At 42.6% G+C, this 131,138-nt stretch overlaps 6 protein-coding genes across 9 annotated transcripts in view; 2 read left to right on the top strand and 4 right to left on the bottom strand.

Moving 5' to 3' along the window:
- LOC109981535 (LHFPL tetraspan subfamily member 4 protein) overlaps positions 1-5,641 on the top strand; it is a 28,753-nt gene extending 23,112 nt beyond the window's left edge. The window contains exon 4 of the mRNA XM_020630363.2: positions 1-5,641. This exon is cut by the window's left edge and continues 167 nt beyond it. The gene's annotated coding sequence lies outside the window, so the exon portion shown is untranslated.
- A 6,046-nt stretch (positions 5,642-11,687) lies between these two features.
- On the bottom strand, positions 11,688-18,817 carry si:ch211-220i18.4 (SRSF protein kinase 3). The gene is made up of 12 exons (XM_029276692.2): positions 18,243-18,817; positions 17,354-17,457; positions 15,656-15,764; positions 15,473-15,560; positions 15,186-15,273; positions 14,912-15,018; positions 14,644-14,815; positions 14,423-14,499; positions 14,014-14,121; positions 12,868-12,937; positions 12,655-12,747; positions 11,688-12,045 (listed from the first exon to the last, which is right to left on the bottom strand). Exons 1-12 carry the CDS (start codon positions 18,290-18,292, stop codon positions 11,861-11,863), a joined length of 1,251 nt encoding a protein of 416 aa, XP_029132525.1. The 5' UTR covers positions 18,293-18,817; the 3' UTR covers positions 11,688-11,860.
- A 1,770-nt stretch (positions 18,818-20,587) lies between these two features.
- On the bottom strand, positions 20,588-87,833 carry LOC109981534 (plexin-B1-like). Of its 4 annotated transcripts, XM_065961421.1 has the most exons (39): positions 87,523-87,833; positions 58,514-58,624; positions 56,133-57,006; positions 55,491-55,733; positions 53,442-53,624; positions 50,672-50,803; positions 48,010-48,110; positions 47,777-47,909; positions 47,481-47,637; positions 46,792-46,900; positions 46,036-46,144; positions 43,734-44,540; positions 42,624-42,722; positions 41,792-41,914; positions 41,112-41,205; positions 40,774-40,943; positions 38,447-38,598; positions 38,241-38,346; positions 36,314-36,450; positions 36,026-36,199; positions 35,654-35,888; positions 35,322-35,564; positions 35,054-35,227; positions 34,128-34,276; positions 33,896-33,996; positions 33,595-33,812; positions 33,222-33,400; positions 33,070-33,136; positions 32,682-32,828; positions 31,832-32,006; positions 31,634-31,737; positions 31,466-31,550; positions 30,863-31,035; positions 30,088-30,248; positions 29,024-29,171; positions 28,783-28,847; positions 27,491-27,566; positions 27,203-27,277; positions 20,588-25,805 (listed from the first exon to the last, which is right to left on the bottom strand). In XM_065961421.1, the coding sequence occupies exons 3-39, from the start codon at positions 56,994-56,996 to the stop codon at positions 25,701-25,703; spliced, it is 6,573 nt and encodes a 2,190-aa protein (XP_065817493.1). In that variant the 5' UTR covers positions 56,997-57,006; positions 58,514-58,624; positions 87,523-87,833; the 3' UTR covers positions 20,588-25,700. The 4 variants fall into 4 exon arrangements, with proteins under 4 accessions (XP_065817493.1, XP_065817496.1, XP_065817495.1 ...); XM_065961424.1 differs by lacking the exon at positions 43,734-44,540; XM_065961423.1 differs by lacking the exon at positions 58,514-58,624.
- Positions 87,834-90,238: 2,405 nt separating this feature from the next.
- zgc:171775 (STKc_p38 domain-containing protein) lies at positions 90,239-104,452 on the top strand. The gene is made up of 12 exons (XM_020630312.3): positions 90,239-90,472; positions 92,510-92,639; positions 95,039-95,097; positions 95,424-95,535; positions 97,579-97,608; positions 100,434-100,481; positions 100,651-100,765; positions 100,897-100,968; positions 102,043-102,122; positions 102,323-102,401; positions 102,933-103,106; positions 103,205-104,452. Exons 1-12 carry the CDS (start codon positions 90,339-90,341, stop codon positions 103,264-103,266), a joined length of 1,095 nt encoding a protein of 364 aa, XP_020485968.1. The 5' UTR covers positions 90,239-90,338; the 3' UTR covers positions 103,267-104,452.
- Positions 104,453-110,752: 6,300 nt separating this feature from the next.
- LOC109981564 (keratin, type II cytoskeletal cochleal-like) lies at positions 110,753-116,460 on the bottom strand. The gene is made up of 9 exons (XM_020630405.3): positions 115,810-116,460; positions 113,369-113,577; positions 113,224-113,284; positions 113,037-113,132; positions 112,712-112,876; positions 112,471-112,596; positions 112,122-112,342; positions 111,948-112,006; positions 110,753-111,766 (listed from the first exon to the last, which is right to left on the bottom strand). The coding sequence occupies exons 1-9, from the start codon at positions 116,353-116,355 to the stop codon at positions 111,513-111,515; spliced, it is 1,737 nt and encodes a 578-aa protein (XP_020486061.2). The 5' UTR covers positions 116,356-116,460; the 3' UTR covers positions 110,753-111,512.
- Positions 116,461-123,109: 6,649 nt separating this feature from the next.
- On the bottom strand, positions 123,110-128,814 carry LOC109981554 (keratin, type II cytoskeletal 8-like). The gene is made up of 9 exons (XM_020630390.3): positions 128,166-128,814; positions 125,725-125,933; positions 125,580-125,640; positions 125,393-125,488; positions 125,068-125,232; positions 124,828-124,953; positions 124,479-124,699; positions 124,305-124,363; positions 123,110-124,123 (listed from the first exon to the last, which is right to left on the bottom strand). The coding sequence occupies exons 1-9, from the start codon at positions 128,715-128,717 to the stop codon at positions 123,870-123,872; spliced, it is 1,743 nt and encodes a 580-aa protein (XP_020486046.2). The 5' UTR covers positions 128,718-128,814; the 3' UTR covers positions 123,110-123,869.
- Between the last annotated feature and the right edge of the window lie 2,324 nt (positions 128,815-131,138).

Here is a 131,138-nt window from a genome sequence, read left to right as displayed (position 1 = left end):
TCTCTCCAATGATCAGGATATCACCCAAACTTAATGCAGACACCAAGTGTACAGGATTCTGTAAGATAAAAAAAACAAAACAACAGAACACACTGGGGTAAACTATATTTTGGAAAAAATAAGTTATACAAAGGTTGTACAGTGCATTTACCACTCGACTTTCTCAAAGAATACCTTTATGATGGAGGAAAAAAAAATGTAGTGTATTTTAAAGTCTTGATTTGTGTGAGAAATGTAATCCTGAAGATGAAGAACCATAACGTCCATCCATGATTTTAGGATGCTTTATTTGAAAACCAACGCTATTTTAATGACTTTGAATTTGTGTGATGCGTACATTCATAGCCTCAGAGATAGAGAGAGAGAGATACTCCTTATACCGTTTTAAGAGTCGAGACTGGCAATACAGCAGCAAGTACATGATTAAACATTTAACACACTTCAACGGGGACTTGTATGGCTCTTCATCTGAGGACTTTCTAATGCGAGGAACTTAAAGGAGCATCCCACTGCAGCTTTACAGAACCTAACATCTCTGGGAGATTCTCTACTGTACATACTTAACCATGTAAATAGCATAACTGCTGACAGAAAACAGCCGACGACAAAACCTCATCTGACTCTTAAAATGCATTCGAGTATTTTCTACCCATGGTTCCTTGTGCCAGAAGAGCGTCAGAGTACGAGCAGAATGCATCGCGTTTCTACTAAATCCTCACTGCTCATTTGGAGTGATAGGAAATATATGGGAATATAAAGGATATCTTAGGTGGAATATTCCACACAAAAGTAAAAGGCAAGATGAAAACGAGATGCTTCCCCTGCCTCCATGTGGCTTTAAAACGAGGTCCTTACCGTAGTATTTCACCCCAAACAGTCGATTAGTCAAACTTTAAGCTGCTGATCTTCAATGCAGCTGTCCTAGAAATCATGTTTTTATTTTTCTCAGAGTCCATACCTTTTTCTTTTTTTTTTTTTTCAAGTGTGCTTTTTACTCCAGGTTATGGTTCCAGCATGCAGAGATCAGTTTACTCTACAGATGTCTTAAGACCGTGTGAATATGGCTGCACGCGTCAGCCTTCAGCCCCAAGTGCTGCATTGTCTTCAGGTGATGACACTTCAACGCCTCTTTAAATTAGCAATGCTGCGAGTAGAATCATACATGGGACATTAGAGCAAATAATCCCCCCCCCCCTAAAAAAGGAAGACAAAAGTCCTTTTAAGAGTACTGACACACCTTGAACTCTGTAACACAAGTCTTAGTTAGCGTGATAAACTGTGACTTGGCCACCATTCAACAAAAAATAAAATCATATGTCTTTGTGAGGCTCGTCAAAAAAGATTCTGAGAATCCGCTGCGTCCTCAAAGTGCAGCACAGGAAAAGAATCATATTGAAGTGACAGCGAGAGCAAACTGGCACATGACGGAAAGTTGACGTCACATGCAAAAATATCTCAATAGAATCCTAAATCATGAAAAATACCAAACGTATCTATCCTTTTTAAAAACTGGCTCGCCATTATTTTGAAATTACTTTTAAATTTCCGCAGTAGGAATCTATTAAATCAAGCCAAAGTCTGACACAAACTCCAAATCTGAACTCATGCAGACAAGCGACCACCAGACTTAGCGTTATTTTGTCCCTGAAACTGGTTCTTACTAACTTTCTCTGTGTGTCTCTTGTTTGGGAATCCACTGTAGCTCCAACAATGTTGCTTGACTTAAAGGAGATCTATTCTGCTGATCCATATTTGAATCCATACATATAATGGTACGATGTTGGACGTTCATACTAAACCTCTGTGACCATTTTTTCAAACACACAATAAAAAGTTGTCAGCGTAATCCCCGGACGTGGTTTCCTGTTGCTCTGAACGAGACGTTACAAGAACTTTACAAGACAGTTCTGGCCAAGTATCAGAGCAATCAGGACAGAAGCCCATCCAGAAGCTCTCTAAAAAATTCCCTGCCGCTGTAAACTGAGCTGGCCAGGGAGTTGGGCCTTAAAGAGACAGTAGCTAAAATTAGGCAGAGGCTGAAATGAGGGATTTTACTGACACTAGTATCAGATAAATAAGGAGGTTTTTGAGCTGCAGATCTTGCAACACAACTCAATAGGTGTCCCAGACTGACGTTATTAAAAATGAATGTGAGTATAATAGATCTCCTTTAACAATTGAGGCAATAACCCGTTGTGTCACCTTTGGCATTAATCAAAGCTGAGACTTTTTGACCGATTCTTCACTGGCAATGTATACGTTACTTTTACATTTCAAACTAAGAGGTCATTAAGTCGACTCACATAGGTTGCTTTGAAAACTTAAAGGGAGACACTGCAGGTTTCCCTACTTTCAGTCATACGATTGTTTGCGACTTTAAGCAAAACGTTGGTACCTGATCCATAATCACCTGGATTACCTTTTCCACTAAGTGACTGTGACTCACCATTGTACCCCATGAACACAGCTATGGCCTCTATAAAGTTACATGACATGTTGGCATCAATGACACCCGTATCATGAGTATGATGTGCTGTTGGCTCCAAGTCGGAATCGAACATGTGACAACCTGTGTTTGCACCATGGGGCTTTTATCCCTCTCAGGGCTGACACGCTCTAACAGATCCTCCCAAAAATAACCCAAAGTTGTGTTGATTTGTCACAAGAGAATAATCTTGTGTTTTAAAGATGCACACAGCTAATTGAGAAGTGACTGGAGCCATTTACCTGAGCAATGAAACCAGGCAGGGGGGGATCTGCCCTTTGTGAGACGGCAGTTTACCCAACAGGAAACATTACAAAACTACAATCCTGTGAGGAAGTGAGTGTACGCTCTTAAATGTACCTACAATCCATGACATACTTTGTTAGATGCATTCTATGTAGGATGTATTCAAGATTTCACCTGAAAAATATCAGACAGCGGCATCTTTTGTACAAAACAAACAGCTGTTTACAAAATTTTAAAAATAAGAGAATGGCTCACCTGTGTAAAGTATTATAGACTGTATATGAAAAGTGGACTCAACCACCACTACAGCATCTCTTAGTTTGATCACCATTTTGGCTATTGCCATGTTGCTTGGTTTCAATCCAGATGGGACCATATTTGGACTAAACAGAGAAACTGGAGACTAAAAAGAGGTAACTTTAGCTATCACCATTGCTAGCTTCGTAAGCGAGCTTGCAATGGTGATTCATTGTAACTGAGATGAACTTGTTTGCTTAATTCGGCCAATGGGACAGGCAACTCCTCCTGAGTGTGTTTTTAGAACAACCCAACCCTGGAACAAGACCCTTTCAGGTTGCTATGGTTATGACATGTCAGGCACATGGAAGTCTAGCCTTAAGCTTTGTCATTTATTATACTCTAAATTGGTGTGTATTTTGGAACATGAGGATCTTAAAACTGGTGATTGAGACCATCAATGCATTGGGAAGATTTTGATTAAAAGTAGTGGTTGGAGGCAATGCTGCAACTTCTTTATATTTAAAAACCAAGCAGTGCTGTCCACTTCCAATAAAGAGTCTATGATGACTTTATACGGACATGGATCCCTGGTTTTTAGCCTGATATCGGCTCAGTTGGGATTGTGTATTGGGTAGCAGTGCATCCCTATGACATAATATACATCTAATGAGCAGATAGCTAGATGTGCTGTGTGTTTTTTTTTTTCAGATTGGTAGCTAGCTAACTCTCAGGAAGCTGTGTACACAGTACTGTATTAAAGGCTCACGTTGGAAATGACGATCAACAAACACAAACGAGTCGGAACCTGCAAGTGAACTTAAAAGCCGATGCTCCTGTGACGTGGTCATGGCTCACGAGTCCAAAGCATCACCTGCAAGTGAAGAATCAGTGTGACACCTTTGGGTTGAGTAGAACGACTCTGGTTTTCCAAGCTGGGCCTTTAAGACAATATGAAAAAACAGCCCTCATGCTGAATCAAACGATGCTGTCCATGCAGGCTGTGCACAAACCTTGGCCTACAGCTATCAACCATCTTAGAGCAGGAGTGCTGGGCTCTCATTAGGAAACGTTTCTTTTACTTTAACCTTGAAGTAACTGTGCAAGCATATGAAGAATATGTCACAAAACGATTGAAACACGATCTACAGTCCGCATCCATTTGGTAAAGCAAGTCTTGCTTTGATATGTACGTGATCATTCGTGAAAATAAGCGCACTGGCTGGGACATGGGCACGGAGATTTTTTAAAGTATGAAATGGTAAAGATGGAGCTTATGTCTCTCATATATTGTGATTTAGACATCTATAGCTTGCATCTCTCATTTTGGGATACTATCACGGGCCCAGGACGTGTTTCATGTCAAATCAAGAAAAAGAACAAAAACAGCCCTGACACCCACATAAGTGATCCCATCAGGCCATCGAGGATCATAACCTGATCACCGGTCTGGTCTCCGTCTCCGGGTTTCCTGAGGACTTGACGATGAACTGAAAAATACCTTAACAAAGGAACTGACGATATACCTTAAAACCCTGATGAGCACATATTTGTACCACTCCAGGTGCCTCTAAGAACTCTTGATTTATTTCAGATGTGGTGCAGAACCAGCAAAACAAGTAGTGACACCGTAGTTTTTTCTACCGAAGACTACATACTCTGACTGAGCTCTGAAGCAAGGTGGTTTTTTTTCTGCAGATTTGAGGTCAATTCAGTTTCAAGTCCAATTAGAAGGACTTTTTTTTTTTGTTCCCAAATACTACGCTTGATTCCTAAAAAAACATTTTGATATGTGGGAGTATAATTGGTTTTCCCTTAATTTCCAGTTTGTGATTGGACTCCGGAGCTAAATTCACCTCAATCTTAACTTATAGAATCATAAAAAGAAAAGACTGAAAATGAATAAAAAAGGACACAGAGATGACGGGAGGTCATCTCATCTCCTGCAGCAAACAAAGTGTTTGCTGACAGTGCAATCTGTCATTGATCTGTCAATGATTTTATCATAGTTTTTATCATGCAATATCATGTATAAAGGCATCATGTTTGGGGGGGGGGGGGGTCAGGACAAAGAGGAATCACGTCCAGTGAATTATGTTATGTTAATATTTGACTTTCTGTTATCTCCTGAAATGCAGACGTTGCCAAATTATCATCAACTATCATGTATAACCATGAAAAAAAAGAAATATTCAGTTTGGTTTTGTATAAGAAAAGAATGATATACTGATATTGTCAAGTACTTCTGATGAGCTCTATGTTTTTATGTGTTGAATACAGAATCTTTCCTTTCTGTTCTGCTTTACTTTCTCTGTATCTTTTGGTACGATGATGATGTATGATGATTGTTGTTCTGTCACATCAGACTTTTACATCGCAGATTCAAACCTTGACTCACCAATGGATGACTGCTTGTTGAAACCTCAAACAGCCCAACAATGTATAAAAAAAATGTCTTATTTATAAAGTTGCTAAATTTGTGGACAAGTAGGGGCCGAGACGCTTGTTGCTTTTCATGAATTATGACGACATGCTGAGTTTTTTATTTTTATTTGAAAAATTCTGTCTGATTAATTCCTTTTTTGTGAATAGTATTCCAACTCACCATGATGAACGTTTCTGTTATTGACACACATTTTGAGAAGGTCGAATAAAGATATTTTACATTCAAAATGTGATCCAGCCTATCCATCAATTAGCTCCCATTCGGGGTCGTGGGGGGGCTGGTGCCGATCCTAGCTTTCATTGGTTGAGAGGCGGTGTAACACACTGGGCTGGTCGCCTGCCATTCACAGCGTTGACATATCAAGACAGACAACCAACTTACAGGCAATTCAGAGTCTCCAGTTAACCTAACGAGCATGTCTTTGGAGGAAGCTGGAGAGAACCCACACATGCACTGGGAGAACATGCAAACTCCACACAGAGAGGCTCCTGTCAGACGGGGATTCAAACCAGCAACCTCCTGAAACAGCGCTAACCACTGCACCACTGTGCATCCCTGCCTGAGTCCATGAATCAATAAAGTGTGCAGATTTGTTTCGTTACATAAAGCTTTTACACGCAGCATATCATTTGTGGTAGAAACGAGGAGTATTTATGTAATTAACAACCGAGCCAGAGCATCCAGTTCTGCTGCTAGCGTTGAGGGTTAGTCACAAAAACCAAAAATATCCCACAGGGCCTCCGCACACATACACACACTGAGAGGGCGGCATAGCTGGAGACCGCCTGTGTCCTGAGAATCCCACAAAGTAACAGGAAGTAACCTGTAACTCATCCATGTGGGTTCATCCTCTGTGTGGTCCTCTTTTTGAAACTACTGGTCTCCCAGTAGGGTTATTTATTTATTGAATCCTGAGGCTGTTAAGGGCTCTGAAACAGGATACCACAAGTGTGTCTCTTCTTCAGTTCAAAGCTATTATAAACCCTTCAAGTTGTCAACACAGTTCAGGTTTTTGTGTTACATTTCCCCTGAATTAAACCTGGGTGACAGGGGGCGCAAGTTGAGGGAAATTAACATAACAGTGCACGTTAAAAAAGGGGTCAAAGCGAAAGTGGGCCCACTGGGTTTAGCTCCTCACGGCCACCCACTGATGAAGTGGAAGTCACTTGAAAGGCTAGACAACAGAATAAATGGGAATGGAAAGTGGCCAACAGAAGGAAATCTCTTCCAACACACACAAAGCTCAGGTAAGTGTGCTCTTGACCACAACACTGGTTTGAACCAATGATCTCCAATGTATTGCCATATAATGCAGTAATAGTACAACAGTTGTGTGTTTACCTAATTTCATGGCCAGAGAGTCTCAAAGTCTCAAGGTATTTTACTCAAACTACTTGGTAATCTCAGGTCGCTCACCGTGGTTTGAGAGGAGAAGTCAGGGAAACACTTCATTCATCATTTAGGGGGAATGGATACAACAACATCTTTCTAGAAGTTGAAAAATATCAGTCTGTACCAAGTGGGTGTACCATTTGGCACTGACTAAAGAGCTTAGCTGCTGGCACGATCCCTCAAAATATTACTTTTACAATTATTATAATCATTGCAAATTTTGTGGCAATTGACTTGTTCCTAATGGAGACACAGAAGGAAAGCGGGTGTTGAAGTGATCTAGTCTCAGGTTCCTGGGGGTTGTAGGAGATGCTGCCTACATAAATCTTTGATTGATGGATTCACACTTTGTTTTAACATTGTGATTTTAAGTGCTTTGTGTGTTTGCATGTGTGGTCCTTTCTTCTGCTGCCTGAAGCAGAGTCGACGCTCTACCTACCACACTGGTGCACTGAACAGGCAAACCCCCTTTCACCTGTTTGCTGCCAACCTACCACAGTCAGACACTCTGCCTCAGACCCACCGCACTGTATGCCACTCAGTAGTCAAGATATTTGACTTATAATTCCAACACACTCTCTGCAGGTATTTTGTACAGGATGTGAATCAAAGAAGCCGGGGTTTCAGAGCTTTCATTTTTCAGTATCTCGTTTTTGTGTTTGTGCATGAGAACACCATATCCAGATTTCAGAAACCCAGCTAAGCCCTTACCCCGATTTAGAGAAACTCCAATTTGGCTACCTTCAGAATGGGATACTGTAGCATGTATACTTCCTACCCCGGTTTCTAAAAGCTGCTGACTACCTGTGCAGGCATATCAGCACAACAGCACAACAAACATGGCGGCAGCAACAAGAGCATCTTAATTCTGGAACGACGAATTCTGGAAGAAACTTAGTATTATCATTTGGTAATGAATGAATTAAATAAAATTGGAAGTTGAGATGGAAGAAAGCATCGAATTGCTGACCTGTTCAAGTCTGTGCTGGACCCGCTACAGGACGCCGGTTTCCCAACATGCACATTGGAGCAAGTCGGGTCATGTTGGAACATTACTACAGGGGAAAAACATCTGAACAAAACCAGGATACTAGTATTTATCTTGTATGCAGGGATATGAATAACCAGGTTTCTCTGCATGTAAACATACATCCTGAATATGATATAATCCCAAGGCTCATAACTGGGATACTCAAGTCCATGTTAACTCACTGATTTTACACCAGTCATGCTTAGGCAATTTATAGAATCTACATTTGCCATAAATGAGCATTTGTTGGTGAGAACCAGAGACAGACGAAGGCCTTACAGCAGTTCTCTTCAGCAGTGCTGCTTGTGTATAAAAACCGAAGCCTCCACCAACCACCGAGCCACTGAAGATCCTGAAAGCGTTCCTGTGTGACTACAGTGTTGACGTGAAGACAGTGGTGTTCTCAGGCTGGAGCCCCTCGGCCATCCACAGCTTCCTTCCAATCCAGTCCCTCTGAGTCCTGTTTGTTTTTCTCTTTAGTCAGAGCATGGTGTGCGGACGGGTCTCTGGCCAGAGGCGGGCTGGGAGGAAGGAAGCTGCTGACCACAGAGTGTCCTGCGGTCCATCATACATCCTGTTAAAAATCTTGCCTGTAGAGATAAAACAATCTCCCCCTCTCTTTATATTTCTAACACACAAGTGACCTCCTGACCTTGGCCTAAATTGCTTGAGCCGTTCCACAGAATGTCAGACGTCCTCCAAAACATACGTTGCTAAAAATATCCTAAATTCTTTCCTGACATACTGTGGTCTTTACTTTATGCTATATGAAGTGCAGCATATATGCAAACAGTTCAAAGCACACATTGTGCTGTGAAAACATTGGCACCCTGTTCTTCCTCTTTGTATCTCTACATTTTGAGGTGCTCACACAGGAGAAAATGCTGCCACATCGTCATTGTTTTTAATGCAGTTTTATGATCATTTGGCTTGATTCAATTTCTGTCACACAAGGGACAATGTCAGCATAAAGGATGGCTTTTTTTGACTCTGTCAGCAGTCAGGAAAATGGCTTTATAGAGGTTTTGTTGGCGGTAACAAGAAGGGGGGGGGGGGGGGGGGGGGGGAATGCGTATGTTGAAGAGATGAGATGGGAGACAAAAGACAACCTGAAAGAGGCTAGCTGGTTAAAAGCCACAAGGGCTAATCGACCATCCCAGCGATCCTTTCACCCACGCAGCTTGTGTAGCCAGCGAGGCCCAAAGGTAATACTTAGGGATGCATGGATACACAGCCAAACTGGCTCTGAAACAATGTGGGAATAAGGGGAGAAACCAGGAAACTGGACTTTTTTCTTTCTTTCTTTTGCTTTACCAAGTAAAGATGTGAGACTATAAATGTTAGCCAGTGCGTCCTGGGGCATCACAAGACTTTACCGGACAGATGCACCACATTCAAACCAGTAGAACTGACCAAGTTTTAAACCTAGAGTTGAACTTTTAGTTTAACAGCTAAGAAAACAGGTTGAAGGAGTTATTCTTTTATGTATTTTTTACAATGTCTGCCTCATTGAGTAGTGTTCATGGATGCTCTCTCTCGATGGTGTTCGCCGTCTGCATGTCCCTCATCCTTATTTTGAGCACCGGATACTCAGAAGCGTCTGTATACCACATAAAAGGTAAGAACGTCTGTATTTCTATGCACCAGCTTGGCCCCCTGGGGTGCTCACTTCCTGCCTGGGGAAGCATAACTGAGCGCTTGCTTTGTGAATTTTGGGACCTCTAGCCAAACTCCAACTGGCGGACCATGGACTTTGTCCTCTATACCCTGACCTTGTATTCAGCCTCACAGGGCTCCTCACTGCAGATCAGTGTGTTCCTGTTGATCCCCTCTGCAAGGTGACTGACAAACCCCCATGAGGATAGCCTGCAGGAAGGGGAGGATAAATCATTGTGGTCGCTAGATTTAGCCTGACCTCCTGCAGCTCGGCTTTATGTATTGTCCCATAAAGACGTACACTCACAGAAATCTGCCTCTTGCAAAAAATGTATTTTTTTCAACCAGCCTTGTCTTTCCTATACTTGGGAATAGAAAGACAGGAAAGAGTCCCAATAAGAAATCAGTTATCTGACATTTTTTCTTTGGCATGGAGCTTCATCAACTACATAGGCATAGGCATACTTGTTTTCAGATTAGTTAATTTTGAAAGCTTTTCATAAGAAGCAGAGACAATGCTGTGACTGCCTTTCAAATGGTGTTAATGTCTTTAGCCCAGCAGAGGACACCTGGACAGTTTAAAATGGTCTCAGCACTGTCTGCACCAACATGTCATAGAAGAGAGCACAACATCTGACCACACTAGAAGTGCATTTGCTTTTATATCGGTGCATAAATATGTGCACAATCCACTAATGTTTGTTTTTATCCAGGCTCAGAAAAACACTTGATTCGGCCTATCAGGCATTTTTTCTTCTTGGACTGGTGTTCTTAAGATTCTCAAACAGTAATCACGTCAAGTTTAAATGAAAGCTCTCTGCTTCTTAAACACAATACATTTATATACGTATATTCATTGTGTTTTTCTTGCAGGCATTTGTTCATATAAAGACAAGTTCTACAAACCCGGAGAGTCTTTCCGGAAAGGCTGTGACAAATGTTTCTGTCATGACTTTGGAGCCTATTGCTTTCCGTGAGTAGATGTCTTCTTTTGGGTCATATCATTTAATTTCTTATTGGAATCATTTCATGCTCTTTAACTCATTTATGTCTCTTTCCAGACCAATGAAGCCCACCTCCTGGCCCAGGAAGTGTCGTTGGGTCCGAACAGAGTGCGGCTACTCAGTTGTTTATAAAGAAGACCCGCTGAAGCAGTGCAAAGCCTACAGCTGGATAGGATGACACACTACACCGTACAAAGCTGTTTTAAAATGTGGAGATGAAATGCATGTGAATGTGGCTCTGTTTATATCAATGTCACTTTATGTTTTTGTAAAGCTTAGTCTTGGTAGTATCACTGTGTGTGTTGTTCTTTGTGCATATTAAAGTCATTGCACTGCAGTTTAACTGGTCTTGTTGATTTGAATAAGCTGTTCTTTAACTCACCAATTTCACCTTTAAAGGTCACATATCCTCCTCCTCTTCAACCAGTGTAAATAAGTCTCAGAGCTCCACAAAACATGTGTGTGAAGTTTCTTGTTCTAAGTCCACTCTGATCTAGTATTTGATCATGTCTATAAACCCCTCTATTTCAGCCCTGCTCAGAACAGGCTGTTTCTGTGTCTGTACCTTTAAATATGTAAATGAGCTGTGTCTGACCACGCCCCCTCTCTGGAAGGTCTTGGGTGTACTCGGGCTTTCTTGCTCCATGTCCTATTGTTGACGGTGAGAAGGAAGACTCAGAGGGCAGAACAAACACCTAGCTGTGGGAGTGTCACCCACCAGGGGGAGGGGCTACTGCCCGTTGTGATGTCATGAAGGGTAAATCTCCAAACAGCCTGTTTGAGCACACATTTTCTGAAAAGTGGAACAGGTAAAAGACGGAGAGGATGGACTTTTCTCATCATTGGGGGGTTTGTAGACAGACTAGAGACACATATTAGATGATAGATAGTTAGAGGAACATTGTGAAGTGTATTTTGCAGAATATGTGACCTTTAACATTCAATTTGAAAAGCTCCACTTTATTTTAGCTTCAAATTAACAACTTTAAACTGGCAAGACCTGTAATGCTTGTTTGTGTAGCAACAAATAATAAAGAATCATCAAATGAACTCCTACTTATTGGACTCAAAGGTCTCATAAGCTACACAAGCAGGGATCTATGTGGAAAGATGCCTAATCAGCATAAAGTGCAATATTAATATTCTCTGGTGAGGGACAACTTTTTACAGCAATTCACAAATCAAAGTGAGTGAAAAAAAAAACAATCCTCCAAATACTTCTGTCAGCTCTGTGCATTTCTAACATCTTACAGAGAGAGTTTGTGGCTGGACAATCTGAGCTGATCGATTTCTTGCTAAAAGCATTATAAGAATGACAGGCACATGGGTATGAAGATGAGGCCTGCGAGGAATTTAGGAAACCATCATGAGGTCAGCCAAGGATGGCGGAGGCACTGCGCAGCAGTGGCTCTCCTCTCTGGATAAAAATCCAACATGTGGCGTAGAAAGTCTGAGAATTCAGAGGCCTCCTCCAACAGGAAGTGGTATTTCTCCACCAGAACATCGTAGAGGCTCCAGAGCCTCAGTGGACCAACACGACATAGGTCACCTGGGGGACAAACAACAGGGTTACAACAATGGTTTCCATGCATTCATCCACACATTCATACATCCACTTTGAGGTTGCAGCAGGCAAAGTCAATCCAGACCTTCTTCTCTCCAGCAACATATCCATTCCCTCCTGAGAGATCCTGACATGTTCTCATTTTGGATGAGCTATATCATGCATCTGGCAGTTTCTGGATCTACTCTGCGTTCTCCCACCAGTTAGTCCTGCCTGGAAATCTTCAAAAAGAAGAACCTGAGGATGCATCCTAATCAGATGCTTGAACCACACTAACTAAGAGAGAATGTGAAGAAGCAGCTCTTTTTCTCCCAGCACCCATCAGATATCTGAGCTCCTTGTCAGTCTGGTAGAGCCAAACCACCCTGTGATGGAAACTAACTTCAGGCGCTTCCTCAAGCTCGATCTTTCTGTCACTAACTAAAACTCATGACCAAAAATTAAACTGGGAACACAAGTGGAAAATCTAAATTTGCCCTCCAACTTTCTCCTTACCACTGTTTAGTATCGCCAGCATTTCTAGGCAGATATCAATTAAAAGTAAAGTTATGCAACCATACAGCATCCACAATGTAAGGGACGCTATGGACTTACCTCTGCGGCTGAAGTAGTCTGCAGAATATCTGCCCGAAAAGGCAAGAGCTGGTGGGATTTTACCCAGCAGCTTCATGATCTGGGCTATATGGTCTGTGATAGATGTAAACATTTACAGTACACATTAGCATACAACACTTACAGCAATTACAATGCAGCTACAGTGTAATCTCCTTTATCTTTGCCAGTGTCAGCACACTGTACTTAACATACCTTCCTCCAGGGAAATGGACTCGTTTGCTTTGGGTTCAAACAGGGAGTCTCCAGTGACCAACTCAAAGGCCTGAGAGAGCGCAAAATAAACAAACGCATGAATAAAGATGAGATGAGTGGCCGAGTGCGCATAGAGTACAACAATCCCAACAAGTGGGAAAGATATTTCCCACTCCAGTAGGTCTTACAAAATAACTCAAAAGCAAATGCAATATAAAGGTAGGGTGTTTGATAGTTTTAAGAATAAATGTGGGGTTCCTCAAAGCTCAGTTTTGGGCCCATGAAAGTTTATTTTGCGCAAAACAATCTACTGTCAACACAAAGTCAAATTCATATAATTACAAAATTATTCAATATAGAATTGTTCAATTAAAATGTTGAGACAAAGCGAGTGGATGTAATTGGTTTTTAACAAGATCCAACATCACACAGAGATTTTGAAACTGAACGAGTGTCTTAAGCCTAAAGGGAATAATCTTTGATATTGATCTTCATAAATCAAGCTTTACTTTACACTTTATACTTCTAAAATAACCTTTTATTGGTTTTGTAATCCCTACACCTTTGACACAAATATAAATTGTAAAACAAAATTCCTCACTGACCGGTTTGTTCATTTTTGTGGCAACTAACTGAGAGCAGATTGCACTCGGCCTGTATCATTACACACCTCTTCCAAGCGTGTAGGAGAGCCTACGCAGGCTGCAAACTTCATAAAAGACCAACTGTAAAGCTTGTGTTTTTAGTTTGTCTGTTTTATGCTTCTGTTGAAATGTTGTGATGTAACATTTGTTCTCATCGAAAGCATCCAACCCCTTCCCTTCCTTTAGTGTAGGAGAACCCACGCTGGCTGCAAAACTTGTGAAAGATGGACTTTAGAGAAAGTGTTTGGTTTGTTCATTTTAGGCTTCAAAAAACAAGATGGTGCATCATTTGTCCTCACCAAAGAATGCATTTCAATTAAGATCCTCTTCAATAACACACCTCTTACTTTGACATGCTTATTGTATATGTGTGGCTTTGGACTCTTTTCTGGTTAGTCACATATGAAACAAAATCTGGTTCTTGACACAGTCAGGTCCAAGTGTAATTTACATTAATAACAAGGATCTCAATATTCCACACAGTAAGACGATCACCCCTCACCATGCAGGCGACGCTCCAGATGTCCGCAGGTGGGCCGTACTCAGATCCCAGTAAGACCTCCAGTGAGCGATACTGACGAGTCTGAATCTCCTCACAGAAATGTTTGTACTGGTTCAGACGAAAAGGAAGAGAAAAACATGGCAGAAAGTACTTAGGTTTGTCAGGATGTTTTTATGTCAGGTGAGAAAAAAAAGATGTGCACCACCCAAAATTAAGCTTCATTATTACTACACAGCCAGAGATTTATTGCAGCCTCTTTATACTCCTAATATGAAATTTGAGTCTTGAATTGATGCCTTTAAGTTAAGTTTCTAGGGACATACTTTGATGGGACATAGTCTCTTATAGAGATAGAGCAATGGATGAGTGTACAAGAGCTTTGTATGTAAAGTATAGAGCGAGTACTGACCACCCAGCAGGAGCTGCCCAGGTCAGCGATCTTCACTGTAACATTCTTTAAACTGTAAGGGCTCGACTGCTCCTTCACTGAAAGAGACAACAAAAAAATCATTCATTAAAACATTTTACTCATTCAGAGAAAAAATGTCAGCCCAGCAAATGTCTTGACCCCTAACATTTGCAATACTGGAGCCAATAAGATAAACCCCTGTATGTCTAAAAACACTGTGCCTGCTGAGTTGGCATCTTTCCCGGTCAGTACAGAGAAGGAAGAGGAGGAGCTGCTGCCCCCTGATGGTTCTATGTGGGACAGTTCTTGATGAAACAGCAGGACGTTCTCAGGCTTGATATCCGTGTGGATGATTTTACACTGAGTGTGGAGGTAGTCCAGACCCTGCAGGACCTAGAGAGACCACAGAACAGGAAGGCTGATGGTGTTAACTTTTTTCTGACCATCAACTCAAACATGTGGAACTAGTGTTTTTTAGCAGCTCTCTACCTGAGTGAGTATTTGTTTGACCGAAGGCTGCGACAGTCCTGGGTTCCCAAAACAAAGCTGCCAGCTCCTCAGGTCAGGTCCCAGCAGCTCCAGCACCAGGCATATATCTGATCACCAGGTATCAAGGTCAGTTTTGACACACCTGTGAACTATTGGCTGAGCAGTTCTTACCGTTTGATGCAATACAATATTGTTATCCCTGGAAACATTTTCTGAGTTTGCAAAAAGGATTATTGATTTTGGTGTCAGATAAAGACAGTCCGCTGAAGGATACGGATCCCGTTGACTCCGGCTAGCTTGAACTCGTCCAGCAGTTGGACAATTCTTCGACTTGAGGGGTGACGGCTCGTGGGACCACTGGCCTGTTTGAGGAGAGAGAAGAGGTGGACGAGTAAGAAGTTGAGAAGGAAGGCAATAAAAAAATGCATCCAGAGAAAAATCCAGGGAAACATTTTGTATGTCGATAACGATAGACTGTACTTAAAGCGGGTAGGGAGGTCCGAGTGGATAATAAGGTAGAGAGAAGTCAAAAGAGAGAAGGACAAGCAAAAGGTCACCAACACATCGTAGGAGCGCGAGTTCATCCTGTCCGGCCTGAGTGAAGTCAGCTCCGCTCTTCAGCACCTTCACAGCAACGCGCAGACCGAGTCTGCAAACACAGACACCACATCAGATGATCATTGACAAGACACTCTACCCCCTTCCTCATACTGATCATTTTTATACAGCTTCTATTAAACCTACGTGTGATCCAGACACAGCCAGACGGTGGAGAAATAGCCCCAACCAAGCTTGGAAACCACCTGGTACCTTCTGTTCAGGATGTCACCTATCTGCACAGGGTGGTACCCACCTATAGGAGAAAAAAGGGGGAAAGTCAGAATACACAAAGTAATCATTATCTTTTTTTATTTGCTATCTTTCTTGGGTTTGATATGTGTGTGTGTGTGTACAGTTTGTGACACATTATAATTTTCATCTGCTGTTCTGAGAGCTTTAGAGATGGAGGGCTAAAATGTGACACTAAAGCTATTTCTGGTATTACGACTTCCTCTGAGCCGTAACATGTCTGTAGTGAGTAATACATTCAAATCTGCCAGCGGGACACTGAAAAATGATGATGCATAAGCCTGTATCAGCTCTCTTTCAGCCCGCGTGACACACACTTCTTGGACATTGTCAGAGATCTGGAAATTGAATCTCTTTTTCTATTAAAAATGAACATGATATGAGCTGGTTTATGATTTATTACTGTGTCAGGTATCTGTGGTATCACATACTCAGCAGCTTATCTGCCTCAGAGAGGTACTCGCAGAGTCCCGCACAGCTGGCAGGGAGAGAAAGGAGGAACAGAGGGGACCAAGGTCAGAGTGGGTGACAAGATACTGCAGGTTCAAGAGATTTATACGAAGAGGGGAACAAGGCTGGGTGAGGCGAAGACAGCCATAAGAAGTACTTTAAGATCACAACAAATTGAAAATGTGTTTTATGGAGCGGAAAGTTCAAGATCTGAATGTTTGAATGTTGCCTCAAAAGGGAGTGTATCAAAGGATTTACACTGTATCATCTAAGAGGTAATATTCAAGTATGTAGGTGATCAAAATGGAAAGGATTTTTTTTTAAATAGTTTAAAGATCACATATTATTCTCCTTTTCAACCAGTGTAAATAAGTCTCAGAGGTCCCCAAAACATGTGTGTGAAGTTTCTTGTTCTAAATCCACTCTGATCCTGTATTTGATCATGACTATAAACCCCTCTATTTCAACCCTGCTCAGAACAGGCTGTTTCGGTGTCTGTACCTTTAAATATGTAAATGAGCTGTGTCTGACCACGCCCCCTCTCTGGAAGGGCTTGGGTGTCTCGTTCTTTCTCGCTCCATGTCTTATTGTTGACGGTGAGAAGGCAGACTCAGAGGGCAGAACAAACACCTAGCTGTGGGAGTGTCACCCACCTGGGGGAGGGGTTACTGCCCTTTGTGATGTCATAAAGGGAAAATCTCAAAACAGCCTGTTTGAGCACACATTTTCTGAAAAGTGGAGCAGGAAAAAGACAGAGAGGATGGACTTTTCTCATCATTGGGGGGTTTGTAGACAGACTAGAGACACATATTAGTGTTAGAGGAACATAGTGAAGTGGATTTTGCACAATATGTGACCTTTAACCTCTTCTCAAATGTGTGAAAACAAGTTGCGGTTTTGAAGCATTATTTTGTTTTGTGATGTGTTAAGCCCTTTAGATTCCAATTATCCCTTTGGGTTCCAAATGTTGCAACATTTGATTACATGTGAGTCTCCATGTAATTACAAGTCAAAGACATGGGGAGTTCATTTTTTTATACATAATTTTAATTGCTGTTGTGATCCCTAAAGTGTGGTAACATTAGCAGTCAGTTAATGAGAACGTGTGCAGATGAAGGAGTGAGTAAAGAGTCTCTGCCGTACCATAACAGTATTCTCTGGGGTCTTCAGAGTCCTGGCTGTCCTTCGGATTTAGCTGCCCGTGGCTCTCTAGGGCCTTGATACTGCAAGACGACACATTTCCATTCCTGCAGACACACATACACAAAAGTGATTACGGCGCATGCATCCTTTGCATACATCATGTGCATGCATGTGTGTCATTTGGGCCAGCTGGGATACTGGAACTACTTTTGGAGTTTCCCACAGACTCGTCCCGCCGTGGAAACTTGTCACGCTGCCATGCAAAGATAGAGCGAGCATCGGAAGTTGCACTATTTCTGACTCAGCTGTAAATCATTTTGCGGGCATGCTCACGCAACCTGATATAAGTCTGAATCCCAGCTGCTTTGGACATCTACTGTTGCGGTTGGTGGAGAAGTTTTAGTGTCGTCATGTCTGAAAATATTGATTTCATTTCTGTTGAGCTGGAATGACTTACAGTGGAGTGTGATAGGAGATATGTCACCTTTGTTTTTAGAATCAAGGAAACATGTGGAGGACTTCGAGTTTCTCTGATAGTCCAATGGTTAATCTTTGACTCTTCTCCTGCTGAATTTGTCACATCAGACTTTGACGTGCTTTCTGAACTCTGAACTGCCCTTCAACTCCTCTTCCCGATGCCTGGCATGTTTAATTGGCACCATCACTCAGCTAAACTTAACTGCTCTAGACTAGAGTTGCTGAGGCCATGGAAAAAAAATCTAACAAGACCAGCTGCAAATAAAAACAAGCATTTATTCAAGGTTGCATCAAAAACATGAATAAAACATTTAACGGCATGGTGTGTTTCATGTTTCACAAAAAGTTAAAGGACTAAGTTGCTTCAAGTGTTTCACTTGCCATGAGTAAAAGGAAGAATAAATATACTTACATATGATCTTGCTGCGTAGCTTTACATGCTGTGTAGGGACTCCTCTGCATTTTTGTGTTTCAGCAGTTGCAGCCTGCAGACACAGCAGCCAGTGGAGCAAGGTGTGTTGGAATAAAAAAAATGGCAAATACCTTCAGTCTGAGGAAGGTAGAGGTCAAATCCTTTGCATAATGTAAGGACAGATTCAGATACAGTAGCAAAGGCAAGTGACACTGCAGCTCCTTTAATGTTACAAACTGTTGAGCAGCTGAGAGGCAGAGGAGGGGGGGGGGGGGGGGTAGGGGGGGTGCTGGGGTCTTGTAGATCTCTCAGGGGACTGGGAGAGCCAGCAGCAGTCAGCAGGGTCCAAACATGGAAATCCTCAGCAGCCTCCAACTCTCTACTTGACAGGAATTTACCTGCTTCATTGTGAGATTGATATCCTCCACTCACTCCAACTCTGAGTCAACCTGGAGCATGATCTCTATTCCTCGATATCTATACGTCTGCCACAACAGAGAGCAGAGCGGCTGAAGATAAGAGGAGTGTCGCTTGAGTCCAAACACACTCAGGGAGGGGAGAGTGACAGCTGCTGATGTTTTTTGCTCTGGAGGTGTTTGACCTTTGAGCTGAAGGGATCACCGAGAGCTAAACCAGGCTCGAGAATGGGATCCACAACCTCCAACATGATATTAAGTGTCACAATAAAGGTTACCTGAGGAGAGGATTTTTTTCTTTATATTGGGCAACTGTTAATCACAGTCACATAGCAGACATGTCCCTGCATTGTAACGCTCACAGTGGGAAACTTAAAGGCTTGTTTACGGTGTACTGATGTGTTTCAGGTTGCATGTTGCTCTATAAGCATACAGAATCTTCTAAATTATAATCGTATTCATCCAAGTTGGATAGTCACTGAAAAGTCAATTGGTAGTAGAAATCTGGATGGGACGGCAGTTCAAACAATGGTTTGATAACCATCTATCTAGCTATCTATCTATCTATCTATCTATCTATCTATCTATCTATCTATTTATCTATCTATTTGAAGAATCACATTAGAATTAAACTTTTTCTTAACACTACTCGTTAAATAGTGTTACACATTAACTACGCCCCATTTCAGGTGCTGCATCCTTCAGACAAACAACAGACAGATTACGGCCGTCCAATTCCGTCCCATTTTGAAGGTTTCTTCAAGTGTGGCCACTGCGAACTGCAGGATTTTGCATTGGCTTCATTTTTCAACACCAGAGGTTGCTGCTTGATTCTGACATAACAATGGCATTAATTTTTAGAATTCAACTCTTGGTAATTGGAAATGTTTTATTTTAAAAACAATGAGACCAATCCTTTAAGTACAATTAGTGAGACTTCAAATCTCTTCCATGCCACAACGGTCGCCTAAAAAACAAACCTCCTATTTTGAGCACAGGAGAATCCCAGAAGCAGCATTTTGAACAATTAAAATCTTTGTAAAATATGTATCAGCGATGTGCTGGAACATTTGAGAACACAGTCGTGGGACATGATGACACAAACATTTGAAAGAACGCAGCCTTGCAGCAAAGATGAGCGTCTCATTGTTCAGACTTTGTTTGCACTGTGTGAAAGAGTTTTGAGTTTGACTCCAGTTTCATTCTAAATTGTGAGATCACAGGGCGTTTGAATTGTTGTTGGTGATTCTCTGTGATAAAATCTTTAAAAAAAGAACAATGTGTTGAAGAATTAACAAAGCAGTTTTTGGCTTTAGTGCGTGCAGGTGGTCTATCCTCCTGTGTTCGGCTATTAACGTCTAATGTTGGTCCAGTCGTAAGATGAAAAGCTTGTGCAGGCTGTTACTGTTTTCAATTTCAAAGAGCTGTAATAAGAGACCTCCCTCAGGGGGAAGGAAGCATGTGTGCATGTGTGTGTGTGCGTGTGTTGAGAGACATTATAACTGCACCTGCACACATCTAGATCACTGGGTTAGTAGGGAATAAATATCAGGCGGTGAGTGGATTATATCACAACGTACATTTGTTCCACTTTAATCCTTAAAATATAATTTAGATTTCTTAAATAACCAGACAAATTCATGTTCTTGTTACTGTATTTACATCATTTATATTATCTGGGGAGGAAAATCCTGTTGTTTGTGTTACAGAGGAGCCTCAAACCAACCAGGAGCACACACACACACACACACACACACACACACTCTCTCTCTCTCGCTCTACATGACCTTCAGTTTGGCCTCACTGACCCCCTCCGCTCTCTACAGTACCATACAGTGAAACGTGACCTGCATTCAGTTGCTATCATGCTTCTAATTTAAGACACACACACACACACACACACACACACACACACACACACACACACACACACACACACACACACACACACACACACACACACACACACACACACACACACACACACACACACACACACACACACACACACACACACACACACACACACACACACACACACACACACATCCAGCTGGTCTATAGTTTAACTGTCTAACACACACACATACACGAGACAGTTTAGCGTAGCTCACAGAGATGTCATCACCCTCCAGCTGTAAGAAAAAAAAAAAATCACACATGGTTGTCACCTGTTTCACACGCTGGATGGCTGATTAATATTTGCAACCTTCTTTTTTTCCAATTCACATTCTCCCTTACTTGCACTTGTTTCTTTGAGTGAATCATTGCACTGATAATTACTGCATGTCAAAATGTAATCCACTGTGGAGTAGCTAGACTGTGATCAGAACATTTGAGTGAGGAGCGCTGGATACCTCTAACGATCAATTTCCGCCTTAGTTTTTTGGAATGAAAGGGAAGTAGATGTCAGGGCCGTTCTGGTTTGTGCAAAAGTTCAGAAGAAATGCATCTAATGACATCATAGTAACGCAGAAAGTCAAAGAACACTTTTCTATATTAGGAGCTTGATTGAGAAACTGAGGACATATTATACAGGATCATGGCAAAGTAAGTGGATTTGTGATTTGTAGCAAGAAATGTTTGAAGAAAACAAAGTATTTTCTATTTTGTATTTTGGTTTAAGTTGTAATCTTGCAACCTGCATTCATGTGAGCTTTCCCACACTCGCTGGACACATAAAGAGCAAGTTAAAGCAGAAGCACATTCATAATTTAAACAGATTTAGTTTTTTTGGATTCACATCTCTGACAAACATTTGGGATATTGATGCATCTGGTTGCAAATCGGCATTAAAAAGAAAAACAGTCAAACGTTGTGATCGCCATTTTCCTGTGCACAACAGCCTTACAGTGAGAGCGGCCACTCGTTTACAACACAACAGAGAACAGAGTGAACTACACCGAGTAGATTTAGAGGGAAGTATCCAAATAAAGACTCAACAAAAGGACGACACTCGGGCAAATCCCAAAGTTTGTCTGTGGACTCAACAGGACTTGCAGATTAAACTATTCGAGTCCAGCTTGAGGCTCATGCATGCTTTAGCATCCCCAGCTGTGTGTGACAGGTGTTCATACTTTCTCATTTATAGGATGCTGAGAGAGAGAGGACGTCCAAATATAGTTCCCAGCCTCGTGCACCGATGACAGGATGAAGTCTGCGTGCTAAAGTGGCTATGCTAAGTGCACTCATCAGACTGAATATGTTACTTACTCATGAAAACACTACGTACATCAGAGAGTAAGTACAACACAAGCAAGGATCTAGAATAAAGGGAACAATGTCAGTAAGAGCAAATGATCAGCTTTGAGTCTGATTGGACACACAGGTGCTGACAGGAAGTGACCAGAGGCAAAGCACAACATTGAGGGCAGTTCTTGAGAGCTCTAATCAGTATAGAAACCATCTTATAAGTTGTCGTTATCAAACAAAAACCATCGTCACAACCATCATCATCATCATCAATGATATGGAGACCATCATCATTAAGTTAGTAGGTATTCTTGAAAGAGCTGGGTCTTTAGCTTTTTCTTAAAAGTGCAGAGGGACTCTGCAGATCCAATGGAGTTTTAAGTTCAAATTGCAACAAAGTTCACTCTTAAGTGAGGGTGCAAACTCCAAACTGCAACATCTTGTACTAAAACACTGAGTTAAAGTGCTGTCACACTCGCACAAAACTCCTGAAAACATCCTGAAGTTTTCATTGGATGAACGCAAACAGCTGAACATTCACTCAGATTTGATCCAGAGTGTCTCCTGCCAGCCTCCTAGTATTTATTCTGCAGCAAGCCTGAGTAAGCTGATGTTTGTACCAGGCTGTAAACATGTTTATTCATGCTGTAAAAACTGATTTTTTTTGCCTGTTGTGTGTATATGACTTCCAGTGTTCCTGGAGCCAGCCTCTAGTGGACACTTGAGTAGGATGTAGGATTTTTGCACTTCAGCATTGGCTTCATTTTTCGAGACCGGAGGTTGCCGCTTGGTTTAACAAGATCAAAATAAAAACAAAAAGCAGCTTGGGAAGACTGATAGTGAGCGTGGATCAGCAGCGTCAGATTTGTGAAAAGAAATTCAAAGTGAACTCACAAACAGCACAAAGGTTTGTTTACACACTTTTTTTTCTCGTCTTGGAACTGCAAAACAGAAATGCACAAACGAGACATTGTTGAACACTGGGACCACTTTATTGCATCACATTAAGCTGCTGTTAGGTTTGTCCTATTGATTAGTTGGAGAACACTAAAGTCAGAGTTACTTCAGAACAGTAATTATCTACAGAATCAGGGCCGAACATCAGAGAGGGATTTTTGTATTCCCAAAGAAATCCACAGGCAAAACACGAGCGCATGGATAAAACAAACTGATGAAAAACAACTTGTTCATGTACAGAATAAAACCTCAGTCAAAACCATGGTTCTCAACGGCTTCTGAAGTAGAAGAAAAGTATAAAAAGAAGAGAGGGGAAATGTGGCACGGCTTCAAGCCTTTTTCCGGACGTCACCAGGTGATGGAGATCTGACAGGAAAACGAGTTCAGCAACAATTAGTTTTTACATGTTTGAAAAATAACATGAAACAAAAACAAATAAATAAAAAAATAAATTAAATTGGATAAAACTAGATAAAGACTTTCCCAGCAGCTCTCTCGTCGGTGTTAAATGTTGGACAGACTTTTTTTTTTTAAGTTGCATCAAATCAGCTGTAACGACCATCTAAAGGAAAAACACCTTTCAGAAACATTTACAGGAGGAGGGGAAGAAAGAGAGAAGATAATGACTGCTACCAAAACATCTTACAAATGTAGAAGATGAAAAATGTCTGAAAAGAACAAAAACGACAAAAATGATTAACCTGAAGGCAAATGAAACCTGTCCACGTGATGCACAAGCTAGCTCAGGCAGACAACTGAAGCTGCACAGATGCCATTCTCACAACCTCCAATCACACACATCCTCCTGACTGAGCGGTCTATTTATGCCTTTAGAGACAGGACAGTAGATAGAGTTGTAAATTGGGGGGAGAGAGAGAGAGAGGGGGACAGACGTGCAGGAAAGGAGCCACAGGTCGGATTTGAACCCGGGCATCCTGCTTGGAGGACTCCGTACGTGGGGCACATGCACTAACCACTAGGCCACCGGCGCCCCCAGGTGCTGCACTTAAGGCCCCACATCCACCCCAGCCTCCTCCTGCAGGGTCAGAGCAGAGGGGGTTTAAGATTTGATGTCATCACTCCTCAATTTCTGCATCGTAAATAAATCTACGAGGAGTGACGAGGTCAGAGTCTAGACGGAAAACTCAAACTATGAGCTGATGCAATGACTATTTCCAACACGCAGAATCGTCCGAATGAAACGTGAAAAATACAATTTATTTATTGAATTGACGGTATCCTGAGGTTTGAGATGTGGGGGGTGTTTCTCTGCTGCAATCATAGATATAAAAGTATCCTGTGGAATAAAACATGGCCAACGTTAGAAAACGCTCCTACAGGGGGAACTAAAATGTCTGATAAACAATGTAGTTTAAGTTGTGCAGAAAGTTTAACTTTGATGCTTTTGTTAAGGACGGATCAGTTCAGGAGTGAGCTTAGAGAACCTTTTATCTAAATGTCCTGGGCGTATCTCAGAAAAAAAATTATATTTGCAAAACGTTGCATAAAAAAAAAAGAGGAACATTCACGGCAGCAGAAAGTGAAAGTGTGAAGAGAGCAAGCTGAGAGTATTAAGCCCCGCCTCCACCACGTGGTCCGGTTCAGTTCTGTTCAGTACAGTACTGAGGGAAGGATACCAAAATAACTGATCTGTACCCTCCTATTTTTTTAGTACCCTTTTGTTGGGGTACCAAGCGTACCGATCCAACCCTAAAGGTTGGAGCTAGACACACTGCAGTCCGTTGATTGGTCGAAAGAATCATCACTTTTTGTGAGACAGCCGTAATAAAGGACAAAACACACCATGTATAAATATCCTGTGGATTTGGAGAGAGTAAATTAAAGGCTGTTTTTGCTTCTTTTGCAAAGACCTTCCTAGGAATCATTGATCTTTGATTATTGCATCACCTTATTCTTCTTTGTTGGATTTATTGGCTGTCTGCACTTTTGGCCTGACGCTGTGCCTTGTGGAAACTCAAGGTTTTACCGTACCAAACTGTACTAAACCAAACCGGACCGCTTGGTGGAAACGGGGCTTCTGTGTGTTACAACACAACAACACCTTTACAGAACACTGCTCAATCTGCACAAGACAGCATCAATAAACCGCAGAAAATCAGCGATAATTTGAAGCTTTAAAAAAGTAAAAAATAAATCATGTTTACAATGAGCAAGAAAATGTCCAACACCGGCTGAGGAAAGATCATAAAGTAAGACTTGGAAGAATAGTTTGAGGAAGCTAAAAGCAGAATGAAAAAGCCTCCCTCCACAGTTTCTTTTTTTATTCCTCCTCATGTAAGACTTTGACACACCCGGTGGAAAAAGTCCAAAGCGGTCCGATCTCTTTCCCTTTGCCTCCTTATTTCCCCCACAACATCCTTCCCTTTTGAAGAAGACGTACAGCCTGCGGTAAGCGGAAGCGGAAACTTGCAGGAATGATCGGTGCAGTTTGGAAATCGAGCTTATAGAGACGAGAGGAAACAACAAAGTGTCTTTCCATTTGACGTCTCGCTTTAGTTTGAATCAAACCTGGGAAATCCTGAAGAGAGATCTCAGGTCTTTAGTTTGATGTGCTTCACTTCACATTTTCTCTCTCTTTGTCGCCCTCAGAGCGCGGTCCTTTTACTTCCAGTGTTAGGAGCTGAGGAAACTTCAAGGGAGACTTCAGGACAGGAAACACGGCCAGTGAACCTCTCGGGGTTATTCTCGCTTCACTTAAAATCTGTCTGCCAAAAATGACAGCACAAGCACAGTGTGTACCGAGAAGTCCCTTCGTCCTCGGCCTGTCTTAAAAAGAAGAGTTGTTTTTTTTCTCCTGGAGACAGGAGCTCCTCCCGTCTTTGTCCTCTGCTCCAAGGGTTTAAGGAAAGAATCTATCTTGACCCCGTCCGGGTCATAGGTCTGTGACTTTGTTTTCTACGGCAGCAGCGATCTGTTGGAGCCGATAACCGAGCTGCATCTTCTGCGCTGTGGAGTCCTCTTCCAGCGCGGTGATGATCTGAGACAGACGGAAAATCAATGACATTATCATGACGTTTTTAACAGACAGATCTCAAACGGTGTCATTCTTTGTGGAAGGGAAAAGCTGAGGGAGTGAGGGAGACATTTTTGCAATAGATTACACTCTAAACCAGGGGTGGGCCAAACGCGGCCCCCATCAACCCTCAACGTGGCCCTCAGGTCAATTTTTAGACATCAATTAATATGAAACATGAAGAAAACATGACAAAATCTGCCATGAAATCATGAAAACCAGAAATATGTCCATAATAATATTTGATCACTGGTATATGTTGAGTTAAATTTGAGAAATAATTCACTGTAATCTTTTTTGTATTCTATAATTTGGCCCCCTGGCAGTGAGAATTAAATGAACGTGGCCCTTGCTGTGACTTGCTGTTTCCCATCCCTGCTCTAAACAGACTCAGACTGTATAAACATATGGACAACATGACTGCTACCCCAAAGTGACGCCCTGTACAACTTCAACACGCTTTAGGCCCGATTGTTAAATTATACGACTCATTTTGAAGCCCGATCTCGTGTCAACCACGGCCAGATCAGCTGTTCCAGACCGGTCAGATGGTTCTCTGTGTGTCGTACAACTTCACACACTCATACAGTAGGAGCAGAGCCACGAGCCCATTCCCCGACTCCAGGGCTTCTTTCCTGATTGCACCTTCATAAAACTTGCAGATGGCATTTGAAAGTCTTATTTGTTATGATTTTGCTGCTAGTTAGCATGTTTTTTTAAGATTTCTTTTGGGGGGCTTTTTGGGCCTTTATTGGAGAGATAGGACAGTGGATAGAGTCAGAAATCAGGGAGAGAGAGAGAGAGAGGGGAATGACATGCGGGAAAAGAGCCACAGGTCAGATTTGAACCTGGGCCGCCCGCTTGGAGGACTACAGCCTCCATACATGGACTGCGCCACCAGCGCCCCTAGTTAGCTTGTTTTTATTGGTGACGCGTGTGCGTGTGTGTAAATGAGGGATTGTTCTTGCCAGTGTTTGTACTTAAACGATACATATCAGGCAGCTGAAACACACACATCCATCTGACTTCAGACTCCATCTGTGGGAGACTTCAAAGGAAGCTTGTCTCGATTTAACTCGTAGAGTGAGCTCTCAGGTCAGACTCCACAATCGAGTCGTACGGGGTGAGCACAGTGTTAGCTAGAACGGTACAATGTACACCTGGCTTCAGAACACAGAAGGCTAAAGATACACAGTCATAATAAAGTGATAAGTGCTGTGCAAGGAGGTTTGAATATTTAACTCCTGTCTCACTGTGAACACTTGAAGAGACACAGAGATGGTAAATGATGTTGAAATGCAGTCGTACCACAGACGGGCACGCCGTCAAACCCACCACTCATGTTCTTGGGCTATACTCACTTGATCGTAGTATTTGTTGATGTACTTGTACAGCTCGTGTAAAGCCACAAGGCAGTTGACCTCGGCGGTATAATTCTGTTTTAAGAGAGTAAAAATAGAGCGTCAGGGGGGGTGTTCAAAACTGCATTGGTTTCCCATACATATTTCATTTTAGACTCCACACGTAGCTTGTTAAAGCACGCACCCAGAAGGACCTGAAATGATTTATGCTTTCAACCCTGCGCCTCCCAAAAAGGGTTAGGGTAAGTTAGTTTTTGCAAAATTGGAATACAAGAGCGGGTAACGTACGCGAGAGAGTTCTGCAAGAGCCGAGTTCATCTCCTGGTCACTGGCTGAGATGGTCTGACGGATGTCTGCGTAATACCTGCGGGGAGACGAGCCAGGGCAGAAAAACACAAATACAAAACACTCTATTGTTATTTAAACTTAACAGCGTTTCCTTAAACATGATTTCGACACTGCAGTAACGCAAACTGAATCACATTCACCCTGGACGTACACGACCTGCCGATGGCTGCCTCGGTGCTATGCTCTCTCTCAAACTTTCCTTTTGCGTTCCTCATCGCTGCACTGTTGTCCTACTTAGGCACATACACATGAGTTTCATTTTGGGGATTCATGTTTTTATAAAGAGAGCAAAAATAACCTGAGTCAAAATCCTGGTATGTTTGAACATAGCTGGCTGATAAAGCTGATGAAAGGTTTCTGATGAAATGTGCATGCAAATCCCTGTATGTAGCGAAGCTCTTAAAGGTTGTGAGTGTGTGTGTGTGTGTGTGTGTGTGAGAGTGTGTGTGTGTGTAAAGACTTGAGCTTAAAGCTGCTTTATTCATATCAGATCTGCAGTTTAAATACCCAAATAAAAACTGTGTTCAGTTTCCTACCCAGTGTTTAGAACAAGATGTAAATACAGAAGTATAAAATCATTATCAGATAAAGTGTGTTAGGTGTGTGTTAGGTGTGTTAGGTGTGTTAGGTGTGTGTTAGGTGTACATGTGGTTATACAGTAACTTATTTGAATCACATTGGAAACATTAGCTGTCAGTTGAAGTCTGCTGCCCCCTGCTGGAAGTAAAAAGCTGTTTCCCTAAAGTCTGCACGTGCAATGTTGTTGCATTTCACACCGAAGGTAACTTAACAGAATGATGTAGTCGCCTAACATGCAACATGATTATGCAAAAGGAAAACATGCTTTAGCTTTTGTGTTTAAAATTTTGACTACATGTAAACTTTCCTCCCATGGCCCTGAACCCTAAATTGTGGTCTATTCTCATATCAGTGAGGGAGAATGTGTGCAGAGAAAGATTTAGATCCCAGTTTTCTGCAGCAGTTAAAATCTTTAAAACAGACGTTGTGTTTAACGTTTTAATACATCACCGGTGTAATCTGCAGGCTCCAGCGTGCAGCAGACAGCAGTAAGTGTAGCGTCTGCTCACCGACCATCCATGCATGGAAACCCTGCAGGCTCAGTCTACCCTGTCTGGCACTGACAGATTGTCCTAGGCCTCACTCCCCCCTCCCCCCCCTCCAGTGTTTTTCATGCCCGGGATCAGTGGAGCAACTGGCTGCCATATTCTTACCTCTCCACCATCTGTTTGTAGCGCGGGATGTCTCTGGCATACAGCAACTTGTTGATGGGAGAGTCCTGTGCATGGAAGACAAATGGAGAAACATGTCCTGAATAACACAAAGGTCAAAGGTCATAGGACGCCATTTTACCCATGCATGAAGTGCAAAACCCAGCTAGAGGACAGAATAAGACATATGATTTGTTGTTAGCAGCCAGGACAATCTGTCAGTGCCTCAAAGTGCTGAGCTCACCCGTCCCAGTTTGTGGTCAGCGATGGTGCAGGAATCCATGAAGGTCTGAGCGATGACGGACAGCACGGCGTCCACGTGGTCTGAGGTCTGCACGTCGAAGATGAACTGAGGGTTCTTCAGGATGTTGATCCAGAATCGTAGAGGCAGACTGTTTTTACAAAAGACGAGACGGAGGATGGAAACTTAGAAATCACCCACTGATGCAATTCACAGGGCAGCCATGAGCTAACAGCAGATGTTTGAGTCTGCGTCAAACATCCTGGTTTCAGTCAAATCACTTTTGGTGCAGCGTTTTGTTGAGTTGAGTTTAGTTTAGATTTTTTTAAATCTGGTGCAGAGTCAAAACATCTTCCCAAAATGACCCGGCCTTCTCTGCCCAGAAAAAAACACTAGCTGGACACGAGGTCTAAGACAGTCTTTGGTTCTTGGCAGCTTTGGGTGAAAATATTCCTGGGAACCTTAGAGTTTTTAAAACCTTTGGTTCTCTTTGATACTATCAAGTTTTCCAAATAACGGAGATTGTATTGTTTTAAAACACGGTATGGAAAAGAATCGACGTAGCTAACATTTCCACATTCTTAAAAGAGAGCGCTTTAAAATCTAAAAAAGCAGCTCTTCCAAACCTTCTCCATAATAGAAACACAGCACATACATGAATATAGAAGTAGCCCTGGTACTTGTACTGCATGTTTCTATCATCATTCAGATACTAAAAGAGAACCCTGTAGTACATGTCGATGTTGTGTGTGTGGTGTCTCTGCAGGAGGAACCTTCAGATTAAACTCCCCATGAATCATCCTCAACAATCAGGCTGTTCGCTCTCAATAACGTGACAGTAAAGTCATTTTCAGCGTGCCAAGGTTTTATTGATTTTTTTCATTGTATGTTCCTGCAACCGACCGGCACCTGAGGATGTGGGTTGGCTGTGCATGGGGAAACCTTGTTAGTTCCCATGAATCATGTTTATAACCTCTCTCACATGGCAACCCACTGGATGTTGGCCTGCTACCTGTCACTAAGCTTTCAGCTCTGTGTTCTTAAGCTGCTGCTGCTGGTCAGCGTACCTGTTGGTTTTCCAGATGTGGATGGTCTCAGGGTCTGCGATGCCGTGCTGCAGAGCCTGCTCGTCCAACAAGTCAAAGAAGTATTTGACGGCCAGAGGAACGGGACGACTGGTGCTGAGGATGGCGGTGAATAAATCGTCCACAAACTTCTGCAGCGTTCCCTGAGAGCGAGGAGAGAGCGAGGAGAGAGCGAGGAGAGAGCGAGAGAGGGAGAGAGAGAGAAGAGAGGGAGGGAGAGAGGGAGAGAGAGAGAGAGAGAGAGAGAGAGAGAGAGAGAAAGAGGGAGAGAGGGAGAGAGAGACAAATACACATGATTGATTATCAAATCTTAATCCAGCTCACATTCTGCACCCTGCATCTTAACACTCAAACATTTTGGTATATTGATACTTAACCACTTTAAGCTGAGAGAAAAATTAGTTGATGCGGTGTGTTAGTTCAACAGAAATATTAACGATGAATATTTGATATGTTTTGAATTATGTAGGTTCATAATGGAATAAGTCTGATATTATGGATTCTTTATGAAAATGCACCAGCAGCCATGTTAACAGCTGTTTGATCCGGAGGTTGGCCTGAAGTAAAAATATCAGCAAAATGTTCTAAGAATTAAGTCAAGATATACGCCAGGCGTGGCCTTTAGAAACCTTTCTAATGGAGCAGCATCACATGTTGACACTGATGGAAACATCAACTTTAACACTGCGGACTTGACTCTTAGTAAAAAATCATTAAGACAGTAAGCATGACAGATTGGCAGGCCTTTTCTTCTTACCTTCATGGAGAGCAGGCGAGTGAGGTAGATCTCGGGGATGGCCTTGGCCCTCTCGCCCCCCCTCTCCCTCACGCTGCCCCTCCTGTGCTTGGGCAGCTCCGACTCCTCGTTGGCTTTGACGAGGTGCCAAAGTCTCACTCCCCCGTCCTCCCCGTCGTCCAGCATGGGGGTCTCTGAAAGGAAAAAAGTATTTATTTATTAGTTTGGTTCTGATGGACACACGTCATGACCGTGGTTAATGATCTGACTGCAATAGAAACCTTAAGTTTTGAAACGATGACAGATATTAAAGCACACACAGAAACACTCGTCATTCAGCAGTTTGAATCATCTCACTCCGCTTTTTACAAACAATTTAATATCTGACTTTTATTTGAACTTTTCCACTTCCTGCCATCCAGAAGCACAGATCATCCTGAACGTGTACACAGCCCAACAGCACCCCCCGCTGGTCATTCAGACTCTGTGCACCTTTAAAATTACAACTTGACTTTTCCAATTCTGTTATAACACATGCAATATATATATATGATCTGTTGTACTGGTGGAAAGTTTGATGTCGAAACACTGAACAGAAAATCTATTTAGGCAAACAAGACTCACTCTCTCCCGGCATGTAATCGTGGCTGTCATGGAGGAGGTGTTTGGTGTTCCTGGGGACGAGGGCGACCGTCGCTCCATCAGGGACCTGCAGCGAGGTTAAAGAAGACCGTTTAAAAACAGATTCACTCTGTGTGTGCATTCATGGTTCTGTGTAGGACTTGTGCAGACCTTGTAGTGTTGCAGTGTATTCAGGCGCTTCCATGAGCCTTGTACCACCGACGTCAGGTCCTCGTCTGATAGGATCAGGTGACCGGCTACACCTGCACGCCACTCTGCAGGGAGAAATGATTGGGCAATCTCATGTAAGCTGCTGCAGACGTTTGTGGAAATAATAAAACTCAAATCGTGCAAATAAACCGATCTCACCGAGGTGCAAGGAGTCGATGTGCGGCCTCTGGGAAAAGGAGGTTCCCTTCCACGCTTGTTCCAGAAGTTTCTCCTTCACCTGAGTGATGGTGTCACAGTCCAGGACTTTGGTGGGTACGGTCTGGTTTATAGCGCCTCCAGTGGCGGCTGCAGCTGGCATCACGACATTCAGGGTCTGGACGAATGAGAAGGAGCGCGGAACTGTTATGATGCCACGTTGCAGAGTTTTTTAGCGGTGGGGGAGTGTGTCAGTTATGATGTAATCACGAGGTCCCGCCACTTTTTAAAGCATGTTTGTGTTTGTTTATCAGCACCAAACTAAAAATAAATCCTCTGCAAGCACAAGATGAATCTTTAGTGATGTGACCATACACTAAGTGGTTGAACACATAAGCCGATGCAGCTTTAGAAAACGCAAAAAAATGGACCAAAACACAAACAAACGGAGCGACAGTGGAGTCGAGTAGTAGCAAAACAGCGTCTTCTTTTCAACCGTGCAATCAGCATGAAACCCAAAACAACCGGGCTGGCTGACATGATGTCAGAGCTCTTATGGGCAGTGACAATGCAAACAAAAAATAACCCCAAAAAAATGAACTTTGAGGTTCCCTCCACACAACAAAAGGAGGATAAAGCCAAGAAAAAAGTTACTCTTGTGTACACATTGAGTTGTCTTGACTGTTTTGTCACACCTCTAAAACAGGTGATATATGAAACCTTTCCTTGGCTAACATCCTGTATTCTGTGTGTGTGTGTGTGTGTGTGTGTGTGTGTGTGTGTGTGTGTGTGAGACTGTGTGTCTGTGGCTGTGTGTGTGTGTGTGTGTGTGTGTGTGCATGTGTGTTCTCACCAGCGTGCGGTACTCCACGTCCTCACGCAGCAGCCGGTTGTCGTTCAGCGTGTACTTTGCTTTCCCGGTCACAGCGTCCACGGGTCCTTTATCCACCTGGTGCTTAATGGCTCTGAACAGCATGTAGAACGACTCCCCCGCTGATTCCTGGACGAGGACATGAAGACGGGGGACACTCATCAAAGTGTCATTAACAACAGAATTCAATTTAAGAGTCTTTCCCTGATAGATCTGAAACAAGCGGTCACCTTGACTTCTGAGCAGAATGACCGCTTGTGGGGGAGGATGAGCTATTCTTTTTTTTTTTCTTTTTAAGATTTATTTTTGGGCTTTTTGTGCCTTTATTGGAGAGATAGGACAGTGGATAGAGAGAGACCACTAAACATACCCTCAGGAAGGTAAAGAGACAGATGGACATCCAGTTCGTCAGGAGCTTCTCGACCACCGACTCCGTTCTGGAGAAGAGAAACGTGCACATGTAAGCAAACAACATGAGGAACAATTTGTGGGTATAAACCTCTGACTGACTCCGCCTCTCACCTCCTGAGCATCAGTTTGGGGTTCTTGGCCACATACTGTTCCACCAGATCGTTGAGCAGAGTCTTCAGGATGTCTGTGAAGTACTCCAGTTTGCCGTGCAGCGCCACAGTCAGCAGGGACGCCACGTAGGCCCGGTCCCGGGGCGAGAACGTCCGCTGCACCTCCAGAGTGTGAATAAACTACAGAGACAACGGGGATAAGAAAATCTGACTCAGCTAATTTTAAGAGCAAATTACTCTGAAAACTGAATCAGATAAAAAGACGAGAATACGTCGATAACAATCTGTTGCTGGGGTGAAGTGTGGTTATTAAAATACTTAATTTCATCCTAAAATAAAACATGTGATTTTATACTTCCTCCCCGTTGTCTGACCTTTGTGAGAAAGAGTTTGCTGTTGAGCAGGTTGGACAGCTGAACCAGGCCTTGCTCCACAGTCTGCCTTCTGCTCTCTGGTACGTCCAGATCTCGTCTCAGTGGCGACTCCTGGTGGCCCGGAAAGAAAATGCGCTCGGCGTAGGCCCGGTAATCCAGGAAGGGAATCCCGGAACCCACCAGATCACTGGACATGTCCATCATCTCGGTCATCAGATCTGAAGGAGGAGGGGTTTAAAGATTTGAGTGCCTTCTTTTTGTTTTTTAAATGAGTGTAGTTTTTTATTTTGAAGTTTTGTACCTGTGAACTCCTTCTTACAGCGATCCCTCACACTGGTCTCCAGATTCTCCAGCTGGATCTGAACCTTCTTATAGTCCCTCATGGCCTGTTTGCTCTTCCTCCTGATCATTTCAATTTCATTTGTAAAAAAAACATTTAGGTCAACAAAGAAGAAAAGGCTTTAATCTGATAACAAAAAAGAAGTACGTATCATTGAAGCTCATTTCTCTAAACATTGCAGCACATGTTTTACCTGTATATGAGCACTATGATGAGCACAATCAGAGCCACTATGGAGGCTCCCACGCCGACTCCGACCTGAGCCTCCAGCGGGAACGTGGACTGAGCCTGAGTGTCGTACTGGACTCTGCCCAGGGAGAAGTTCAGATTCCCCATTTTCACCTGGGAAACACAAATGTAGAGTTTTACACAGAGAAGGAGGCTAAATGGTAACCTACACATTCACACACTGATGGTAGAGGCTGCTGTGGAAAGTGACCATCAGAGGTAACTAATCCATTCATACACATTCATAAGTCAGCCGGAGCAATTCAGGGTTAGGAGTCTTGCCCAAAGACACATTGGACACGTTTCCACAGAAGCTGGGGAACAAGCCAAACCTTCCAGCTGAGAGACGACCGACTCTACCAACCAAGCCACAGCCACCCTACAGCTGCCACAGGGTAACTACTGTCCAATTCAGCCTGATTTATACTGAGACTTTTGAGTTGTATGACTCATTTTTCAGGTCAGGCCAAATTTAAAAAATAACTCATAATGCACTCTGTGAGTAGTTACACACATTAAGATTTTTAGTTATAGTCCACTGCACAGCTCCTACATTGCACCTTTTGTACATTTTGTGTTTTTTATTTTCTATATCTTATATTTAACATTTTTAAATTCTATTTTATATATTGTAATATCTTCTTATACTGTATTATTTAAGTTGTTGCTAGTTCTGCTTTATTTCCTTGTTAATTGTTTCGCACCAATACACCAAGTCAAATTCCTTGTATGAGTAAATGTACTTGGCAATAAACCCTGATTCTGATTCTGAAAACACTTAGCAGCTCAGTCTGTTGGAACATGGTTTAGAAACTAGGAGGCCACCAGTTCAAATCCCTGTGGGGACTAAATCACTTCCTGAGCACTGTCAAGGCTGCTCTCATGTCTCACCGTGAACTCAGGCAGACTGTCCATGCCGTCCTGCTTCTTGCCGGTCACTGATGGCTGCTGCGCCGGAGGTTCACAGTACAAGTGGTTGTGGGTCAGGGTCTTCACTGAACACACCCCCTCCCCTATCCGAGCCTCCACCTCATGTTTGTAGATGGCTAGATCCAGGTTCTCGCCCTACGTTAAAAAAAAAACAATGTGTGAAAGCCAGGGTAGTGAAACATTCTTCTTGGATGGTGTTTCATGTTTTTTTGTCATCGATATAACCCACCTCCACAGAGATGATGCTTCCAGGTTTGTGGTGGTACGCCGTGTTGGGGTCGTTCCGGTTCAGCGAGTAAAGCTCTGGGTTGGGCTCGTAGCTGAAGGCCTCGTTCCCAACGCTGCCGAAGTCAAAATGGAGGCTGTCCAACAGGAAGTGGACTTTGACCCTGGCCCTCCTGGCCTCTTGGCCCACAGCCGGGGTCGGACATGAGATGAGGGAGGAGCTGTTCACCGTGCAGAGAGACTCGTACTGGAGGAGCACATTGACATCAGGTTTATTAAAGATATTTATAGACTCATATAGTTAAAAGGTTTTATTGTAAGACCATACACACTCACCTGTTTGACATGACAGAGGGTTCCCTCGGGGCAGTCCGCCTCGGGTACGATCCTCCTCCATCTCTTCACTGAACCCAGAAGACTCTGTCCTCTGTTCAGGCTCCCCTCTCTCCTCCTTATGATGCTCCTCCTCCTCCTTGGAGGGAGGGTATCAGGGGGACTGAGGGTCACTCTCATTTTGGGCTCTTGGACCACATCCAGGTTCTTACCAGAGACTCTGATGACCCGGCCCCCACTGAAGAAGAAATCAGAGTCATTGTTTTCATGTTTATGGTTCATATAAAAATAATAAAAGACAACCTGTCTCCTCTTTTCACATTTTTCAAAGATCGGCTCACTGACAGACTGAAACTAGATGAGACGGATGACTACCTGAGAAAGCTTTTGGACGGAGCAGCCATGGTGATGTTAGGGTTTGGGGTGTAATGATACACCAAACCATGTAGATGGCGCTCTGCCCCTCCAAACCGCACAGTGATGCCGTGCTCTCCCGTCCTGTTGCTGCCTCTGGTCAGACAGCGGATCTGATCCTCCTGGATGTTCAGCCTGAGCAGAAGACGTTTGTTTTAAAAACCATTTGGTTTAAAGATATTTAAACAAACTGACACCATTACAACTTCTACTGTTAAAAATCAGTCGTCTTCATTCATAGTCACTTACACCATACAGAGCACTCCCCCGATGAGGACGCTGACCTCACTCGGGTGCCCCGTCCTCAGCCTGCGGCCTCTGATGGTGAGAGCCGAGCCCCCCGCCTTGGGCCCTCTCTGGGGGAAGATGCTGCTCAGTACAGGATCCTGGTGATGGAGAGACGAGGAGAAGAAGAAGAAGAGGAAGAAGAAGGAGAGGGGTGAAAGATGAATGACTGAAAGTGAAATCAATAATCCGATACAGAGCGTGTGATTTATTGGGAAGATAAAAGAGACGGCAGGGCATTCTGGGAAAGGCTGGAGGGGCTGCCTCACAGCCAGTCTGTCGTAAAGCAATTCATTAGCGTGTCACTCGGGCCAATTAATTAAAGGCCGTCGTCAAAACCTACAATCCTTTTACTGCAGCGTAAATACGGAGGCCTGTTACTTCATTGCATTGCGCTGCTTCACTTATGTTTAACGAGGAACAATCTCAAGTGAAGCCTGATTAATCGACGCTGGATGCTGGATGCTGGATGCTGGATGCTGGATGCTGGATGCTGGATGTTGGATGCTGGGAGCTGACGTCAACTTAATAAACAAACTCAGACCTCACACAGCTACTGCATGGTTACATACAATGCCAGTCGGTGTTCCGGATGTTGTATGAGATTGCTGACAGGTCACATGTGTATCACTTTCTCCTAATGAGGCATTACAGGATTAGTTTGAGAATGATTCCAGAGGGACCCCCGCTTCCCCCCCTACCCCCCCTCCAGCGAGGTCTCTGTGCGGTCCGTTTTGGTCCACACCCAGCAGCCATTACCGCGCTCTCATATCTGCAGCTGAACCAAACTCAGAGAAGGAAACATGCACAAATTCAAAGTAAGTGCTGCTTGTGATCCGGGTGTGAAAATACCCAGGAGATATCTTTGTTTTCTAAATGCTTGTTTACTCACTTGAGCATGAGAGGACTCGCTTCAAGGGTGTAGCAGATGTAGCAGCGGGGGTTTTTACAAAAACAGCAGGTTACACTCGGCTTTCTGCAGTTTAAAAAAAAAAAAAAACTCCCCCCAATGTTGTCTGACTAACTTTGACTTCAGTCTTCTGTGGCTCCAGATTGGAGCCGCTAAGACGGGCCTCAACTGATTTAGTGAAGGGTTTGGTCTGCAAAAGAGTCTCAGAGTACGGTGTTTAAATTTTTAAAACCGTCATGTAAAATTCAGACGCGCCGTGTTCTCACTGCAGAAATAAAGCTCGAGGGGAGAGGAGAACTCTGTTGACTGATCTTCAGCAGGTACACACAAACCGACATCAACCCTCAAGATGCTGCAGTGTAGTTACTCTCTAGCTGTTGTGTTTTTTTTGGGGGTTTTTTTATATTTATTTTGGGCTTTTTCGTGCCTTTAATTCAGAGAGAGGACAGTGGATAGAGTCGGAAACCAGGGAGAGAGAGCGGGGAATGACATGCAGAAGGGGGCCACGGGTGGAGGCGAACCTGGGCCTACCGCTCGAGATGAGAGTCTCAACACATGGGACGCGCGCCCTAACCACTGCGCCACCAGCGCGCCCCTAGCTGTTGTGTTTTTAACAGTAATTTGAAGAAGGTTTTCTGAACGATGATCTATAAGAGACAGATTTCAGCTGTTAAAATCTGCTCCTTTCACCAAGTTTTAAACTGCAGGTATCGCGCTGCAATGACATCGACAAACTCACAGCAAGAAAGAGAACGCCTGTTACGAAAAGAATGAAGTGTTTGTGTTTTTTTATCCATTTTAACAGCTTAATGCAAATACTGTTGACATGTGCACGAGCAGGAAGTAAGAGAAAATGGTCACTACTACAGATGTACAAGCAGGAGGGCTGTTTTTATTTTAATCATTCATGTGTTTGCTTAATTCTCTCAGTATACTGGTTTCTTGAGTGCAGCCTAAAAAAAAAAGGTAAGATGAATTTACCTGGAAGCTGAAGACCTGAGCTGACAGTCCGAGCCCTCCTCCCCTCACTTTGACCGAGGCCTGACCGCTCTTCTCGCCGCCACTGCTCGTAGTCTCACAAACGATCCTGCAAGACGAAGACATGAGGTTGTCAAAATAAGAAAATGTTGGCAATAAAAAAAGTTATTTTTAAAAGCAGTTTATGACCCGTTGGAACGATGACTTGCCTTGAGGAGACTTCATATCTGCTGTGGATGACGCTGCACGGGACTCCCGCCACTGTCACCGAGTTCTGGATGTCTTCAGCTCTCTGACCCAGGTTAGAGCCGGAAATGGTCACCACTGTCCCGCCCTCCACAGGACCTGAAACAGGGTCCAACTGGAACACAAGAGAACAGAAATTTAACATATTTAAGTTTGAATATCGGCCGATATGCAGCTGTGCAGAGCTGCTGTTGATGAAAGTGTCATGTTTGTCAGATGGAGGAATTCAAATCTGACACATTTTTCAAACTACAACGAAATTCATCAATCTCTAGCCATTTTTGCATATGCACTCCTGAAAACATGCATGAGACACTCCCTGTGGGAAGCAGGCTGTCTCCTAAAGCTAGACATGATGTAAAAAGAAAAAAACAGAAGTGATGTACGAAGCAACAGAGCCCGCTAAAAGATGCTATAATGAGAAAATTTGCGCTTCTATCAATGCTACGTGTAGTTTTGCAGAATCATAATATGAACTAAATATACTGGAGAAAAGGAAACTTAATGCAGCAGGTTCATGTTGTGCACGATCATACAGGTGGCGTGCAGACAGTCTATGGTCACGCACCGATTGCAGGGACTAAATGTCACCACCCTCTATCACTCACTGGTGGTGAATTCACCTGATTACATCCAGCTGTATTCTCACATCAGCTCACTAAGACTGTCTGCAGATAAAATATGTCGAGGAGGCAGGAAGAGAAACTCCAGAGAAAGTCAGAGTGAAAACTTCTGTTTGCGTTCACACCTGCAGCCCGCCCTGAAAACTTTAGGAGTTTCTTTTTTTTCCCGGGAGTTTTGTGCAAGTGGAAACCCTGGTGTCTGATCTAAATATTTACAGAAAAAAACACCCTAATACCATCATAAGACGTAAATATATGTCATAATTGAAGTCCAAAATACGTACAGAAAACGTGTCAGTGTGGTTATTTTCAGCAGACGAGACGATCATAAGGGTGTCTTTATACGTCTCAAGGAAAAATCAATCAGACAGCTGCAGCTCATGTTCTCACTACACTAAGAAAGTGAAGCACATTAACAAGCAGTCTGTAAATCACTGCACTGGCTTCCTGTCTGCTCGACTGACGGTTAAATCTTATTACTTGTCTATAAAACACTAAATGGTTTCAGGTCTATGCACATATAGGAATTACTTTTGAGATATGAAGCCTCCAGCAACCTCAGATTATCTTTGTCAGGTTTGTTAAGAGTTTCAAGGACAAAAGGTCAACAAGGTAAGGAGGATGTATCTGTTATGTTTCATTGGGTGGCAGCAGGCTCAGCAGGTCGCCCCAGACGTCCCTCTCCCCAGCAACATTTTCCAGCTCCTCCTGGGGGAGTCCCCTAACATGAGCACTTGGTCTAACCCTGGGTCTCCTCTCTGTTGGACGTACCCGGAAGAGCTCCCGAGGGAGGTGACCAGGAGGAATCCTAATCAGATGCCCGAACCACCTCAGCTGGCTCCTTTTGATGTGAAGGAGAAGCAAGCTCCTCCCCCTTTCTCTCTAAGGATGAGCCCAGACACCCTCTGGAGGAAACTCATTTCAGTCGCTTGTATCTGCGATCTTATTCTCTCTGTCTCTACCCACAGCTCATGTCATGTCTGTGTTTTATCTGCTGAGATTACCTGCCACTGTAATACAACAATTTCACCATTTCTTCCAGACACACAAAGAAGCACCAACATGCATGGCTACAGCACATTCAAGACATCCATACATTCATATTTATTCTTCTAAAGCACTTTGTCTTGTACTGTATCTGATGGTGCGATATAAACAAACTTCCCCTGACTTTAAACTAATAAAATGAAGATGACAGTTCATATTATGTCTTGTTTTCTGACAGGGATGTTTTCCAGAACAAAAGACCAGATACACAATTTAAATCATGAGGAGTTAAAGTCTTCCTCCTCTCCTCTCATCTCCTTTCTTTTCTTTTCTCCCCTCCTCTCCCTCCTTCTCCTCTCCTCTCCTCCTCCTCTTTTCTTTTCTTTTCTTTTCTTTTCTCCCCCCCCTCTCCCCTCCCTCTCCCTCCTTCTCCTCTCCTCTTCTCCTCCTCTTTTCTTTTCTCCCCTCCTCTCCCCTCCCTCTCCCTCCTTCTCCTCTCCTCTCTTCTTTTCTCCCCTCCTCTCCCTCCTTCTCCTCTCCTCTCCTCCTCCTACTCCTCTCCTCTCTTCTTTTCTCCCCTCCTCTCCTCTCCTCTCCCCTCCCTCTCCCTCCTTCTCCTCTCCTCTCCTCTCCTCTCCTCATCCTGGAAAGAGTTTAAATAAAGGTTAAAGGATTCTTACAAAGTGGATGACAGGTGCAGGGCAGGTGTGCTGGATCTTATCGCTGCAGGAGTCCTGGTACACACAGTGGGAGCTGGCAGAACCCCCGCACCAAACACAGCCGTACTTCGGGTCGGCAGTGCGACACCGGCTGCAGTCTGAGCGACCCACTGAGCAGTTAAACAGAGTCACTGAGACAGAGGAGAGAGAGGAGAGTCAGTGAGGACATCAATTTAATATCAAATACGTACATGGGGACGGCTGTGGCTCAGTTGCTAGAGTCGGCTGTCTCCCAAACAGAAGGTCAAGGGTTCGATCCCCAGACCTGAAGTATAGAGACACGATAAAAAAGGTCTCACCGTAGAGATCCTCGGGGCTGTCGATGAGGAAGAAGTTCTTCCTCCTCACATTGATCTTGGCTGGATATTCCTCCATGAAAACAGAATAGGCGTACTGAAACACAGCACGAGCAGATAAACAGTTAAAGCAGCGATAGTGACAGACGTTATGAGCTGATGATATGCACACTCACATGCCCAGCTGGTGCAGATAGTGTCAAACTAAGCTCATATAAGATACAGCAAGGACACACGCAGCACATCAGGCAGATGATAGATTTCTGTAAATACAGCATGCCTCGGCCTTATTGCTGTTGGTTATGGCTTTCTGTTTATTGATTTACTCTGACTTAGTGTCATTATGAATGAAGCCAGATGGAATTTGATGCTTTTACTCACATTATCAGATCCTTTTTGATACACTTTACTTCCTCTGTGCTCTTGTCTTACACTTCCTATTTCTCAGGAAGCCATCCACTACACATAATTCTTAATTGTCCTGAGAACTATTTATGTTCTCTTGTATATACATCGCATCTCTCTCTCACATATACATACATATATATATATATATATATATATATATATATAAATAACTTTGAAAAAGTAACTTTGTGTGGCCTCCTTCTTTTGTTACCATGCCTGAGCCAGGTGGTTCAACAGATATGATAAAAATGGCCGCAGGGTGATTTGTTTCTGACCTGGTGCGGCTGGCAGGTGATCAAGTAGACTGATGGTTGTGTAGCATCCAGCTCCACGGAGGCGTCCACCACCACCAACTCGTTCTCCACGTCCAACACACACTCATAGTCCAAACTCTCATCCTGAAGCAGACACAGAAACACACGGTACATCAACTCGTTTGGACTCGACAAGGGAAACAGAGGATGAGTATTTAGTCATCAGTGTCTCTACAAACTTTAAACCAACATACTCCTGAACTGTGGAGGGCAGCGTTACACTCTACAGCCTGCTGGAACATCATTAGCATAAAAGAAGAAGAAGAAGAAGACACCCCCGCCATACTGAAGCCTCCGCCAGCGTCAGGCCTCCAACCCCCCCGCCCCCCCACACTCACGTTCACACAAAGAAGTTTAGCGCAGCAGACAAATTTGTCCTCGACTCAAGCTGCAGCTGCCTGTGGCCTGCATTGTTGTGTTAGCATGCTAATGTTAGCGCTCTTTAGTTAGCTCGTAGCTTCACATTGTATGTAAACTGACACAGAATGAATGAGATCTAAAAACTCTTACTAACATCCAAATAATCAGTGAGTATGTTCTTCTTCTCTCCAGTCCTTGACTAAAACAGCTTAATACGCAAGGGGAGGAGCCGGCCGTCTCGTCCATGTAAACACGGCTCTGACAACAACACAGCCAGCGGGACTCGAGCTTCTCCCTCATTGTAGACAGTCATGACTCAGAGACACATTTACACAGGATAGACTTCATTTCTGCTAAATTTATGTGTAACATGTCGCCCATTCTTCTTCCTCAAACATGAGGCTGATCACTTGATATTGGACGGTTCTGTTACCTGAAACAGGTGCAGGTGTTGTCCCACCAGAGTGATCTTTCTCTCCACATTCACAGGGAGCAGTGAAGAATCCTGGATGTTCTCCACACACGGACATTCCTGATGGCACATCATGAACCATTATTTAAAGAGAGATAACTAAACACAAAGGGGGAGAAGAAGATGGAGCAAGAGATCAAATTAACCCTTAAGTGCCTGCGGACGACACGATGTGAATATCTGCTCTGTGAAGAACTTATTTCACAGTTTCAGACGTTCACATGTTGTACAGGGAGTGCACTTAGGTGGTCTGTAGACTTGAGGTTGTATTTTACACAAACTAAAGAAAGTTATTTTGTATTAAACTAGTCCAAATGCATCGATAAATAAACTTCAAGATAAAAGAAGCTATCCAATCCTGTACAAAGTCCTACAAAAATGCCAGAAATTGACGACATAAAGAACTGCAGGTCATGAGACATTAGGATAAAAAGTATGAAATTGTGCCCACTAAATCAAAATCACACAACACAATGAGGTATAGGATATAAAAACAAAAAAAAGACGTTGAGGGAGCAGACTATAAAAAAGAAACCATGCCATGATGAGGGACATTAACTCTCCTGAGCTTGTAATAGAGAGTGTGTGTTCTGCGTGAGTGAAACATTATTATCTGCAGAATGCACTGAACAAGGCGGACGGTAATGGTATGAAGAGCTGGGTCAATAAGAGCTGTCAGGTCGGGGCATCGGATTTCTCAGTTTCATCCTTCGCATCTTTGACTACATTGATTTGATGTCGGTCATTTGTTGTTGTTGTTGACAGGAGAGCCAATAAAGAAAATAAGTGTTCAGTATTTCTGACTGCTGTGGATGGAGGACCATGTAGCTCTGCATGGATGTCTGATTTAAAGACAGGGTTTGGTAATTTGAAGTTTGAAATTAATAACTCATGTTCTCTGAAATAGAACCCTGCCATGAAGAGGTTAAAGCTTTACAATTCAAGACAAACCTTTTTGGAAATACTCTTCTTTGCTTTAGGATTTTTTTTAAATACACAATATGGTTTAACCCTTAAGTCGTTTTTTCATGGTCAGCAGAACTCGACTGCGCACGCTGCTTCTGCACTCACCCGGACATACGAGTCAGTCGAAGGATCTGATTGGTAGTCTGCTGCGGATTCAGAGTTGGGCTCGATAACTGTTTCAGGGGATGGTGCGTAGGTGACTGACTTTTCACTGACACTAGCTGAACCTGTAGCAGAGTCCACGTGTGTCTCCTCCTCCGGGTTGTCGCCCTCATTCAGCCACAGAGGCGAGTCTTTCTCTTCAGCGTGGCCCCCCTCCTCCCCATCGCTGACGGACAGGTCCATCAGGAGGGAGACTCTGCTGGAGGTGGTGGAGCTGACATCAGAGGAGGAGCCCGCTGCTTCTCCCGAGGGCTCTATGAATCTCAGCTCAGGGTCTACCTGGCCTCTAGTGCTGCTGGGTAATGTAGTTTGGGGAACTTTGTCAGAGATATCCCAGGTCTCAGTCACGTTCTCCTTCAAAAGACCCCTCGTAGTGCCATTGTTTCCCTCTGTCGTCTCCTCCACATAGAAGGGGGATCCGGCATTGGTGGTGACGTCGGGGTGGATGGTGGTGGACTGGCCGAGGAGCTGGACAAGGGGGGAGGTGGTGGCGAGCGTAAGGAGTGAGGTGGGTTCAGCATTAGGGGAGGTGGGTGTAGTCGCTGTGGTGATGGTGGTTGTTGGAGGGACAGCTGTTGTGGTGGGGGTAGGAGTCTCTGTGGGAGGGGGCTGTGTTGTTGTTGTTGTTGCTGCTGCTGCTGCTGCTGCTGCTGTTGATATTGTTGTTGTTGTTGTAGCAGCTTGGACAGTGGGAGGTAAGGGGGTCAGTTTTCTGGTGGGTGGTGGGATGGTGGGTGTTGGCGGTTTGAACTTGACGATGAAAAAAGCACAAACATGGAGGGATGGGGAAGAAAAAAAGGCAGGGGGAGGAAAGGGAGGACATTTTTAAAATCAAATAAAAGGGCGTGCAGAAACATTAAACGGCAACATATGAGTGATTTAAAAAAAACAGAACTGGACTGAAAAAAGACAAACAAAACTTAAATTAAATACGCAGTGCATGCACAGACCAACATGAAAAGCTCGATGCAAATTGCTGCATGGAAAAAGCTCTGCAGAACAAACTCAGTGTTTAGCTTCAGTTCAATGTAAAGACTGAAGCTAATGCAGTCTGATACAAACAGCTCTGCGTCAAACTCTCCCTCCATGAAGGCTGTAATGTAATAAATGTCTCTGATTCTCCATTATGGTCGGAGTGGAAGCTGCTGTTTATGCTTTTAAAAGAGACGTGAATAGCTTTTACGTAGATACCGACATAGGAAACGTTCAGATCAGCTAAATGACCTTTTAGGCTGATTGACAAAAACTCCAGTTTTGATTCAGCACGAGAATCTTTGGTCAAGAAGATTTCATTTGTGAAGCTCGTAGTAAACAAAGACCTTATGAATGTAAACATGACAGACTGTTTGACAACTGTAAAAGTTTCAAAGAGGATCAGACAATTGATGTGCAAGATGCACAAAATTAAAAAATATCAACACTATTGAATGTAAATGGACAAGGCCTCTTAATAAAACGCACTCGAGTTCATCAGAAGAATTAACGACATCCTCCTAAATCATCTTTTATGGACATTATAACCTTCATGCAGGCAGGATGTCCAGCAGGGCTGCTAATGACTTTTTAATGAGTTCACCTTCCCCTGATATATATTTGCATTTAAATGAGCAGTATGTAACTCTGACACCTAGAGTTTAAAATGGGTACTGTAGTCCAAATTCTAAACATTGTAGAGAGCTGTCTCCCCCCTCCTCTCTACAGTCGATGCTCACTCAGGTCACCATGTGGTGGACACTGAAGCTTCAGTGTTTATCCAGCTCTGCATGGGTCTGTAAACCTTTCTGTGTTCTAACCTCTCTCCATTTTTCAAAAGCATCTCCAATATTGATCCTAGTTTGAGCACGTTTCTGCTCGTGGAGCTTATTAGAAACATGCAGAGGCTTTTTAGGTCGGGTACAATCACTTTTATCTGAACCACTTCTCTTGCCCGCTTCCATCGCTGCAACACCTGTTGCTTTGACCTGATAACTGCTCTCATATCTGGCAAACTGAGGGGCGTCCAAAACGGCCGTGTGGTCCAAACAAATCCAGAGCATTCAGGAGCAGAATCTAAAGTTAGAAGGAGGACATACTGGCTGCTGCATTGTTGTCAGAGAAGCCAGCACTTCAACATAGCATGTTTCCTTAATGTCTGATCATATAGTAAGGTCACTTCATCATTTCACTCAGTACATATCTTACTGACTGCTCCTTTAAATTACTACCTAATAAAAATCCAACCTTTTCAGATTTAAAGATGACTCACATTTTGGTTGTAGATTGTGACTCCTTGGCTGCAGGTTTGTTTGTGTGTGCAGATGTGCTGATGGATGCACCAGTTACACCCCCAGCGACTGCTCACACACCCTTGGCATCTGGCAGAGCACACACACGGGGAGAACGAGCACAACAACAAAACAAAACACAAAATAAGGAACGCGTTAAATTTTTAAAAGCAGTTACAAAATCTCCAACAACAGACCCTGCACTCACAGATGATCTAACTCTGAGTTATCTATTGTTGTCTCTGCACACATCTCCTGCTCACTGGTTTGGACTTTGGATGCTAAACTGCAGATGAAAATGAGATTGCTTCAGCTGGCTTTCTCTGACACGTTGGATCTTGAAAAGAGCTTGTTGGATGTGTGGAATGCGATCTCTACATTTAAAATGCAAGTTTCCAAGGCCCACTGTGGGACTCTTCCCGTGCAATGAGCCCTTAATGAAGGGGACTACGCACAGAACACCTTCGGATCAAAAGAGCAAAAACTATTTGATCAAGATTCAGCAAAGCCGACTTCTTCAGTCAGATGCTCGAACAATTAAAAACTTGAAATCTCTGCTAAAGACAATCCTACACAAGCTTGACATTTTATCATGCTCCTATTTATTGTGTTTCTAACGTGCAAACGAGTATTTTTCAGAGGTTACAAGTGAAAGGCACATAAATAGACCTGCTTACACGTAACTTATTTTATGTACATTAATATGAGTTTGATAAGGAAAAGATGTGTGCACTCACGGCCTGCGTCCTGACAGCTGCTGGACCAGGCTACAGTTGTAGAAGGTGAACTCTGTTTCTGCCACAGTCACGTTTGTAAACCGCAGCGACAGGGTCACCATCACAAACTCTGCATCAGAAAAAAAAAAAACAGACACCACAAGAGTCAAGGTCGTAAGCTCGGCTTTCCCTGTTTCCCATCCCTCCCCGTCTGTTGCTGTCTGTCTGTCTGTCTGTGTGGCTCATCACTCTCCAGTCCTGCCTCCTCGTTACCTGGTCAAGCTTTTCCACCGCCTCTTCTTTACTGCACACCTGTTTCCCATCCATAATCGAGCCTCTAGTGTTTAAAACCCTGAGCTTTTCATCCACTCCTCACCAGATTGTCTGCTCACCAACAGTGTTAGTTACAGTCGGCCCGTTTGGATTGAAAAGTTTGGTGTATTTTCCCCAGTGCCTGAGTATTTATGCCTGCCCGCCCACTTGCCTGCCACAACCTCTGAAGGTGTACTGCTCTTTTTTGGACAATTTACTAACTAGCTCCTGTGTTTGTTGTGTTGCACTTGGGTCCAGCCTTTAGTGAAAAAGTATCACAAGCAATCACCATATACCATTGTTTTCTTACAGTATGGGCAACAAAATGAGGACAGAATTGTTTAATGCTATCTTTGATCATGTGAAAAACTTCAGCCACTGATTGCAGAGACACTCACCATCTCCTTGACCAATCCGGGGCAGACTGCTGGCATCGGGGGTGGGGCAAATCACGCCTGTATTTGTGAGCGAGGCGGGCGTTTCTGTGTTGTGGAAAACGCACGAGTAGGCCTCTCCTTTACCCAGACTGGGGAGGCCTTCGACAGACACTGTGATCTGAGGAGATGGAGAGAATATCACAGAGCCATTGAGAAAATGATGTAGACATCTTAACAACTACAACCATATTTTTTTAGATTTGTCTAAAAAACAGTTTCTTATTATTGTGTATTCCCCCCTCTCTCCACTGCATTACATCAGTTTCCTCCCCGCGGCTGATGTTGTAGAGGCTGAGGTGCTGGATGCCGAGGCACTGCTGCGTCTGGTTGAAGCTCCACAGCCACTGACCCTGCTCAGATCCTCGCTGGCACTCCCAGCGCTGACCACACCTTGAATGTCCCAGAGGAGAGGAGTGATTTTAGAAACGCATTCACAGCAGCCACACCTTTTCTTTTCAGTTCTTTCTTTCTTCTGGTTTTAAAAACTCACCGTCCCTCCAGCACACACCAGCCACAGTAGGGGTCTCTGGCAGACAGACAGGACTGACAGTCCAGGTGGTCTCCACATTCTGCCACTGGACGCTTCTCCACCTAAAGATTACAGATCAAGAAGGGTTTGTAAGGAGACACAATGTTAACGTTAATACAGTGAATACGAGGAGAACTCGACTTGTTCCCCTCAGTTGTAACAGTGTTAGGTAAAAGAGGCTGCTAAAATATGAACATCTTCATTTGAGAAACTTAGTGACCAACATTTTAAGCACATATGACAGCACTCTCAACTAAAAAAAACATTAGTTGAAAGTGTCTGTGAAGTGTGGCGACTAGGTCCAGGAGCTTTCCACTCTCCATAAAAAATAAATCTCCATTTAAAGGCTTCATATGTGATTTTTTGATCCAGCAGATGTCGCCCTTGAGCACCAGCATGAAACCAAAACAACTTGCGGTGCATTGTTGTGTTAGCATGCTAATGCTAGCGATCTTTATTATGCTCGTATCTTCACACTGCATGTAAATTTACCTGAAATGAGCGTGATCTAGAAACACAGTTAAGCAGTGAGTACAGTATTCTTCAGTTATTCTTCTTCTAGTCCCTCAATTAAACAACTTTTATACGCAAGGGGAGGAGTCTGCCAGCTGTCCAGGCGATATAAACAAACTGAAGATAGGACTCTGAAAACTCTGAAAACATCACAGACAGTGGGACTCGGGTGTTACACCCATTGTAGACAGTCATGACTTACAAAGCTATTTTCACAGGATATACTTGATTTATATTACATTTAAGTTTAAAAAATCGCACATAAAGCCTTTAAAGGCTGATAATTACTTATTATTGTTGTTACAAAAAGTAACACTGACTGAGATGTGTCGGCATGCTGTGTGTGTCCACACACTGGGTAGTCTGTGCAGGTGTTATTTGTTCTATTTCATACTTCCTGACCGCCAGAAGCCTGTCCTAACCCTGGATAATATCTGTCTCGTGCACGCGCAGGTCGAGTATTTAGGATCTAATATCGACAAAGTCACCTGTGACCTGGGATGACGCATGATGTAGCTTAAATAGCCTGCGTCGTTACGCGAGACGTCCCTGCAGAATATTCTCGCCGAGATTCAGAGTGACGGAGAACTCTGGCAGTCATCCAAAATTCATAGAACCGTAGTTACATATGTAACTCTCGTTTTATGGATTAAAGCAAAGCTGACGTAACTACATGTCTTTCTTTAAAGCACGGCCTGCTCCAACCTCCACCTCAGCTGCAAGGAAGTCGAGGAATAAAAAGGAGAAAGCCTTCCTGCAGAATTTTCCCATTATGCTCTTTTGTAAAGCGTCTTGAGACAACACTTGTTATGAATCTGCGCTATACAAACAATGATTGATTGATAAAAGCATTATTGTGTGATCTTTATTCTCGATATGTTAAACATACCTGCGGGCTGCAGCTCTACATTCAGACTGCGACTGGCAGCTTCCACGTTCATTCATCAGCACCTCCGGCTGCCCACACACACTCTCTGTAGGGAGTGTGCCAACACAATGAAGCCCACTTTCTCTGATCAATACCATTGTTGTGTCTGACCTCACACCTCCTGCCGACTGTTGTACTCATCACAGTGGGCTTTGTGACCTTTGACCTCAGCAGCCAGCTGGCCTCTCTGTTTTCTCTTGCGCTCTTTATCCGTGAGAGAGACACAGCTTGAGGAAGTATGAAAGCCTGAAACACTCTGACAGACGATGAATTGCCTGACAGTGAATGACGAGACATATTCGCTCTCGTGTTTGGAGACATCTGGGTGAGTGGCTGAATGGTCGAACTCGATAAAACCGCTACGGCTGATTGTACAACTTCTGATTGGTTTGAGGATTAAACACATTACAAAGCTGTGAAAACGTACCTGTGAATAATATAATTTTTTTAAAGATAATATTTCAATTCTGCAGCTGGAATAGTCCTTCATTGGTATTTTTGCAACTTGACATATTGTTTCTTGAATTATTTTAAATTAATTAAGCTAAAAGATTATGCAAAACAACAAAAAACACAACAATGAGTAAAAGTTCTGCCTCGAATATGAAAAAAAAAATGCAAAACCGAATGCTTTACATACATTTACCCAAATGTCAGGACCAAATTCTGGCCCTAAAACAGTCTAGTGTGAGGCAAGCTGGAGGAAATTTTATTGTGATCTAAATTCTCTCACAGCAACCTGCAGGACTTTTATTTTATAACAGAAAAACAGCTTCCTTCAATGTATCAAGACTATCACGATTAGCTCTGGTTTTTCAGAGTTTAGATTTTCTTGTTTTAGTTTTTCTTATTCTTCCCTAGTGTTGCTTGTTTCACTTGTGTGTCTTGAAATGTTTCCTAGTTTAGTCTTTCCTGTTATATTTTGTAATTTCTTGTGTCTCTCTATGTTCTAGTGTGTTTTGTGACATTCTGTGTGTCTTCAGTGTTCCAGGATTTAGTTTGTAGTTTTTCAGTCAATTTTGGATGTCGTCTTCCTCCCGGTGATTTTCCACGTGGTTACTCTTTGTGTTTTTTTGCCTTTTTGTTTTAAGTAAATAGTTTTCAATATTGCACTTGGGTCCTCCTCTTGGTTTTTCAACACGTACCATGACAAACACAGTGTGACCACTTCTCTGGACTTACAGTGGTCTTGGTCATGATGTAGACGTTTGCTCCGTTCTTGTCCAGTAAAAGGTCGCTGTTGATGGGTGAGTTTGGCTGAATCGTCATGTTTGCATAGACCTCCACACGGCCGTCCTGCTGACCCAGGTAGACCTGAAGAGCACAGCAGAAAACAACAAACACTTCACAAATCAGTCATCAGAGTATTTGTGATACTTAGAGTTAAAATAGCCAATAGTCCTGCTAAAGTATTCATTTAGAAAAACTGGTACACTCCCAACACTGCCGGATGAAAATGAAGAATAGGGAAAAAAAAGGAAAGAAGCAGAAAGAATATCATCAGACTACGACTCCATCACTAATCTAATCATGCCTGTGCAGGATCGCAGCAGAAGTGGCCATGAATGCGATTATGGAACAGTCAAATCCAATACGAAGCGCAGGAAGACACCTCTGGCTCGAGTGATTCCCAGGCCTTCAAACTCTCATGTTACCTCCTGTTAATGAGATTAGCAGAGGTTTTTATGCCTCTCTCCATGAGCCTCTCACTTGACCACTGGGAGCAGAATGGACAATCTGTTGTGCCATTAAGAAGCTGCACTCAAAACATTATGGCATGGAAAGAAGCTCAGTAACGCTCGGTGACTTACACACACTAACGCTGTTTGTCCTTTTGCAGTTGACAATATGCAGATGATGTGATGCTGTATTTAGGATGCGTAATATGCTCTACAGGTGTATAGGAAGTTAAGCTCGACCTGCAGGACTTGTTACTTCTAAAAGACTTACACTGACCTTAAAAAAAAGTGTATTCGCTTTTTACTGCAACATTAAACTCAGTCTCATCTTCATATGTTTAGCTGAAAGAGTGCTGTGGTTGGGCTAACCTTATTAATGGGTTGCACAAGGGGTGTAGTTCTTCTTTTGTTTTATTTAACAGGGACACATACAGTATGTGAAAAAACAAAGTAGATGCCATGCAAACAGGTTTCTAGCCTTTGCTAATGTGCAACTCCCTGGCTAGCTTATTGGGATTAAGCAACTGATGATAGCTTTGTCGGCTGCGCCTATACCCAGAGAATTTGGAGATAAAATAGCTGAGTGATATTTTATTTTTTGCATGGGCAATGGCCAATGATTCAACTACCAACTGGCTGGACGTGCCATTGGTGTGGCTCATCACTTACCCGGTAAGTTAGGGACAGAGTTTATACCAAATATCTGATGTGTAGCATCAAGCGAACTAATGAACATATTCAATCATGATCAATATGAAGACCAGAGTGTCACTCTGCCTTCATGTAGCAGTGTTAAAAGTACTCCAGGAGGTGCTGAGAAACAGTCATGCACCTGACCCACAGCTCCACCACATCCTTTCTTTTTGGCACTTCAGATTCAGGAATGCGTTGGCAATGTATGACGTGTGCTGGAGCTGACAAGGCAGAACAGCGATGTGTGTGTGCATGCCTGTGTGTGCCACAACCACACACCAGTATTACGCTCCTGCGGATGTAATGTGTAAGCACAAAGTAGTGTGACTGCGCTGCTGCGGAATCAAACTCTGTGGAGGTCTTGTGTTTGAACTAAGCTATGCTAAGTTAAGCACCTTCATATTTAACAGATTGATAATATTCTGGTATCAGAGTTGCAATGAAACTTCCAGAAAGAAAGTCTATTAAACAAAGGTTGGAGTCAGTAGTATGTGACACTTTGACCCCATACACAGTCCATCCCAGACACACTGGTATGAGATCTAGAATGAGCCATCAATTGAGGGCTTACAAGCCTTACACACAAACACACACACATACTCTTACATAGTCGTGTATCTGGATTCTGTGGAATTTGTCCTGCTGTGATACGATAATCCTGTTACAATAGCTTACTTCAGATGGCTACATGGAGCGCTGCTTTGATCTGCTACCTAACAGCACCATGTCTGACTCTTGCATGTCGCACTCTCTCTATTTCACACACAAAAAAAAAACACATTTCAGGTCATTTCTACAGTGCGTACACTGTAGAAATGACCTGCTAGACGATGAAGACCTTGCAGCAGCGTTATGTCTACATCTCCTTTATCTAAATCCCAAAATGTAGCTATCAGATATATGTAGATGTTTTTGTAAAGGAAGGATACCCAGCAGGGTTTGGACAATACTGCAAAAATAAAAATATGGGGCCCAAATTAAAGGTCCATTGTTGGGACTGTGATTGACGAGTCTTTCAAACATTTCATTTTTTTTTAAATTAGCCTGAAAAGTGCGATCGGTTTCCAACAATCACATACCGTAAGCCCACAGAACGAAAAGCTAATGTTTGAGGCATGGGGTCATTTTGGTATGCTGTTCTGTGTATGTTGGAAAACTGTGAATGCAGGAATGACTGGAATCTGCATGTCTGGATGTAGTCGCAAAGCAATCCTTAAGTATTATGGGAATGGGCAAAGACTCTGTGAAAATGTTTTTTTTTTGTACTGTAAGGTGTGTTTGCTTTGGTTGGAAATGATTCACACACATCCTTAGAAGGAGCAGGCAGTAACAGATACAGGGGCAGGGCTGCAGGGATCATGGTGTTAAGAAAGTCCTGCTTCTGTGCATGTCTATGATGGAAACTGCCCTCATAGGATATTGCTTAATAATCCAAAAAATTTCCATGAATCACAGTTCTCTGGGATGCAGTGGTGATGTGTTTTGGGCGTCTTCCTGCTTCCCACTTGGTGCATGCTGGGGCAGGCTTAAAGGCCTGAAGATTCTGTTACAGAAATGAAAGCATTGAAGACTTCAGCTACCTTATGCAGAGTCCCTTTGGAGTCTCCCAGGAAGGCTATGCTGTGTCCATCTCTGACACTGACAGCCACAGCAGTGAGACGGGCAGCTGAGGTTTGCCACACCGCTTTAGCTTCCAGCGGCGCTCGGCTTGCCATTGGACTGGGAGTGTGGTCGGAGCCACAGGGATATGCCTTAAGGGTATTCTATGAGGAACAAAAAACAAAAACAACAACAACAGCAGAGAGATTGTTCAGTTAGCTTGTCCTTAAAATAAATAAGAAACAGACATTTTTACTACTCTCACTTTGAGAAAAAGACAGAAATGTGTTTCTGAGGCTCATTCCAGTACTGATTTTTAGAGGGGAGACCTTCACTGATTACTGATAGAGCAGTTCATGTATGACGGTTTTGAGCTGGATTGAAAACAGATGTTGTCTATGTGGCATCTGTGCTGATTGTCAATCACTAGAACAATGCAAGAAACTATTTTATGGCTGACACTTTTAGAGCTGGAATAATATGCAATCCAATACCAATTTTAGAGGGTACATTTTGTACACATTACTGATATGGCCGGAAGTTTTGGGATGACTGTGCACCAATATGACAATACATCTACCAATTCCAGTATTGATCCCCTCTTGCTCAGCATTGACGATCTGCTTCATGTGCTGCAGACGGTGCTGGGAGTATTTTTAACTAGGAACATGGAACGTGGTCTGCTTGAAGATAACACCATTTCACCAATAACAAGAATTTAGGGGCGCAGATGGCCTAGCAGTGGGATCGCACTCCATGTAGGGAAGCTACAAGCGGGCGGCCCAGGTTCGAGTCCAGCATGTGGCTCCTTTCTCGCATGTCGTTCCTCACTCTCTGTCCCTGGTCTCCTACTCTATCCACTGTCGTATCCAATAAAGGCAAGCGCCCAAACAGAAATGTTTAGGGACAAAAAGATTTCAAATTAGAAGATATCAGGAAACACATACACCGATACTTCTATATCTGTGATTGGCATTTATTAGTGATGATACCTGGTGAATGAAATATCTGTCTAGTAGTAAATACTTTGAGTTATAGCTAAACGAAATGCAACCGGATAACTTTGCTAGCAGGAACACTAATAAGACTCAGATATTAAAATGGATCTTAAAATGTCCAAAACTTAAGAAAATGCTTCTACACGTCTCTTTCAATTAGTCTTCCATTCTTTCCCACTATTGCCTCAGAGCCTTTGAATCCTCTTAATTCAGCATAAGAGGATTGCTCAATAGATTAAAGTAGACTCATAAGAACACAGCCAAGACGTTCTTTCGGTTTGGCAAACAACCACTCCAAATCAGAGCTCAAAGTAAGTCTTTGAGCTCTGGCTCCAGATAATTGGCACTAAAGGGGGAAGTAGCGACGGCAATCAGCATCTCCTTTTCTTCCTCTCGATTATTATTTGATTCTTTGTGCCTGTCACTTTGTATGCTTGTCTTTCTGTTCCCATGTACCCAACCCAGCCTCTCTCTCTCTCTCTCTCTCTCTCTCTCTCTCTCTCTCTCTCTCCTCTTATGTCAGTGGGTTTTCAAAAGGACTCCTTGTCAGTGCTCATTAAGCAGCAGTCCAGCTGATCCTGAGTTAGTTTGGTTTATTGATCCCTAACGATCCCATTAAATGGTTCTGAAGGCTGGCAGGACCGGAGCGGCTGCAGAGGGGGTCACTGGAGGGCTGCAGCTGGGTGAAGCTTCTCCTGGGGCATCTCGGAGCTCTTCAATGGGAGCCTCATTATAAGGCTGCCTTTACTTCTTCCTGTTATTCAATCTTCATGCCAGCCATCCACTTATCCCCTGTTCTCTGCTTTGTTTTGTCTTTCTGTGAAACTGACCGAGTGAATTCACCAAGACGATATACTTCTCCAACCACAAGAAAGGAATCTGAGTCTCTACGAGTATGTTAAAGACAAATAATTGTTTTCAAAGCCTTTAACTCTAAAATACTTCCTTTTCTTTCATCATGAAAAGGTCAGCATCGATCCGGGCTGATGCAGATGTTTGAAGACAAAAAAACAGAAACAGGTGTGTATGTACCATGGGCAGGTTGGCACAGCTGGATTTGACCTCGTATTCTATGTAGGCAACCTCCCCTCTTCCCTCCACCCGGCCATCCTGGGTGTAGCAGAGGTCGCGGGTGGAGTCGATGTGCCTGTCGAGCTCGTCCAGTGGGTAGACGCACAGAGCGGAGGCGTCCAAGAGATTGTTGTTTGCCGAGCCCGCGCGGGTGGAGAAGACTCCCAGGAGGTCCTCGCCTTCTTGGCCCACACCTTGGCCCACCTGTAACAACAAAGACATGGGAAAATCTCAAAGAAAATCAAACAACATTCAGCACCAGTTTAACCCATTTCTGAAAGCGATAAGAGATTTCAAACAGTCTGATGACCAGGAAGCTTTAGCCTTTGTTTTCCCCAACCAGTCAAGCAGTTACAAATCATATCCGGATTATGATTGGGTAAACTAGATCTTCTGATGTGAGACTTGAGTATTTGCTGCACAATCGTCACATACATCTAGAACCAGTTTATCAAATGTGTGCATTGGATGGAGTACTTGCCAATATCCAATACCATACCTAAGGTTGTACTCGATGTCCAGTACCGCATTTCTCGGCTTTATCAGAGCTTGTTGTAAATATAAGGTATCAAAACCACTCTAGAAACAAAATATGAAAGGTACCTGGGCAGCCTGCAGCAGGTTGTAAGTCTTGGAGGGAAAGGAAGCGGATCTGCAGACAAGAGGAACTTCCACATAGGAATAGTACGATGTGTCGTCCAGGCACACTCTGGCAGCGTAGGTCCGGTACTCCCTGGATACTGACTTGATGTCACGTCGGTAAAACAGGAAGTACACATATGAGCGTCGAGTGAAAGCTTTCACAAAGTGGTGGTCGTATTCCGACAAACGCCCGGCCACAGCAAGCTTGGCTGTCTCCTCATAGGAAAAGACGGGTTCTGATGAAAGATGACGGGTGGAGATGGGCGGATGGCTGGCGGTATAGCCCCTCCCAACGTACATCACCGTCCTCTCCCCTCCACGCAGTCCCACCACCAACCCCACAGTTGACACAGTAGGATCGTTGGCAGCGACATACTGCGTGTCTACGGGCCTTTCGGTAGAGAAGAGGACCTTTTTGATCGATGCCAGGCTGCGTTTCTGACAGGTGCCCTGGTGGATGCTTCCACAGGTGATCAGCTCCAGCGCCTTTGGATCCACCAGCAGTAACTTGTTGTGGTTACTGGTTCTCCTGGCCTGGGGACAGTTAAACTCCGTGACTGGGGGGAGGCACTCTTTGCTGTCACTCACAGGACCGGTCGGTTGCTCCTGCACCAGGCGGAGTCCATCTGATCCGTCCAGCTGGAAGAGGTGGTCCCTGGCGCCCAAATACACTGTCCCCAAAGAGGGGTCCGGGTGGAGCACCAGGTGCTGGAATTCAGTGTCATTACGGGTGAAGCGAGGATAGGAGCGACCATGGGCTGTGACATAGACGATGTGGATAAGGAGTAAGAGCAGGATGGATTTCAGAGTCTTCCCATGTAGCATGGCAAATATTCTGAGGAAAGAAACAGCAGAGTTAGCGGGATGAACCAGCAGATGCTGAAGGTTAAACAACAACATTCAGTTAGGACAAAAGCTCCTTCAGTACAGTCGAGAGCATTACGCAGGTGTAAGAGTTCAAATGTGGAGAAAACCCACTGAGATATCCACCAAATAAATGCTATTTTCTCTTGCTGGCTCTTATTATTCATAACATAATCATCATTTGGCATAATGCTTGGATTTGGATATTGCACTTAACTCAGCCAAATTGCTGAAAAGATCATAGTTTGATCAATCTTGAATCAGTACCAAGACATCAAAGTGCGGTTAACATCAGCTTACTTTAGTTAGCCTGGCTTCAACTACGCACGGGCTCTGATTAGTCCTGGGTGGTTGTTGGGTTTGAATGTGCAACATAGGAAAAATATGCGTGGGCTGGTAATCGGGAAAAAATAATTAACAAGTGAACATGGATACTGAGTGGGTCCCCAGTGAACTACACTCAACCCATATATGACCTGTAAGATGGCCCACCAATCACCTTTCATCAACCAAACTGGGCTAACTCTGTAGGGTGCAGACATTCAAACTGATGGAAGTTTTGCTGGGTCCCTCTCTGGCAATTCCAATGGGCGGTGGCACAATCCATTACAGCTCCATCATCTAATCTTTGATCAAATCTGGGGCGCTGGTGGGGCAGTGGTTGGTGAGTGCGCCCTATGTACAGAGGCTGTGGTCTTCCAAGCGGGCGGCCCGGGTTCGGGTCCGGCCTGAGGCTCATTTCCCACATGTCGTTCCCCATTCTCTCACCCCGGTTACCGACTCTATCCACTGTCCTATCTCTCCATTAAAGGCACAAAAAGCCCAAAAATGAATCTCAACTTTGATCAAATCAACACATATCCCTCACAGAGCCCATGTAACCCATCCCCAACAACATGTGCAAGGCTTCAGTGCACAGCTGTGTTAGACAATAATCAACTCCTTGTAGCAGATCGAAAGGTACACTAAAAAAAAGTTCAAGATTTTCCTTTTAAGGGCATAATCACACGGAGAGCGCTACAAGGACGCCTGAGCACATCTGGTGGAGCAGCTGGGACGGCCTATGGAGCGGGGCTGCGTGTGCATAATAAAATAAGTGAGAAAAAATGGATTTGTGCAAACATATAGCTCTCCTCATTGCTTAGCTCCAAGATGACGAGGGGGTCATAAAAATGTCATACAAAGATGAGGAAAGTCCTCCTATTTAATTTAGGCCAAAAGTGATATTAACAAGCACTGTGACTCTGTGTCTTGAGCTGAAAAGATGAAAATATATGCACTTTTATGGGTGCCCAAAAACCACTAGCTGCAGCAGCAGAGAAGAGCAACTGGCAAGTGTGCTTTACTTTAGGAAAACAATGGTTTTGCTGAGGAAGCATTTCTATGCGTCTCTGTGTGAAGTAAAAAATAGATTAAGGCTTGGTTTTGGAGTTCATGAGATGTATTTTCCAAACACTCTTAAAGGATTTTATTCTCACCATCTATGTTCTTTGTTAAGATGAAGTTTTCCTCCGTCTGATCACCTGGAATCATAGCCCATTCCTTTTCATGTGTGTCTGGGATTGTTGGCGACAAAGAGGATTATTCATCTGTAAACGCAGAAGGAGCGAGAGACAAGAAGAGAGACATGACTCAGATTGACAGAAGCAAATCTCTAGATGACTCTCCTGTCTTGACTTATTCATCAAAAAATCTCACAACAGTCTCTCATACGATCACTCCCACAATTTTTTATTACTCCAAAAAAAACACCAGCAGCTCCACCAGTATCTCTTACAGCCGGAGTGATCTGCAAAAACAACTCTCATTTCCACAGCTGTCACTCAACACCTCCAACAGAGTGGTCTGTGGACACTGAGAGCCTTTGCATTAGAGATATAAAACCCCTTAATTATTTAACAGGTTCCTCAGACCTTTCCCTGACCCCAGTGAGGAAGGTCACAAAGGAATAAAAACACACTGGTGTGTAGAACAAGCTTTAAACTTAGGAGGGGTGCTTAATGTAGCTCTTGAAAAGGATTATTCATGCACCAATGCTCGGGGTAATAAGACACAAAACGTGTAGAGAGAAGCTTTGTCTCTAAAGAAGTGTGATATTAAGAAATGCCAATATTTTGCACCATTACCTTGCAGTGACAAAAGACATTAGACATGCAGTGCCATCTCACCTAACTGTAGACGCCCTGAGGCTGCAAACGGGACAAAGACAAGAGAGGATGAGAGGGAGGGAGGACGGGAGTGTGTGTGTGTGTGTGTGTGTGTGTGTGTGTGTGTGTGTGTGTGTGTGTGTGTGTGTGTCTGCGTTTGACCAGGGGCCATCCAGGAGCAGGTGCGTGCGTCTTAGAACGTGTCTGGTAAGTGGGTGAGTCTCGGACCCCCTCTTTACTTATTCATGAGCAGAATCAGAAGTATGATAAGTAATAACCCCCCCCCCACGCCCACCGTCAGAGGATTGTGCATGTGGGTGAATGTCAACAGGAGCGGCCATTAGAGTGTGTTCAACGGGGCTGAAAATCCACACCGCCCCTTTGGGAGAGGAATATTCTTTATGAAATATAAATCTAAAACAAACCAATTCTTTGTGCCTCATGTTTTATTGAATTCAATCTGAAAGCGCTCTCAAACACAGGTCGTCTGAAGCTGCTTGAGCTGCGACTTCTTTTGAAATGGTGATGTTGGTATGACGACATGTCCGGTTTTAAATATTCTTTGTTTTGCATTTCAATTATTGAGAAAACTATGTTTACAACAGGACGGATGATTCCTTACCGTTTCCCCAAACTGAGTTTTGATTTAGCTGAGTCATCAAATTGAAGTAAAAGATTTATTAAATACTACCAGTGTTTTACAAACTTACATATCTTCTGTCTTGTGATTGGTTGTATCTTGTTTAAGTTGGAAATGCATCACGACCTGCTAGTCAGATACTCTCAAAGTTCCATTTCATGAGGACTTAAAATTTGAGTATTTCTTCTTCATGTAAAAATGTAAAAACTATGAGAAGAGTGTTTCCATATCTACAAACTTTTGGGGTCTTTCCAGCATCTGTAGGCAAGCCTGGAAACATCTCAAGATGAAATTCTCACAGCTTCTCCGTCGAGCAGACGACGTCCTCGCCTGCTCTCTGACCGGCTAACATGACTCAGTCCACATATTTATAGCTCACTGCGACCCCATCGCCATGGGAACTTCCTCTTTCCAACCAGAAATGATGTCTTCCTAAGAGCTAGCATGAGATCAGACTGGATGACTGCGGTGTGGGACGGAGAGAGGAGAATGATGGGAAGACCATGAGAAACACAGAGAGAGGGGAAGTCCAGTTTAAGATTCAGAATTTGACATGTGAGAACGATTAAGGCAATGCAACCTTACACCTTTCTCACCAAGTAAAAGAAACACTGAGAGCTCTTTCTATGAGTGTGTGTTAAGACTTTAACGCATCGACCAATCCAAGACATTCTTCTTCTTCTTCTTGAAGTACGTCTGTCCAACAAGTCTTGTGAAAGTGAAACATCAACATGAACTACTGTGGGAGTGTTTGGTAGTGAAAACAAACAGCAGCGCCGGCCTTCAGAGGAGCAGAGGGGCGGTGTCTCTCATGCTCTGCAGCAACAATCTCCAGAGTTCATCAGATGTGCGTCTGGAATGCAGCGTGGTCAGGCATGGGGCACAGTCCAGCAACCTATAAATAACCTCTGCTAGACCATTAGACTGTCAGCCGAAACAGGCAGGCAGGGGGGGTCAAGAAGCAATTATGAAGTCAATGTTCACATGCAAAGAAGCTGAAACCCAGCGTTGCATTGTGCTGGCTTCACATACAAACAGGAAGCAGCAACAACGGTCAGATTTTCAAATTAAGTGTTTTAAACTGAAGTGTAAGAGTTTTACTTTGATCTCATAGAAGGAGCTGCTCAATTTCGTCTGAACGTCGTCATGGAGACGATTTGTGGACACTTCTTACAGCTAAGTCTGAACGTCTTCAAAGTGAGACCGAGCGAGCTGAGAGTGATTCAAATGCCCAATGGTCTTACTTGATCTGTGACGTGGAAACGCGCCGTCTGTCCAATATCTGATCTGTAAATCACATCAATATCGTACTCGATACCAATATAAGATCGGATCGGTCCCATCTCCAGTTTATAGTCACATTAATGTTGTTTCAAACTTCATCATTTTGCCATTTGAAGGATTTTACTCAGCTAGTAAAATGAAGTTAGAAACACTTCAGCTAGCAGTGCCCAAAGAAGGAAGGGATGTTATAGAAATATTAGCAAATATTTAGAAAGATTGTGCATCCAAATTAAATTGTATATTCTACCTTTAAGGTTAAACTTCATTATTCAGTTTTATGCAAGCGGCAACCGTATGAAGCCAACCTGCAGCCCGCCATGGCTCGGCTTCCAAAGCCCCTTTCAGTAACCGATGGTTGATGTCACTCAGGCGTGATCAATGTTTATTTACAGTCTGTGTTTTTACAACAGCTGTTAATATATGGGGACTGTTAGTTTTGAAAAAGGAGGAGAAGTCTGCGGATGATCGAACACTAAAGGCTCATTTCAGACTTCAGAACGACCCAGTTTATTAAGTTCAAAAGGAAAATAGATAAAGTACAGATAAGTACACATGTCAAGCACAATGCTAGCCAACTTGGGTTTTTCTCAACTGATGGTCAGAATGATCATTTCAGGGGATGCCGTACTGCATGTGTGTGTGTGTGTGCGTGCTAACGTGTATTTATGGACTCCAATAAACCTCTCAGAATGTGGTCTCATCAGTGAACTTTTGCCCCAACCATTCCTATCCGTCTCCCTTTCTCTCTTTGTCTGTGTGTATTAATCACTCACAGAGTCTGCTGTGCGAGTTCATTTATAAAGCTCCTAACGAGCCGTGACAGCCCACTGAACGCCTAAGACCCCATAAAATATGTGGGGTCAGCAGCAACAGGGACAGTGGGGGACTTTGGGCCCGGAGCCATGGAGCACTGCCTTGTATTGTTATGTTCTGGTGAGTTGGCTGGCGTCTCGCTCCCCCCCCCCGCCGGGGCCCCCAGACTGTGCAACAGTAGCATCAGTGGATCACATCCAGAGAGTACAGTAGAGAGAGAGAGAGAGGACGAGTGTCATGCAGCCAGCGAGGAGACACAGAACAGGCACCAGCGTTTGTCAGTACACCCTCAGGGTTGATTTAAGAGTCAGGGCTGGAAACATATAAATGTGTTTGACTAAAGACCAATGGCGTTCAGACAGTGCGTAGCCTCCTTAACGGATCAGAGGACATTTTGATCTAGTGTTTCTTCTCCATCAGGTTTCAGAAGATGAACAAACCCCAAAGGACCTGGTGATGACAACCAGGACAGATGCTAGATGTTGAAGTCCGGGTTAAAGAACATGTTAAATGGGGCGCTGATGGCCTAGAAGTCAAGACGCAAACCCATGTGGAGAGGCTATTAAGGCTGGACCACATATCAAGATATATGGATATATTTTCAAACAAGATATAGGCTAAGACAGTATCGTTAATATTGATATAGTTTATGATGCATTAAAATAACGTTACAGAGGTGCCAGTTCACCTTTTTCTCATCTCACTGATGATGACTGACTGTCTGTCCCTCTTAACCCTGCTCCTCCTCTCTCTCTCTTTTATTGTGTTTAAGGAACATTAGGTAGTTTATTTTTCCATGTGTTTTAATAAAATACATATCGATATATATCGAATATAGCCATTCAGCTAAACATATATCAAACAATATGAATTTTGGTCCATATCGCTCAGCCCTGGAGGCTAATAGTCCTCCAAGTGGGCGGCCCAGGATGAAGTCCGAACTGTAGCTGTTACCTCTGAAACACCAAACAGACTCACATTTAACTCCCTGCAAGATACAATAAAACATGGAAATAAATATACACAAAACTAGTGGCTGTTCTGTGGTAACCATGGAAACCATCATGTGTAACCATGATGTTGTTAAAGATATACTTTATCGTCCCCAAAGGGACATTTTTCTTGGACTAGCAAGAGAGTAGTAGGTTGGTTGGGTTGCTCGGGTTACGATTACCTTCGACACTCGACCTGCGGTCTTGTGACCTTTCAGTCCATCCCTCGCTCTCGTGTGATATTCCTTTTAGATTTTAACAGTTCAACTAGCAGCATATCGAAGAAAACACTCAATGATGCTCCTCCAATTCAACCAGTTCCTCATTTGACCTTAAACTGACCTTTTGACCTGTTTGAATGATGTGGTTTTAAACGATGGCGATAGGACTGGAAACACAAAAAAGGTAATCAACGAGAATGTTTTCAGGCCCAGCAGAGGGCAGGCGCTCATGGGAAAACTGTTTTTATGAACGTCGAATCATGACGTTTATAAAAGCTGCTCGAGGGGAAAGACCAAAACCCAACTGTCACTTTGAACACAAAGAGATCTATGTGTAACCAAAGGTCCGCTTTTGTTGAGACCAAATCCAACAAACAGGCGGTCAGAAACCTTGGGGTCACTTCAAATCTACATGAACATCCAGTCAGTTCATCCACATACAGTGTTGTGACTGGTTGCTTGTCCCTTCCTAGGTGGTTAGATCAGTGAAAGCGCTAATATTATGAGAGGCAGATGTACACATGCTTGGCTTGGCTCCATTTCCGTCGCCTTAGTTGGGGTCAATAGCCATCTCTCCCCCCCCACCCCCCCCAGTTCACATGCAGACACAGAGGGTCTCTCTGTGGGCCCCTCGGGTGGGCTGAAGGGGCTCTCTGTGTGCTGATGGAGGGAATAGTGTCCCTTTCACGGATCTCTGACCGAGTGGCTGCTCTGAACGGACACAGGATAAAAGACACTTCCCTTGGAGAGAGAGAGTCAACACACACATCTACAGAAGTGCGGAGACACAACACACTTTTTCACACACACACACACACACACACACACACACACACACACACACACACACACACACACACACACACACACACACACACACACACACACACACACACACACACACACTCCTTTAGCCTGGTTTATGACAGGATCTTTTCAGCCTGCAGACAGTAACGCTCTCCCTGGGAAAAACAGGTGTTAGCTTAGCTGATTGGTACAACATGGCACGCGCAACCAGAGATCCACTGTAATACTGATGGACTTTGATCCTTTATAAGAAGGTATTATAGATATTTCATAATCTCTTTTTCAAATATGATCCATCGTTCAACAAACCATTTCATTTTTACAAAAAAGATTAACTATAAGAGCCAAAGACTACATTTGATACAACTGTAACTTTATCAACATGCTAATTCCTTTTTTTATGGCGTCCCAAACTCTTCAACATTCAACAATTAGACACCAAACAGAAGGGCTGCTCCATTATAGAAAAAAATCACATTTGTTTGGCGGATTAAAGGCACCCCCACACGGCCGTTTTGAACGCCCCTCGGTTTGCCAGATATGAGAGCAGTTATCAGGTCAAACCAACAGGTGTTACAGCGATGGAAGCGGGCGAGAGAAGTGGTTCAGATAGAAGTGATTGTACCCGACCTAAAAAGCCTCTGCATGTTTCTAATAAGCTCCACGAGCAGAAACGTGCTCAAACTAGGATCAATATTGGAGATGCTTTTGAAAAATGGAGAGAGGTTAGAACACAGAAAGGTTTACAGACCCATGCAGAGCTGGATAAACACTGAAGCTTCAGTGTCCACCACATGGCAACCTGCGTGAGCATGGACTCTAGGGGGGGCGGAGACAGCTCTCTACAATGTTTTGAATTTGGACTGCAGTACCCATTTTAAACACTAGGTGTCAGAGTTACATACTGCTCCTTCAACTTTAATTTGGTATTCCATAGATTAGTAAAACACTTGATGGACGTTTTATTTGGGGTAGAGATTTGAATAATCAGTCACAACTTGTTCAACTTGTTCCTCTGAGCCGTTGACCTTTTGACCTCGACTAGCTGACGGAAAGGAGAGACCGGTGCTGTCATTGAAATATGACAGACTGTAACTGATGGAGCTGTAACTCTTCAGTTTAACATTCAACAGGCACGAGGATCAAAGAGCAGTCCAAGAGGAAGCAGGGGGGCGGGGCTTAATCAGACTGCGAGAGAATGGAAATGATTGACAATAGCAGCTGAGGCCTAATTTAACTTCTTAACCCGCCTCGCTCCACGGCTGTGGGACCCAAGTGGCCCTGCAGTGCAGTAAAATATGGCCAAAGTATGTTTGTTGTAAAAACCTAAAATGCATGTTTGAATATAGTTTGATGGGCATATATGGTCCTCACAGCCCAAGACACCTCAAATAGTACACTGTGAACCAAAACTAAAATAAGAACAAGGAGAAATAAGTGAGTGGATGGTGGTTGTGTGCTTTTATTTTAGTATCTGTGAGTGTGTGCTTGTAAGAAAGAAGCATGCTAAGTGGCTGGTGGTCAGATCTTTAGACAGAGCCTCTGCTGAAAGAGTTTGAACACAACAGTGCAGAAAGCAGCCAAAAAACTCCCGCCACAATTACAGACCTCAGTCCTCTGGGCTCCCGTATGAGAGCCAGCCGGTCGGCCACACGGAATAAAAGCGTGAGAAAAAACCGAGAGACATGGATGAGCAAGCAAAAAAAGTATAACTTGCACTAAAGGTTGGGCGATGTGTACCAAAATGATGTGAAATGGACGAACTGGGATGGACAGTGTTATCATTGTTGTGGAGTGTGGATCAGGGAAAGTGGTGCACTTTTGTTTTCTGGCCTTGTCATTGTACACACAGCAGTCATGCAGGAGGAAGAGCATGACGGACTGTACAACTTTCCAAACAGAGCCTCAAAATGAAGACAAACTGCAAGATGAGCGAAGAAAGAAAGTGCATGCCGGACGGCCTGAGGCAAAGCAGAAGCAGCACAACTAAACTCTGCACCAGAAATAACTGTCAATAAATCAAACTCAATGACTTAACCAGGCAGCATCAATATTAACAACATTCAGTGTGGGGCATAACACACACTTTAACATTATCTATGGCCTGGTGATTACAACCAGGAAAGATAATGAAGTGCAGGATAAAAATAATGTTAAAAGGGGCGCTGATGGCCCAGCAGTTAAGAAGGCTGTAGCCCTACAAGGTTTAAAATCCAACCTGCAGATCCTTTCCCGCATGTCATTCCCCATTATCTATCCTTTATTTTCTACTCTATCCATTGTCCTGTCGAAATAAAGGAAAAAGTCTAAAAATAAATCTTAATGACAGACTGTGTGGAGGCTTCAAGCTGCATCAAATTCAAGGAATCTATCCTTTTGATTTTAAGAAATCTTTCTGTTGTAAGGAAAAAAGGATTGACAGTCATTGGCATTTAGTCTAAAAGACAAAGAAAGCTCCCAAAGCTTGTCTGTGGCGAGTTTGCGGTTTTGAGTTTAGCCCGGCCATATGCCAGAGCGAGGCATCACGTCATCGAGGACGCGCTGGTATGGTCATTGTGTGGCAGAATGCTAAGGAGGTGGCAGTGGGACGTGCATGCGTATTCATTTGTTTGCGAATGGTTCTGCATACATTACCACCTACTGCTTGTACAGCCACATGTCCACTCTGAGTCACACACACACACACACACACACGGCCACCTCCTCTTTCACAGCACTCAATAGCCTGAGAAAGCCCTTTGTCGTCCCCCGTTGTCGTGACGACGTGCCCGGGTCGAGTGAATAGAGAGTGGAGGTCTAGCTCTAGCAGACTGTGGGCATTTTAATCAGCTTGTCACACTGTCTGTGGTCTCACAAAACTTGTGCTCTCCTCTGTCCCGTCCTTTATACGCCCAGAGATGCTGCTTCACTTTTCTTTTCTTTTTTTCTTTCTTTCTCTTCAAAATCATTTTATCATTCAGGGAGCCCTGGGAAACATCAAGTATGATTTTCTGCTCTTTTATTGAATTACAGAGTAGACAATGGAAGGGAAAAAAAATGCCATATCCAGCCACAAAACCGATGAGCCAGAAACGGTTTTATTGCTAATATGCTTGGTCTGAGGGTTAGAAAATCTGGCCTGTATCTGCCCATCCTCTACTCTAATACGTTTTGTGGTTATGAAATAATGCAGTGTGTCTTCTGCAAAGCCAAGAATAAGCCTCAAGAAACTCTCCATCTATTCCCAGAGGAGCTTATTGCTGGAACTTTGGAGCAAGGATCCGACAACATGATTTGTTTTATTCATGAATGAGTTTGCAGCTCGTGACCCCCCCCCCCCCCCCCCCCGCAAACCTTTGACTCATAACATGCTAAGTGGAGCCAGTCCTGCGACCTCCCTCCGTCTCACCCTTCTCAACAAATCCTCGCGCCTGTCTCTCCGTCTCTGGCCCTCGCGCCTGGTATCTCAGGCGCCTATGTGGATGCCTCGCATATTCTAAATGTTTAGTCAGGGATTCTCTGCGGCTGTTGTCCCTGCAAGACTGCTGGTGATAAACCCTGCAGCCTCGTATCATTACGTCTTTCCTTAGCAGGGAAAATAAACTGTGGAGGTTAGCGCGGATCGTGTATCTCTTTAGAGCTATGTTGAAATACGATCTCTCTCCACTGCATTTGTTACGGTCCATTTCTTAAAATAATATAAAAAGTACAAACACAACCATACTCAAGCCTCTTGATTTGAAGGTGTACTTCCTTACGCAGCAGTTGACTGACATTTGAGCGTTGGCATCCTGCAGGAGAAAAACTCTCAGATATCGGTTCTAATAAAGCTTGTGAAACTTTATGAACTATGAACTGTTAGGTCTAAAAGATGTGTGGTTGATCATTTAAGACTTCAGAGTATCTTGAAAATGTTTGACAAATGAACAACTTTGAGTCTGTGTGGACAGCAAAACCTGAACCTGCAGATCGGTCCCAGACTTATTTCTGACCGTTTACGACAACAAACACTCAGGGGGAGCCATAGTGCTGTTAAGTTAGCAAGCTAGGCTGACACAATTCAACTCAGACATGACAACATCTCAGACCAATAGCTACCATTTTGCACAAACTCCCAAAGAATTATGCTTTTAAAGACACATACTCAACCTGCTTGAGTGAATGTTTGCCTCTTGCAGCATTGCTTGTAAATTTAATCAAAATCATCAATTGACATCATTACAGACATCAAGATTATTATCAGCCAATTTAAAGTTTGGACACTTCAGCATTTCATCCCTCATCGAATGGATCAACACAGCACTCCCGCTGCCATTATATGATGTCATATTCATAACCTAATACAGACCATCGAGTCAGGAACCTGCAGTCTGTAGATAAATAACTTTAGCTGTTGTAACATACTGCAAAGGAAATTGGATTAAATGTTGTTTTTCTTCTGTGTTTCATGAATTTTGAAGCCATGCTAACTGCTTCTTGTGATCCACAGAGTACAGAGATGACCTGAGCTTTAGGTGGGTCAGTCCAAGACAAGGAAGAACTGCTTTGAAATGACAATGTACGTGTTTAAAACCTTTTTAAGTTGTGCCTGATTATGTGTCAGCTCTTAAATAAATGAACATTTTCATTATCAACCACGACGACTATGAAACAAAATGACTCTTGCTGTTTTTGTCAGCATCTGTGGGCATTGTTGTTAGGGGCTACCTGCCTGTTAACAACAGCAGAAACATCACAGGCCTTTGTTATTTTACCAGCACGGCTGAACACCTCAGTGTGCATGCATGCAAAGACGTGTTTCATCTGCAGCCAGGGCACCCATGCAGACATAATCCAACTGAATCCCCAAAAAGGGACCTGTGACAAGCGTTCCTAATTCACATTTCACTCTGGATTGCACTCCACTGTTCTACAGGGTTTCAGCTCATTGGGTAGCTAGTGGTGGGCACTTCCTGGCCCCAGTGTGGTCCTTACACGGTAGAACTGGCTGGTTAAACACCTTGAACTGCATCCAACAGGGGACGTGTCATTTGGGGATATAAGCTCACAAGTGGAGTGGAAAACCTCATTAAGAAATCACCGTCTGATGTCATGTTCATTTCTGAGAAATGATGAGTAAATCAAGCTTTGACGAATCAGCATGGAGCTTGTAGCAGGGTTTGCTGCACTGTTGGGATCAATTGGTGATTAGCCAGTGAAAAGAGGTGTTGAACACTACCATATCCTCCAGTCATGATCTGTTGATAGGCTCTGATTTCCTTTTTCTTGCATTTAAACTTCAGCTCATTTAGCTGCCAAACTGGTGGAGGGCGGGCAGGTGGGCGGGATATCCTGGCCTTCTGTCAACAAGCTGTGTGACGGACAGCTTCATTACAGAGAAAATGGACGCCCCTTGGAGACACGCCTTAACCCCCCCACACTCTCTGGCTTCCTGGGATTGGGAGAGTGGACAATCTGAGCAGGTCTTTTAGAGTGGGAGGTCTTCAGTTGTCAAAGCCTTAATAGACTGTGCTCTCTCCATCTTGCTACACGTATGTGAGAGTCGGACGTTGGTACAATGAGCACACGCACACATTCGCACAGGATCCCCTCCTCTCAGACGTTATCTGAATGTCTGGCAGAAAATCAAAGATGATTGATGATTGGAGGCTGGGTGTGTTGACGGTCTGAGGTGTGTGATTGTGATCTGGGACAAAGGACTCATTGCTGAAGGTTAAGCATATGATAAAACCCTCAGAAAAGCAGGGAGAGGATTCCAGATGCCATTAATCACCAGCTTGCTCTTTTCAGTCCCCTGTCATGTCTTTCTATTAATAACCGACAATGCAGAAGTGGAAACGTGCCGTCATAATATTAACTGTGGTAAAACCCACAGTGAGGTCCCGCTAACACCGTAAAGTTGCCCAATGGAGATCATTGTTTGAATTATCCTGTTTTAAATATCCAAATCTAAAACTTTCTTTTCACAGGCTTGTGTTCCTGTTATCATGTTGTTGCTGATGACGTTGTTACTTCTTGTTAACTTTGACGAGTAACGAGGCGCCGGTAGCCTAGTGGTTGTGTCGTGCATCCCATGTACGGATGCTATAGTCCTTGTCGCAGTGGCCGTGGGTTCGGATCCGACCTTAGCCCTTTGCTGCATGTCGTCCCCCCACTCTCTACTCCCAATGTTTCCTGTCTCTCTTCAGCTGTCCTATCCAATAAAGGCAAACATGAAGAAAAAAAACACCAACTGGCCACTGTTTGCATAAACATTTTAAATTATTGTTATAATCATAAATGCCAGAACATTCAATCTTTTTTGCAACAAATACCTCTTGCTTCTGTTTTTTGCATCATTGTATTGAAGTCGTTACCCTGTGTTATGTGCCAGTAAAACATGGTTAAAATGAATGGGCAGGCGGGTCACTTCTACAGTATCTAGCTGAGGGACATTGTTTTTCTTTATCTTGTGCAAAGTTATCAAATCCAAATCCCTATAGCTTGAGCTTAATTTACAAAACTTAGATTACCTTTAGCTTTTATTGATTTTAGGGATATGAAGCATATATACATGTAGGATATGTTTTATTTAAAGACACTCCAAGGAATGACATCACAACAGACAAAGCTTCCAATGAATCCAACTGTATTCATATGCAGATGACACCATCGAAAACCTTTCAAATCTGCTTAATGGTACAAGAGGCATTGTGGTTGTGATGATACCAGGATTTCAAACTAAAACTAGTAACAAACAAACAATAACGATACCCGTTTCTATTCAATGTCAACAATGATAGATATCCTATATTTTGGGTGATTTCTTCTTTCTAATAACTTTGCACAACAAACAAGAACAAGATTGCATGCATATGTTTCCAAACGTTTTTGGAAATTTAGACAGTGTCTTAAGTTTTCCCCAAAAGTGGGGTTAAGATTCATTTGAAAATACACTGTCTCAGTTATCATTCACAGATAACTGAACCGACCCTTGTGTGAATTTCTTTCTTTCTCTTGTGGCATACTTTATTATCATATTTTATTGACATCCATTAACGTTTAATTTAGGTTTTTGCAGATTCTGGGAATATGAAGCATTTGAAAATACTCCGAGAACGGACATCGCAATAAGTAAATGTACCCATGTTGGCAGTTGTCCAGTTTTATGTCAGAGTTGAAAGGGTTAAAGCTCAATTAAATACGATGTGGGCTCCATACACAATATGCTGTATTATTATAAGATGGCCTAGCTGCACCGCCGACTGCGTGTCCAAGAGGGTGTGAGGCTACAAATCAGCACATCTAGACAAATGCCAACCAAACTGCACCAGGAAGCTTTAAGAGGTCTTTGTTCGAGGAGGGGCACGGGCACGGACCCAACACTAATATGGCTAATGGCTTAGGGAACCCCACCGTTTCTTTAATTGAAGCTAGCTCTCCAACGTCCAGCGGGGAGGTAGAGAAGAGAGCGAGATAAGAAACAGCAAAGGAGAGGGAGAGACTGGAGAGAGGGTAACGAGGGACTCTGATCTTAAAAAGAAAGGAGGGGCTGTGAGGGGGCTGCAGAAGGTGTGTGTGTGGTTGGGAGGGTGGGAGGTGGGGGGGTGTAGCCAATCGGGATTTCCCCTGAGCTCTCAGGACACCTGGGATCATCAATGATTGATCAAACTCGAGGGTTTAAGCGAGGGAGAGACGGGTAAAAAAAAAAAAAAGCTGGTAAAAAAAAAGGCTGGGGCTGAGGGGGCATGAAGTACAAAGGAGTGTGCAAGTGTGTGTGAATGTGTAAATGTGTGTGTGTGTGTGTGTGTGTGTGTGTGTGTGTGTGTGTGTGTGTGTGTGTGCGTGTGTGTGTGTGTGTGTGTGTGTGTGTGTCTGGGTGGGTGTGATAATGAGTAAGAAAAAGAAAAAGGTAGAAAAGGGGGAAAGCAAATTCTTAAAACCGATGGGAGAGAACTGCAGAGAAAAACATCAAAATGTACCAAAATGAAATCTCCGGACAAAAGGCAGCTGTGGAAGCAAACAGAGCGATCAAAGCTGAATCTGTGTGGAGACCCTGCTGCTGCCTGCCCACACGGTCGTGGCTGTGCTCACACCAGCGAAAGACAAACAGAATCCTAAACTGGTCTCCACTGGCTGGAACATTCTTCCTATAAACACACACCAATATCCTCACAGCACAGCATATGCCAATCTATGACATCTTGCAAAAAGTTCACCACATTTTTTTTTGTGCAGAATCAAACAAAATGTCCGATGCTTTGTCATGCTCCGCTTTAGCTTCTTGTACAGCAAATCAGATATTTGCTGTAACTTACTGTAGTTCCCAATGGTGTCATTTATATTCCTTTCTTACAAGAAAGACACTGTTTGGAATTAAAGACCCCATTAACCTTCCTTCAACCAACCCATGAAGGAAGTACATTAGAATTGTTTATGGACCTTCAAATGCTGCATGTCTCTGTATTGCACTTATTAAGGACTTACTCAAACTTCTGCAATTTTATGACCCCCATACTTCACCTTAGACCACCATCCATTCTTATTATTTCACCACATTTGGGTTGGTTAATAGTAAGTTAGCAGTGAAAATTAGTACTGCAGTCCAAATTCAAAACATTGGCGGACACTGAAGCTTCAGTGTTTAACCAGCTCTGCATCAGTCTGTAAGCCTTTCTGTGTTCTAACCTCTCTCCATTTTTCAAAAGCATCTCCAATATTGACCTTAGTCTGAGCACGTTTCTGCTCGTGGAGCTTATTAGAAACATGCAGAGGCTTTTTAGGTCGGGTACAATCCAAGGGGTGTCCAAAATGGGCATGTGGGGGTGGCAATAAACAGACTAACAGAGCATTCAGGAGCAGAATCTAAAGTTAGAAGGAGGACATACTGGCTGCTGCATTGTTGTCAGAGAAGCCAGCACTTCAACATAGCATGTTTCCTTAATGTCTGATCATATAGTAAGCTCACTTTATCATTTAATTTAGTAGATATCTTACATATTGCTCCTTAAATTATTGGAAAAACAAAACTGAGAGGGTGTGGATGTAGAAAAATAAAAGTAAATTTGGTGAAGACGTTGACTCGTTTGATTCTTGTGTTTACGTTTTTTTGAGAGGGAATATTGACTGGCATTGATTTGGACCTAATTGTCGTCTTATTGCCGTCCAGCCTGTTCGCTGCTTTGTTTCTACGCTTGAGTCTTGCTCAAAGTGAAACATGTTTTGGGTTGCCGGCTTTTGGGTGAAGCAGATTGGCTCCGAGGGTTGCCTGGCATTGTGGCTGAATCTTTGAATAAAGACTTGAATCCACTCCCTCTGTCAGGACTGCTGCTTAGAAATGCATTATTAATGAGAATAGTCTGACTGATGCTGGGATTAATTACAGTAGCTTTGAAAGCAGTCCCGACCCGCAAACCCCCCTCCTCCATTTTTTTTTCTTCTTTTTGCCCAACAAACCCAAGGCGACATTATTTTTCTTTCATTTAAGCCTCAAATTAAACCGTGTGAGTGGATTGCAGGAGCTCTGATACTGAAACAAACATTACTGCCTGGTTGAATTATTTACACCCCTTCACTCTATAAAGTGAGCCCTGAGCTGTTTTTCCACATTTAGCAGAGCAACAGTTGCACTGTGGTGTCATCACCTGCTCGGTCACACAGAGAAAAGCTAAAAGGCTTCTTTCTCGCCTATTTGCATCCTCTTTTGTCAATGGACTCGCTTACAAGTGCAGCTGGCTAATGCAGAAGAACCGCATGGGCAAAAGACCATGAGTTCCTGTTTAGAGCTTCATGGATCTTTTAGGGATGCAACAAACACAGTCAGCCTACGTTTCCAAATGTATCTTGGTTATTTGGTCACGCTTTTTGGTCAGTTCAATTCTGAAGGTCTGGACGTTGAAGTGTTTTTTTTGGTATTCCATTCATATTGGAGTTTTAGGCAAATTTTACTTGCCAAACTCGGTAAGTATTAGTAGAGTGAGTAGAGTCGCACAGCTCGTCAATGTCACACTTGGCACAGGCAGCCAATCAAATCAATCAAGAGGCGGGCCTTACTACTTTACCACTTCCTTCCCAACGAAGAAGAAGAAGAACTACTCTCATGGCAAAAATGACAAACCAAGATGAACGGTTGATATTAGTGGTGTTCTCATCCAGACAACTCACAGAAGAGATGGTGGTATTCACCATACTGGTTCCCTTTTTTTCAGTATATCATTACATGAACCCAAAGTCTCTTTTTATACCATAAGAAAGCAATAGCAAGAGCTTGACGTCTGCTTGAGTCCATTATCCGTTAGGGTTACCGTTATCACACTAAATCGCCCCGTCGCAACCTCAGTTCATTTAGCTCAAAGCTGAAACTCAAACATCCCAATACCACTGATTTGAAAGATGCCGGTGATTTGAAAGCTGGCGGTGTTTCCTCACACTGCAGCCTCTCCTCAATGCTCACCATGTTAAAGCAATGTGTGTAATCTGACACCAAGTGATGAGTTTCCTGACCCCAGCATATGGACTCACAGACTGACACAAACAGAGCCAATTTAGAGATAAATACAATTATATTGAGAATTGTTGCATCCCGTGTATCTATAAAGAAATATCATGACATTTGAGGACACCAGTCAAACTGCACAATGCTCTCAATCATGTGCTCATGAAAGTCTCAGTTCCCCTTCACACATTGTTCAGCTTTATTGTTATAGAAGCTTCATGTGTAATTACTTTTATATCCTAAAATCAACGTCACACCTGAAACGGGGACTTTAACTTTCTGTGTAACAAAGAGCCAATCAAGTGAAATAATCTGCAATCAGGACCGTTGTGCAATCACAAACCACTCACCCTTAGTTAGGCCTCCCATCAAAGCATGATCCTTAACAATGACTGCATACACACAGAATGTGAACTACTGGTTATATCCAGGGATTCACTAGGTTACATTTTCACCTCTAATATGCCATTAATTTCTAACTCCAGTTTTTAAACATGACCGAGGGACATGACCAGTTTTCATGCCTTCTTTTAAAGAAATGTCCTCTACAACACAGAGACAAAATAAACAAACAGAACCTGCATGTAAAATAAGTTACATTTATGTTAATACCACTTTTATAGAAGGTGCACGCTTCCTGCAAAACTATCTGAGTGTGTAGTCATCTGAATGCTTAATATCTCACATCATGTGAAAATTAAAATTCAGGTAAAATGAGACAAAATCAGGAAAAAGCATGGCGGTAAAAGTAAATCTTAGGAAGGGATTAAAAAGAGATATTTGACCGTTCTCTATCGAATATTGTACGCTCAAAACTACAGCGACATGCTGCTTTAGGGAAAGTCCACTATAGATATTAAACTGTATATTTTAGATTAATTTTTAAGATTTACATTTTCAGTAGGAGTTTAATTGATTGAGGGGAGTCAGGATGTTTTGAGACGGACTAAGGAATTGTTGGTTTTGGTCAAACCAGAACAACAGCCTCGACCTTGAAGTAGCATGCTGCTACTTTTTTTTTTTGCATCCATGTATGCAAATTTCTAAACCCACATTCATCTTGTTGTCATACAGCTGACATGACAGAGGTGCAATTTTTCTCGCTAATCTTTCAGAAACCAACGCACTCAACAATGGCCGACAACCGGGGTGATCACCATGTGAATTTTCACTCACCCCCGGGTTGTTGTTGGTTTCAATTAGTGGACCAAACATCTGACACGGGGGCCACAGGAGCCTGTATTGATTGGCTGAAGCTATAGAAATGAATGTGTCAAGGGCAACTGGGGTCAAACTGTGGACCCCCAGAAAAAGAAAAGATGCAGAGAATGACAGGAGGGAGGAACGGAGGGAGGGGAGGGGAGGGGAGGGGAGGGAGGCAGACTGACATGGGCTATCGAGACATGCCTCTGGAAGACGAGGGGGGAGAGCAAGATCCATTTAGATGGGACACAAAGACGTGGTCTGTGTGGAGGAGGATAACCTACTTTGTGAAAAGAAGTCGGAAATGTAAAGAAGGATCATTTCTGTGCAGAGTAAAAGCTTTAAAATAAACTCTAAAATATGGCCGGGAAAGGCATGTGTGTGTACATGTGTGTACATGTGTGTGTGTGAGAGCCTGGTAGGGGTGATTCAGCAGCTGGACAAACAGACTTGATCCCACTACTGTTCAGCTAATGGAGTCCTCTGAAAATCTGGGGCTCACACACACACACACACACACACACACACACACACACACACACACACTCACAAACAGTAACAACATGACTTCTGGTCTGTTTCTCATATTGCTCTCGGCCACTTTCATGATGTGAAGTTGTAATAATAAGCCTGGCGGGTAGCTTTAGGGCTGAACCTGGTGGGAGGTATCATTTGTGTTGACCCAGAACAACACGGGGGTGGGATGTGAAGGGGGGGACACCTGGAGATCTTCAGCAGCTACCATCTGTCTGTAACCGAAGCTTTCAAAGTCTGTATGACAATGAACTTGGAAGAAACAGCTTCGCTAGCTTGGCTCTGTCCAAGGGTCACAAAAGTTAGCAGCTTACTCGCTAACATTTTGTTTGTGTGTGTGTCAATCATTTAGCTTCAGATTTTCATACTCAGCTTATTTTTAAAACGTGGGAGACCACCGACATAAGGGCAGCTTCAACCGATTTTTAACATCATCGTCCTCCAAACGCACACACTGGACTATTCAGCCAGACTATAAGACCACAAACATGGCGACTCCGCAGACACGAGGGCTCACAGAAACTCCTGTGATCAAATATGACCTCAGAAGAAACACAAATATGGAGGACGATCATCGTCGTCAGCTGGCTGTCCTGGCTTTCATTCTGTTTTGCAGCGATACAAAACACAAAAAGTGAAACTGTTTAATGTGTAGCCGACCCAAGAGAAACTAAACTGTGGAAAACATTAGCATCTGAAACGTAAAAACGGACAGAGGCATGTTAAATTAATGCCTGAAACTAAAGCAAATCTGTGATTGACTGTGCTTCCTCTTTTCATCCTTATTTTACTCTCAGCCCTTTTTTTAGTCTCTGATTTGTTTTGTATATGAATGTTTCTGCAGTCCAACTAAGCTAAGCTAACTGGCTGCTGCCTGTAGCTTTGAGAAGACATGAGCGCTACTGAATAGGGTTTTTTTAAAGTGTGTTTGTGTGTTGCAATGAAAAGGTCTTATTCAACTGGTCCAGACCTTTTAAAGTTTGTTCAGCAGAACTTGCTCCAACACTAAAACAAGCAAACACATCAATTTATATGACTTCTGACTTGAGTTTAAAAAGCTGATCTCGTATGCGGCCTATTATCTTAAAAAGATACGAGAGCCTCAAGATGAACTCAAGAACAGTTTTAGAGACATTTTATGAATCTGTGATACCCGTCTTCACAGAAATATGATTGAAGCAGGTGTTGATATGAATCATATTTTTAATATGTGAAAATAATTTGACAAAAAAAAGGTTTCACTTGCATTCCAGAGGGCTTCCTGAATTCTGTTTCATTTCCTTCAGAGAGCAGAGAAATCTGTTATTTTTCCCAGCAGCCTTCAGGTGATGCCTTCAGGTGATGTTGAACTGTGACTGTGAAAGGGAACGACCCGATGTGAGTGACACCAGGACACACAACACGAAGCTGTCGCACACTCAGAACTGTAATGATGTGGTTAATGTGTTTGTGTCTGTTCCTCCTGTTCTCTCACTGTGTGGTCAGCTGTGCTGTAACCACTGAAACTCGATCCTCCCTGTCTACATCCACACACACACTGTACTCTGTTTGGTTAGCCCCCCCCCCCCCCCCCCCCCCCCCCCTCCAGACTGCTCGACCCCTCCTCCTGCTCCATCCCAACCGCCAGCTAACACTGTTTTGATTGATGTAAGAATGTATGCATAAGATTTCATGTCACACAAAGTCTTTGTTAATATCAATCAGAAGCTGTAAAAGGTAGCGCCCTCTCTCCTAAACCATCGATGTGACAATGGAAAAACTCGCTCATAAACACCTTGATGAGGAGAAATAAAGAAAACCTCAGAGAAGGGAAATAAACCTCCCTCTGGGGCAATACAAACTAACTCTATGTGCAGTTCTATGTGCATTAATGGCTCATTTTCTTGAAACAGGAAACAAGATGTCTGCTGTCTTCAAGCAAATTAAGTCTGTAGCTCCAGAGATAAAGACCCATTCAACTCATACACCAAGTTTATTTGTCCAATTTCTTCTTCTTCAGCTGACAAGTCCAAAAAGGCAGAAAACAAGGCATGCATTTCTTGAAATCAGTATCGACATCGGCTGATACCGATGTTAATAATCAGTCCAAAAACTAAATCTGCCATTGGGTCAGGCATAATTAAAAGGTCACATATTCTCCTCCTCTAACAAGTTTCACTAAGTCTCATGATCAACCCTGTATTTGATCATGCCAATAAACCCCCCTATTTCAGCCCTGCTCAGAAAAGGCTGTTTCTGTGTCTGTACCTTTAAATATGTAAATGAGCTGTGTCTGACCACGCCCCCTCTCTGGAAGGGCTCGGGTGTAGTCTGTGCTTTCTCGCTCCATGTCCTATTGTTTATGGTGAGAAGGAAGACTCAGAGGGCAGAACAAACACCTAGCTGTGGGAGTGTCACCCACCTGGGGGAGGGGTTACTGCCCTTTGTGATGTCATGAAGGGAAAATCTCCAAACGGCCTGTTTGAGCACACATTTTCTGAAAAATGGAGCAGGCAAAAGACGGAGAGGATGGACTTTTCTCATCATTGGGAGGTTTGTAGAACAACATGGTAAAGAGTATTTTGCATAAATGTAACACTTAGGTTATTGTCTTGAAATGAGATTTACTATTTATAGTTGGTACATCTCAACAAGAAACTTTGTTGTTTATGTCCATTAGTCTCAAGAAGCTGCATAAAAACATCTTTACTTATTATTTTGAGAAAACCATTTAGAAAGGCTTGTACTGTAAATGGCCAGCCTTTAACTACCGCCCTTTCCTTCAGTGGAGAGATGAACAAATCCAGCTTGAAAAGCATTTCCACTGGGCTTCTGGGTTACTGATGTCAATAATCATGGCTTCATTATAATAAGCAGCCTTGTTTTCAGTCTGAATTACAGAAAGGAGGCAGACTGTTGGACGTCGTGGTCAAACCGGTCAAACAATCTAAATGATTTCCTCTTCTTTCTGCTGCAGCTGCTGCATTCGGAGCAAACACACAGAAATCAGAGGTTTCTGTTCAACTCTGCCCACGAGCCAAGGTTAATAAATTATACCGTTGAGCACGGAGCCGTTTGCATCTCTGCTCCTATCCTCGTCCTATAAAACAGTGAGCGAGCAGCCACTCTCGAGGGCTCGGTATAGTCTGTCACAAAAGGCATATATCTGTCAGTTCCTGCCAGCCGGTGAACGGAGTAATTTAAAGCCACTTTTCAGGTTCGATACCGACCTTCCGGATGAATCTCACACAGGGTGAGATCAGCATTTCCTGTCGAGCTGCTGTTTAACAGTAAGTGGGAGGACCAGCGTTAGCAGCTTCACTTGGAAATAAAGCATCTTACACAGCACGCTTTATAAAAAGACTGCCAACTAGAGTTTGTAGGCGGATTGAGCTGTACGCAGACACACCGATGCACGGTGCTCACAGTGATGTAGGCAGTGGGGATTCTAGAGTCTGTTGGGGCCCTAGACTCTATTTTCCAGCATTCAGCAGGGCAGCAAGAGTGGATGCTGTCAAATGGGGTCCCCTTAGGGAGGTTTCCAACCATCATTGCAAAAGATTCACATTTTTTGCGCCGCTTTGGGGCTCTAGACCAGTAGGGGGCGCCAAGCAGTTGCCTGCCTTGCCTGTTCCCATGCAGCGCCTCTGGAGGTAGCGTTACTGACTGACCTGTCAATGTTTTGCTCAGGTGCTTCAGTACTTCAACAGCTCATCCTGTGGGTAGTCACTTTGTCACCAAGCTTATAACGACCTCAAACAGACCAGCAGAAGGTTGTTGAAGTTGTTTAACGTTAGACTGAAAACAGGAGATTTGTTTTTGCCATGAGCAATATCAGTGTTTTATTTCGAGGTACTCTAAAGATGTTTGTTCATGAGATATGTTAATGATTTATGTTGGTTCTTTCATCCAGTAGTTTGATAGGCCCAATGCAGTTCATAGGCATCCAATGACCTAACAAAAAGAACCCAGATGTTGGTTCACTTGTAATGCTTTTAAACCAGCCAGTGGCTTTATCTGCTGCGGACAGCGAGCGGACTTCATACTGGGAGGCTGGCAAACATGCCTGGGTGGTATTACGGTTTAATCTTCAACCTTATTACTTTCACTCAGCTTTTCATTAATCAGCGGGGGGGGGCTTGAGAGGATTTGACTTCCACCGACATCCCAACATCAAAACGTTGAAGTGAGCTTTTTCCAGCATGATGCATGAAGAAGAAAACTTCTGATTGGAAATGAGCAAAGTAAATTCAATCAATGACATCGTGTTATAGAAGTCGTCACTGAGTCTTGTAGTGCATGTCATAGACCTGGAGGTACATTGGTTAAAGGTTTTTTCAGCACAAGAAGAAATTAAAACAAATCACTGCATATCGTTCACTAAGCCAACAGCAAAAATATGGATTTTTCTAAATTGATCACAATTTGTGCTTAAAGAAAGAATGTGCGACTTTTTGATCCAGTGTCCCCCTTGAGCACCAGCATGAAACCAAAACAAACTTCTGTGTGGCCACACCTCCTCCATACTGAAGCCTCCGCTCTCTCCAGAGACACACCTCCAACCCCTCTCTACTCGCATTCGCACGAAGGAGTTATCAATGAGAACGCACCATAATTAAACAACACCATTAAGCACAAGCAGGGGACAAAATTGTCCTTGCCTCAAGCTGCATTGTTGTGTTAGCATGCTAATGGTAGCACTAGCTAGTTAGCTCGTAGCTAACACGGAATGAACGTGATCCAAAAACACTTATTTGACATCCAAATAATCAGTGAGTATGTTCTACTTTTCTCTAGTCCTTGACTAAAACAGCTTTTATACACAAGGGGAGGAGACGGCCGTCCCGTCCATGTAAACACGGCTCTGACAACAACACAGCCAGCGAGACTCAAGTTTCTTACTCATTGTAGACAGTCATGACTCAGAGACACATTTACACAGGATAGACTTTATTCATGATATATTTATGTGTAAAATGTCGCCCATTCTTCCTTTAAATCAAACAAAAGTAAACGCAGAACACCATGGTTTGGAAATAATCGATGGGCTAATCAACAGTCCTGGACAGATGTGGCCCTGCAGATAAGGATTCCTTTCAGTCCATCTCATCTCTTGAGTAGCCTGAGGGGATTTAACCCGTCCAATCTATGGGGATCTAAACTGACACCCTGACAATCCCCTTCACTCCATGCTGATAAACCTGAGGATCAGATTAACCCTCTGTACTACAAGTGAGCTCCTGCAGACAAGAAGAAGAGAAAAGCTGACTTAGCAGTTTCCTCTGAGCATAAACAAGTAAATTCTAAACCCCTTAGCTCGATTGGCGGACAAGTAGAGCATTTGAGTTGCGTTTGTTTAATCAATCAATTCCCAGACTGTTATCTTGACAATTGCGCAAATGATATTGATGTCTTATTGACCACGGCTGATTCCCAGTCTTTGTTGCAGAAGTAATTAATTCAAGTCTGATACCTGAAAGCCAACAGGGAAGAAATGTAAATAAATATAGTCAGTGGGAAAGTCACTTCAGGATTATGTTTCAGGGTATTTAAGACAGTTGTCATAACGTCCCAGTCCATGGCCCATAGCAGAGAGAACCGCAGACACATGTGGATGCATTTCTTCAAGAAGGGGAATGCTCCACCTGTGAGTTGGGCAGATCGCTCGCATAACTCTTCAGGGTCCAAAGGCAACTGTCCAGGGGGGCTGCGTCTGGGTGTCAGGGCAACAGTGAGGAGGGGACAGGGTTTATGTTTCTGGCAACTGGGCCAACATATGTAACTGTTCAGCAGTCGTGGCATGAAGGGCTTCAACATAGAGAGAAGTGTTGGTCATTTTGTTATCACCCAACAAATCATCACAATCACTCAGGTCAAGGTCACCAGTGTATCAAGTGCAAGTCTGACGTTGATCTGCAAAATATGAGAAAAAGATATGATGCGCGATTCAATGTTCTTCCTCTTCCGTCCACATCCAACAATCCAAATAACAACTAGAGACAGCAGAGTGGATTCGGAGTTTAGGGACGACCGGATGTATAGCTGTACTCACATGCAGATTATGTTTACAGGGATTAATGGAAAGCTACATTTTAAGTCTGGCTGATGATTTCATGGGTTGCCTTCTGGCTGACTGCATTCAGCCATCGCTTTGAGCATGCAACAACTGAAGCATCCTCGATGTGATGCAATAATGCTGCTCAAGCTACAACCAGAAACCAGAGCCAAACATATCTAATGAAACATTGCAGCCTCAAAATGAACAAGATCAACTTTATACTCCAGTTCTATGTTGCAGTGAATTACCCTGTTTCACTGAAGCTAAAATCTGACCATCTTCTGAACCTCATGTGGACAGTGCCTGTGGCAGCGATATGGGAAAGGGCAGCTGGGGGGGGTTTAAGGTTTTTGTCTGGAGGCTGGGCTCAGGGTCTCCAGGGAGCTGGGTAAGAGGACCGGATCTGTGACTGAGGCCAAGTGCTGGTGGCATGGCACTAACACAAGTGTCCCGCATGGCTGAGAGGGCTGCTTCAGAACAATCACAAAAAAAACAAAAAAAAAACACACCCTCTCTGGGTTTAATGCTGCAGGCCTTCCTCTGGGCCAATATAAGAAGATTAGATTTTAAAAAGGGATTACACCAGCAAGGGTTAATCTTGACTATTTCCATGAACGAGATTCTTCCTTTTGACATCAGAGCGGGGACTAATCTTTCTGATGTAATTAAATGATTCCTCTGTCATTTATTTTTTAAATGACAACCTTTCTGTTCTAGGTTCAAACTCCTCTTCTACCTGCAAGCAATCTTTAGGACTTTTAAATTAATGCGTAAAGGGGGCGCCGATGGCCTATAGCGGTTAGGTCACGCCCCATGTGTGGAGGCTATCATCCTCCAAGCGGGGCGTCCCGGGTTAAAAAACCGACATGCGGCGTTCATTCCCCACTCGCTGTCCGTGGCTTCCTACTCTATCCGCGGTCCTATCAAATAACGGCAATAAAATCCATCTGTTTGTTTCCATGACAACGGTCTCCTCATCCTCTACCCCTTCAACAGAGTATATACTTAACAGGATGATAGGATGGAGAGGATTTACGTTTAAGTGCAGTGGATAGATGCTCGCTGCTAATCAAAAGAAGTTTTTATTAGGCTGCCCGTCAGCCGAACTCCCCACTGGGATTGTAAAGGACTCGAATCCAATCGAGAGGCACATATCTGAACCGGGGTCAACATGTGTGAAGCATTTCAACTGTGCATGTAAAAAAAAATTATAAATAAGGTTTGACATTAGACAGAGAGGTACACAGAGGAGGGTGATATGTGACGCAGACAATGCTGCTCATTCTCCTCATCTTCTTACAGACGCCTGTGGCCACAGTGGAGCCCCACCAAGTGTTCAATCACACACACACACACACAAACACACACACACACACACACACACACTCACTCTCTGAAGAATGCAGCATGAGGGACCACCAGCTGTTGCAGTGAGCGATATGGGGAACGCCCTAAATACTTCTATCATCACAATCTGACCCTGCATAGTCTGCCTCTCTCACACACACACCTATGAACATGGTCAGACTCTTCAAGACAAAGTCCTTAAAAGAGATTCAGCTGCTAAATATCAAGATCTCAAACCTGACTCAGTCTTAAAGAGACAGTAGCTTCTGGTTGGATTTGGAGATGGGACCGATCCGATCTTACATGGGTATCGGGGTCCGATATTGGCATAATTTACGTATTGTATATTGGACTGAAGGCGCTGGTCCACATCACAGATCAAGAAGTGTGTTTGGCATTTTAAAGACTCTCAGCTTGCACAGTCTCACTTTGAAGACGTTCAGACTGAACTGTGAGAAGTGTCCACAAATCGTCTCCATGACAACTTTCAGATGAGAACAGCTCCTTCTGTGTGATCAAAAGTACAATTCGTACACTTCTTTTAATTTGAAAAGCCTGACAGATGTTGCTGCTTCCTGTTTGTATGTGAAGCCAGCACAATGCAATGCTGGGATATCTACATAGGTTTGTTTAGATGAAAAGAAGGTCTCTGCTTAAATCTCAGCTGGCAATTCAATCCCTCATTTCAGTCTCTGCCTGAAACGGTTCATTTCAGCTGCCGTCTCTTTAAGGCCCGCCTCCAAATTTGCCAAATTTCCATCGATTGACCTGCTCTCGTTTGGAGTCGCAGGGAAATTCAAGTGAGCTGCCGGGTGGGCATGTCCTACAGCTTTGCTCAATGCTAACGACGTCAGTTTCTGGCCAAGTCTCGCCAAGTTCATGTCACGTCTCGTTCAGAGCAGCAGGAAACCACGTCCTGGGATTACTCCAACGACTGTATATCTTGTGTTGAAAAAAAAACTCCTCCAAGGTTTAGTATGGACATCCAACATGGTAACATTAACCTTATCTATTTAAATAGACCTATGGGTCAGCAGAATAGATCTCCTTTAATCTGAAGTCGCTATCATGATGCTATTTAAACTTCATAATGTTCAATATGATTTCTTCTTGATTTCCATATCGCCCAGCCCTAGGTCATCCTTTCCCATCCCTTATTTCTTTCCTCTTATTCTGACGTACACCACCCAGATGACTGAATGCTTGTAAGGACTTAAAATATCTGTAACACTCTGCCACAGTATGTGACACCTGAGGTGAACAGATGCTGCTGAGGAGCGTCTCATTTCTAAAGCATTAGCGCTCCTCTGTCTTTATTCTTCTCTCTTATTTCCAGTTCTCACGCTGTTGAAAGGCAAACTACTTAACCTACAGTGTGCCCGACACTTGACACCCATAAATCATAACCACCCCGTCCTTGCCGCGTACAAGCCCAGCAGTCTTACTTTTATGGTTTATAGAAGGACATGCTGGAAAACGGTGGCTTCAGCTGCGGAGCATCGCTTTTCAATGGCCAGCTGCAGCTGAAGTGGCCTTCGACCCGTCCCTCTGTGTGTCTGAGAGGTTTGAGGTCCGGATGGTAACCCAACCACTTCCTGTCTGCCACCTAATGAGAATAATCAACCCACAGACTCATTTTCAAAAAGCTCCCCAGAAGAAGAGAAATGGCATCAGTCCTGCAATATTCAGCAGGACTTTGAGTGCGGACAGATTATCATTATGTGTCAGCCTGAAACAGAATAAATGCTCTACGATGTTTTCAGAAAAATAAAAGATGGGATTGCATCGCATATAGCTCCCATTAGCTCATTTATTCTCCAGCTTCTTCTACAGCAGTAAATGTTCAGTCCTGTGCGTTTGAGTGTGTGTGTTCTACTTCCACCTCGCCTCCTATCATGAGGAATTCTGTGTTCTGCACATTTATTTTCAAAATAAAAGGATTTTTGAAATAGTGTTCAAATCTGTTTCCAGAGGGCGCCAAACGGCTTGTTCTGCAAATCTCGTGATGTGAAACTAAGAATATCAAGAGACGGCTTCAAGCCTCTCTGTAAGCTGGTGAAACCTCTTACATAGATTCTGTTCTCTCTTCACTGGAGATCAGCCCTCCCCTGGTAGCCCTGCTGCGTTCTGCAACCCAGAAAACTTCCAGAGAGCTGGCCAATCAGAAGAAAGTGGGCACTAGGGCTGCCATTTTTTAATCGAAGTTCAAACATTCAAAATGTAATGACTGAGCACTGGAGATCAGGCCTTCCCCTGGCAGCCCTGCAGTGTTCTGATGGATTTAACAAACTTGCAGATCATAGAGGACTGAACTATTGGCCTTGTAGGCGGAGGTCTGTGTTCTCACTCTGAAGTTTTAGGGAAGCTGCAGGATGTGATGGAATATCCTTTTTGACATATTTCATGATTTTTAATTGGGATATTTTTGTGAGTGGAGAGCGTCTTCCTCTTAGTTATCTCAGCCCACAAGGCCGAAGTATCAAATTACAGCCTGAAGTTAGTGAACAATCAGACTCCCCTACACACACTCCAGTCTCTGATAATGCCATAACCACACACACACTTTCATTCACCCCCCACATAGTCAAGTGTGGGTAACGTGATATTGGGCTTTTGGAGCGCAGACCCTCAGCAAGCAGATGGCCGGCTATTCAAAAAATGTGCGGATGCTGGGACTCCAAGAAAGAAAGAAAGAAGGTTCAGAGCTGGGCTTTAACCTCGAGAATCCTGACAAAAATGTTCTTGACTCATTATATTTGAGCTTTCTCATATATGCTCGCAAAGAGGCTTTCTTAAGATACTGCTGAACAATAAGAAACAAAGAATTCTTAAACGTTTTTGGTGGAAAAATTATGTTTGCACAGAAAATTCGATTTTTATATTAAGCTGTCTCTTAGTTTGGAAGTTAAAACCCAACTACTGTTGAGGTGAATTTCCAATTTTCACAAAAAACTTGGGAACACACACACCACACTGAGGAGCTTTCAGCGAGCCCATCAGGTGCAGCACACTGACTGAGGACGATCAACCTCTCCTGGTCTCAGAACGACTGAAATCCCAGCACATGACTCACCCTAAACACCGCCCGTCTATTTGACAAATCAAACCAATACACCGTTATACTGTTACTTGAGTAATTGTTCCAGACATTTCTTCTTCTTGCTGGTTCCGGCCTCCCATATGAGAGGATTTTTGTTCCTTTCTTTGTCTGTTATGACATACATTTTCAGATCTGTGAGGGTTTGGACTGTTGGTTGGACAAAGGAATGGGGGAAGAAAGCGTCCCTTTGAGCTGGAGGCATTTCTTTTGTGGACATTTTATAAGCACAACGGTTTAAAAAGAAAAACCCAAAGTAATGGATATTGTTATAAGCTGGACCCTCTGTCTGCAAACTCTGGGGGAGACTAGGGAGAGGCTACACTGGTATTGATGCCTTGCCTTGACATGACATGTCTAGAAAATAAATAAAAACAGACCGTCATCGTCGTGTTTTAAAGTGAGGATGTCATTCTCCTTATTTTTGAGTAAACAAACATTCTCCATCCCCCCCTCACAATGACACAAACTGCTGAAAACAAACCACACATCTAAAAAGCCATTTAACTTTTTGACAGGTTCAGGGAACTTTGTCAAAGCGAATCATTTCAGTTGTCTAAATGAGGCAGTAGATGTGTGCAGAAGAGAGAGAGCTAGCAGGTGAACAAGGCATTTGACATTTGGCTCACACACATTCCTGCATCAGCTGACAAAAGAGTGAATGCTTGGTGTGTGTGTGTGTGTGTGTGTGTGTGTGTGTGTGTGTGTGTGTGTGTGTGTGTGTGTGTGTGTGTGTGTGCGTGTGCGTGTGCGTGTGCGTGTGTGTGTGTGTGTGTGTGTGGCCTACAGTCCAGTGTTCTGAGTGTGTGTTTGTTTAACTGTACTGTTCTCATGTTTAAATGGAGAAGCCCCACATGCACACATCCAGCTGTTTGTCCATACGTCTTATAAGCGGTATAGCCTCGAACTCACCTGTTTGTCCGGTGAGGTGTGTGAATCAGCCGAGCATGGTGTCGCGTGGAACAGAGCCTAAGTCACATCCACGCGAACAAGCAGAACAAGTAGCCTAAGTGTGATGAGGTCCAGCAGCTCCACTTCACGTCACTGTTAAGTTTTCCTCCAAAAAAAAAACCGCTCGAGACTTTCGGTAAAGTTTCTGTTTTAAGAGGGAGGGGGAAAAAACAAACACCGGATCGGGACAGAGCGCGTAAAGGTGTTCCCCTCGGATCCACAGACAGTCGGAGGTGTGAGTCAGGACGGTCAGCTCCGCACATCTGACAGGATTCAACAACAGTAAGAGCAGCGGACACAACAGACGAGACAAGCTACGCACAATGACGCAGAGCGGGACGGGAAGTGGGATGTTATAGTCTTCAAAATAAAGTCCCTAAAACTGTCACACCTGAAAAAGGCTGTTGGAAATTATGAGTGGCACCAAAGTGTTTTGAAAAAAAAAAAAGATGTGACTTTCATAGCAGACCCATGTGTGCTGTGATTAAAATGTGTCCACTCGGGAGCGCTGGTAGCGTAGTGTTTACTGTGCACGCCCCATGTATGGAGGCTGTTATCCTCTAAGCGGATGGCCCAGGTTTGAATCCTACCTGTGGTTCATTTCCAGCCTAACTCTCTCCCTGATTTCTGATTCTATCCACTGTCCTGTCTCTACATAAAGGCAAATAAATCTTTAAAGTTTTTCAGTAGATTAATATATAATGCCAAAATAAAAGTTAGACCAGCACCTCTATAGATTCAACATTTATTCATTTCTCTGAATCTAGTTATTTAAATTGTTTACACAAGAACAAAAATGTCTCCCATAAGTAGAAAAAATATAATAAATTATTCCAAACAGTGGTAACATAAAAAAAATGCATACACATTCAAAAATAAATAGCTGATACCAAAATAACAAATTCTTCTTCTAATAGGATTTTCTAGGTTTACTACTGAACATTAATTGCTCTCAAGATTTGAACACAAAGGCACAGAAATACATATTTTTTTCCATCTTAACTAGGGTTTTCTTACTTAATTATTTTCTTAATTATATGTTTATCTGACCTACTTACTATTTAATTCTTGTATTTTCTTACTTACTTAAATTGGGCCATAAGTGGTTTTATTTTGAAAATACCACCCAGAAACGTTGCGCTTACCTGCGCTGGCTTCACACCGGGCTGACGCTCTTCAGTGTGACCGGTTTAGACAAGACCATATAGATAACAGAGGCACCTGAACGCGGTTAAAAGTGGTCCAGTTCACATTGTGAGGTGCTTTTCAAATCAGTCAACACAGTGAAACATGTTTGTAGACTTCTTCTGACGGTTTTTACAGAATCTCTGATCTTCAGGATTTCACCGCTTGCTGTGGCTTCATGGTCCATGTTTTATAGTCTGTCTGCTTTGAACATCTTTGTTTTATATTTTGTTGATGCAAACCGTGACAAAAACATTTCTTATTTGAACTCCAGCCTTGAAATCCTTCGAGATGAAAATGAACAATGCCTTCAGGAGTCTCCTCCTTGTCTGGACCTGCCAGACTGACGTGTGACTGCCCTCTGCTGGTCCAAAGGGGGGACTTATTTTAGCTGCAAGGCCTTAACTTGCTGAACATGCCTTATTAAAGATTCAAAGAATAAGTCAAGCAAAAAGCGGTTTTATAGCCAGAAGCAATCTAGAGTCTGTTGTGGCCCTGGGTAAAAACTCCCTGAGGGCCCCTCCAACCAGCATTCATCACCATTAAGATATGAATAATCTGACATGAACAAAATAAATTGTGAACTGTAAACTATGTATTTATATCCACAGTTCACATCAGTATTATTTTCAATATATAAATAGGAAGAACAATAAAAATCACAACAATAAAAGCTTAACAGTGGTGTGCAGAGTTGGACACTGATCTGTTCTGCTATTTAAAGAGGACATATCATCCCCCTTCTCCACCTTTTCAAACAGTCCCCCTGTGGTCTAAATGAAACATTTGTGCTGTGCTTTGGTCAAAATATAACATGAATAAAGCACCAGAAGAGATTTGTGACCCTGTATAAACAAGCTCTCTCAGAACGCTCCGTTTTGGTGTGTGTGTCTCTTTAAATTCAATGAGTCCCCCCCCCCTGAGTTTTCCCAGTAGACATCACTCCTCTGTAGCGAGAATAACCTGCGCAGAAGTTTTGTTCTAGTCTGGGGGTGAAGTCCATGGATGGAGATATCAGGGGAGGGGAGGAGATTTTTATTTTTATTTTTTACAAGAATCCCACTGTGACATCACAATGAAAGCACATTTGAAACAGAGCATTTTTCTCTGTGTTTTAAGACTTATGCAGACCACAAACAAAGGACTGGATGGGTTTATTTCACATTTTGCGGGTCAGTAGACACTCAGGTTATCCAAATATATGTTCAAAAACACTGTAAGAGAGGATTTGTCATCATATATCTCCTTTAATTATAATGTTGAAAATAGGCTATCTGAGTGTGTTATTGTGTGTTGTGTCTGCGAATATTGAACAAAATTAGGACAGAGATTTCCGAGGTGACGGTTGACTGATGAAACAATCAAAAGACCAAAAAGTTGTCCACATGAGATTGACAGCTTTTATTAACAACTCTGCTCGGGAGAGGAGGTGGCGGTAAAGGAGGAGGAGGAGGAGGAGGTGGACGTGGGGGGGGGCGTTTCCCTGCGTCGCTCTGTCCTCTACACCTCAGATCTCACCTGTCAAGTTGAAACTCCACGGCTGTACAAACGGTGCACAGGAGCGACAGGTAACTGAAATTAAAAAAAGCAACATGGAGTCTCCGGTGAAGGATTCCCCCGTCAGAGCGGGATTTCACCGGCTGGAGGTGCAGAAAACGACGTGGGACGTCCCGGAGAGATACACGACGCTGCGGTCGATCGGCTCCGGAGCTTACGGGACTGTTTGGTGAGTTGACCCGGGGAGGGGGCACCTAAGAACGGGCATAGTGACGAGGGAGGCGCGGCAGTGTGTTATGTGTCAAACCTTTTGGCGATAGTCTATTATCCTTAATTTTATTTAAGGAAGTCTAAAACCAGAAATTCTGGACGTTTTTACCACAAATAAATGATACTCTAGTGTTGAACACCAACCCATAAGGACATTAAAATGTTTTAAGACACCTCCAGCATGCATCGACCTGCTTCATTATTCTAGTTTTAGGAATGGATCTTTGATAGCCAACGTGTTTTGCATCTTAAATTGTTTTCTATAAGCAGTCGAAACGTAAGTAGGCATTCAGTCTGCATTCCTCTCCCTGTGCACTGTGCTGCTTGCAGTCCAAGAGGCCTAGATAACTCTGACATTCTGCCAACAGAAGCACTATTGTCCGCCTGAGGCGAGTCAGCAAGTCAATGCAGGTCCTCTGATACGACAAGAATCTCCAAAGCAGCCTACAGGAATCCAGGATATCTCAGGCATAGTGCGGTTGAATGACAAGACGCTGACAGGCAGGATCTTATTAACTGATACTGACTTATCAGCTCAGCAAGAGAACAAAAGAGAGGAGAACAAAAGAGAGGGGGCAGAAGAAGAGATTAGATCATTGATATCAGTGTTTTTATTTCAGATCTATATTTAGGATGGGTTTCTAATCTTTCACGTTAGTAAAGGGATCTCATTATGAGCAACAGATCACCTCTAAGATACACTTTTCTCCAAAAACACTCCAGCAGAAATACATGATTCTCACGTTGATGCAGAGCAAATCTAGAAGACAGAAACTTCAGTGGAGGCTGGATGTTCTGTCAATGAAGCAACTTTTCTTTTTTTTTTTTTTACCTTTATTCAGACAGGTAATGTCAACACGGAGGCACAGATTCACAATCACAGCAACACAACACAGCCCTGATGTGACCTTTAAAATGTGCAAATGAAGCAGAGGTGTGGAAGTCGGTACAGAGACGAAAACACAAATAGTAACATATGAAGTGGGAGTGGTTTGAGAAGGAGTATCAGGGCCACATTAAGGGGATTTTATTTTTAATTTTGTGATTAAAGTCATACATTTACAAGAGTAAACTCTCCAATTCATAAGCAAAAATTTGTATGCGAATAAAGTCGTTTGTTTGTTTGTCTATATTTATATTTTGTGCAGTTAAACTTTAGTAAAGGTTTCACACATAAATACATACTTCCTTGTGTAGTCTGTTATACAGACTGAGTATTACCTGCTTTAAAGGAGATATATGATGACAAATCCACTCTTACAGTGTTTTTGAACATATATTTGGGTAACCTGAGTGTCTACTGACCCACAAATTGTGAAATAAACCTATCCAGTCCTTTGTTTGTGGTCTGCATAAGTCTAACAACACAGAGAAAAATGCTCTGTTTCAAATGCGCTCTCCTTGTGATGTCACAGTGGGATTCTGGTAAAAAAAATCCCCTCCCCTCCCCTGGTATCTCTACCCATGGACTCCACCCCCAGCCTAGAGCAAAACTTTTGTGCAGGTCCACCATTTTTATTCTCGCTACAGAGGAGTGATGTCTACTGGGAAAACTCAGGGGGGGCTCATTACATTTAAAGAGACACACACACCAAAACGGAGCGTTCAGAGAGAGCTGGTTTATACAGGGTCACAAACCTCCTCTGGTGCTTGATTCATGTTATATTTTGACCACAGCACAGCACAGATGTTTCATTTAGACCACAGGGGGACTGTTTGAAAAGGTGGAGAAGGTTTGATAATATGTCCTCTTTAAAGCATTAGTTTGACAAGTCTCTAAATATCCGACTAGTTGTGTTGGGGCTTTACGTCTGCAGATTAAAACTACACATGCTTTTAGCACATCAGCGTCACATTGTGATGATTATCAGGACCCTGAAAAGATACTGTAAGAAACTGGGGCTTATCCGAAGAGAGAATCAGACCGACCTGTAGGAAATTGTCTCTTTTTTGGTAGAGAAATTACTTTGAGGGTTCTCCTTTCCTTCCCTCTTAGTTCTGCCATGGACCAGAAAACAAAGGAGAAGGTGGCCATCAAGAAGCTGTACCGTCCGTTCCAGTCACTCATTCACGCCAAGAGAGCCTACAGGGAGCTCAGGCTGCTGCGACACATACAGCATGACAATGTAAGAGAATTTAATGGATGGGGGAGGCAATCACATGACGCAAAAGATATATTATCTAGTATAGTAGTGCCATGACCCGCTGATGTCGCCATTATGTGTTTGTTTGTTCTCACTCAACAAAGAATCGGTTAGTGATGCAAAATCAACTGATCATTCAACAAGAGCAGAAACGTTGTCAGTGCTTCCTGACAGCCTGGGCGTGTTGTTGTGTGCCGCCCGAGCCCTCATGGTTCAGTATTGTCACTGAAAACTTGTGAGGGGACTACAAACACTTACAGGGCCACGTTTATCTCTGCCGATTTCCTGAGATAACCCCATGAAATTAACGTATTTATACCGTGTGTCTCTGTTCTATGGAGACCTCTGAGGGGGGAAATCGTGTGTCATCAGTTTCTGTTCTTGTGAAGAAATTATGGAACTATATTTTTATCATAGGCTCAGACTTAAAAAAAACACAAACATCCAATTTCAATCCAAGTACAGAAACATTACATGTATGACCCTGAAGCTTAACCCTCACATACTGTTCATATTCTCAGTCCCCGACCTGCAGTTCCCTTATTGTGTCTTTACCAACATTTGTATTGCAGGTCTATTTAGAATGTATAAGCAGCTGGTCTGACATTCATGAAAGTGTGATTTATTCTTGGAGAAAAATGTTCCCCGGGAACTCTGTCACTACTGTCCCATAACAAATACACAGAGCCATGGTCTTTCAAAGTCTCGAGATTCCCAAAAAAAACACTCTGCAAATACTCACATTTAGCAAAAAAAGGAAGGCCTGCGTTGTGAGTATTAAGTAGAAAATGAAATCTGCCAATGGGGAATGAACATTTCATTTGTCTAGTGTCTTGAAATTGAATCCATCCGTCCATTATCTAAAATGCTTTTCCCGTTCAGGGCAGCAGGGATTGGATGATATGATGCATGTCGCTGACAGCATACCTGTCTATCAGTCTACAGTCCGGCTTACAGATCGTGGAGCCGGCCGTGTTTTAAATCATGCTGGCTGTTTGGATGTAGCGTCTCCCCCTTGGTCTGCTGAGCTAACATGAGCTGCACCTGGGTCTCCTGTGTCTGCAGCACGGCGCTCTCTGACAGCTAGTTTAGAAGAAGCCTGTTGTTGTTCAGCTCGGTGCTTCGTTCCTGTCAGAGGCACTGCTCCTTGTGATGTCACAGTGGGATTCTGGTAAAATAAATACCATGGACTCCACCCCCAGCCTAGAGCAAAACTTTTGCGCATGTCCACCATTTTTATTCTTGTTACAGAGGAGTGATGTCTATCGGGAAGACTCGGGGGGAGGGGGGGGGGGGTCATTACATTTAAAGAGACACACACACCAAAACGGAGCATTCTGAGAGAGCTGGTTTATACAGGGTCACAAACCTCCTCTGGTGCTTGATTCATGTTCATATTTTGAACAAAGCACAGCGCAGATGTTTTATTTAGACCACAGGGGACTGTTTGAAAAGGTGGAGAAGGGGGATAATATGTCCTCTTTAAAGCATTAGTTATACAAGTCTCTAAATATCCGACTAGTTGTGTTGGGGGATTTATGTCTGCAGATATGAAACTACACATGCTTTTGGCACATCAGCGTCACATTGTGATGATTGCTTGTCAACAGGCAAGGCATGCACCTGCTTGGGGCCCCAGACCAGTATGGGGACCCCGAGGGCTAACAGACTTTAAACCAAAGCAGTGGCCCAAAATGTGCAAATTTTGCAATGGCTGTAGGAAACCTCCCTAAGGGCCCCTCGCATTGGACAGTGGCGTTACATTAATAGTCCCAACACATGGGACATAAGTCACAGATTGTTTTCTAAGATCATGACATAACATACAGGAATAAAAGCATAAAAGATGAGGTGACAGTCTGAGCCAGGCAATGAAAAATGTTGAATAATACAATACGCAGTAAAAAATGCACAATACCTGTGTTATATCGAATAGCGCTACCAATCGACATGTGCTACCATGCAGCTCGGCGTTTTTCTTCTATCGAGAGATGCTTCCTCTAAAATCTTCAATCAAGGTTTTATCACAGAGTCAAAACATGCTTCCTGTTTCCTTAAAGTGCAAATGCAGCGAGTACTGGGTGCGTTATTTGATAGCAGATTATTGTCCATCGAGCCTAGCTTCCCCTGAAATCTTCAATAATGGAGTACCAGAGCTTGCTCCCCACACTCTGACAATGCTCATGGAGTGAGTCATGAATTCAAAACAACAACATTACTTGGTAGAGGATACAGATAGTCTCTGCTATCGTTTAGCGCTATGGCTGCATTTTTTTGACAAGGCAGCACATCTCGTCAGAACACCGGCAGTCCAGATCTTTCCGTTTCAACGTACATACATACAAATAAATTCATGTGTTCCCTCTGTTTTTCCCTTAAAGGTCATCTGCCTCCTCAACGTCTTCACACCCGACTCCACTCTGGAAAAATTCCAAACCTTGTGAGTGAGGACACATTCTTCTGCTGGTTGTTGCAGCTTGTCGAGACCCTGTGTGCGTGTGTGTGCATGTACGAAAAGTTCAAGCAAGGAGAGTAGGCTGTTTTTTTCACGGCCGTTGTTTTGGGCATGTTAAATTTTCTCACCATAGCAACCAGCTCTTGTCATCTTTGGCATAAAGACCCCCTCCACAACCCCTTTACAATTTTGATGATATTTGACGATGATGGTCTTTCTGTAATGTTTTGGTCACTCACCGTTCTCCTTCTCTCTCTCTCTCTCTCTCTCTCTCTCTCTCTCTCTCTCTCTCTCTCTCTCTCTCTCTGTAGTTATATGGTGATGCCGTTGGTAGCCCAGGATCTGAGCCACATCATGAAGAAGAAGAGATTAACAGATCGCATCATTACATACCTGTTCTACCAGCTGCTGAGGGGGCTCATGGTGGGTTTATTTATTTTTTTCTTTAATGTGTACACTTACAATCTCTGTAAATAATAGGACAAACAGTAAGTAGACAGGCTGTGCCCTGGAAGAGACAACGAGGGAAACAAAATGTTTGCAAGATCTCGACAAACTTCTCCAAGAACTCGAGATCTCAACGAGAACATGTGTGAGATCTTAGTAAACCTCTGAGAGAACCTGAGAGACTTTTCTCAGTCTGTGCCCCGGAAGAGACAAGGACAGGAGAGAGAAACTTTTGCCAAACCGAGACAAACGTTTAGAAGTAGGGGCATGTCCACTTAGGGCTTCCATACCTCTGGAACATTTTTTATTTATTTCTCCTACAAGTGTGTGTGCTCTTCCTCTGTCCCTGTGACTTAGAGAAATTCTGCTGAATAAAAAACGTTTGCGAGTTCTTGCAAAAGTTTCAGTCAGGATCTCCCAAATGTTTCTTGGGATCAAACCAGAAAAATGTTCCCATCGTGTCTCTTTCAGGGGCGCCATACAATGTAGACAAAAACGTTTAGAGCTGATCACTGATTAGCTTAATACGCCCTATCTGTGAAATACATAAAAAAATAAACTCTTTATTGAAATGATTCAAAGACAAAAAACATGTTTATATTTATTTAAAACACTAAATTAACATTTAATTACTCAGGTGATGAACATCAAAATGGATTTCTTCACATTTCTTTCAATCAGTATCAATGGAAATACAAGGAAACAGCTCAGCAGAGTGATGTGTTGACCTATGAACTTACTCTGCACTCTCCCTCTTTATATACTCAAGGTCTGTGAATCACACCAGTACCTTTAAATGCCATTCACAGAAAGAATATTTGCTGTTCCACTTATTGTTAGTCAATGTGTAACCATGAGTGTTCAACAGAAAAGTCAAATGAAGCACGTTTTGAACTGGAAAAGCAGTCCAGCTTCTCTTAAGTGTCCTTTTGTCTTTGAATTAAGTTGTAAACCTTTTGACCCAGAGCTGTTTCCCCCTTTCTTATCTGTGTTTGTGTTTGCGCTGAGCACTTTTCTGTGCTGTAAGAATAGCCTGGATTTCACTCTAGGGCTGGAAAATACAGAGTTTATGGCCGGGCGATTACCTGTGTGGGTGGAGAGACTGCGATGTGTTTTAATTAATCAAACGTTCCCGTCAGGCCATTTCAATAGCTTTAGAGCTTTGCTCAACTTTCTGTAAATGAAGTGTTATGATAATGCGTTAGGAGGATTCACTTCAGTGTCTTTAGTGGTAGGAGGAGAAGCAGGGTCAGTACTGATGTCACACCTGAGGGGTGTGTGGTGCACACTCAGGGGTAAGGATAGCATTTAGCGGTGGGTTTGTGTAGCGGCATAACAGAAGTCTCTCTACTGAAGGAGCAGTCAGTAAGATGTGTAGTGAGTGAAATGATAAAGTGACCTTACTATATGATCAGACATTAAGGAAACATGCTATGTTGAAGTGCTGGCTTCTCCGACAACAATGCAGCAGCCAGTATGTCCTCCTTCTAACTTTAGATTCTGGTCCTGAATGCTCTGGATTTGTTTGGACCAGAGAAGGTAGGCGCTTTTAAGACACACCCCCACACGGCCGTTTTAGACGCCCCTCTGTTTGCCAGATATGAGAGCAGTTATCAGGTCAACAGGTGTTGCAGTGATGGAAGCGGGCAAGAGAAGTGGTTCAGATAGAAGTGATTGTACCCGACCTAAAAAGCCTCTGCATGTTTCTAATAAGCTCCACGAGCAGAAACGTGCTCAAACTAGGATCAATATTGGAGATGCTTTTGAAAAATGGAGAGAGGTTAGAACACAGAAAGGTTTACAGACCCATGCAGAGCTGGATAAACACTAAAGCTACAGTGTCCACCACATGGTGACCTGTGTGAGCATGGACTCTAGAGAGGAGGGGGCAGGGGGAGACATTGTAGAGACATTGTAGAGACAGCTCTCTACAATGTTTAGAATTTGGACTGCAGTAGGAGTTACATATTGCTCCTTTAATGTTATTTTAATATGCTTGATTTGTTTTCTTATTTACAGTACATTCATTCTGCAGGGATCGTCCATCGGGTAAGTATCTTAAACTTTTTTTATACCCTACGTACTGAACGTGCGCTACTTATTAGCAATCTCCATTTTCTTGCTCCCTTATATAAACTGTATGTCGTCTCCTTTAGGGCTCACTTGTCATACCAAGCAAAGCTAATGGGTTGCTAATTGAAGCTCACTAAAATTATGAGCTGCAATAGCCAGATTGATTCCTTTTAGGAGAAACAGGCTGCAAATTTAGAAACGTGCAAAAGTCCAAAACAAATGGAACAACGGAAACATGCTGCAAAGCTAAAACAGATTTCTTAACGGCAAATTCACAAGTGATGCAAAGTTAAAAAATAACACACTTATCCAGCAAGCTAATGCAAAATAAAAATGTCTAAATCAAGTCGTCACAATGGACGCCTTTTTCTCCTGCTGAGGATGCTTTGGACAGCTGCAGCATGTTTGAATTGTGGGCCACCGTACACTACACTATAACACTGTGGGTTATATTCATTGGTGGGACTCAAAGTGTGGAAAGGATTTGACCGCTGACAATGCTCTCCAATTGAGATGTAAGAGTCCATCTTTTCATTGAACCTTGAGCGAGAGAAGCGACTAAGAGAAGTTCCAAACTGTTACTGTAGATATTTCCTTTTGATTGATTGATTGATTGATTAAATTTATTTCAGACATATCAAATAAAATCAAACATATCAAAAATACAAAACAAAATGAAAAGCACGAAAATACAATAAACAAAAAACAATGTTCAAATTATTTCACAAAAAAAGAAAAAGAAAAAGAAAATTGCATATATTCAATTGATATGCCTGAAAAGGAGTAAGAAGAAGTATAAAACTAATCCTACCCCTTTTCCACAGCTCAGTAATTAATATTTATTCAATTAAATTCCTGTGTTCCTTATAAGCTATCTATATACAATTTGCTATACTATTATTACTATTATTTATATATATGTTTTCCTTCTTAAAGCTCTCCCTCATCCCTGTACCTTTTGAAAATCATTGCTTTGTACATTTTTTTAAACTGGATCATGTTTGGACAATGCTTTAGCTCCGTGCTCATACCATTCCACAGTTTCACACCACTAATTGAAATGCATTGACTTTTTAAAGTCGTGCGAACAGCTAGCATCTTAAAATTTAACTTTTCCCTCAAATTATAACCCCCCTCTCTGTCAAAAAAAAGTTTTTGAATATTACCTGGTAGCAGTTTGTTTCTTGCTTTGAACATGATTTGTGCCACTTGATAGTCAACCAGGTCAATGAACTTTATAGTACGGGAATGTAAAAACAGGAGGTTGGTGTGATCATAATATCCTGCTTTATTGATTGTTCTTATGGTTCGTTTTTGAAGTGTAACTAGTGGTAGCAGTAAGTGGTCCCTCACACCTCCACACAGTAATTTAAATAAGGTAAGATCATTGAACAGTAGAGAATATGCAATGATTTGTGATCCAATATATGCTTTGCTTTACACAGGACTGAGATGCTACGTGACAGTTTAGATTTAACATGTTTTATCTGAGGTTTCCAGCAGAGCTTGTGGTCTATTGTCACACCCAGGAATTTATTTATATATACTCTTTCAGAGTTAACACCATCTATCTTAACATTTACGTCATTATTTAAATTACAATTTCCAAACAACATGATTTTTGTTTTGCTTAAATTCATTGATAATTTATTATTGTCAAACCACCTTTTTAATTTGCTCATTTCAGATGTAATTAACTCCAGAAGCTGCTGCAAATCCTCTCCCGTGCAAAAAATATTTGTGTCATCCGCAAATAACACAAATTGTAGAATATTTGAGGTTTTACATATATCATATTTATAGAGAATAAAAAGAAATGGGCGCAACACTGACCCCTGGGGGACACCATAAGCAATGTCCAAACAAGATGACGTGTATTCACCCAACTTCACAAACTGTTGTCTGTTATGTAGATAGCTCCTCAGCCAGTTTAATACAACCCCCCTGATACCATACCATTCTAATTTATGAATTAATCTGTCATGATTTATTGTATCAAATGCTTTTTTGAGATCACTAAAAACACCAGCATAATTCTTTTGGTCCAGGGAATTTGTGATTTTTTCAATTAGCTCAGTGACTGCTAATGAAGTGGATCTGTTGGGTTTGAATCCATATTGGCTGTCAGTTAGTAAGTTGTGTTTATTGATAAATTTGTTAAGTCTGTCAGCAAAGAGTTTTTCTAAGATTTTTGAAAATTGAGGAAGCAGTGAAACAGGCCTGTAGTTTGTGAAGTGGTGTTTGTCTCCAGTTTTGTACAGCGGTATGACTTTTGCAATTTTCATTTTTCTTGGGAATTTACCAGTTTTAAATGATAAGTTACAGATGTGCGTTAGTGGTTTTGCAATTCCGTGAATGACCTGTTTAACTATTCTCATGTCAATGTCATTATAGTCAGTAGAAGTTTTGTTTTTACATTTATGAACAATCGATATAATTTCACTCTCTTCCACTGCTGTTAGAAACATTGATTTTGGATTAATGTCTATGAAATCATAATTCTTGTCGTCAGATCTCACAGAAACAGGGATTTTTTCAGCCAGTATTGGTCCAACATTTACAAAATAATTATTGACGCCATAATTTTGATTTATTAATTCATTTTTTAAAGTGTTCATTGACTCTCTTCTGTACTTGACTGTACTCTCCTGTTTTTCCCTCTTGTAGTTGTTATTGAAAACTATAAACACTGGCAGATGGTCACTGATGTTGATCATTAATCCACTTATTGTATTATTGTCTATAACGTTTGTAAATATGTTGCATCTATTAGTAATAAGATGTATTGTGTTTCAATTCAGGATCTGAAGCCTGGTAACCTCGCTGTCAATGAGAACTGTGAATTAAAGGTAAGACCACACCAGATTCATGGGGTTCTTATTCGTTACATCTTAATGAAAATATGTTCTAACTTTGAAGTCAATATTCAAACATCCAACACTGTTCATCGCCTCTCGTTGTGCAGAACAGTCAACACACACTTCTGTGTAGTAAACCTTTATTTGTATCTGTTCTCAGATCCTGGATTTTGGCCTGGCCAGACAAACAGAGAGTGAAATGACGGGTTATGTGGTGACGCGCTGGTACAGAGCACCTGAGATCATTTTCAACTGGATGCACTACAGTCAGACAGGTAAGAAGAGCTCCTTCCTTTCATACCAACAGTCCGTTTTAGACTGTTGAAAACAAACCAAACTAGGAAGTTGAAGTTATTTGAATTTCTATTATTAAGATTCTTTCTTTACGCCTCCCCCTCCCTCACAGTGGACGTGTGGTCAGCCGCCTGTATCCTGGCTGAGATGATCACTGGACAGGTGCTTTTCCCAGGACATGACAGTATCCTTCAGCATTTATCACACTGCATTTTAATAAAGCTGTGTTATTATAGCTGTCAGAAGCTCATCCCATCTAAGCCAGGCTCCTGAGTGATCCAGAATTTATAAGAAATGGTGCAAGATGTTTCAAGATGCCCCCTGGTGCACGCTGCACAGGGGACACAAAACATTTTGCTTAACTGTACCATTGCAATGAGCCTAAAACCAACAGCCTGTTCATAATCCAAAATAATTTATTTTTAAAAATTATTCCCCAGAAACACAAGTCTATAAACTTTATTGTGACGGAGGGCAGCTCTCTTTTTATTGACAGTATTACCTGCCGACACCCATTTAGAGGGTGCAGAGGTTAGTGGTACACACAAATATTTGCGGGTTTGTAGCGACCCTGTGCCTCTCCACTAAAGCAGTGGGCTGCTGTCTGCAGAAAGTCTACCTCTTGCATGTTTCCATCTCCTGAATCGCACCCTGGCCCGTTGCTTTTGCCACATTACAGTTTTCACTAACTGAAGTCAAGAGTGCCTGCAATGGTCAGGTTACACTCACAGCGCCCTCTGCTGGATCAAACTGTAAACTACTTCAGACATGGCTACTATACTGATAGATTGAACATTTTGAATTTGAACTTCCTCACACAGGTTCAAATGAATGTTCGAACTTTGAATTAAGAATGACAGCCCTAGTGCCCACTTTCTTCTGAATCCGGGTTGCAGAACGCTGCAGGGCTGCCAGGGGAGGGCTGCTCTCCAGTGTTGGGAGAAGAGAGTCTATGTAAGAGATTTCACCGGCTTACTTACAGGCTTGAAGCTGTCTCGCTAAATTCTTCGTCTCATATCGAGGAACTATCACAAGATTTTTAGAAGCCGTTTAGCTCCCTCTGCAGACTTACCCTGGGACTACTCCAACACACGTTTACCTTATGATCTCATGACCTCATGATAGACACTACAGAAATAATAACCGCGTCATGTGCACAGTGAAAGAAAAAAATGAAAGCCATCGTATGCCTTTTCAGTATTTGATGACGGTTTATATTTGCTGCAATTTGTGAGGCCTCCTTAACCCGAGTGTTCAGGTATTGATCAGCTGAAGAAGATCCTCCGTCTGACAGGAACCCCCGACTCCTCCCTGGTTCAGAAGATGCAGAGTAAAGACGTAAGTTTTGTCTAATGGGTGCAAGTTCATATTCAAGCTAATATTAGCACTTTTAATTCTTCATATTTTAATAATAAAGGTTTTTAAGCCAAGGCAGTGTGTATCAAAATTTTGGTTGAAACGGTAAACATCATATTTTGTCTATGCTTACATCATGTTCTATTTTCTGTATTTTAAGCACATGGTGTGGTTTGTTTCAGGCACAGTCATACGTGCAAAGTCTTCCTCAACAGAAGAAGAAAAACTTCAGGGAGGTGTTCCCATCCATGGAGAAAAATGGTGCTCTTTGCTTCTCCTTCGTTTAATCTTAATTTCATAAAACAATAGCATTTTCTTTTGATTTTTCAGTTTTTCCTCTTTGCATGTTTCTGCAACATTTTGTCTTCAAGCCTAAACCATTTTAGCGTGACCTGGGGCGGCTGTGGCTTGTAGTAGAGTCGGCCATTTCTCAACAGGAAGGTCGGAGGTGTCAGGGGTCCAGCTCCTGCAGGGGTCAAGGCACTTAACCCCAAGTTGCTCCCGCTGCTTCTTCAGCCACATATGAATGTGTATGAATGGGATTACTTAATACTGATTGACACCTTACTGTACATAGAAGCCTCTACCTTCAGTGTGTGAATGCGTCGGTGTGACAGCTGAAAACAAATGAATCAACATTATTCTGATCATTTGACAGTCATTCCATCAGAAAGAAACCGTTAGTGTTGATCCTAAATGTAAAGCACATTAATGAAATGTTCTCTTCTATTTTATTCCATGGCTAATAATCAGATATATTTAATTTGTTTCTCCTTGTCTTTTTGCTTCCAGCTGTAGACATTCTGGAGGGGATGTTACAGTTGGATCCAGAGACCAGGCTGACGGCTAAGCAGGGACTGTCGCACCCTTTCCTGGCTGAGTTTTACGACCCAGAGAGCGAGCCGGACTCAACGCCATACGATGACTCTTTCGAGAGCCTGGAGCTCGACGTTGGAGAGTGGAAGAGTAAGTATGGAGGCTGGAGGTGACTCTTTAGAGGGATAGTGAGTTTTACAATGCACCAAAACCAAGTGTGTTAATGGAATATTTTTCTATCCATTCAGGTCTCATCCACATGGAGATCATGACCTTCGATCCTGACAACCCCAGTCAGACAGCCATGTAGGGCGCCATGATGTGCTGCTGCCACCCGCTGTTACAATGCTTACACATACGCTAAAGGTCAATGACACTGTAGAGCTCACGGGTTCTGTTTAAAGGAGATCAGTCCTGAACTGAGCTACTGAGGTGTAACGTCCAGGAGTGACCTGGCTGACACTCTCCACATAGTTGCTGTCATCATCAGCAAAATGATCTGCAGCCAGACCGGACTGCGATTAAACCACTTCCTTTATTAAATCGTCACTGCAATAACATAGAGAAAAGTCCACAGCAGAGGCAATCATACTCTCTTCGAACATACTGTGATGAAACCAGCCTTGATGCCGTAGTGGTCGAAAACCATTATGCCCTTTCAGGATCACACACCTGACCTCGATAGGGATTTTCCTCTCATGTTTAGCCCACACATTACATTTCAATTAACTGCATTCAAAGAAACATTTAATTTGGCGCTTACACACCAGCCCCTTATTCTTCCTGTCAGGATGATGCAACAATTCAAACAACAAATTAAAACAGGCAAATGTTACAATACATCAAATTAACCCAACTCCAGAACAGACCATTCTGTATTCCGAAGATCGTTTCCCAAAAGTTCTGTCTGTGAGCTTGTGGTCATACTGGTCCTTTTGCATTTCATCCATTTTGTCCACAGAAAATCTTTTTTTACCTTGACTGAAGGAAACTTTGCATTCAATGCAGCACTGTTTCTATTCAGTGGACTCCGTACATTCCACCCCAAAACAGTCTTTATGGCATGCATCCATCCCTGCAGGTGTAGATGACCTCCCAAAGTTTATGTTTTCTGATATACTGCTGCTAAAATGCATTTTACTCTAGTGCAGCTTCACTTCGTATGGTGGCCTGTACAGGACAAGAACTGAGTTTAAAGGTGCGTTTTGATTTGGTGTGATTATATTAAAGTATAAATCTATATGCAAGAAGACACAGATTTGATGCATGACGTCAAAACCTGTAAGAGTGGAGAATACAGAGTCTGGAGGTGTGATTCAGGTGATGCGATTGCATTAAAGTCTTGACATTAAAGAGTTGACATTCTTTTGAAGTCCTGAAGATGCATTGTAAATATTCCAACCAACCTTTATTCTGAAAACTAGTTTTGTACTTGTCATGTATTCTTGCCAACAGTCTTGTCAAAGCATGAATATATCTACTTTTATTCAAACATGCATCAAGAGTTTTTTATTTTATTATTTAAGTACTATTATTATTGTATTCTTTGTCATTATATGCTTTAGCAATATTGTCACATTCAGGCCTATAAAGCTTAAATCTGACATAAAAATAGGAAAAAGATGTTAGATCTATGATTATGGATAGAGTGACTAATTGAATGGTTTCTCATTGATGATATATATATATATATATATATATATATATACTACATCAATGAAATTTCCCGATTTGGAAAGCAACTTATTTACAGGAAAATACCATTTGGACCACTGAGCATGCGCAGAAACGGATGGAGCATTTTATCAGGGCAGGGGGGTAGCGTCAGGGGAAGTTGGTTTTCATCCAGTGACGTCAGACGCATGGTGGGATTCGTGGGAAGTTTGAGCAACGTCTGATGTGTAAAAAATGGCTAAATGGATGAGAAACATTGCTTATGGACTAGCATTTCACATCGAACAAACAACATATATGCTGATGAATTGTCCGGGTTGACGAGGATGAAGTTAAAAGAGTACAGAAGCTGGTTTGAGGCTTTATCCACCACTTTGATGAAGGTAAGACAAACTGACGTCATGCCCACAGGTCCGTCCTTACTGTAAACGTTGTGTTTGCGGGCCGCCCCCCTAATATAATGGTAGGGGAAACACTGACTCTAAATTGTCAAAGCTATAATGATGTAGGTGCCAACTGAGGGCCAGATTTACTAAGCTCCCAATACTAAATTGCGTGTTCACTCCAAAAGTTTGCACGTTTGGTTGGTGGGCGTTTTGCAGGTGATCTACTATGAGAATTTGCGTGAATGACACCAGGTGCAAACCTTGTGGAGGCGGTACTATTTAAGTTAGGTTTTTGCATGTTCTACTGGTTTACATCACGGAGAGTTTGGACAGAAAGCAGGATGACTGCAAGCGCAAAATAGGTATTAGTGAGAGAGGCAAATAAACGCACAATACTTTCGAGTTATAGGAGATAAATCTGAATATTACAAAGAAAATTTTGGTTACAAGAAAATATTAAATTCGGCATTAAACAGGGCCTCTCTTTTCTTCCCTTAATCTTAAGAATGAAGTGTCATACATTGCGCAGGAGGTGCGAGCTGTGTCCTCTGTGGCACGGGCGCTCTACACTCACCGTTGTTGCGCACCAGACAGCTGATCGGACATAAATGCCCTGGAAAGAGGTGTCGAAGACGGGGGTACAAACAGTGGTGAGTTTTTTATTTTATTATTTAAGTACTATTATTATTGTATTCTTTGTCATTATATGCTTTAGCAATATTGTCACATTCAGGCCTATAAAGCTTAAATCTGACATAAAAATAGGAAAAAGATGTTAGATCTATGATTATGGATAGAGTGACTAATTGAATGGTTTCTCATTGATGATATATATATATATATATATATATACTACATCAATAAAATTATAAAACATATAAAAAGCACATATAAAACATCAATTTGGAATGCAACTTATTTACAGGAAAATACCATTTGGACCACTAAGCATGCGCAGAAATGGATGGAGCATTTTATCAGGGCAGGGGGGTAGCGTCAGGGGAAGTTGGTTTTCATCCAGTGATGTCAGACGCATGGTGGGATTCATGGGAAGTTTGAGCAACGTCTGATGTGTAAAAAATGGCTATTTATTGAATATTTCAAACTGAAATCAAAGCATCGCTTGAAATTAAAACGACACATTTTCGTTTTAAAGTAGAAATGAACTTCTCTTAAACAGTAGAAAATAAATAACTTGCATTTCTTGCAAACTGTTTTTCTGCATTGTTTACATTTGACTTCTTATTCTTCTGTGTCGTCTTCCCTAAAGACAAAATGTGTCCTGAACACTCCACTTGTTGTTTCTTTCTTTGACGATGATAAGAAGGAGTAAAAGTTAGTAAGTTAGGCTTCATTAAGAGCCAAAGGTAAGACTCTTCTGTTCCTAAAGTTGGCTAAATCTTTCCTTTTTGTTTTATAGGAACTGAAGTAGCAAGAAAACATTATTCAAAATCGGCTTTTTCTACATGATTACCGCTCGCTTACCATAAAAAAATGATATTAAACACTAAAGTGAACATTTCCGTTCCATGCCTTCATGAGGTGTTCAGATTTTCTTGTCATTTGAATAACATGAAGTCACATGTTGCACATTATTTAAAACTGATTTAAAATGTACAAAAGCGCGATACAAGCTCAATTCCATTTACCATTTACATGTGGCACAATGTAAAACTGATGTATAAAGTTGTAATGTGTTATCCTGCTGGACAACGTGTCACTGCTAGTGTCCAGACCATAAAGTAACTACAGTGGGTACGGAAAGTATTCAGACCCCTTTACATTTTTCACTCTTTGTTTCATTGCAGCCATTTGCTAAAATCAAAAAAGTTCATTTTATTTCTCATTAATGTACACTCAGCACCCCATCTTGACAGAAAAAAAACAGAAATGTAGAAATTTTTGCAAATTTATTAAAAAAGAAAAACTGAAATATCACATGGTCATAAGTATTCAGACCCTTTGCTGTGACACTCATATTTAACTCACATGCTGTCCATTTCTTCTGATCCTCCTTGAGATGGTTCTGCTCCTTCATTGGAGTCCAGCTGTGTTTAATTAAACTGATTGGACTTGATTAGGAAAGGCACACACCTGTCTATATAAGACCTTACAGCTCACAGTGCATGTCAGAGCAAATGAGAATCATGAGGTCGAAGGAACTGCCCAAGGAGCTCAGAGACAGAATTGTGGCAAGGCACAGATCTGGCCAATGTTACAAAAGAATTTCTGCAGCACTCAAGGTTCCTAAGAGCACAGTGGCCTCCATAATCCTTAAATGGAAGAAGTTTGGGACGACCAGAACTCTTCCTAGACCTGGCCGTCCAGCCAAACTGAGCAATCGTAGGAGAAGAGCCTTGGTGAGAGAGGTAAAGAAGAACCCAAAGATCACTGTGGCTGAGCTCCAGAGATGCAGTAGGGAGATGGGAGAAAGTTCCACAAAGTCAACTATCACTGCAGCCCTCCACCAGTCGGGGCTTTATGGCAGAGTGGCCCGACGGAAGCCTCTCCTCAGTGCAAGACATATGAAAGCCTGCATAGAGTTTGCCAAAAAACACATGAAGGACTCCCAGACTATGAGAAAGAAGATTCTCTGGTCTGATGAGACCAAGATTGAACTTTTTGGCTTTAATTCTAAGCGGTATGTGTGGAGAAAACCAGGCACTGCTCATCACCTGCCCAATACAATCCCAACAGTGAAACATGGTGGTGGCAGCATCATGCTATGGGGGTGTTTTCAGCTGCAGGGACAGGACGACTGGTTGCAATTGAAGGAAAGATGAATGCGGCCAAGTACAGAGATATCCTGGAAGAAAACCTCTTCCAGAGTGCTCAGGACCTCAGACTGGGCCGAAGGTTCACCTTCCAACAAGACAATGACCCTAAGCACACAGCTAAAATAACAAAGGAGTGGCTTCGGAACAACTCTGTGACCATTCTTGACTGGCCCAGCCAGAGCCCTGACCTAAACCCAATTGAGCATCTCTGGAGAGACCTGAAAATGGCTGTCCACCAACGTTCATCATCCAACCTGACAGAACTGGAGAGGATCTGCAAGGAAGAATGGCAGAGGATCCCCAAATCCAGGTGTGAAAAACTTGTTGCATCATTCCCAAGAAGACTCATGGCTGTACTAGCTCAAAAGGGTGCTTCTACTCAATACTGAGCAAAGGGTCTGAATACTTATGACCATGTGATATTTCAGTTTTTCTTTTTTAATAAATTTGCAAAAATGTCTACATTTCTGTTTTTTTTCTGTCAAGATGGGGTGCTGAGTGTACATTAATGAGAAATAAAATGAACTTTTTTGATTTTAGCAAATGGCTGCAATGAAACAAAGAGTGAAAAATGTAAAGGGGTCTGAATACTTTCCGTACCCACTGTATATACACAGTGCAGTGTGGGTCTTTTAATGAGCAAATTTCCATTAAGCTGCAGTTGGGTTCCAAAAACCAGCAGTGGGCAACAGCACTATAGGTAAAAAGAAGTCCCAAGCAACGATCCATCTCATGCAGTGTGTGACTTTTGGGGTCTGAGATGGTATAAAGATGAGGAGTGGGACACACTACTATTATATCCCATGTTGCCTGGAAAAAAGATAAATACAAATAAAAGTCCAATCTACTTAATTTGAGTGGTTTAGGTTACAGTGATTTTAGCAAACTATCAAAAGTCAGACAAACATGTGTCTTTACGCTTTATTTAAATTCTCAAACTTTATTGAACACTTCTGCTGCAATATATGTTTTTGGGGACACTGAACAATCACTCCTTCATGTCACCATGTTAGATATAAACTCTGGATAAGGTAACTCTTGTAAGGTCTTAAAAGTGACATGTATCTCTTGTGCAGGAACTGCGTGAGCTCCAGGGACGTATGGAAGACACTTCAGTCATTGTGTATAGATGGACAACAGCAGGAGCCTGGACATCGATGCCATGTAGGCTGAAGTCGAGGCTCAGGACAAAACAGCCTTCACAGGCCTAGGCTGCGCCGGGCTTGGAATGAGATAGGGGGAGATGGAGATTATGACATATTGAAGGGGGAAAAGCTGTTTTTATAGAACAAATCAATGAGTGGATGTGCAAAAAATTTTCTCCAGCGAAACAAAGACAAAACTGAGGATGTTGTTTTTGGAGCAAAGGAGGAGTGACTAAGAGTCAGCAATCAGCTTCAGTCAGTAAGACTTTAAACCACAGACCAGGCAAGAAATCTGGGCATAGTGATGGAGTGAGACCTCAATTTTGAAAGCCACATTAAGATAATTACAAAGTCAGCCTACTATCACCTGAAGAACATATCAAGAATTAGAGGACTTCTGTCCCAGCATGACCTGGAAAAACTTGTCCATGCTTTTATCTTCAGTCGTCTTGATTACTGCAACAGTGTCTTTACAGGTCTGCCTAAAACATCAGTCAGACAACTGAAGCTGATCCAGAACACTGCTGCTAGAGTCCTCACCAAAACCAAGAAAATGGATCACATCAGTCCAGTTCTGAGGTCTGTACACTGGCTCCCAGTCTGTCAGAGAAAATACTTTAAAATCCTGCTGCTGGTTTATAAAGTGCTTAATGGTTTAGGGCCAAAATACATTAGTGACCTCCTGATTAATTACGAACCATCCAGACCGCTCAGATCGTCTGGGACAGGTCTGCTCTCTGTCCCCAGAGTCAGAACCAAACATGGAGAAGCAGCGTTCAGTTTCTATGCTCCTTATATCTGGATCAAACTCCCAGAAAACTGCAGGTCTGCTGAAACTCTGAGCTCTTTTAAATCCAGGTTGAAGACTCACCTGTTTACAGCTGCCTTTCATTCAACAGCTTTAATAAGATTTAAAATTTTAACTCTGCACTGTAACTTTTAACTCTTTTTATATTTTTACTTTATTTTTTTCAATTAATCTAATTTCAATTATTTTTATTTGAACATATTTTCTAATTTTAATGTTTGATTTTAATGATTTTTTAATGGTTTTTTAATGTTCTATTTTAATGTTTCTTTTATTTCCTCTGTCATGATGATTTTGATGTATAAATATAAATAAACTTGCCTTGCCTTGCCTTAAAAAGTGGTGCAGATGGGGCGCGGTGGCCTGGTGGTTTGTGTGCGCACCCCATGTGCAGTCCTCTAATCGGGTGGCCTGGGTTCAGGTCCCAACTGTGGCTCCTTTCCCGCATGTCATTCCCATCTCTCTCTCTCTGATTTCTGACTCTGTCCACTATCCTATCCCTGTGTGTCTCATCACTTTTAAAGGTAAGTCCATGACCTTAAACTCCAGTGTATATCATTTGATGTTAGTGTGTGTAGCAAACAAATGCATATACAAAGTTCTAGTTTGACAAAGAATCAGCTGGTAACAGTAAAATGTCTAATTCTAAGTTTTTAACCAAATACAGAGTTTAAGACAATTAGCTCAGCTGTTTATTTAGCAATTAGCAGGTTACATCTGATAAAATCCGACACTGACAGTTGTCATTTTGTTCATCAAGTGGTGACTAAAAACAAAAAGTTTCCTGTATTATTTCTGAGTAATATTTGAAAATGTATTGTTTCAAAATGATAGTTTAATAGTAACTCTGCTGCTGTCAACCCTTATCTTTGAACACTATTATTATTCTATGCTAAGATTCTAATAGACAGGAAGATGTATAAAGAGGTGTATTAAACCAAATCATTTGTGTAGTTCAAAGTTGCTTCATAACAAAACCTTAAAAGAAAAAACTCAACAGCTAAAGTGATTATGAAATCAGATTTATTTCAGGCATTTGGTGTTACAAATTCATGATGGATCTGTTCTTTTCCAGTCAGCCTTAACCATGTTTCATTTTCATTTAGAGTGGAAATGGAAGCAAAGCAGGATCAGGACACCACTGATATGCTGAAGTGGAGAGCTCATTTTCTCTCCGAACAAGAAAAGAAAAGAGGACACAACAAGTGAAATATGACAGTGTTAAGTGTGGCTGCTTTTGATGATGTCACAATGCACACGATGACAGATGTGATACAACAGAGAAGACATTGCAGGAAGATGGAGTCATAGGTGTGACAGGTGTATGTCATGTATTCTTAAAAATTCAAGACCAGGTATACAATTCTGCCCCCTGCTCAAATATTTAACATGCTGGTATTTTGTGTGCAGTTATTGTTGCTTTGTTGAGATTTTCTGTCATGACACTACAAGTATCATCTTGTCTGCTTGACAGCACATCCAGCAACTAAAAGACAGCCTGGCTGACTGATCCAAAGAAGAGAGGACAGACTCACATCTCTGCTGCTCTGTTTTTCTGGTCTAATAATCGCTTTGCCTCTGATTGCTTTTTGATGTTATCTCTTACTCTCTCTGTGGTGCCGATAAGGAAGGAGCACCTCAGTGACTAAATTCCTGGGTCTGCTGGATTTTGAGGGGTGTTGAGGGTTATGGAAGCTTTGTGAGAGGCTGGAGGTACAAGAGGTGGAGAACAAATGAAGGAATGAAGAGAGAGACAACAGCTGGATTTAGTAACGAGATGACTGCCTTGAGCTGGACGTCCGTTGCACCGAGCTGCTGCTCATTCCGCCGCCGCCGCCGCCGCTGCTGCTGAAGCCGCTGCTGAAGCCGCCGCCGCTGCTGCTGAAGCCGCTGCTGATGCCGCCGCCCATTCCGCCGCCGCCATAGCCGCCGCCCATTCCGCCGCCGCCGCCATAGCCGCCGCCCATTCCGCCGCCGCCGCCAAAGCCATAGCCCATGCCGCCGCCTCCGCCACCACCACCTGCGTTTTCAGATGGAATATTAGAAATCATTATTCCTTACATCTCAAATGGTGCTCTTGATTTGATGCTCAAGTGACACGGTAATAGCAAAAACTTTTCTCACTTTCAGTTTTCATAATCACATTAATGTCTTAAGATGGCCTGGATATTTAAATGTAGAGATATTTGTTAAATACGTACCAGAACTGGAGGATGATGTCTGGACGTGGATAGTTGCACTTCCACCACCACTGGCAATCCTGAAATTTGTACACAGATAAGAATTTGAAGATGTTGAAGTCGCTTCCTGCACAATGTATTTTACGTTTTCATTAAATGTCTCTATGGTCCAAAGTAGATTTGATTTTTCAGTACCTGTCCTCCTCTCCCTCCAGCAGCTTCCTGTAGGTGGCGATCTCAATGTCCAGAGCCAGCTTGACGTTCATGAGCTCCTGGTACTCACGGACCTGGCGGGCCATGTCCTGTTTTGCTCTTTGCAGGGCCTCCTCAAGGTCCCTGATGCGGGCCTTGGCGTCCTTGACTGCCAACTCTCCACGCTCCTCGGCCTCAGCAATCTGGGCCTCAAGGTTGGCTCGCTGGCAGGTAGAAAGGTAAGCAGAGGCTTTAGAAATTTAATAAAAAAACAAGCTTTGTGTGTTTATGGCTGAAAGGTCTAAATATATGTATTAAAGTGATGGTTAAGTAGCTGTTACTGTGAGTTTACCTGTCCTTTCACTGACTCAATCTCATTCTGGAGACGGCTAATCATGCGTGTGAGCTCAGCAATCTCACTCTTGGTGTTGCGAAGGTCATCTCCTGCTGCGCCTGCGGAGGACTGCATCTCCTGGAACTATATTAAAAAGATTTTTTTTTAATGACTTTTGTTAGAGATCCCAATCTTATTTGATATTGCAGATTTTTTATTTCATATTCAAACTGTGGGTGAGGTTACTTTCTCGACCTACCTTTTGTTGGTACCAACACTCTGCCTCAGCACGGTTGCGTTTGGCGATTTCGTCATACTGAGCCTTGACATCAGCCACAATGGCATCCATGTCCAGGGTACGGCTGTTGTTCATCTCCACAACGACTGAAGTGTCCTTGATCTGTCCCTGGAGCTCATTCAGTTCCTGCACAAGAGATTTCATTTTTAAAATTGGACTTAGAAAGGAGAGCTTGCATCTATTTTTTTTATCCATACCCAAGACGGCCAGATTTTTATCTCTTATTGTAAGCAAAATTAGATTTTACTAAAAATGGGACGCAAAGAGACAGACATGATTTTCTTACCGCCTCAAAGACAGCTCTGAGGAAGTTGATTTCATCCTGAAGGGAATCGACCTTGGCTTCTAGCTCAACCTTGTTCATGTAGGCCGCATCGACATCCTGTCAGCAGAGAAACAGAAAGCGGACGTATTTGATGAAGGCATCATTTCACTGGTAAAGTGACATTTTTACATCTCAGATCAACTCTTACCTTCTTGAGGAGCACAAAGTCATTCTCTACAGCTGCACGCTTGTTGATTTCATCTTCATATCTGACACAAATATGGAAATAATTAGCTGATTGAAAAATACAGTGTTTCTACGACTGCAGGTCGTCCGTGCTAGTATCAACTCACTTGGTCTTAAAGTCCTCTACCAGTCCCTGCATGTTCCTCAGCTCTGACTCCAGCTTGACCTTCTCATTGCCGAGACCGTCGAGCTGTCTGCGCAGGTTTGCAATGTAAGCCTCGAACATGGCATCAATGTTGGAGCGGGTGGTGGTCTGTTCCTGCAGCAGGCTCCACTTGGTTTCCAGCATTTTGTTCTGCTGCTCCAGGAAGCGCACCTAAAAAGTACAAGGGTTTGCATAATTAAGATCTATAGAAGTCAACCAGAAAATGACCATACTATGTAGTTGTTTATTACATCAATTAAATATTTTCCCAACAAGTTCATGGTCTCATTCAAAACCCTTATTCAGTGCATTTGAAGATGACATGATAAAGGGGGTATACTATAGGCTGGAGCTTCCTTAGATTGACAAGTCATTTCAGCTCCAACCTAGTTACCGAAATATTCTCACATTTGGTTGCACAAAACATAGTTGCCAACTGTCAAACTGCCCAACTCGAGGCTACAAAAAGGGGGGTGGGGGTTCACAAACCAATCAGTGATGTCACTTTTAATATAAATTGAATGGGGGGAAAAAGTTATTGGCACAACTTGAAAACTTTTTCAGATTTTTTTAAAAACTCTAAAATAAAATGACATTAAGACAGGAAATAATGTATTTCAACACACATGTTGGCTCTTTTCTTCATGAATTAGTCATGCTGACTCCAATGTTAAAAGTATGTTTGTCTACTGTGTTTCACTTTACTCAGGTGACCCCTCTAGCTGTGTCCCACACAGAAAGAACAACTGCTTTAAGAAAACACCCCTCGGGGCAGAAATATTCTAGACAAACTCCAGTCTGAGGTCTCTCTGCTCAGTACAGTTGATCTCTGATGAGAGATCTGACATGCTAATAAACATTGAGAAACATTGAGAGAACAATTCTTTGGCATGCGGCTCTGAACCCTACAGAAGGTTTTGGGTGTGAACTTGTCACATCATTTTTTTTTCTAAGGCAAGCTGAGGTGTTTGTGCCACACCTTAGCCCCGCCCCTCCCCATAAACCTCTAACATTACCGCTCCCTCGCCTCTGGGAACCACACTTTCACTGAGGGAACATGTCTGCAACAGCCCGCTGTAATTAATGCTACACGCCTGGAGCTGTTAAGTGTTGTATCCATTGAGTTCTGGTACTTTATTACAAAAATAGAAAATACATTTGAATGATCAATACACCCTTGACTTTATTTGTCCTACTTGCAATGGTTTTTAAATCTTAATTGTGTATGTTCAGTTTAATTGTTTTTTTTGTAAGAAGTCTACTTTTAAGAAACTGATGGGATCAGATCCCGTATGTGCCAAAGATTAGGTGTGGCTTGACTCACTGGTTATAACTCTGAGCATTTTCCCTCACTGGGTGTGGTAAATTTGTTTTCCATTCTTGCCGGAGAGAAACTCCCTTCTCATTGTTTTACAAGTTGTTCAGTCAAACATGAAAGAAAAAAAACTGTTGATGTGGGAAGCTGGTGACCTAGTGGTTAATTTTTCATTCCAAATGTACGGAGGCTACAGTCCTCGAAGCGGGCGGCAGGGTTCAAATCTGACCTGTGGGTCCTTTCTAGTATGTCATTGCCCCCTCTCACTCCAAGATTCCCAACTCTATCCTCTGACCTGTCTAATAAAAGCATTAAGTGCTTCAAAAAATCTAAATAAAAAGTGTTGACGTGTGATTTATTATTGCATAATCCCTCATCATATGAAACAATAGTCAGACTTTTAAACGGATTAAACAACTAAAAAAATTAAGATTTGTTATCAATGCATCATAGGTTTTCAAGGCTTCCATGCAGCGCTATTAAAAACTTGTGAGTTCTTGCGGCCATTGAAATGGGCATTAACCCGATCCCTTCTTCCCCTCATACTGAGTGTCACTGGATCCAACCACTCTTGTATTTTCTCCCTCTCAATCTACACAGAGACAGCTGGTAAAGGTCCAAGTGTGATGAAAGATAAGTTAAAGGAGTAGGTCAGGTTTCATTTACTGTTGGCTGATGCAAAGTTTTGCTTTGTGAATGCAGCGTGAGACACTGCTGTTTTGAACAACAAATAATGCTTGGTTGCATTAAGGGTTAGAGTTATGGATTTCAATGCTGTTGGCATTCCGATAATTCATGTTGGATCAGTTGCTGTGCAATATTTTATGTGCCTTGGAGCCCATTTGGATGCAGTTTGTTGCACTTCTACATGCTTGCACTAACCAATAAACTGTGGCTCATCTGTTTTGTGCATCCAACATCAATACCTCATATTTTGTTCAACCAAATGTACGCTTGGGTTGACATATTAAAACTTTCTGGCTTCAAATACCATATTTTGCATGACAGGGCCAATTTAAAATCAATCGAATACTGTAAACATTCTTTAACTGAGGCTGTTTCCTTGAAGTGAAAGAAGAAACTCTTACCTTGTCAATGAAGCTGGCGAAGCGGTTGTTGAGGGTCTTGATCTGCTCTTTCTCATTGCTTCGGACCTTCGAGATGTTGGGGTCGATCTCAAGGTTCAGAGGGCACAACAGGCTCTGGTTGACTTGGACGTTTGTGATTGGCGCACAAAAACCTCCGCCGCCGCCAGCACCCATACCACCTCCGAAACCACCTCCGAAACCACCAGCACCACCACCGAAACCACCACCGCCACCACCACCGCCACCACCACCACCACCAAGATAACTGAAACCACCACCACCACCACCATAACTGAAACCACCACCACCACCCATACCACTTTTCATACTAAACATTGAGCTGCCCGACCTACCACCTCCGAAATTCCCACCACTAACACTAAACCTTGAGCCGCCGCTCATCCTACCACCGCCTCCCATCATGCCAGAACTGACAGATTGTGAGCTATATGTCTTACGGAAGCTACCGCTACCTCCACCTCCACCTCCACCACCACCACCACCGCCTCTGGAGGTCACGGTGTAGCTCTTCACAGACGTATTCATATTTTCCTCTGACAGGGTAGAATTCACAGACAAAAGGTAGAGCAGAGAGAGAGAGGTATGGCAGGGCGCACAAAGAGGAGAGTCGAGTCCCTCTAAGTGTCTTCTTGCTCTCCGTGATGGACTTTTATCTGCCTCCAACAGTGGAGGAGGTCTCAGTAAGCTCCACCTCCCCCTTTACCTGCCTCCTGTTACCTAGATCCTGGAAGGTGCATTTGCAGGCAATAAGCAGTATGACTTGCTTTTAGTTTCGTTAGTGGCTTCGTTGATGAAATTTGTTTTTTCATGTAGCACTTTGAGATTTAATTGCAAAAATGTAAAGTGCGTTACAAATTAAATGTATTATTATTATTATTATTATTATTATTAAGACACAGATTTGATGCATGACGTCAAAACCTGTAAGAGTGGAGAATACAGAGTCTGGAGGTGTGATTCAGGTGATGCGATTGCATTAAAGTCTTGACATTAAAGAGTTGACATTCTTTTGAAGTCCTGAAGATGTATTGTAAATATTCCAACCAACCTTTATTCTGAAAACTAGTTTTGTACTTGTCATGTATTCTTGCCAACAGTCTTGTCAAAGCATGAATATATCTACTTTTATTCAAACATGCATAAAAAAAAAAACTCACCTATATATATATATATATATATATATATATACTACATCAATGAAATTTCCCGATTTGGAAAGCAACTTATTTACAGGAAAATACCATTTGGACCACTGAGCATGCGCAGAAACGGATGGAGCATTTTATCAGGGCAGGGGGGTAGCGTCAGGGGAAGTTGGTTTTCATCCAGTGACGTCAGACGCATGGTGGGATTCGTGGGAAGTTTGAGCAACGTCTGATGTGTAAAAAATGGCTAAATGGATGAGAAACATTGCTTATGGACTAGCATTTCACATCGAACAAACAACATATATGCTGATGAATTGTCCGGGTTGACGAGGATGAAGTTAAAAGAGTACAGAAGCTGGTTTGAGGCTTTATCCACCACTTTGATGAAGGTAAGACAAACTGACGTCATGCCCACAGGTCCGTCCTTACTGTAAACGTTGTGTTTGCGGGCCGCCCCCCTAATATAATGGTAGGGGAAACACTGACTCTAAATTGTCAAAGCTATAATGATGTAGGTGCCAACTGAGGGCCAGATTTACTAAGCTCCCAATACTAAATTGCGTGTTCACTCCAAAAGTTTGCACGTTTGGTTGGTGGGCGTTTTGCAGGTGATCTACTATGAGAATTTGCGTGAATGACACCAGGTGCAAACCTTGTGGAGGCGGTACTATTTAAGTTAGGTTTTTGCATGTTCTACTGGTTTACATCACGGAGAGTTTGGACAGAAAGCAGGATGACTGCAAGCGCAAAATAGGTATTAGTGAGAGAGGCAAATAAACGCACAATACTTTCGAGTTATAGGAGATAAATCTGAATATTACAAAGAAAATTTTGGTTACAAGAAAATATTAAATTCGGCATTAAACAGGGCCTCTCTTTTCTTCCCTTAATCTTAAGAATGAAGTGTCATACATTGCGCAGGAGGTGCGAGCTGTGTCCTCTGTGGCACGGGCGCTCTACACTCACCGTTGTTGCGCACCAGACAGCTGATCGGACATAAATGCCCTGGAAAGAGGTGTCGAAGACGGGGGTACAAACAGTGGTGAGTTTTTTATTTTATTATTTAAGTACTATTATTATTGTATTCTTTGTCATTATATGCTTTAGCAATATTGTCACATTCAGGCCTATAAAGCTTAAATCTGACATAAAAATAGGAAAAAGATGTTAGATCTATGATTATGGATAGAGTGACTAATTGAATGGTTTCTCATTGATGATATATATATATATATATATATATATACTACATCAATAAAATTATAAAACATATAAAAAGCACATATAAAACATCAATTTGGAATGCAACTTATTTACAGGAAAATACCATTTGGACCACTAAGCATGCGCAGAAATGGATGGAGCATTTTATCAGGGCAGGGGGGTAGCGTCAGGGGAAGTTGGTTTTCATCCAGTGATGTCAGACGCATGGTGGGATTCATGGGAAGTTTGAGCAACGTCTGATGTGTAAAAAATGGCTATTTATTGAATATTTCAAACTGAAATCAAAGCATCGCTTGAAATTAAAATGACACATTTTCGTTTTAAAGTAGAAATGAACTTCTCTTAAACAGTAGAAAATAAATAACTTGCATTTCTTGCAAACTGTTTTTCTGCATTGTTTACATTTGACTTCTTATTCTTCTGTGTCGTCTTCCCTAAAGACAAAATGTGTCCTGAACACTCCACTTGTTGTTTCTTTCTTTGACGATGATAAGAAGGAGTTAAAGTTAGTAAGTTAGGCTTCATTAAGAGCCAAAGGTAAGACTCTTCTGTTCCTAAAGTTGGCTAAATCTTTCCTTTTTGTTTTATAGGAACTGAAGTAGCAAGAAAACATTATTCAAAATCGGCTTTTTCTACATGATTACCGCTCGCTTACCATAAAAAAATGATATTAAACACTAAAGTGAACATTTCCGTTCCATGCCTTCATGAGGTGTTCAGATTTTCTTGTCATTTGAATAACATGAAGTCACATGTTGCACATTATTTAAAACTGATTTAAAATGTACAAAAGCGCGATACAAGCTCAACTCCATTTACCATTTACATGTGGCACAATGTAAAACTGATGTATAAAGTTGTAATGTGTTATCCTGCTGGACAACGTGTCATTGCTAGTGTCCAGACCATAAAGTAACTACAGTGGGTACGGAAAGTATTCAGACCCCTTTACATTTTTCACTCTTTGTTTCATTGCAGCCATTTGCTAAAATCAAAAAAGTTCATTTTATTTCTCATTAATGTACACTCAGCACCCCATCTTGACAGAAAAAAAACAGAAATGTAGAAATTTTTGCAAATTTATTAAAAAAGAAAAACTGAAATATCACATGGTCATAAGTATTCAGACCCTTTGCTGTGACACTCATATTTAACTCACATGCTGTCCATTTCTTCTGATCCTCCTTGAGATGGTTCTGCTCCTTCATTGGAGTCCAGCTGTGTTTAATTAAACTGATTGGACTTGATTAGGAAAGGCACACACCTGTCTATATAAGACCTTACAGCTCACAGTGCATGTCAGAGCAAATGAGAATCATGAGGTCGAAGGAACTGCCCAAGGAGCTCAGAGACAGAATTGTGGCAAGGCACAGATCTGGCCAAGGTTACAAAAGAATTTCTGCAGCACTCAAGGTTCCTAAGAGCACAGTGGCCTCCATAATCCTTAAATGGAAGAAGTTTGGGACGACCAGAACTCTTCCTAGACCTGGCCGTCCAGCCAAACTGAGCAATCGTAGGAGAAGAGCCTTGGTGAGAGAGGTAAAGAAGAACCCAAAGATCACTGTGGCTGAGCTCCAGAGATGCAGTAGGGAGATGGGAGAAAGTTCCACAAAGTCAACTATCACTGCAGCCCTCCACCAGTCGGGGCTTTATGGCAGAGTGGCCCGACGGAAGCCTCTCCTCAGTGCAAGACATATGAAAGCCTGCATAGAGTTTGCCAAAAAACACATGAAGGACTCCCAGACTATGAGAAAGAAGATTCTCTGGTCTGATGAGACCAAGATTGAACTTTTTGGCTTTAATTCTAAGCGGTATGTGTGGAGAAAACCAGGCACTGCTCATCACCTGCCCAATACAATCCCAACAGTGAAACATGGTGGTGGCAGCATCATGCTATGGGGGTGTTTTTCAGCTGCAGGGACAGGACGACTGGTTGCAATTGAAGGAAAGATGAATGCGGCCAAGTACAGAGATATCCTGGAAGAAAACCTCTTCCAGAGTGCTCAGGACCTCAGACTGGGCCGAAGGTTCACCTTCCAACAAGACAATGACCCTAAGCACACAGCTAAAATAACAAAGGAGTGGCTTCGGAACAACTCTGTGACCATTCTTGACTGGCCCAGCCAGAGCCCTGACCTAAACCCAATTGAGCATCTCTGGAGAGACCTGAAAATGGCTGTCCACCAACGTTCATCATCCAACCTGACAGAACTGGAGAGAATCTGCAAGGAAGAATGGCAGAGGATCCCCAAATCCAGGTGTGAAAAACTTGTTGCATCATTCCCAAGAAGACTCATGGCTGTACTAGCTCAAAAGGGTGCTTCTACTCAATACTGAGCAAAGGGTCTGAATACTTATGACCATGTGATATTTCAGTTTTTCTTTTTTAATAAATTTGCAAAAATTTCTACATTTCTGTTTTTTTTCTGTCAAGATGGGGTGCTGAGTGTACATTAATGAGAAATAAAATGAACTTTTTTGATTTTAGCAAATGGCTGCAATGAAACAAAGAGTGAAAAATGTAAAGGGGTCTGAATACTTTCCGTACCCACTGTATATACACAGTGCAGTGTGGGTCTTTTAATGAGCAAATTTCCATTAAGCTGCAGTTGGGTTCCAAAAACCAGCAGGGGGCAACAGCACTATAGGTAAAAAGAAGTCCCAAGCAACGATCCATCTCATGCAGTGTGTGACTTTTGGGGTCTGAGATGGTATAAAGATGAGGAGTGGGACACACTACTATTATATCCCATGTTGCCTGGAAAAAAGATAAATACAAATAAAAGTCCAATCTACTTAATTTGAGTGGTTTAGGTTACAGTGATTTTAGCAAACTATCAAAAGTCAGACAAACATGTGTCTTTACGCTTTATTTAAATTCTCAAACTTTATTGAACACTTCTGCTGCAATATATGTTTTTGGGGACACTGAACAATCACTCCTTCATGTCACCATGTTAGATATAAACTCTGGATAAGGTAACTCTTGTAAGGTCTTAAAAGTGACATGTATCTCTTGTGCAGGAACTGCGTGAGCTCCAGGGACGTATGGAAGACACTTCAGTCATTGTGTATAGATGGACAACAGCAGGAGCCTGGACATCGATGCCATGTAGGCTGAAGTCGAGGCTCAGGACAAAACAGCCTTCACAGGCCTAGGCTGCGCCGGGCTTGGAATGAGATAGGGGGAGATGGAGATTATGACATATTGAAGGGGGAAAAGCTGTTTTTATAGAACAAATCAATGAGTGGATGTGCAAAAAATTTTCTCCAGCGAAACAAAGACAAAACTGAGGATGTTGTTTTTGGAGCAAAGGAGGAGTGACTAAGAGTCAGCAATCAGCTTCAGTCAGTAAGACTTTAAACCACAGACCAGGCAAGAAATCTGGGCATAGTGATGGAGTGAGACCTCAATTTTGAAAGCCACATTAAGATAATTACAAAGTCAGCCTACTATCACCTGAAGAACATATCAAGAATTAGAGGACTTCTGTCCCAGCATGACCTGGAAAAACTTGTCCATGCTTTTATCTTCAGTCGTCTTGATTACTGCAACAGTGTCTTTACAGGTCTGCCTAAAACATCAGTCAGACAACTGAAGCTGATCCAGAACACTGCTGCTAGAGTCCTCACCAAAACCAAGAAAATGGATCACATCAGTCCAGTTCTGAGGTCTGTACACTGGCTCCCAGTCTGTCAGAGAAAATACTTTAAAATCCTGCTGCTGGTTTATAAAGTGCTTAATGGTTTAGGGCCAAAATACATTAGTGACCTCCTGATTAATTACGAACCATCCAGACCGCTCAGATCGTCTGGGACAGGTCTGCTCTCTGTCCCCAGAGTCAGAACCAAACATGGAGAAGCAGCGTTCAGTTTCTATGCTCCTTATATCTGGATCAAACTCCCAGAAAACTGCAGGTCTGCTGAAACTCTGAGCTCTTTTAAATCCAGGTTGAAGACTCACCTGTTTACAGCTGCCTTTCATTCAACAGCTTTAATAAGATTTAAAATTTTAACTCTGCACTGTAACTTTTAACTCTTTTTATATTTTTACTTTATTTTTTTCAATTAATCTAATTTCAATTATTTTTATTTGAACATATTTTCTAATTTTAATGTTTGATTTTAATGATTTTTTAATGGTTTTTTAATGTTCTATTTTAATGTTTCTTTTATTTCCTCTGTCATGATGATTTTGATGTATAAATATAAATAAACTTGCCTTGCCTTGCCTTAAAAAGTGGTGCAGATGGGGCGCGGTGGCCTGGTGGTTTGTGTGCGCACCCCATGTGCAGTCCTCTAATCGGGTGGCCTGGGTTCAGGTCCCAACTGTGGCTCCTTTCCCGCATGTCATTCCCATCTCTCTCTCTCTGATTTCTGACTCTGTCCACTATCCTATCCCTGTGTGTCTCATCACTTTTAAAGGTAAGTCCATGACCTTAAACTCCAGTGTATATCATTTGATGTTAGTGTGTGTAGCAAACAAATGCATATACAAAGTTCTAGTTTGACAAAGAATCAGCTGGTAACAGTAAAATGTCTAATTCTAAGTTTTTAACCAAATACAGAGTTTAAGACAATTAGCTCAGCTGTTTATTTAGCAATTAGCAGGTTACATCTGATAAAATCCGACACTGACAGTTGTCATTTTGTTCATCAAGTGGTGACTAAAAACAAAAAGTTTCCTGTATTATTTCTGAGTAATATTTGAAAATGTATTGTTTCAAAATGATAGTTTAATAGTAACTCTGCTGCTGTCAACCCTTATCTTTGAACACTATTATTATTCTATGCTAAGATTCTAATAGACAGGAAGATGTATAAAGAGGTGTATTAAACCAAATCATTTGTGTAGTTCAAAGTTGCTTCATAACAAAACCTTAAAAGAAAAAACTCAACAGCTAAAGTGATTATGAAATCAGATTTATTTCAGGCATTTGGTGTTACAAATTCATGATGGATCTGTTCTTTTCCAGTCAGCCTTAACCATGTTTCATTTTCATTTAGAGTGGAAATGGAAGCAAAGCAGGATCAGGACACCACTGATATGCTGAAGTGGAGAGCTCATTTTCTCTCCGAACAAGAAAAGAAAAGAGGACACAACAAGTGAAATATGACAGTGTTAAGTGTGGCTGCTTTTGATGATGTCACAATGCACACGATGACAGATGTGATACAACAGAGAAGACATTGCAGGAAGATGGAGTCATAGGTGTGACAGGTGTATGTCATGTATTCTTAAAAATTCAAGACCAGGTATACAATTCTGCCCCCTGCTCAAATATTTAACATGCTGGTATTTTGTGTGCAGTTATTGTTGCTTTGTTGAGATTTTCTGTCATGACACTACAAGTATCATCTTGTCTGCTTGACAGCACATCCAGCAACTAAAAGACAGCCTGGCTGACTGATCCAAAGAAGAGAGGACAGACTCACATCTCTGCTGCTCTGTTTTTCTGGTCTAATAATCGCTTTGCCTCTGATTGCTTTTTGATGTTATCTCTTACTCTCTCTGTGGTGCCGATAAGGAAGGAGCACCTCAGTGACTAAATTCCTGGGTCTGCTGGATTTTGAGGGGTGTTGAGGGTTATGGAAGCTTTGTGAGAGGCTGGAGGTACAAGAGGTGGAGAACAAATGAAGGAATGAAGAGAGAGACAACAGCTGGATTTAGTAACGAGATGACTGCCTTGAGCTGGACGTCCGTTGCACCGAGCTGCTGCTCATTCCGCCGCCGCCGCCGCCGCTGCTGCTGAAGCCGCTGCTGAAGCCGCCGCCGCTGCTGCTGAAGCCGCTGCTGATGCCGCCGCCCATTCCGCCGCCGCCATAGCCGCCGCCCATTCCGCCGCCGCCGCCATAGCCGCCGCCCATTCCGCCGCCGCCGCCAAAGCCATAGCCCATGCCGCCGCCTCCGCCACCACCACCTGCGTTTTCAGATGGAATATTAGAAATCATTATTCCTTACATCTCAAATGGTGCTCTTGATTTGATGCTCAAGTGACACGGTAATAGCAAAAACTTTTCTCACTTTCAGTTTTCATAATCACATTAATGTCTTAAGATGGCCTGGATATTTAAATGTAGAGATATTTGTTAAATACGTACCAGAACTGGAGGATGATGTCTGGACGTGGATGGTTGCACTTCCACCACCACTGGCAATCCTGAAATTTGTACACAGATAAGAATTTGAAGATGTTGAAGTCGCTTCCTGCACAATGTATTTTACGTTTTCATTAAATGTCTCTATGGTCCAAAGTAGATTTGATTTTTCAGTACCTGTCCTCCTCTCCCTCCAGCAGCTTCCTGTAGGTGGCGATCTCAATGTCCAGAGCCAGCTTGACGTTCATGAGCTCCTGGTACTCACGGACCTGGCGGGCCATGTCCTGTTTCGCTCTTTGCAGGGCCTCCTCAAGGTCCCCGATGCGGGCCTTGGCGTCCTTGACTGCCAACTCTCCACGCTCCTCGGCCTCAGCAATCTGGGCCTCAAGGTTGGCTCGCTGGCAGGTAGAAAGGTAAGCAGAGGCTTTAGAAATTAAATAAAAAAACAAGCTTTGTGTGCTTATGGCTGAAAGGTCTAAATATATGTATTAAAGTGATGGTTAAGTAGCTGTTACTGTGAGTTTACCTGTCCTTTCACTGACTCAATCTCATTCTGGAGACGGCTAATCATGCGTGTGAGCTCAGCAATCTCACTCTTGGTGTTGCGAAGGTCATCTCCTGCTGCGCCTGCGGAGGACTGCATCTCCTGGAACTATATTAAAAAGATTTTTTTTAATGACTTTTGTTAGAGATCCCAATTTTATTTGATATTGCAGATTTTTTATTTCATATTCAAACTGTGGGTGAAGGTACTTTCTCAACCTACCTTTTGTTGGTACCAACTCTCTGCCTCAGCACGGTTGCGTTTGGCGATGTCGTCATACTGAGCCTTGACATCAGCCACAATGGCATCCATGTCCAGGGTACGGCTGTTGTTCATCTCCACAATGACTGAAGTGTCCTTGATCTGTCCCTGGAGCTCATTCAGTTCCTGCACAAGAGATTTCATTTTTAAAATTGGACTTAGAAAGGAGAGCTTCGCATCTATTTTTTTATCCATACCCAAGAGGGCCAGATATTTATCTCTTATTGTAAGCAAAATTAGATTTTACTAAAAATGGGACGCAAAGAGACAGACATGATTTTCTTACCGCCTCAAAGACAGCTCTGAGGAAGTTGATTTCATCCTGAAGGGAATCGACCTTGGCTTCTAGCTCAACCTTGTTCATGTAGGCCGCATCGACATCCTGTCAGCAGAGAAACAGAAAGCGGACGTATTTGATGAAGGCTTCATTTCACTGGTAAAGTGACATTTTTACATCTCAGATCAACTCTTACCTTCTTGAGGAGCACAAAGTCATTCTCTACAGCTGCACGCTTGTTGATTTCATCTTCATATCTGACACAAATATGGAAATAATTAGCTGATTGAAAAATACAGTGTTTCTACTACTGCAGGTCGTCCGTGCTAGTATCAACTCACTTGGTCTTAAAGTCCTCTACCAGTCCCTGCATGTTCCTCAGCTCTGACTCCAGCTTGACCTTCTCATTGCCGAGACCGTCGAGCTGTCTGCGCAGGTTTGCAATGTAAGCCTCGAACATGGCATCAATGTTGGAGCGGGTGGTGGTCTGTTCCTGCAGCAGGCTCCACTTGGTTTCCAGCATTTTGTTCTGCTGCTCCAGGAAGCGCACCTAAAAAGTACAAGGGTTTGCATAATTAAGATCTATAGAAGTCAACCAGAAAATGACCATACTATGTAGTTGTTTATTACATCAATTAAATATTTTCCCAACAAGTTCATGGTCTCATTCAAAACCCTTATTCAGTGCATTTGAAGATGACATGATAAAGGGGGTATACTATAGGCTGGAGCTTCCTTAGATTGACAAGTCATTTCAGGTCCAACCTAGTTACCGAAATATTCTCACATTTGGTTGCACAAAACATAGTTGGCAACTGTCAAACTGCCCAACTCGAGGCTACAAAAAGGGGGGTGGGGGTTCACAAACCAATCAGTGATGTCACTTTTAATATAAATTGAATGGGGGGAAAAAGTTATTGGCACAACTTGAAAACTTTTTCAGATTTTTTTAAAAACTCTAAAATAAAATGACATTAAGACAGGAAATAATGTATTTCAACACACATGTTGGCTCTTTTCTTCATGAATTAGTCATGCTGACTCCAATGTTAAAAGTATGTTTGTCTACTGTGTTTCACTTTACTCAGGTGACCCCTCTAGCTGTGTCCCACACAGAAAGAACAACTGCTTTAAGAAAACACCCCTCGGGGCAGAAATATTCTAGACAAACTCCAGTCTGAGGTCTCTCTGCTCAGTACAGTTGATCTCTGATGAGAGATCTGACATGCTAATAAACATTGAGAAACATTGAGAGAACAATTCTTTGGCATGCGGCTCTGAACCCTACAGAAGGTTTTGGGTGTGAACTTGTCACATCATTTTTTTTTCTAAGGCAAGCTGAGGTGTTTGTGCCACACCTTAGCCCCGCCCCTCCCCATAAACCTCTAACATTACCGCTCCCTCGCCTCTGGGAACCACACTTTCACTGAGGGAACATGTCTGCAACAGCCCGCTGTAATTAATGCTACACGCCTGGAGCTGTTAAGTGTTGTATCCATTGAGTTCTGGTACTTTATTACAAAAATAGAAAATACATTTGAATGATCAATACACCCTTGACTTTATTTGTCCTACTTGCAATGGTTTTTAAATCTTAATTGTGTATGTTCAGTTTAATTGTTTTTTTTGTAAGAAGTCTACTTTTAAGAAACTGATGGGATCAGATCCCGTATGTGCCAAAGATTAGGTGTGGCTTGACTCACTGGTTATAACTCTGAGCATTTTCCCTCACTGGGTGTGGTAAATTTGTTTTCCATTCTTGCCGGAGAGAAACTCCCTTCTCATTGTTTTACAAGTTGTTCAGTCAAACATGAAAGAAAAAAAACTGTTGATGTGGGAAGCTGGTGACCTAGTGGTTAATTTTTCATTCCAAATGTACGGAGGCTACAGTCCTCGAAGCGGGCGGCAGGGTTCAAATCTGACCTGTGGGTCCTTTCTAGTATGTCATTGCCCCCTCTCACTCCAAGATTCCCAACTCTATCCTCTGACCTGTCTAATAAAAGCATTAAGTGCTTCAAAAAATCTAAATAAAAAGTGTTGACGTGTGATTTATTATTGCATAATCCCTCATCATATGAAACAATAGTCAGACTTTTAAACGGATTAAACAACTAAAAAAATTAAGATTTGTTATCAATGCATCATAGGTTTTCAAGGCTTCCATGCAGCGCTATTAAAAACTTGTGAGTTCTTGCGGCCATTGAAATGGGCATTAACCCGATCCCTTCTTCCCCTCATACTGAGTGTCACTGGATCCAACCACTCTTGTATTTTCTCCCTCTCAATCTACACAGAGACAGCTGGTAAAGGTCCAAGTGTGATGAAAGATAAGTTAAAGGAGTAGGTCAGGTTTCATTTACTGTTAGCTGATGCAAAGTTTTGCTTTGTGAATGCAGCGTGAGACACTGCTGTTTTGAACAACAAATAATGCTTGGTTGCATTAAGGGTTAGAGTTATGGATTTCAATGCTGTTGGCATTCCGATAATTCATGTTGGATCAGTTGCTGTGCAATATTTTATGTGCCTTGGAGCCCATTTGGATGCAGTTTGTTGCACTTCTACATGCTTGCACTAACCAATAAACTGTGGCTCATCTGTTTTGTGCATCCAACATCAATACCTCATGTTTTGTTCAACCAAATGTACGCTTGGGTTGACATATTAAAACTTTCTGGCTTCAAATACCATATTTTGCATGACAGGGCCAATTTAAAATCAATCGAATACTGTAAACATTCTTTAACTGAGGCTGTTTCCTTGAAGTGAAAGAAGAAACTCTTACCTTGTCAATGAAGCTGGCGAAGCGGTTGTTGAGGGTCTTGATCTGCTCTTTCTCATTGCTTCGGACCTTCGAGATGTTGGGGTCGATCTCAAGGTTCAGAGGGGACAACAGGCTCTGGTTGACTTGGACGTTTGTGATTGGCGCACAAAAACCTCCGCCGCCGCCAGCACCCATACCACCTCCGAAACCACCTCCGAAACCACCAGCACCACCACCGAAACCACCACCGCCACCACCACCGCCACCACCACCACCACCAAGATAACTGAAACCACCACCACCATAACTGAAACCACCACCACCACCACCACCACCACCCATACCACTTTTCATACTAAACATTGAGCTGCCCGACCTACCACCTCCGAAATTCCCACCACTAACACTAAACCTTGAGCCGCCGCTCATCCTACCACCGCCTCCCATCATGCCAGAACTGACAGATTGTGAGCTATATGTCTTACGGAAGCTACCGCTACCTCCACCTCCACCTCCACCACCACCACCACCGCCTCTGGAGGTCACGGTGTAGCTCTTCACAGACGTATTCATATTTTCCTCTGACAGGGTAGAATTCACAGACAAAAGGTAGAGCAGAGAGAGAGAGGTATGGCAGGGCGCACAAAGAGGAGAGTCGAGTCCCTCTAAGTGTCTTCTTGCTCTCCGTGATGGACTTTTATCTGCCTCCAACAGTGGAGGAGGTCTCAGTAAGCTCCACCTCCCCCTTTACCTGCCTCCTGTTACCTAGATCCTGGAAGGTGCATTTGCAGGCAATAAGCAGTATGACTTGCTTTTAGTTTCGTTAGTGGCTTCGTTGATGAAATTTGTTTTTTCATGTAGCACTTTGAGATTTAATTGCAAAAATGTAAAGTGCGTTACAAATTAAATGTATTATTATTATTATTATTATTATTATTAAGACACAGATTTGATGCATGACGTCAAAACCTGTAAGAGTGGAGAATACAGAGTCTGGAGGTGTGATTCAGGTGATGCGATTGCATTAAAGTCTTGACATTAAAGAGTTGACATTCTTTTGAAGTCCTGAAGATGTATTGTAAATATTCCAACCAACCTTTATTCTGAAAACTAGTTTTGTACTTGTCATGTATTCTTGCCAACAGTCTTGTCAAAGCATGAATATATCTACTTTTATTCAAACATGCATCAAGAGTTTTTTATTTTATTATTTAAGTACTATTATTATTGTATTCTTTGTCATTATATGCTTTAGCAATATTGTCACATTCAGGCCTATAAAGCTTAAATCTGACATAAAAATAGGAAAAAGATGTTAGATCTATGATTATGGATAGAGTGACTAATTGAATGGTTTCTCATTGATGATATATATATATATATATATATATATATATATATATATATATATATACTACATCAATAAAATTTCCCGATTTGGAAAGCAACTTATTTACAGGAAAATACCATTTGGACCACTGAGCATGCGCAGAAACGGATGGAGCATTTTATCAGGGCAGGGGGGTAGCGTCAGGGGAAGTTGGTTTTCATCCAGTGACGTCAGACGCATGGTGGGATTCGTGGGAAGTTTGAGCAACGTCTGATGTGTAAAAAATGGCTAAATGGATGAGAAACATTGCTTATGGACTAGCATTTCACATCGAACAAACAACATATATGCTGATGAATTGTCCGGGTTGACGAGGATGAAGTTAAAAGAGTACAGAAGCTGGTTTGAGGCTTTATCCACCACTTTGATGAAGGTAAGACAAACTGACGTCATGCCCACAGGTCCGTCCTTACTGTAAACGTTGTGTTTGCGGGCCGCCCCCCTAATATAATGGTAGGGGAAACACTGACTCTAAATTGTCAAAGCTATAATGATGTAGGTGCCAACTGAGGGCCAGATTTACTAAGCTCCCAATACTAAATTGCGTGTTCACTCCAAAAGTTTGCACGTTTGGTTGGTGGGCGTTTTGCAGGTGATCTACTATGAGAATTTGCGTGAATGACACCAGGTGCAAACCTTGTGGAGGCGGTACTATTTAAGTTAGGTTTTTGCATGTTCTACTGGTTTACATCACGGAGAGTTTGGACAGAAAGCAGGATGACTGCAAGCGCAAAATAGGTATTAGTGAGAGAGGCAAATAAACGCACAATACTTTCGAGTTATAGGAGATAAATCTGAATATTACAAAGAAAATTTTGGTTATAAGAAAACATCGGCATTAAACAGGGCCTCTCTTTTCTTCCCTTAATCTTAAGAATGAAGTGTCATACATTGCGCAGGAGGTGCGAGCTGTGTCCTCTGTGGCACGGGCGCTCTACACTCGCCGTTGTTGCGCACCAGACAGCTGATCGGACATAAATGCCCTGGAAAGAGGTGTCGAAGACGGGGGTACAAACAGTGGTGAGGTCCCCCAATCCAAGCGTCCTACAGAGTAGAAGCAGCGGGCTTTAGAGGGAGGTGACGAGCGCATTATGGAGAGGAGCGCACAAGAGGGGGCGAGCTGGGGGAGAGACGTGTAGCCCGAGAAAAAGGAAATCCCCAGTTTAAAATGTAATGTTGGTGAAAAGAGGGAAATAGAAAGACATAAATGTCAATGTTGAAATTCTATAGAATGCAGAGGCTGTGGATGTTCAGTTTTGTTTAGATATATTTATGGCAACAATAGCCTGTAGTTTAATCATGGTGTTTCTCTGCCTTAACGATTAGAATATTGAATCAAATTAAAAAACAAATGCATGCCATTTATTTTTCTGTCATTTGAAACATAAACACGTGGGGAAAAACGCGATCTTTATGCTTTCTTTTGTTGTGCCTATGTCTCCTCACTACAATAACAGCAGCCTGTTGTGCGTAACGCTGGTCTCCTGGATTAGCACGTTCCTTTCAAAGGTGTTAAATTCAGACACCGTCACAATCACAGCAATTTTTGTCAGGTTTGGTGAATCTCAATGCGTGTACTAACTTAAGTTGTTTGCATTTTCTCC

This window comes from Labrus bergylta, chromosome 12 (assembly GCF_963930695.1).
Source record: "Labrus bergylta chromosome 12, fLabBer1.1, whole genome shotgun sequence".
Taxonomy (NCBI): Eukaryota; Metazoa; Chordata; class Actinopteri; order Labriformes; family Labridae; genus Labrus; species Labrus bergylta.
This window is presented reverse-complemented; position numbering and strand designations above follow the sequence as displayed.

Bases quoted from the DNA above. Each gene is read 5' to 3' on its own strand.
- si:ch211-220i18.4 (XM_029276692.2), bottom strand. From the start codon at position 18,292: ATGCAGAGGAGTCCCTACACAGCATGTAAAGCTACGCAGCAAGATCAT. The intron at 12,748-12,867 runs GTATGTTAAGTA...CATCTATCACAG, and splicing joins GTCCATTTCCCTGGAGGAAG to ACCATATAGCCCAGATCATG. The intron at 12,046-12,654 runs GTAAGTCCATAG...TTTGTCCCCCAG, and splicing joins AGACTACTTCAGCCGCAGAG to GTGACCTATGTCGTGTTGGT.
- LOC109981534 (XM_065961421.1), bottom strand. From the start codon at position 56,996: ATGCTACATGGGAAGACTCTGAAATCCATCCTGCTCTTACTCCTTATC. The intron at 46,901-47,480 runs GTGAGTGTCTCT...TTTCTGATGCAG, and splicing joins CCGGATTGGTCAAGGAGATG to AGTTTGTGATGGTGACCCTG. The intron at 31,551-31,633 runs GTCTGCACAAGT...ACCTCGCTGCAG, and splicing joins ATACACTGCAACACTACAAG to GTCCCTGATGGAGCGACGGT.
- zgc:171775 (XM_020630312.3), top strand. From the start codon at position 90,339: ATGGAGTCTCCGGTGAAGGATTCCCCCGTCAGAGCGGGATTTCACCGG. The intron at 95,536-97,578 runs GTGGGTTTATTT...TCTTATTTACAG, and splicing joins AGCTGCTGAGGGGGCTCATG to TACATTCATTCTGCAGGGAT. The intron at 100,969-102,042 runs GTATCCTTCAGC...CCGAGTGTTCAG, and splicing joins GCTTTTCCCAGGACATGACA to GTATTGATCAGCTGAAGAAG.
- LOC109981564 (XM_020630405.3), bottom strand. From the start codon at position 116,355: ATGAATACGTCTGTGAAGAGCTACACCGTGACCTCCAGAGGCGGTGGT. The intron at 113,578-115,809 runs GTAAGAGTTTCT...TGTACTTTTTAG, and splicing joins TCGCCAGCTTCATTGACAAG to GTGCGCTTCCTGGAGCAGCA. The intron at 113,285-113,368 runs GTGAGTTGATAC...TATTTGTGTCAG, and splicing joins GTAGAGGACTTTAAGACCAA to ATATGAAGATGAAATCAACA.
- LOC109981554 (XM_020630390.3), bottom strand. From the start codon at position 128,717: ATGAATACGTCTGTGAAGAGCTACACCGTGACCTCCAGAGGCGGTGGT. The intron at 124,954-125,067 runs GTAGGTTGAGAA...TTTTTAATATAG, and splicing joins AGAGTTGGTACCAACAAAAG to TTCCAGGAGATGCAGTCCTC. The intron at 124,124-124,304 runs GTACGTATTTAA...CTGAAAACGCAG, and splicing joins GACATCATCCTCCAGTTCTG to GTGGTGGTGGCGGAGGCGGC.